The 144,179-nt window shown below is 33.2% G+C and overlaps 1 protein-coding gene across 1 annotated transcript; it reads left to right on the top strand.

Annotated features, from left to right (window-relative positions):
* Positions 1–51,712: 51,712 nt before the first annotated feature.
* Positions 51,713–99,624, top strand: LOC126888680 (uncharacterized). Its single transcript, XM_050657045.1, has 2 exons — positions 51,713–51,924; positions 99,177–99,624. The coding sequence occupies exons 1-2, from the start codon at positions 51,713–51,715 to the stop codon at positions 99,622–99,624; spliced, it is 660 nt and encodes a 219-aa protein (XP_050513002.1).
* The last annotated feature ends 44,555 nt before the right edge of the window (positions 99,625–144,179 follow it).

Raw genomic sequence — 144,179 nt, 5'->3', positions numbered from 1 at the left:
TTATTAGTAAATAATTACTTATCTAAAACTTTATTTGAAAGTTAAAGATTTTGTTGGGAAAACCCGCATTTTCCCAGGAAAATTTTCGTCGGAGCAGATCGGGAAAACACGTCTCTATGCAGAATTTAATCACGGTGAATTTTTATTTGGGTGTTTTTGTTGTAAAGTTAAAATCTTCGGAGTTATAGAGCAATAATTGAAAAAAACACGATTTTCGGGCGCCATTTTGTTTATAAAAAAAGGAGCACACTATCTGAGGACTTTGCATACCTATATTATTAATAAATAGGATCTTATAATTCGATTCCAGCAATAAAATTGCTGGTAAATAACTTTTCCCAAAATGGCCTATTCTCCGATAATCAGCCCAGACTAAGATATTGATGTAACATCAGCTGAAAAAACATACTACAATGACATTGAAATTCTGACCGTCGAAATAGGAGCCTGCACGGTGACATCTGTGTATAAACCACCCGGGAGAGACTTTGTTTTCTCCCCTTCAAAAATTTCGCTTCTCAAAAAATCAGATTCATCCTCGGGAATTTTAATAGTCATAATGTTCATTGGGGCTACGCTTCAACTGATAAAAATGGAGATCTTGTGGAATCGTGGGCTGAACAAAACAACCTGGCATTGCTGCATGACCCAAAACTGCCCTATTCGTTCCAGAGAAAAGTGTGGAAGAAAGGTTACAACCCTGATCTCACCTTTATCAGCATGTCTTTAGAGGACCGTTGCGTTAGAAAGGTATATAAGCCTATACAAAAGACACAACATAGGCCCGTGGGAATAACCGTATATAGCGCTATAAAAGCTCCCAAAACGACTTTCAAACGAAGGTTTAATTTCAAAAAAGCGAACTGGGAATAAACTGATGAATTGGAAACACAAGTGAAAAACATAGTCCCGATTCCCAAAAACTATGATGCGTTCATCAAACTTGTAAAACGAACCTCATCCAAACATATACCAAGAGGATGTCAACAACATTACATATCTGGTCTGAATGACGAAGCAAAAGACATTATGACAAAGTACACCGAAGAATATAGTAAAGACCCATTGGCAGAGATAGGGGAGAGACTGCAGCAAATACTAAGCGCCTCCAGACAAGATCGGTGGAGCGAGACATTAAGTAAAATGGATATGACGCACAGTAGTAAGCAGGCTTGGAATATGATCAAAAAACTTAATGGTGATCCCACAGAGATGAAAGAGCCATGTGCAATAACGCCAAATCAGATAGCCCACCAACTGCTTCTGAATGGCAAAGCAAACCATCGTTGCAAAACGCCAAAGATCATAAGAACTCAAGACCAGGAAACAACTCTCTTGCGAAACCCATTTACCATCGAAGAGCTCAAAAATGGTATTGACTGTATGAAAAATGGAAAATCACCTGGGGTGGACGAAATCCTAACAGAAAGGATAAAACACTTCGGGGAAAAAGCGAGACAATGGGTGCTCGATCTATTTAACATCTGTCGCTCTACCTACCAGACTCCAAAACTGTTAAATCAAAAGTAGTAGCCCTTCTGAAACCTGGGAAAGACCCTCAACTACCGGGTAGCTACCGTCAAATATATCTGCTATGCCATTTGTATAAATTGTATGAACGCCTCATTTTGAACCGCATCCAGGAAAAATTAGATGCAAAACTAATCCCACAACAAGCAGGCTTCAGACCAGGTAAATCATGCACAGGCCAAGTGCTGAACCTAACAAAGTACATGGAGGAGGGGTTTGAATAGAAAGAGATAGTGGGAGTAGCCTTGATAAACCTCACAGCGGCCTATGATACGATAAATCACAGAACCTTGCTAACTAAGATCTATAACACTGTGCTTGACTATGACCTGGTAAATATCATTAGATCACTATTGTGTAATAGACGCTTCTACGTTGTGCTAAATGGAAAGAAGAGCAGATGGAGAACCCAAAAAAATGGCCTACTTCAAGGAAGCGTTCTGGCGCCGTCCTTATTTAACATCTACACCAACGACCAACCAATGCACCCTCAGACTGAGAGTTTTGTTTACGCTGACGACCTTGGTATCGCCGTAAAGGGGAAAACACTCACACAAGTGGAGTCGACAATGGAAGAGGCTTTGAACATGATGTCAACTTACTACAAACAAAACTCATTTAAAGCAAACCCTATAAAAACCCAAGTATGTGCATTCCATCTTAACAACCATCTGGCGCATGTAAAACTGAATGTTTCTTGGGAGGGACAACGCTTGGAACATACTGATAGACCCAAATATATTGGAGTGATACTAGACCGGTCACTAACGTATAAATTCCACTGTCAGAGCACAGGACAAAAGGTTTCTACGAGAAACAACCTTCTCCGGAAACTTGTAGGGAGCAAGTGGTGTGCAAACCCCCAGGTCTTAAAGTCAACAGCTGAGGCCTTATGTTTCTCAACAGGGGAATATGCTTGTCCTGTTTGGGGTAGATCTAGACACGCCCAACAAGTCACCATGGCGTTAAATGAAACCTCTACCCCTACTGTACCGGGCAGCTGCATTCGCATCACGAGATGACCGTAGATGCGCCTCACAATATGTGGAGAAGTTTAGGCAAACTTTCGCTGAAAGGCACCAATTATACAGGTTTGACGAACCGCCAGGAACCAGACGACTTAAATCCAGGAAAAGGTTTATGAGAAATGTCAGCGTCGAACCACCCGAACTGTTACCCCTACATCCAGGTCCAGAAAGACCTAATGGAATTAACCTGGACTGGAGAACCTGGCGGACACTCAACCGCATACGCACAGGTGTTGCCCCTGTAAAACAGAACCTCATTAAATGGGCATCAAGACAGATAACGACGCACCTTGTGAATGTGGGGAAATACAGAACGTTTAGCACCTGAGAGTATGCAGACTTTGCCCATCACAGTGCACCCTCGATGATTTATGGCTCGCAAATACAAATGGTGTAGACGTGGCCCGATATTGGGCTGAAAAACTGTAGTCGGATCCAGACACGAAAAAGTAAAAAAAGTAAAGTGTCGAAAGACACCGCAGTACCGTGAGTGGCCAGCTTTATATGTATATGTAGGATGTGATGATGAATTAGATATCAGTATGAGTAGGATTATGAAATAGAGATTCATGTTTGTTTACTAGTCTCATAATTTTTATATCCAAAAAATTTATTGATTGATTCTGGTTCTATGTATGAGTATGGACAAAAGTTTACACCAAAACCCGCATAAAAAAGTCGTAAAATTAGTTTTTCCGCCACCAGAGGAAAAACACCTCTCCCTCTCTCTTATTCCACTACTTTCGTCTCGCTGAATTGCTCAGTGTCGGCCTAGCAGCCTTTGAAGATGGAAGTCCCGGTAGCTTTTTCAGCCAATGTGAAATTCTTGCTGTGATACGTTTTTTAAAAGCAAAATGGATTTCATCTATTGACATTCATCGTCAGTTATTCGAAGTTTATGGGTAAAAGTGCATATCTGTTCAACATGTTCGCAAATGGTGTAGAGTGTAGAGAATTCAGTGAAGACCGAACGGAAATTGACGATGAATCTGAAGGCCTTCCGCTCCGATCTTTTGCGATCTTTTCGTGGAAGCGAAAGTCGTGGAATAAGACGATATTAGAGAGGGAGAGCTGATATGTAAGGCAGTGTTGCCAGATTTCTCCCAGCATATCGCAGTCTTTCTCATCGGCATATAGGAACCCTTTTTCACGAATAACCCTTGTATAATAGAGGAGAGTGGCCAGAGTGAATTAATCCGCCAATAAAATTTGCTAATTATGGAGAAGAAGGAAAAGCAACAAGTAATATCAAAATTACAATATTGTAGCTAATAATTTCTTCCCAATGCATTCTGAATCCATTTTAAAACAAATAATTGATTTTTAATACATTTTGTACGCCCATTAAAAACTTTTGAATAACTTTAGCGTGTGTTTACGTTCAATGTAGGATAGAGTCATTAGACGAAAATATCGATTCCGGGACAATTTAACTTGTTGATAGACAAATGCAGCTGAGGATGCAATTTTCATTTAACGCCCACTTTCGTATTTGCATGTTTCCTTCTCCATCTCATTTCGATTCGCTTCCCGAAAACCCATATACACTGAAACATTTGCCTGTTGAAGATATTCAGGTTCGTTTAGTTTGAGAATAAGTATAAATAATTGAGAATATGTAGTAGAATATAATATAAAGTTATTCCTCGACCTCACTTATTTAATATATAGCTCATAAACTTCTATATCTGTTGGGCATCAGATCAAATTAGACCGTGTTAGGACTTGTTCCGTTGGTGGTTTACGGAAACAATTATGAAATTAAAGTAAGTGTAAAACAACGAACAATAATATATTTATTTATTTTTGGTAAACAAGCGTGCTTCGTTTATATCTCGTAAGGGTTTGTTATTTTAGCGAGGGTGTGACTGAACTGCGTGCCCACTTTGACGATACTGACCGAGACCACAACACTATTATGTCATCATGTATGCGGTTCTACCATGTGACCAGAAAAGGCGATAAATTACTAAATATGGCGTTTTAAAAGCTGAGAACCTTTCTGTAGTTTTTAAGAACTTGACATAAAGAGCGTGGCCAATCTGGCAATTTGTGTTTCCCTGAAAAAGCCATTAACTTTATACAATCTGGTTTTGTATTTTAGGAATGAAAAACACATGTGAATTTAACATGAGACGTATCCTTTCGTTTTGAGAAAAGTTAATATTTAAAATTAGCAAAAAAAAAATAATACATGAAGCGTGTCGCTATAGACTTTATGGGGAGAATTCAGGGAGCAAACAAATGCATGTATCATCATCATCATCATCATCATCACGTAGCCCTACAACCCTGGGTGGGTCTTGTCTGACTGTACAACTGTTTTCCAGTTTGTTCGGTCTTCCGAATGTATGTATAGCCTTCACAATACTACTAAATTTAAGAGCCTAACACAAACATCAATGATCAGAATATATAAAACAGTGATAAGTAGACTTAGGCAAATATGCAAATAAAAAAGTATGAAATATGCGCATAAATATGCAGTATTTTATACAAAAATATGCAGTATTTTATGCAAAATATGCATAGTTATCTAGAAAATATGCATGCAATAAAAAAGATTTACAATATTTTTTTATTTACAAAAATACTTACAATATTATAAATAAGAACCTGGTAACCACTATTTTTTCCATGGTTACTTTAAATTTTTGAAAAATTTCCTTTCCAATAGTACCTTTAACGTTTTGACACAATGACTCAAATTCTTTTATTAAAACTGTACTCTCTAACAATGATAATTTGGAAGATTCTAATTGAGTTATAATTTTCTGAACAAAACTATAATTTGATTTTATGAATGACGGATGCTGTTGGAGGATGTTATTTTGGAAGGCTTGCTTAGCTTCCAATAAAGATTGGCAACTATCATCCGTTAAAAGTTTAATTATTTTTTTTAATCAACAAAATGATCAGCATAGAAATTAGCTGCTTCCAACCATGTTCCCCAACGTGTTAAAATGGGTTGCGGTGGCAGTGGAACAGCAGGAATCATATCCCTGTAACATTGTCTTCTTACAGGTGATTTCAGGAATACCTTTTTGATGCTCTCTATTAAGCTGTTAACTAGTGGAAATTTTTTTCTTACTTCCTACGCAACTCTGTTTATTCCATGCGCAAAACAAGTGACATGTATTAAGTTTGGATAAAATATTTTTAAATTTTGTCCTGCTTTCACCATATATGGTGCGGCATCAGATAAAATAAGCAATAATTTATCATTAGGCACAGCAGCAGGAAGAAAAAAGTTTGCTAATGCTTAGAGCGTTGGTTTTTTCCAAGAAACCAAATTTCCAAATGTTGTTACGAAATATTCAAGAATAAATAAAATAAAAGTTTAACTTTAACACCCTGTATTTCGGATATTATCAACTTTCGTACTAAGGTAAGTTAGCTTAAGTTGACCTATTTTAACCTCAGGAATCTAAGGTTAAGCTATGGCGCATTCTTTACCAAACACCCTGTATATTGATTACCGTTCATTAATAAGGAAATTTCCACCGATACCGTAAGTATTCGATCAATCACAGTTTAAAGTTTTCTTAGTGTAATTTAAAGCCGAGATGCTCGAGAGGTGAAATACATGAGACATTTTCGCCTTTAATAAAATTGGGACTTTAATGAGAAACGTGCAAATTTGCACTTCGGCATGAATGACTTCCTTTCCTTGCCGCCTCTTTCCCGCACAACCGCGCATACATACACGCCGGCCGCGCAAACGAAACATTTTCATTGCGAAGGAAAATATGTCTGGGGATTTGGTTGATTAAAGGGTTTTGCGCTATTTATTTGTTTTATGTATATGTGGAAATTAGTATAAGCGATATATATTCTCCTTTGAGTAGAGAAAATAATGGAGCTCTTTGGTTAAAATAAATACTGATATATAAAATAACGAATAGCTCTGCTTTTCATCGAGGAAAAATGTTCTGTATTCTGCGTTTATAACAAGAAACGTAGCTATGCTATATATTTGCGTCAGGTAAACATGAATTTAATTTCAAGCTTAAAATATTTCTTATTATCTGCAATGTGGGTTTTAAAACGAAAATAGGTTTAAACGATTCTTTTATTAAAATTCACAATCAGGGAGTTACTGAACAACATATGTATTATTTTTTGAAAATTACATTTAAAAACAATAAAATAATATTTCAATGATTATAGATAATATCAAATTAAACTAAATTAATATTATGACCATCTTGATATTTAAAGCAAACAATTTATTGGAGGCATAATTCTGTATTAAATAGCCACACAAACACTACTGGGAATATTTGCTGGGTCTAACTTAGCCATGGTGACACCAGAACTAATATTCTCAGAAGATTAATACAATTCTACCACCTAGAGAACAAAATTATTATTCACTGATGGATCTATACTATTACTCTGGGCTAATTAGCAAAATACAAGGAAAAGTTATTTACCAGCAATTTTATTGCTGGAATCGAATCTTATTATTGTATGTATTAATAATATAGGTATGCAAAGTCCGCAGATAGTGTGCTACTTTTTTTATAAACAAAATGGCGCCCGAAAATCGTGTTTTTTTCAATTTTTGCTCTATAACTCCAAAGATTTTAACTTTACACCAAAAACGCTCAAATAAAAATTCTCCGCAATTAAATTCTGCGTAGAGACGTGTTTTCCCCGGTTCACTTCGACGAAAACTTTCCCCGGAAAAAGCGGGTTTTTCCAACAAAATCTTTAATTTTCAACTAAAACTTTAGATAAGTAATTGTCAATCAATAATTAAATAACTTGGTAATGTAAAAGCCCTTTTTGTATGGATTATACTTCCAGAAGCCGATGAAAATTGAATGAACAGTTTAGCAACAATTGAATTGTTAATTAAAAATTTACGGTCGCTATAATAACCACAATAATTATGATGCATAAGAATAACTATGATTTTTTCATTAAAAGACACTATACCTATCTAACATACTTTACAGAATTGAAATTGGACTATTTAAGCGGCCTCAGGAATATTTTAAAATTATAAACAATTTTTTGGCTTATAAACAAATAGAATATCTCGAGAAATATTAAACTAAATTAAATTGTGAAAACGGTATTCGAGAAACAGTAGTAGGATGCTTCTTTTAAAAGAAAAAACGTTTAATTATGACGAGTGGTTCCTGAGATACAACCGGTGAAAGTTGATCGGAATTTACGGCAAAGATATAAACAATAGGATCATAATTTTCAAACCATCACCTTTTTATTTTTGTCCTTTTTCTCCACACCAATTTTCATATCTTTAAAATACTCATAACATATATTATTATAATAAAAACTATCGATAATACGTGTGAAAATTGCCAAAAATAGCAAAATTCCAGTCAAAAATTAGGTTGGAGAAAATGTAACCCTCAGAGTTCAAAATCGGTATACGTTAAAAAAATGCATTTTCTCGGCTTCCCATTGAGCAATTTCCTTCATTCTTTTTTTGTTCCCTAATAACTCGAGTAGAGCCATCGAACTAATGCATTATTAAATGTCAAACTTGCTTTTGTTTTGTTATAATAGGTTAATTTATTTATAAGAACAGAAAACTACATATTTTTTCCAGTTGTAGGCTTTTTTTTTAGATAAACTTACTACAAGTGTACCTTTTAAAGTTAAAAACATAAATATTCTCATTTGAAAGCTGTATAATTATTTAAACAATTTTTATTTAAACAAATTAAAATTTTGTGTTATAATAAATAAATTAAATTATTATAACAAAACAAAAGCAAGTCTGACATTTAATAATGCGTTAGTTCGATGGCTCTACTCGAGTTACTTGGGAACAAAAAAAGAATGAAGGAAATTGCTCCATGGGAAGCCGAGAAAATGCATTTTTTTAACGTATACCGATTTTGAACTTTGAGGGTTACATTTTCTCCAACCTAACTTTTGATTGGAATTTTGCTATTTTTGGCAATTTTCACACGTATTATCGATAGTTTTTATTAAAATAATATATGTTATGAGTATTTTAAGGATATGAAAATTGGTGTGGAGAAAGAGGGCAAAAATAAAAAGGCGACTGTTTGAAAATTATGATCCTATTGTTTATATCTGTGCCGTAAATTCCGGTCAACTTTGACCGGTTGTATCTCAGGAACTACTCATCAAAATTAAACGTTTTTTCCTTTGAAAGAAGCGTCCTGCCGCTGTCTTTCGAATATTGTTTTTACAATTTAATTTAATTTAATGTTTTCCGAGATATTCTATTTGTTTATAAGCCAAAAAATTCTTTATAATTTTAAAATATTCCTGAGGCCGCTTAAATAGTCCAATTTTAATTCTGTAAAGTACATTAGATAGGTATAGTGTCTTTTTATAAAAAAATCATAGTTATTTTTATGCATCATAATTATTGTCGTTATTATAGCGACCGTAAATTTTTAATTAACAATTCAATTGTTGCTAAACTGTTCATTCAATTTCCATCGGCTTCTGGAATTATAATCCATACGAAAAGGGCTTTTACATTACCAAGTTATTTAATTATCGATTAACAATTACTTATCTAAAATTTTAGTTGAAAATTAAAGATTTTGTTGGAAAAGCCAGCTTTTTCCTGGGAAAGTTTTCGTCGAAGTGAATCGGGGAAAACACGTCTCTATGCAGAATTTAATTGCGGTGAATTTTTATTTGGATGTTTTTGGTGTAAACTTAAAATATTTGAAGTTATAGAGCAAAAATTGAAAAAAACACGATTTTCGGGCGCCATTTTGTTTATAAAAAAAGTAGCACACTATCTGCCTATATTATTAATATATACAATCATAAGATTCGATTCCAGCAATAAAACTGCTGGTAAATAACTTTTCCCAAAAATGGCCTATTCTCCGATAATCAGCCCAGACTATATATCAAAATAGAGATGCACTAGAAATAAACAAACCAAGACACGTTGAATGTTACAAGGTGTAGGTACTCCCAAATCATGATTTATAAAGTTTATACATTGTAAATCATGATTTCGGAGTGCTTCTTGTAACATAAAACGTGTCTTGGTTTGTTTATTTCTAGTGCATCTTTATATTTTGATTTTAGTATAAAACTATCCATGGTAGGTACTTAATCAGGGGTCTTTGGGAAACGTAATTTTAGCAAATATTATAGCCTCTTATTTAAGTGCCATCTCCGCGACGGATGTTGGCAATCATCAGACTTTTCTGATTTTAAATGCTGCTGCTCTAAATAGTTCGATTGATGTGCATCCGTACCATTCCCTCAAGTTACGCAACCATGAGATTCTTCTCCTTCCTACACTTCTCTTGCTCTGAATTTTCCCTTGTATAATTAATTGAAGTATGTTGTATCTCTCATTACGCATAACATGCCCCAGATATTGCAGCTTTCGTGTCTTGACGGTTTCCAATATTTCCATTCTTTTGTTGACTCTTCTCATGACTTCGTTGTTTGTTACATGCTCGGTCCTTAATATCTTCAGGATTCTTCTATACAGGGGCGTAACAGAGGCTCCAGCAGAATAAAGCTTACGGGGGTGGCCCCAATATGTCAGGGTCCCCATCTTGTCGTCTAATAAATATATGTAAACATGTGTTATTGTTATATTATTTTGCGCATACATGCGCAACGTTTTTTAAGCAATGCAGTATTGAAAATGAAGTTGCCCATCAGATAGATACAATGTATCGTATCGTATGTATGTATTGTATGTATTAATAAAATTGTAGATATATTCGCTGATAGTAGTGCACGAAGAAAATTGTTCATCTCATAGAATAATACTATGTAATAATGAATTCGTTTATTAATGTTCTTTCTATTTTATTCTATACCAATAAAGATGAAAAATGTAAGTTGTCCTAAACAGTGCATGAATACAGTAATAGCCTAGTAAATTGTTTTGGAGTGTAATTATCAGCGTCACGACGTATTTGCTAGGCAACTTGGATTTAGATTCTACTTATCGTCCACTTCAAAGTTGAAGTTGTGCCGTTGGTTGCTTTCAACTGGGGGGTGAAAGTCACCCCACCCCTTCTCGGGGATGAAAAATATACGTTTAAAATAAGTCTGGAAATGGATAGATTAACTAATTATGAGCAGCTTTTGTTCTATAGAGCTTCTTTATCTAAGTCAATTCTTTTCAAGTGACTTGTGAGTGCAAATTTTTATTTTTCAACAAAACAAACCACGTATTCAGGCGGTTTTTCGCAAATATCTCAGAAAATAAGTATTTTATCGAATTAAATATTTTCGAAAAATTATCGAAATAATATTATTAGCAAAAATGTAGCTTATAAAAAACAAAAAAAAAATGGTGTACATATTCATGAAGTCTATCGACACAGTAAAAGGAAAGTTGTAGCTAATTAAAATATTCGTTCAATTTCAAATCGAATATTTCAACATGAAATAACCAATAAACGAAGCACTTTTCAGGGAAAACCCATTAAAACTTTTTTTATGTTTAAAAATGAGCTTCATTTCTATTCTAGCATCAAAACTAAGCGAGTTACGCTCAAAGTTGGCCCCTTTTTTGCAAAAAAAGAAGTGAAGTTCTTATTTTTGAAAAAAAAATTAGTTTTATTATATTAAACTTCATATATCATAAAAAAATTTCATGCCCCCCATATTTTAGTTTTATTTTGTTTTTCTGTAAAACAAAAATTGTTTAAGATATGGCTGTTCACAATTTGCATACACTCATAATGATTCTTTAGAGCCCTTTCAAATAAAACCCATTCAAAAACAAACACTTTCAACCGGTGAAACTTACAGGTCATTTAAAAAAAAGTTAAGTAATTTTTAAAGCGGCAATGATTAGTTTCATTTGAGGTGCTAAATAGGGGGAGATTTTCACAATTTTTGTTTATCAAAAAAAAAAAGACTTAAACTGTATTTTGAGCGTAACTCGCTTAGTTTTGATGATAGAAACTTTTATAAAAAGTAAAAATACCTAAAACTTATTTTAAACATTTAAAAAGTTTTAATGAGTTTTCCCCGAAAATGCTCCATTTTTTGGTTATTTAATGTTGAAATATTCGATTTGGAATTTGACAAATAAGAACAATTCTTCATGAGCTACAAATTTGCATTTACTTGGTCGATAGACTTCATTTTTGTATAAGCTACATTTTTGCTACTTACTTACGAATACTTACTTTTTGAGTTATATGCGAAAACGCGCCTGAAAACATGGTTTTCTGTTGAACAATGTTAAACATTTTCACTCGTAAATAACTCGAAAAGTAGTATTGACTGGACCACTTCGGTGATGAAATTGAAAATTACATGATATCGCCGTATTTCACGTTCATTTACTGGGCTATAACACATAAAAGTTTTTGTGACACATGTGGCATTTAGTAATTTTTTCAAGGGGGCCCCATTTCCAATTCTGCGGGGGGGCCCCCGACAGATTTTGTTACGCCACTGCTTCTATACACCCACAGTTCAAATGCTTCCAACTTTTTAGCAGTCGACGCGTTAAGTGTCCATGCTTATATCCGGTAAAGCAGAGTCGAGAAAATATAACACTTTGCCAGCTTAACTCGCAAGTCTAATTTCAGTTCTCTTGCACAAAGTACCTTTCTCATTTTATTGAAGTTTGTTTGTGCTTTCTCTATTCGAACGTTGATTTCTTTGGAGTAGTCGTTTGTGTGATTATTTATTGTGCCAAGATAGTTGTAGTTTTCAACTTGTTCTAAAGTTTTACCGTTAATTGTCAGGCTTTCATCATTATTTTGGGTCTTTGATATCCTCATAAATTTAGTTTTCTTGATGTTTATTGATAATCCATATTCTTCTCCATACTCAACTATCTTGTTCATTAGTTTTTGGAGGTCTTGGAAGTTGTCCGCTATTATGATAGTATCGTCCGCATATCTAATGCTGTTAATTGGCGTTCCATTGACCTTTTGGTCCAAGAGCTGTGAGACATTTTTGAGTAGGTATTTTAGGCAACCTGAAAATTTTTCAGCTGACTATTCCATGATAGCCTAATACAAAAATGCCGGTCTGGCTGGAGGGTAGCGGTTATTTTCCCCAAAAATCCCCCCCAAAGTTAAACAAAAGGGTAAAAATTGTTATTACAAAAAATATCATTGACGTGACTTTAAAGTAAATTTATATATTCAAATATAAAGAAAATAAACAGGCCATGCGATTTAAGGGCGATTTTAACTCTGCAAGATACTTGCATGGGCGCCCCAGGATTATTTTCAGGGGATGCATCTGCTTCAGAAGATTTCATCTGAATCTGTACATACTATTAAGAAGTATATAATATACAACTATACATGCATAGCTATGTATGTACATTCCTTCCGGACAGGGAGGTGCAATTGTTATTTGACAGGGTATTTTTTAATAATAAAAATAAATATTCTAAAAAAGACAGGTTTTTTTTTGGTGAAATTTTCCAATTGTCAGGTGATCAAAAAAATTACGCGTGAATATAAATGAAAAGCGCTATAGGACAGCAGCAGTGTGAGAAAGATCGTATACCGATAGCTGTTTGCGTCCTCTGTTGTAGCTGAGCGAGTCCGTTCGCAGGAGAAAAATCACATAACCTGGCCATATCCATGTTGTTGTTTCTCGAAACGTTAGAGTAATTATTATATATTATAGTTTTTTAAGTAACTTTTTCTTAATTAAAGAAAAATAATACGTATTGTAGCGTGATTAGTGTAATTACTTCTAATTACAATAAAACTAGCGGTTCGTAATTTATATACGACTTTATTTTTTATTTATACAAGTTTACTTTACAAACTTTAGCTTAAGACTAAACTCTATTCACAAAAATTATGCCTTATATATCCTAGTCGTTATTCTCGATCATTCCGGGCTAAGCCAGCTCTCCGACTATCGTGTGACCTTCCAACAACCGCGCATCGGTTCCACGTATAGCGTGCTTCGCTCTAGACTTTTCTCGGCTTACGCCTTGCGGCTGGTGACTCATTGTTTTGCTACATTGCTCCCCTCTTAAGATCTGAGCGTCCCGATCAGCAACTCTAGATGAAGGCCCAGGATGGCGGAATCTACACGACTCTCCAGCTTTGCATACACCCTTCAAGAAGAAATAACAGTCTACTGTCTTTGAAGGATCCGACATCTTCGGGTTCATGCAACACACAGTAATTCGTACGCCAGTTTCTCTGAAGACCACTTCAAGCATGCTTCTCACAATCTTCCAATCCAGATTTTCTACTGCATGGCCTATTTTTGGTAAAGCCAAATCTTTGATGTCATAATTACACACGATTTTCTTCAAATTACATAGAGCACGCCATATGTTCTCATAGCTTGGCGTGTCCGTATAAGACTTCCTGGTCACCATATACAGCAAAGATCGAGGACCATCTTCCAATCGCAGTACTCTTCCAATTTTAGGCTGCTGATTTCTTAACTCGTCCAGGCGGCCGAACTTTCTATTGAATACGGACGAGATTCCTTTAGTCATCTCGAGGTCTTGGGCAACACAGTGGGCTAGAGAGACGTTTTCTGGAACACCAAACAGATCTTGCTGAACTTCTGTGGTCACGCCGAATCTAGCACTCTTTCTTTCTGCGTAATTTGACATAAATTCCTTAAAACTTGGCTGTGGTGCATCTTTCATCTCCTGTTGGAGGACTCGGGCTTCCTCTGTTTCATTTGAGCCAGCATATGGTGCGAGACGATTTATGTGAATAACTTTTGGTTTACCGTTTGGCAACTTCTTAATTCTGTATACTACGTCATTTATTTTCTTCTTAACTTCATACGGACCTTCCCATTGTCTTTGCAGTTTAGGACACAGGCCTCGACGACGTTGTGGATTATAAAGCCAGACAAGATCACCTACTTCGAAGCTTTCATTCTTACAGCGAGAATCATATTGATCTTTCATTCTGTCACTGGCTATCTGGATGTGTTGTCGGGCAAGTTCATGAATGTTGTTCATTCGTAACTTCAGGCGGTCTACGTATTCTTCGCCTGCAACATATTCCTCGGAAGGTCTGCAGCCAAACTCTAGGTCGCAGGGCAAACGAATTTCACGACCCAACATCAGGCAGGTTGGTGTTTGACCTGTAGTTTCATTCCCGGCCGAGCGGTAGGCCATCAGGAATAAATGAATGTGTTGGTCCCAATCTCGCTGATGTTCAGATACAACTTTGGACAAGTGTTTACCCATCGTTCGGTTCATCCTCTCGACCATCCCATCTGATTGAGGATGCAGGGGTGTTGTTCTAGTCTTATTGACACCAATCAATTTACAAACGTTTTGGAAAAGAGCTGACTCAAAGTTTCGCCCTTGGTCGGAGTGGATCTCCAAGGGAACACCAAATCGGCTGAAGAATTCTTTAACAAGTACCTCTGCAACGGTAGCAGCTTCTTGATTTGGTAATGCATAGGCCTCGGTCCATTTCGTAAAATAATCCATGGCTACCAGGATGTATTTATTTCCAGCATCAGTTTCTGGAAATGGACCTGCAATGTCGATTGCTACTCTTTCCATAGGACTGCCAACATTGTACTGTCTCATGGGTGCTCTCTTTTTACCAACTGGACCATTACCGGATGCACACAGTTCACATTTCTGGCACCATCTTCTTACATCATCTTTACAGTTCACCCAATAGAACCGTTCTCGAACCTTTTGCAGAGTCTTCGTAATACCAAAGTGTCCACCTGATGTACCGTCATGCAACTGACGCAATACTTCTGACACTTTACTTTTAGGTACAATCAACTGAAGCTTAGATTCTGTACCATCATCGTTCTCAAAGGTTCTGTACAGAAGATCATCTTTTAGTATCAGGCAATTCCATTGGCTCCAGTAGGCCTTGACTTCCGGACTACATGCACTAATGTTTTGCCAACTAGGTCTCTCACCTCGACGCATCCAATCCAATACTCTTTTTATACATGGATCGTCTTCTTGGGCTTCTTGTAACTGTTGTGGCTGCCATTGCTCATTAACGACGGTAGTTCGTCTCACAGGGCAAAGCTGTTCATCTACTTTAAGCCGGTGATTACAACTTTCACTGCATGGCCGTATCGAGGAAGCATCTGTATTTGAACCAACTCTTCCAGCCCTCTTCATGCGTCTCTTCGGCATCGTGTCACGAATCACCCTCCGTACCATTTCCACCAAACGTTCATCTTTTCTCTTATCGCCTTTTTCCACGGTTATTACTCGATTGTTTCGTGAAGCTTGGCTAGCTGCTTCGTGTTCCAAGGCAATAGCAAGTGCTTCATCTAAAACTTTCGGTCTTGCTAGTCGTAAAGCTTTCTGTAGTTCATTATCTTTCAGCCCATTGACGAAGGTATCTACTGCAATTTCTTCTAAAACGCTGTCTGGCACCTCTGGATAAGCCAACCGCACCACACGAGCCACATCTGCTTCAAATTCTTGCAGATTCTCACTTGCTCGTTGACTTCTACTTCGCAGTTGTGCTTTGTATACTTGTTGTAGATGGGCATCTCCATAGCGTTTTTCTAGACGAGTGAACAAGGTCTGGTAACAATTTTCTTGACCCTTGGGAATTGACCTTAATATATCTGCAGCATCACCTCGTAAAGCAGCAGTCAAGGAAACAGCCTTTTCTTGTTCGCTCCAATGATTGGCGGTCGCAATAGCTTCAAACTGTCTAAGATATATGGACCAAGAGGACTTTCCATCAAATGGTGGTAATTTGAATCTCATATTATGCGACGTTTCGTCTCTCGGTAGTTCATCTTTCACTAAAGGATCTAACGTTGCTGCATTAACTGATGGTTGTACTTTTGTATCGGTTATCCTGCTCTCTAGCTGTTTGATCTTTTCTTCTACGGTCTCTACACTTTTCTGCATCTTATCGAATGTTCTAGAAACTTCTTCAAATTTCTCATTGTTCTGTTTACAAACTTCTTTTAGTTTTTCGTTGTTTTGCCTACAGACCTCTTTAATTATTTGAGAAGTCTCATCGAATCTTTTAGCAACATTTTCGAATTTCTCGTCGCTTTTTCTACTAACTTCTTCAAGTTTCTCGTCGCTTCTTCTAATAACTTCTTCAAGTTTCTCGTTGTTCTGTCTAGAAGTTTCATCGATCTTTTGAGAAACACTTTCAAATTTCTCGTTGCTTATCTTAGAAGTTTCATCGATCGTTTCAGAAACAGTTTTTAATTTCGATAAGATTACTTGTTCTGCTGACTGGAAGTGGAACGTCTTTGGGTCTTCTCCGTTCTTCGTGAGGACATCCTCGAGTCGTGCTTGTAGGACTATCTTGAGCCCACTGCTGTCCAGATCCCGTTCCTCGAGCTGTTCACGGAGCTGTTTTACTGTAAGTTCTTGTAGCAACATCTTTGGTCGGCACACACGTACTTTCCAAAATGTCTTTTAACAGTCTTTCCGAATACCGAACAATCAACGCACTTTAACTATTCCCGACGAATAAAGTTCAAAAGTCTTTTAAAGTCTCTCTGTAATTCACTTATTTATATCGCACTAAGTTAACCGAACACCGACACCAACTGTAGCGTGATTAGTGTAATTACTTCTAATTACAATAAAACTAGCGGTTCGTAATTTATATACGACTTTATTTTTTATTTATACAAGTTTACTTTACAAACTTTAGCTTAAGACTAAACTCTATTCACAAAAATTATGCCTTATATATCCTAGTCGTTATTCTCGATCATTCCGGGCTAAGCCAGCTCTCCGACTATCGTGTGACCTTCCAACAACCGCGCATCGGTTCCACGTATAGCGTGCTTCGCTCTAGACTTTTCTCGGCTTACGCCTTGCGGCTGGTGACTCATTGTTTTGCTACAGTATTTTACAATAGACTTTTCAAATATGATAGAAAAAGACAAATTTATTATTATAAATATATAGGTAGAAAAGTATAAAACTATAAACTAAATTATTTCTGTGTCCGAGTCTTGTACTTCTTCTTCAAACTCCTCATCTGAGCCTTAATATTCATTCTCTTCCTCTTCGTCAGACTCCCCTCGAGACTCAGATTCCTCTTCTACATGATCTGTAAATAGTTGTATCATTAATTAGTTTAGTTGCTACGTATTCTCCGTCCTTTTATACGGAGTCGAAGCCTGGACAATCACATGCTCATCTGAAGAAAGACTTACCGTTGTTGAGATGTGGAGTTATCGAATACGTAACAAACACGGAAACATTAAGAAAGATGAAAAAGGCAAAAGAAATACTCAACACTATGAAGGAAAGAAACATGAGCTACTTTGGTCATATACTAAGAAATAAAAAACGTGATGTGATTGGTTATATAAGGAAAAGTATTAAGCATTGGTTATATAAGTAAGAATACGTAGCAACTCAATCAATTAACCACTAATTAATTTTTCATTAATTCTAAATACATATTACAACTATTTACAGATCAGGTAGAAGAATCTAAGTATCGAGGGGAGTCTGATGAAGAAGAAGAGAATGTATATTTATTTTAGCTCATTTTTCTTTCCTTCACAGTGTTGAGTATTTCTTATTTTGCCTTTTTCATCTTTCTTAATGTTTCCCTGTGTGTTAAGTGTTGTGTGCATGATATTTTTTACATTATTCGATAACACCACATCTCAACAATGGCAAGTCTTTCTTCAGATGCGCCCGTGATTGTCCAGGCTTCGACTCTGTATAAAAGGACAGAGAATACGTAGCAACTTAATTAATTAATCACAGATTATTTTTAATTAATTCTAAATACATATTACAAGTATTTACAGATCATGTAGAAGAGGAATCTGAGTCTCGAGGAGAGTCTGACGAAGAAGATGAGAATGAACATTTAAGCTCCGATTAGAAATTTGAAGAAGAAGTACAAGATTCGGACACAGAATTAATTTAGTTTATAGTTTTATACTTTTCTACCTATATATTTATAATAATAAATTTGTCTTTTTCTATCATATTTGCAAAATCTATTGTCTAATAGACATATATAGTACGTATTATTTTTCTTTAATTAAGAAAAAGTTACTTGAAAAACTATAATATATAATAATTACTCTAACGTTTCGAGAAACAACAACATGGATATCGCCAGGTTATGTGATTTTTCTCGAGCGAACGGACTCGCTCAGCTACAACAGAGGACGCAAACAGCTATCGGTATAAGCTCTTTCTCACACTGCTGCTTACCTATAGTGGTTTCATTTATATGCACGCGTAATTTGTTTGATCACATGGCAATTGGATAATGTCACCAAAAAAAACGTGTCTTTTTTAGAATATTTATATTTAAAATTAAAAAATACCCTGCCAAAATAACAATTGCACCTCCCTGTCCGGAAGGAATGTACATAGGTATGCATGTATAATTGTATATTTTATACTCATTAATAGTATGTACAGATTCAGATGAAATCTTCTGAAGTTCAGATGCACCCCCTGAAAATAATCCTGGGGCGCCCATGCAAGTATCTTGCAGAGTTAAAATCGCCCTCAAATCGCCTTGTCTGTTTATTTTCTTTATATTTGAATATTTAAATTTACTTTCAAGTCATATCAATGATATTTTTTTGTAAAAAAATTTTTACTCTTTTTTTAAATTTGGGGGGGATTTTTGGGGAAAATAACCGCTACCCTCCAGCCAGACCGGCATTTTTGTATTAGGCTATCATAGAAGAGTCACCTGAAAAATTTTCAGGTTGCCTAAAATACCTACTCAAAAATGTCTCACAGCTCTTATACTATTTATTCCTTCTGTTTCTCCCTCAAGAGCTCTTTTCATCATTTCTTCAGAGTCTTATAGCCTAGGTGAATATATAACTGAGGTCCAGGCTCGAGTTTTTGCTTTGGTCTATATTGATGAAATCACAGACGCAGACCCCAAACCAAAGAGAACCAACATTAATACATATAACCAAGCGGCTATTCGGGCAGTAAAGAACTCACTCACCAAATCAAAACTGGTAAGGAACTGCAAACAACTCCTCAACCTCCTGGCAAAAGAACCGTCTTTAATACAAGTGCCGGGTCAGGAAGGGGTTCATGGCAATGAACGAGCAGATCTGTTGGTAAAACAAGGTTCGAGAAAAACCTTTGTAGGCCCAGAAACTTGCTGTGGTATCACCAAAGATGCTACGAAACCGACTTTCAGAAGTGGCCGATAAGGAATCATCAAAAGACATGGGAAGCCACTCATGGGCAAAATCCAGACTAACAAAAAAATCAAGGATATCGATTTTTTGATTGAACAAAACTCTCGAACAATTTGATGGACTTCAATTAACGAGATGTCAAAACGGTCATTGTAATGGTGACTGGGCATTGCCCTTTACGAAACCACCTATACGAAAAAGAGACTGCCATACACGTCACGTGTCATTGCAATGTGCTAAGTGATGTTAGGCAGGAGTCCACTGGTCAACTGTAATTTGAACCAGAAGAGATCTTAAAGTGACAATAAGAAAACTGTTGGTCTTCCTGGAGGTCACAGGACATATTAGAGTTTAAGAAAAAAGACATGGTATGGTACAAAGGCATTACGACCAAGTGCCAGAACTAACGAGTCTTGCCTGATTTAGGAAAAAGAAGATACACGGACCGCGCAAACGAAACATTTTCATTGCGAAGGAAAGTTCAAAAATTGCAAACGAAAGCTTGCAAATTTTGATTTTTGTCGATAGGACACTCGGATCAGAAGATATTAAATTTTTACTGTCGAGTAGATACAAATTTTATTTAAATTTATTTCGCGCGCGTATCTGATATTCAAAATCGTCGGTCGCTTCAAGCGTTGTTGTTGAGAGAACGTTTCGTTCTATACAAAAAGTGCTAATAAACAGTTTGTTCAAAATGATCTTAAAATATTTTGTTTGTTCAAAATATTTTTTTCAAAAATGAATAACCATTTTCAATTTCGTTGCAACACGACACTACAGCCGCATCATATTCTAGTACAATCAGAGAGTGCTGCAAGCACTTCTACCGGTTTCTAAACTTATTAGTCTCTCATCAGAAGGCACATATGCTGCTCTCTCTGATCCAACCAGGACAAACCCCGGCGTGCAGTCACGCATTGCAACGAACGAAATGGCATGGATGCCCTAGCGGCAACTGCTAGCAAAAGACTAAGTTTTCAATCTAATAGTACAAAAAATATTTTTTGTTTGAAACATTTTTTTCTACGTCGTACAAATTCTTGGTAAAACGATGTTTTCCGTTTTCCCTCTTCGAGGTGGGACTTTAGGGGGAAGGCTAGGGGTAGGAGTGGCAAACTTTTTTGCATCTTTTTGGGTCTCAAAATTAACATTTTCAGCAAAATTCAGTTTCATTTTTAGAGGTGAAATGTCTGGCGACCGGACTATAAAAGCTTCTTCTATTAAAATACATCATGCGAGAGTTACTCTTCTTCTTCTTCTTCGTCCTTTTTGTATGTAGACTTTAAAGCATGTTTGTTCTTCAATATTAGCCTCCTAAATAGTTTAAATTGTCACACTATCTTTTTCTTATTCTGCCAATACTTCTTCGTCCAGTTGGTGACTTATCTCGTGCTATTCGTACTATCCTATCCTCTGTCATTCTACTAATGTGTTCGTTCAACTCCTGTTTCCGTTTTTTCATCGATCCATTTATATCTTCTACGTTGCATGATCTTATGTTTTCGCTTCTCTCCCTATCAAACAGACTTTTTCCTGATATTCGTCGAAGTATTTTCATCTCTGTTGTTTCTAGCAGTCGTCTCGTTTTAGATGTGTCAGGTCTTGTCTCCGCCGGGTATGTCAATAAGGTATAATTGCTGCTTTATAGATTCTTGATTTTGTGTCTTGTCTTAGGTGTTTGTTCTTCCAGATTGTGTCATTAAGAGATTCCGCCGCTTTACTTGCTTTTAAGCTTTGTTGTCGTACTTCCTGTTCAACATCTCCGTAAATGGTTATATCTATTCCCAGAGATCTAAACCTTGCTTCCTGCTTCATTATTTTTTCAACAATTTCGATTTTACATCGTAATGGGTATTTAGATGTTTGGCTGTTGTATTGAAGATGTGTGTTAATCGTCTTCTGTCTCGGCGATTAATGCGGCGTCTTCTGCATAACATAATATTTGGATTTCTTTGTGCCCAATTCTGTAACTATGACCTTTACGAACTGCTTCTATTATTTCGTCCATTATTATATTAAAAAGCAGTGGGCTTAACGAGTCACCTTGTCTGACTCCGCTTTGTACTGGTATAAACTGTGTTAGTTTTCCATTTATATTTGTCTGTATTCGATTATGGAAGTATGGGCCATTCAACGAATATACGACTCTCTTAGATTATCTCGACAACGAATATTTTACTGTGCAAGATAAGAAGTACGAAAGTATATGGATCTAATAATTATTCCGATAAACAACAATGTAAATTTCAATTTACTTTCGTTCTTCATATTTTGCACAGTAAAATATTCGTTGTCGAGATAATCCGATAAAGCGAGTCGTATATTTGTTGAATGACCCATAGATGTTTTCGATGGTTTGTATAATATTGATTGGTATGTTTCTTCTATACAGTAAGGTTCAAAACAAACGGAACACGCTGCAGCGCTACGCTGTGGATCCACAAAGTAGTTTCCGATGATTGGCCGTGGGTTCTTATGTGGAGTGGACGATCCATCCCAGACGAGCGACTGTGGCTGGCCACTGTCGCTCGTCTGGGATTGCATGGGAATTTACGGCTAATTATCGGAAACTACTTTGTGGATCCACAGCGTAGCGCTGTAGCGTGGTCGGTCTGTTTTGAACCTAAGTGTGAGACGTCTTCGACTTGGATGCGATCGAAATCCTTTAGTCCAGGGCGCATCTGTTTTGAGATGGACGTTGAGAGGTGACTCAAATTTTTTTATAGAAATTGCTTGAAAATAACTCAAATAATAATATTTGGGATATCCTCCCTCTCAAAATGGTCCGGAACATTGTTTAAATAATCAAAATGTCAAAATATGAAGGAAAAATTCGATTTTTTTATTGGTTTTTGGATTATAACTTTAAAACTATGTTGGTCTGTGTCCATTGAACTGGCAAGAACCACAAGTTCTTAACGAGCAGGGAACCATGTCGCCCTTTGAGCACTCCTAACACATTTCATCTTGTAACATCGACTTGGAGTCGCTATAAATACCACTTAATTATTATGTAAACCATAAATATCGATGTAACCTTTTTCAAAAAGTTGCTAGTTTCTTGTACGAAGCAGATGATTGCTGATGATGATCTGATTCAGATTGAAAACGTTTTGCAAATCCTTTTGGAGTACTTTTATGTTTTTTAATAAAACTTTTTATACCAATATACAAAAGAAGTTTTACTTCTGTATGGTTTTTTTTTAACTATGGTATACAGCCAGCTACGGGGACTTTCCCATTGATTTTGTTAAAACTATTCATTTCTGAGAAAAGTTGTACTGACATAAAAGTTGCGTAATTAAATTTCCTACAATATAGAATTGGTTAAAAATTTAAAAAATAGTCACCCTTGTTGCAAAATAGCAATAATTGCGAGAAAAAAAACCATACAAAAACAAGCATTCGCATTTTACGTTTTTCAACCATTTATGCTACACTTAGGACCTTCATATTTTACCCAGAAAAACTTTATGATACAGTAAATTAACACTGTAAATTTCATTAAGATCGGTTTAATAGATTTTGCAAAATAAATTTTGCAATCCAGCTTTCGCAAAAAAAATTCATTTTTTAAAATGTTGCAGAACTGAAAATAAAGCAGATAGCAAGTTGAATTTTTTTTGCTTATAGAAGTGAACTGTACCTTTCATTTGCAATTTGCAAAATTAAAATCGATTAATTACCACGGCGTCAGGAAATTTTTTAAATAAACATTAATTTTTGCTGCTACGCGCAGGCCAGCGGTGTTCGATTCACACAAGTTGATTTCCACCAAAATTTCTTCCTAAAATCTTTATCTAATATATTATTTTCTTACTCTATATTTTGTTGTATTTTAATATTTTAATTCCACAAAAATCAAACTAATTTTATTATTGTTTGTGAAATATTGTTTAAACAATTGCATATGTTTAAAAATAATAAACTTTTATTCTCTAAGTTAAAATATTTGAACAAAGAAAGTTTTTGCTAAAAAAGGTGTTATTTCAAAGGATAGAGTATGTGTTTTTATTTTGCAATAAACAAATTTATTTATTTATATCGAAATGTAATAAAAATTAAAATGTATCAATCATTATCAAAGGTCATTTAGACAAGGCGGAAACGGCGGGTTCGTTGGGAAAAATATTCCCATGAGATTTTTTTGCATAATCACATTCGTGAGACATCCCAGAATAAGGTTCAAGAAGTCGCCCACGTGAAAAGTGGGCCAAACAAATACGGCGTCTACGCAGAATCTTCCGGATCTGAATCCTTGTTGTTCATCTGATAAAATTGTTAGTTTATTGATTTTGTTTTGTTGGTTAGGACTTTTGTGGGTAGTGCGGTGTTCAGTAGATTTATACCTTTATAATTGTTGGGGGCTTCTTTGTCTCATTTCTTGAACATTGGTATCATTATGCTGTTTCTCCATGCGTCTGGTATCTTGCCGTGCAATATTAGCTTTTGTATAAGTTTTATGATCTCTAGGATTATACTTTCTCCTCCGTATTTTAGAAGATCGTTGGTTATTCCGCCTGGTCCTGGTAACTTTTTATTTTTGAATGAATTTATAGCTTTCTCTACTTCCTTCAAACTGATTTCTATTTCGTGTCTTAATACAGGTACGTTATTGTGGTGATTATTATTTTCCTTGCCTTTAAACAGTTCCGTCAAGTATCTTTCCCATTCGTTTGCTGGTATGTTATTGTATTCCTTCAATTCTGCCATTTCTTTCCGTTGGTTTCTTATGAGTCTCCATATTTGTTTTTGTGTACCGTAGAAGTCGCTTTCCATCCTTTTTGTAAACTGTTTCCAGTGTTCATTTACTCCCAGTGTAGAGTTACTTAACAACATATTATTTTTGGTAAATTACACTTAAAAATCAGTAAATTATTTTTCAAGTAAATGTATCAAATTAAACTTAATTTATAATTTGAGTACAAAAATAATACATAAATTTCATCAATATAATCATAAAAAAAGAACTGTTTACCAAAACAGGTTGCATCAGCAGCAACAGTGAACTGTAATTAAAATCCTGTTACAGCAGCATCCCTTCTCAATGTTTGCTGTATTTATATTCGTTTTAATTATCGCAGGAAATACAACATTTATTTACAAAAGGTGTATGTAATTAATGCAATATTTTCATTATATTTGTTTTAATATAGGGTATGCAATAAATTCCAATAGAGCAAAAATTTAGCTTGCTCGCGGCAGCTGTGTTGCTATTTGGTCCAATCAACAGTCATTTTCTCGTGGAATTTTGGTAGTATTTATAACCTTTGTCAAATGGATTGCCCAATTTTGAGTAAATTTTATTTTATAAAAAATTTTTGCCAAGTTGCTACTTTCCAAGTTATTAGCGATTGAAACTATGTATTTTTCATTGAAAAAAACTCACGTTTTATAACAGTTTTTTATGATTAACTATAAAAATTTAATTTATAAAAAAAATCTTTAAGAACGAAATTGTAGCTAATAAAAAAACAAAGAGATTTGCGTTGGAAAGAGCCCTTGCTCTTTAAAGGATGGTTATTTCTAAGAAACTCGAAGTGGAGAACCTTCAATCTCAAATAACTCGAATGTGGTGCAATTTTTTGGGAAAGCTTAAGAGACATCTTTTAAAGTTCATTAAAAAACCTTTAAAAGACCTCGAATTGAATGTTCTTCATTTCGAGGTTCTTCTAAAATAACAATCTTTTAAAGAGCAATAACTCAGTCGTTATTGGGTTTACATAAGTCTTTCAGACGCGAATCTCATTGTTTTTTTATCAGTATCAACTTATGCAAAAAAATTTTATAGAACAAAATTTACTCAGAATTGAAAATTTTCATCCCCTAAATGGGGTTGTTTTCAACCCCAGGGCAAAAGCCCGGTTCGGCATAGTGTAGATTTTGAAGAAGAGGGTCGTCATCATCATCAACCCGTACTCGTCCACTGCTGGACATAGGTCTCCCTCAGCTCTTTTCAGATTTCTCTGTTTTGTGCGGCTTGCATCCAGTTGCTGACAATACGCTTCAGATTATCAGCCCATCTGGTTGGTGGTCGTCCTCTGCTCCTTAGTGCTTCTTCTCGTGGCCTCCACTCGACAATACGTTTTGTCCATCGGTTGTCTGACTATCTGGCGACGTGTCCTGCCCAATTCCACTTGAGTGACGCGATTCTCTCGACGGCGTCCGTTCTTTTTGTTCTACGACGTATTTCTTCGTTTGGGATTCGGTCCCTCAGGGAGACACCCAACATCTGGCGCTCCATAGCCCTCTGAGTTATGCGAATCTTGTTCACTACCTTTTTTGTGAGTGTTAATGTTTCCGCTCCATAAGTGAGTACAGGCAATACACACTGGTCAAAGATTTTCCTCTTCAGGCATATGGGTAAGTCCGATTTAAATACATAGCTCAGTTTACCAAACGCTGCCCAGGCTAATCCTATGCGACGTGGGAGCTCCCACGTCTGGTTATCACTTCCCAACCGACTTTCATGTCGCAAGTACTTATAAGATGCAGTCTACTCAATATCCATTCCATCAACAACAATATTACGATTTAGCACCAGATTAGTCATTATTTGTGTCTTGTTGATGTTAATCTTTAGTCCGACCTCTAAGGAAGCGTGATATAACTTGTTCAACATTATTATTGCATCATCCATACCATCGGCTATAAATAAGGACGATATCATCTGCAAATCTCAATAATGACTGACTCCATTTATATTGATACCATATTCGTTCAGATCTGCCTTCTTAAAAGTGTCAACCGAGCTTAAATCCAAATTTTCATTAAAGTCGGTGTTGATTCTCAAAATTCCACGGATTTACAGTTTTTTTACCGCTGATGACTGGTCTAATTTAGAAACACAACAAAAAATGTAACAAATCACATACCTACATAAAGATGAACAAAGGTTAAAACGTCTTAAATTCTCTGTTGATATCATGATCATCATTATAATTTTATTATTCATCAGTAGTGAATCCACAGTTGAACATAGGCCTCCCATAAATAATTTCATGGCTTCAGGTCTTGAGCACCTTGAATCTAGTTGTGCCAGATGCACTTGATGCCGTCCGACCAGATTGATGAATGTGGTTTTCGATTACGATAAGCATCGTGTCTAGATCTCCATTCTAAAATTTTCTTGGTTCATGGTGTTGCCAGTTCCATTTCAGAGTTGTAAATATTTAAACCAAGCCGGCGAAACGAAAAACTACAATTGACTATCCCAGCTAATTGAAAATAATATTCAAAAATAATATTTCAACCAACCAAGATAGCTATCGTTCACCCCAGCCTAGCTCAGTCTCTCAGGGTATGTGTTCGTCTTGTAGCCTAATAAAATAAAAAAAGTCAAAATGTAAATTCGTACAGGTTAAAACAAATTTTATATCAAATTTTAGGTGGGTACAAAAGATATTTTCACGAAAGTATCCAAATCATACAAGGGGATCATTGTTTAAAAAATTAAAAAGGGGTCATTTTTGCAAAAAATATACTTTTTTAACTGCTGAGGTAATTCACTTATTAGTGAAGCTCTATGGGGTTTTTTTCTGCAAAGTTGAAGGGTAAATCTTTCACATAAGACTTACTAAATTAAATTTGACCCCCTATTTATTTAGTTTAAACAGTTTAAAAACAAAGGGCCTAGCCGGGTAAGATGGTGAAAAGTGCCCCCAACCCAATCTAAATTCCATATAGGCCACTTTTTAGCACATATAGAGGAACTCACTTTCTGAAATTTTTAGCCCCCTAGGTGGTCACGTGACCCCCCTTGAGCCTAATTAGGCTTTTTATGTTTTTATTTTTTATCTCAGCCGCATTAAGAGTTAGCCAAAAACTTTATTTAAAAAAGTTGTAGGTAAGTTTCAAAAAGATCTATATGAAAATTTTTTTTTTAATTTTTTTGGCGAGAAATTCGAATTTTTAGAACAATTTTAAACTTTTAAATAAATCTGAAAAAAAAACTAAGACACTCGTTTTTACGAAAATTAATTATAATGTGTATTTTTGCATAATCTTTCACCCTGAATTTTTTCAGATTTTTAAAATTGGTGAAACGTACCTTTAAAAATAAAAAACCGCATTTTTTCGTTTTTTTTTCTTTTTTTTTTGATACAATTTTATACATATTTTTCAAAAAATTTAACACCGTCACTAGAATAGGTAAAAAACTGAAAAATAATTGGGATTTGCTTCATAAAAATTTTTTGTAACGCCATCCATTTTCAAGATACAGGGCGTTGAAGAAAACAAAATTTTACATATTTTTTACGATTTTTCCGAAACTACTGGCAACATTGTAATAAAACTTGGCGGGTTTTAAGAGGTAGTTATTGTGCATGTTTTGACATACAACTAAGGATTTAATATTCATCATTGGCGCGCATAGGGGTAATGGTCTGAACTTTTCAAAGAAAAAAAGATAGTACGCCACTGACATATTTCAAATTAACAATCATTTTTGAATTCCTCGTTCAATTTGCAATAAAAAATCTATCTTCTCATTTTTTCATACGACGCGCTGTTTTGCTGCAAAAAATAAAATATCCTAACGCTTCCAAAGTATTCAAATTAATTTTGATAATGGATGTATGAATTTATTATGTATGTAGATGTAGAAACTACTAGAAGTTCGAATACTTTGTAAGGGTTAAGATCTTTTATTTTTTGAATAAAAATGGCGCGTCGTATGAAAAAATAAGAAGATACATTTTTTGTCACAAATTGAACGATAAATTAAAAAACGATTGTTAATTTGAAATATGTCAGTGGCGTACTATCTTTATTCTTTAAAAAGTTCAGACCATTACCCCTATGCGAGCCAATGATGAATATCAAATCATTAATTGTATGTCAAAATATGCACAATAACCAGCTCTTAAATCCCGCCAAGTTTTATTACAATGTTGCCAGTAGTTTCAGCAAAATCGTAAAAAATGTGTAAAATTTTGTTTTCTTCAACGCCCTGTATTTTGAAAATGGATGGCTTTACAAAAAATTTTTATTAAGCAAACCCCAATTATTTTTCAGTTTTTTACCTATTCTAGTGACAGTGTTACCTTTTTTGAAAAATATGTATAAAATTGTTTCAAAATACGAAAAAAAAAACTGAAAAAATGCGGTTTTTTATTTTTAAAGGTACGTTTCACCAATTTTAAAAGTCTGAAAAAATTCAGGGTGAAAGATTGTGCAAAAATACACATTATAATTAATTTTCGTAAAAACGAGTGTCTTATTTTTTTTCAGAGTCATTTAAAAGTTTAAAATTGTTCTAAAAATTCGAATTTCCCGCCAAAAAATTAAAAAAAAATTTTTTCTTATAGATCTTTTTGGAACTTACAACTTTTTTTAATAAAGTTTTTCGCTAGCTCTTGATGCGCCTGAGATAAAAAATAAAAACATAAAAAGCCTAATTAGGCTCTAGGGGGGTCACGTGACCACCTAGGGGGCTAAAAATTTCAGAAAGTGAGTTCCTCTATATGTGCTAAAAATTGGCCTATATGGAATTTAAATCGAGCTGGGGGTACTTTTCACCATCTTACCCGGCTAGGCCCTTTGCCAAAAATTATTTTTAGCGTTTTAAATAAGCACTATAAAATATCTTATTTTACAGACTAAGTTGCGCTATGTTAACAGTATTAAGCAAAAAAAATTTGGTCCAAAAATAAATAATATTTTTTGAGATATTGAATTTGTTTATTAAATGTTACTATATTTTAAATTGCAAAAACGCGGTTGTTGCCAAAGAAATATCCACCTGCTTAAGATGTCATTATTTTTATTTTTATGTATATTTTCGATAAATGTATTGATTAATTCAAATTTCAATTAAACTCCCCCCTAAAATGGCATTTGAAAATTATTCAAATTTGTTTATAATTTGTTTTTTTAATAACGTCGCGGGGATTAAGTATTTTGAAATGTCGTTTCGATAATTGGGTTCCTGGGAATTTTTTACTAATTAACAAAATTTTTTTGTCGTTTTTTCTTCTTCTTTTTTTTCCTTGGAGTTACATTACTACGGGCCCTTTTAGGGTTAAATTTTATTAAGAATATCGAATCTCTGAGTTGTAGATTCTAGACCTAAAAATATTAAGATTTTACTAAAATCTCTTAAATAAAATGTGGCTACTTACTGAGTTACAGGGTGTTTTATTTAAAACTTTAAAAATTATTGTTACCAAGTACTTTAAAACTATTTGACGTATCCTTATCATACTTGGCAGAAAGTGTGGCTATCATACACCCTACTAAATTGTGATTAATAAACGTTTCTAGCTAGTGCCAGAGGCGTACGACAGGGGATAGTGAATGATTGACCCTTCCCAAATTCTACGCCACTGAGTGAATTACTATTTTAGCGAAATTTTTCGATTCTCCAATACTTTGTATGTAAATAACTTTATTGGTATTGATAAAGCCATCAGTTTGAGAGATATTGGAAGTTTAAAATGAATGAATGAATGAATCGAAATAACTATGCCGTTTCATTTTTAACGTCCAATATCTCGAAAACTAATGACTTAATCGTTACCAGTAAAGAGTATATTATTTACATAGAAAGTATTGGAGAATCGAAAAATTTCGCTAAAATAGTAATTCCGTCAGTGGCGTAGAATTTGGGAAGGGTCAACCATTAACTATCCCCTGTCGTACGCCTCTGGTAGCAGCTAGAAACTTTTATTTATCACAATTTAGTAGACTGTATAGTACATACACTTTCTGCCAAGTATGATAAGGATACGTCAAATAGTTTAAAAGTAATTGGTAAAAATAATTTTTAAATTTTTAAATAAAACACCCTGTAACTCAGTAAGTAGCCACATTCTTAATATTTTTATGTCTAGAATCTACAACTTAGAGATTCGACATTCTTAATGAAACTTAACCCTAAAAGGGCCCGTAATAATATAACTCCAAGAAAAAAAAATAAGAGGAAAAAAAGACAAAAAAATTTGTTAATTAGTGAAAAATTCCCAGGAACCCAATTATCGAAACGGCATTTCAAAATATTTAATCCCCGCGACGTTATTAAAAAAATGAAATTATAAACAAATTTGAATAATTTTCAAATGCCATTTTAGGGGGAAGTTTAATTGAAATTTGAATTTATCAATACATTTATCAAATATATACATAAAAATAAAAATAATAAGGTTTAATACAGGTGAATATTTCTTTGGCAACAACCGCGTTTTTGCAATAGAAAATAGAGTAACATTTAATAAACAAATTCAATATCTCAGAAAATATTAAATATTTTTGGACCAATTTTTTTTTGCTTAATACTGATAACATAGCGTAACTTAGTCTGTAAAATAAGATATTTTATAGTGCTTATTTAAAACGCTAAAAATAATTTTTTGCATAATTGTTTTTAAAGTTTTATATACAATTATTCAAATAAATAGGGGGTCAAATTTAATTTAGTAAGACTTATGTGAAACAATTACCCTTCAACTTTGCAGAAAAAAATCCCATAGACCTTCATTGATAATTGAATGACCTCAGCAGTTAAGAAAGTAATTTTTTTGCAAAAATGACCCCTTTCTAATTATTTAAACAATGATCCCCTTGTATGATTTGGATACTTTCTTGAAAATATCTTTTGTACCCACCTAAACTTTGATATAAAATTTGTTTCAACCTGTACGAATTTACATTTTGATTTACATGTAGTGTAATTTTATTTTACTAGACTATTGTCCTAATCTTAGATATGAACTCTGAAAATTTAGAATGGAAGCAAACAAAACAGTATTTTTAACTAATCATGTTTATTGTTCAATAAAGATATAATAAAAATGTGACTTATTAAATGCATTAACAAATATATTCAAATTCTTGCCAAAAACTAACAATTCTGGATTATACTTATGGCTTTTGGTATCTGGTTCGCTGGTAACTTCTTGATGTCGAATGGTACTGCTGTAGACTTCTTGTTGACCTGGGCAGATGTTCGGACCTAGGCCCCTGCAGCTGGAGATGGTAGTCGTTGCAGTCTATCTAGATGTCATGTTGTCTTCGCCTTATAAGTAGCATCACCGGTGATGTTGACGGCTTGAGCCTCCCGAAGGGAGAAAGGTTGATTTTTTCCCAAAAACTAGAGCACATTGGTATACGGATCCGAAACATGGAGAATAAAGGAACACCAAAAACGAAAAATAGAAGCTACTGAGATGGACGCCCTAAGAAGAGCAAGTAGAACATCGAGATTGGACCGGGTTAGAAATGAGGAAGTAAAGCGAAAAATGAATTTACAGGAAACGGTCGTAGAATGCATTGAGAAGAAACAATTAACGTGGTACGGACATGTTCAAAGAATGGGGGAGGAGAGACTGCCAAAGAAAATTATGAAATGGATAGGTACCTACAGACAACAGGAAAAGAGGAAGGTCAAGAACGACGTGGATACAAGGAGTAAGACGATCAATGAGTGTACGAGGATTAGAAGATGAAAACTGCAATGATAGAAGATATTGGCAACAAGGCATCGGACAACGTCGGAGGACGTTTTGAACCCGAATTTATATATTATAAATATTTAAACTGCGTCCGTAACACCACTTTATACGCACGTTTCACAGCAGTTCTAAATTAGACTCCTGGTCAACAAAATCCGGACACTTGCATTTTGCACGCTTTTTAAATTCTGTATGTGTTATGTTAAAAACGTAAATGTTATGTCTGTAAAAACAATAAAGCCGTTGGTCCTGACAACATACCGACAGAGATGTTAAAGCTCATAAATGAGGAAAAGGAAAACATTGGTCAGACTTTTCAATGATGTTTATTCGACTGGTAATATCCCTGAAGATTGGTTAAAGTCCGTATTCATAACCCTACAAAAAAAAAACAATATCCGAAAAACTGTAGCGATTATAGAATGATAAGCCTTATGAGCCACACTTTGAAAATATTTCTAGTATCATCCACAGTAGAATTAGAGATAAATGTGAAGAAGACCAGGATGAAACGAAATTTGGCCTTCAGAAATGGACTGGGAACCCGAGACGCACTCTTTGCACTAAATGAATAATTGCAGAAATGCCGAGATCAAAGGAAAGACGTCTTTGCTGTTTTTATTGACTATGAAAAGGCCTTTGATTGAGTGTAGCATCACAAATTAATTAAAATATTGAAGGATAAAGGAGTCGATAGTCAAGATCTACGAATCATAGAAAAATTATACTGGCGTCAAACAGCGAGAGCTTGCATAAATGGAAAATCAAGAGAAATATGTAAAATACACTGTTATTCAATTTATATTCAGATATAATATTTAAAGAAACGCTGCATAATTTGGAATAGGGTGTGAAAGTTAATGGAATTCTGATAAATACAATCGGATATGAAGACGATACAGATATTTTAAGTGATGATATGAATGGATTACAATGCCTTTTAAATGCCATTGAAACAGTGGGAAGAGAGTTTGGCCTAAACATTAACTGTTCAAAAACATAATACATGGTATTTAGTCGTTTGGGCCCATCAAGATTCGCGGTTATATGTTGATGGTACACAGTTTTAAATATCTTGGTTGCGATATTACTGAACAACTAGATCCAGATAAAGAGATAAAATGTAGAATCGAGATAGCCCACACGACATTTTTAAAAATGAGGTCATGCTTCTGTAATGATAACTTGCAACTTCAACTTCGAAAGCGCATGATTAAATGTTACATTTGGTCAGTCCCCTTGTATGGTGTCGAGACATGGACATTAAAAATATCCACCAGTTATCGTTTGGAGGCCTTTGAAATGTGGCTGCACAGACGTTCACTGAAAATAGCATGGACGGCTATGCTGACAAATGTGGAGGTCCTTAAGAAAGCGAATGCTGCCCGCGAGCTGCTTGATAACATCAAATGTAGAAAGATGGCCTATTTTGGACACGTAGTAAGGTGACACGATATAATATTCTTCAACTAATTATGATGGGTAAAATCGAAGGACGCAGAGGAATTGGTAGAAAGCCGGCCTCTTGATTGAATATTAGGGAGCGGACAGGAATAAACAAAGCAGCATAACTATTTAGAATAGCTCGAGACAGAGACAGTTTCCCCATGTTAATCGCCAACGTCAAGGAGACTTGATAGGGCACGTTAAGAAGAAGATGTGTTATGTGGTTTAAATGGGGCAAAAAGAACATTAAAAATAGAAATCATTTATTTAAAACGCTATAAAAGTAATAATGGGAAAAATAAGTAACACAAAAGAAAGTAATAAGTAACGCTAAAATTTACATTCGAAAAATTAAACAAAATAAAAAATAACATTTTAATTGCCCATGGTTGGCTGTTCTTTGGGTTTAGTACCGTGTATTGCCTCCCCTCCATCTGCGAAGGATTTTAATCCGCCTGGGCATACTTGTAGTGCTTGTAGTAAGTTGCTGAATTTGTTCTTGCGGTATATGTCCCCATTCTTAATTCAACGTTATTTTCAGCTCTTAAATTGATTCTGGCAATGGTTATCTCCTTTCTAATCTGTTTCCCTAAAATGTCCCATAAATGTTTTAATGGATTCATGTCAGGACTACAAGCAGACAAATCCAAAACGCGAATTCCGACAGTATTAAGGTAGTCCTTGAGGATTCGTGCAGTATGTGGACGCGAATTATCCTGCATAAATAAGAAATTATACCCAAAGAAAGGGGCGTAGGGGACAACATTGTCCTCTAGACACTGTCGTATGTATCTATCTGCTGTTAGGCGGCGTTCATACTCGGGCGATAAAAGATAAGCGATATATGGTAAACGATAGACAATACGTACAAACAAGTACTTAAAATCGAAGTACAGACGATAAAAAAGGTTCACGCGCGATTGCACAACATATATCGCAAGTGATATATCGTTCGAAGTGCTGCGTGTCGGTCGCCCTCGCGATTCGTTGCATACGATATTGAGATTTCAAGCTGTATTTATTTATTTATTTATTAGGTGAAACAAGGCAGTAATCAAATTGTTAACTCCTAATGTAAATATTTATACAGTATGGTGCAAATGTTTGGATGAAATTAGTTATTTCGTAAACCGACGACTTAAAGGAAAAATCCCGAAACAGGTCAATTTTTATTTTTAAATTATGATATTTTGGCATATTATCATACGAGTGACATCATCCATATTGGCGTGATGATGTAATAGATGTTTTTTTAAATGAGATTAGGGGTCGAGTGATGTCTCATTTGAAAGAGAATTCAATTCTGTATTCAGTAATATAAATATTAACATAATTATTTGTACAGGGTATTCAAAAAAAAATTTGTTAAAATAAATTAATTAACAAAAAACAATGTTTCGGAAAACCGAAAAACGTGTTTATTTGACAACCCAGTATTACATACCCAGTATTTTCTTTTTTTTTTTTTCATTCTACGTCTAAACCAATAAGCCACTACAACTTCTTCCACATTTAAGCTCATAATTTTAACGGAAATGAATTGTGGTTCCATCATCATCGCATGGTCGAGGCGATTTATCGTCCGTTCTCTATGAACCTTCCTAGCAATATATCGTGGCGATAAAATGTCACTTATCGTCTATCGACCGAGTATAAACGCCCCCTAAGAGTTACATGTTCGATGAAAATTAATTCGGTGAATCCGTGGAAAGACATACCCGCCATTACCATAACACCTCCGCCAATAAATGGCGTTCTGGATGAAATACAGTAAGGTGCAAATCGTTCTCCGCGTCTCCTCCATACACGTTCGCGTCCGTCTGGAGATCATAAGCAAAAACAGGACTCATCAGAAAACATTACAACACCCCACTGCTGAACAGTCCAGTCTCTGTGATCATTCGTAACTCATCCTGTTTGCTCGATGAGCTGCTGTTAATTTAGGGCATGTTACTGGCTTATGAGAACGTAAACCACTTTCATGTAGGACTCTTCTTACAGTTCATCCAGAAATATGAGTTCGTCGAGCTTCTAACAAACGACTATCCTATCGATAACATTTGACGTTAAAGAGCGGTTCCGTAATGCGGAAATCTTTAAAAAACGTTCATCACGCAGATCTCTACACCTTTCTCTGCCTGATCCTGGTCTTCAAGTGCAGGGGTCACCAATTGGCGGACCGCGGTCCGCATCCGGACCGTGTTATAGTTTTGTGCGGACCGCCATTAAATTCAGAATATAGGCACCTAGTGTTTGGCAAATTTTGAAAATGTTTGGTCATGAAATTGTGTACTATGTTTGGCTCAACTTATGTGTGCGAATTCGCGTTATCAATAATGAACTTTATTAAAAATTGGTAAAGATCTCAGCTTACAGATGAATATCCCAACTCCCTAATGAGAATCAGTGGCAATAAACTCACTCCAAACTTCAGACAGGTTGTACATAACAAAAATGTCATTTTTCTCTCTGATAATTTAATTTTGTAAAGAGTTTTTCCCCTTTGTTATACTTACTATATTCATTAATTTTGAATTTAAGTAAACTGTAATATAAAATTGTCACGTGCGTTTTTTTTATATTCATTTCCTCTCTACTATAGATATGTTAAGTGGGATAACTTTTCAGCTGTGCATTTATTTGAAATAATTTTCAGATTTAATAAGTTTGCAACAAACATGTTAATAATTACCATTTTGTACTATGATTATTTATTTTAAATTCCTCAGTTTCCTTTCTACAAAACTGAAGATGTCTAAAAACTTCATTAGCATTCAAAATATTAATTCCTAACTTTTAAAATAATATTCTCAGTTACAATTTACAATACTGCTATGTTCAGAATATACCGATAATAACATCAAAACAATACACGATGGATTTATATTTTTGAAGTTATACTTCTTTACGATCGAGAGTGAAATTTTATAATTTCCTGGCGCATGCGCAGACAGACAGTATGTAGTTTGTTGCTAATCTTTCAAATTATGTATGTATCAGCGCAAATAAGTCATTAAAAGAATATATTAGTGTTTTTAGTAAATCTATTATTTATTATAATTTTTGTGTCTTTGGATTTGTCTTCCTCGGGCGTAAGATAAGAAAATATCTATTTGTATCCTTCACTTGATCTATTTGTCACCGTGATGTGTAATTATATCCGAGACGTCAATAACACGGAGCTTGATAGCTTGGTTGGTAGAGCATTGGACCAGAGATCGAGAGATCCCGGGTTCAAATCCGGGACGATTCATATTCTTTTTTTCTTTTTTTTTTATTTCTGGTATTGTTTTGGTTAATTTTTGGTAATTATTGTTAATTTTTGGTATTGTTAAGTATATTTATTTCGTTGATATTATATAATAGAAGTATAACTTCTTACGTGCGTACAAAGTACACACACACACACACACACACACACACACACACACACACACACATACACGGCGCCGCATTTGTTGTGGCATCTGTGCTTCAGACTGCAAAGTGGCATCATCAAGTCTACGTACGTTAGGTTGATTCTAATTAGGTGTGGATCAGTAATATATTTCTAATTTTGTTATACCCTCCTTCTAAACAAAACTACAGGGAAAACTATGATAACATTACTTGTGGCATCAGATGCCACATGTACCTTGAGATGTCATAAATACCACACTTGACACAACATGACTTAGTACTTGAATTATGCCCGACATTTTTGGGATAATAAAAAACTAATAAATTACAGAACAAATTCTTGTTTTTTTAACTTTGTCAGTTATTTGCAAACAATTTGCATAAAATCTATGTTATTAATTTATTGTCATTATTATTTATTAGTCGCTTATTGCGGCTCTAATAGTCTTTCAAATAAAACTTTATATCCGTAAATTTTCTCATTTCTAATACTGGGTATTTTGATTTGCACTATTCACATTTTTGTTTTCCTGGTAGTACTTCCTTCTTCAAATCAAATTTAAAGAAAGCCATTACGGATTTTATTTGTTCGGGCATCCATGGGGTTTTTGAGGTGTTTTAAGAGTTTTTACTGACTGCGTTTCTTTTTTCTTTTTTTTTAACTTGTGTTTCTTTTTTTGCAGATATTTATTTCTACAATTTTGTTTAATCTATTATTATTTTTTTTAATTCATATCACTCACACCTCTTCTATTACCGATGATTTTATCTTTTCTTGATTCTTGTACACCTGCTCTTTAATGTTTGACAATTGAACTAAAAGGTGATGCGAAAAAACTTACTTCTTTACTTACTTAATCAGTAGACTCATTGATACCTTTCGGTGTTGGGCCATTCATTCAATCTTAATCAGTGTCTTAATCTTCTGAGGTGTCGGGAGTTTCGTCTAACTCTCAATGAACTTCCTCCGTTCTTTCCTATTGGTGGCCATTTGTGTTGCTTCTTGCCAAGTTTTTCTCTTACTTTCTAGTATCTGCGAGATGTGACTATTCCATTCTTTAATGCTTCGTCATCTTCTGTTCTTCGCTATTGGTTTTGCTTGCCACACTCTTGATGCCACACTCAAAGAGTACCCATGAACCATCAATCACTTTCCTTGTATTTGCTGTCCTTGTCTATAACCAACGTTTGTTATTTATAGAAAAAGAAAGCAAATACAAAATAATTGCTTGATGTGATCGTTCATGGGTATTCTTTAATTTTTCCGACTGTATGAATTATAAATAAGAAACACATATGTTCGGATTATCCGTGCTTCTCAATTATCCGTGCTTTTCAATTATCCGTGCCACCTCCGGTCCCAAGGAGCACGGATAATCGGAATTCTACTGTAATTACTGCATTTGTCCATTGTCTGGGTATTACTTTTATTTTCCATATTAGGTTCTATATGCATAGTAATTTTTTTATGAAAACAAATTAAACAAATTATAAAAATTAATTTTTTTTACTTCTATATATTTCATCATTTCTGGTGCTACTTCGTCGCTTCCTGGTACTTCTCTAATCTTTATCTTTCTTATTGCTTCTTCCAGTTCTTCTTTTTCTAAAGTTTCTTGATTTTCCGTGTTTCTCATGGACCCTCTATTGATCTGGCTTTCTTTTTCCATTGTATTCCCTTGCTTTCCATTCAGTATCAGCTCGAAGTGTTCCCTCCATCTTTCCATTATTTTCTTATCGTTTATTATTGTTCCTTCCTTGTTCATTATTTGTTTCACCTTTGTTTCTTTGTTGCTTTTTAGGTTCTTCAGTGTTCTATAAAATAACTTTACAGTTTCTGTGCTGTTTTCTTCCATTTTTTTTCCGAATTTTTCCCAACTTTTCTTTTCCTCTTCCTTCACTATCTCTTTCATTTTTGTTCTTTGTCTCTTATAATTTTCATATTTTTTTTTGTTTTGTCTTGTACGTATTGTTTTTATAATTTCTTCTTTTCTTTTATTTATCTTTTCACTTCATCATTCCACCAAGATGTTCGTTTCTCTCTGTTATTGTTTCTTGTAGTCCCACATATTGCATTAGCTGATTTTATCATCGCATTTTTAAATCTTTCCCATTCTTCTTCTATTATTTCTGTTGTTTCGTGTTCATTTTCCATCTCTTTCTCTAGCTCCTCTGTGTATATTATTTTCGTTGATTCGTTGATTCTTCCCTTAGTTTATAATTTTTTATTATTTCTTTTTGTTTTCTGTTTATGCTCTCATTCCTTTTTATTTCTTTTCTTTTGCTTTTGAATGTGGTTTCCAGTATATAGTGGTCACTGCCAATTTCATAACACCTTTTCACCCTTACGTCTCTTATCCAGTTCTTCTGCTTTTTGCACTATAGTATAGTCCATAATTGATTGTTCTTCTCTTGTTGATTTGACTTCTCTTGTGATCTTGTGTATACTTTTATGCCGGAAGTGTGTGTTCATAATCACCAGGTTATTGTCTAGACCTAGACAGAATTTGAGTGGTAATTTCCAGTTTTGTTTATTTTTTCCTCCCCATAAGGTCCAATGACATTGTTCCCTTTTTCTGCTTCTTTTCCCACTCTACTGTTCATGTCTCCTGTGATCATAATTTTCTCTGTAGGTACAAATATTTATCACTTCTGGGAACTTATCCCAGAACTCATTATTTTCGTTTTTTGTTTCGTCTTCATCTGGTCCATAGCATATGATTAGTTTTGTATTGGTTTCCTCTATATCCATATCTACGTCTACTCTTAGTATATGTTCGTTGTAATATATCCAATTTTTTACTTTGTTGGTAATATTCATCTTTATTATGCACGCTACTCTTGCCTGAGCTCTCTTCGTTTCTACCACTGTACTGTATATTAGTAACATTCCTTTTTCTAATATTATTGATCCTCTTCCTTCCTTCTTTGTCTCTGTTAAAGCTACTGTTTCAATGTTCTTATCTCTAGTTTCTTCCCGCAGTTCTATTGCCTTTCCATTTATACCTCTTACTTTCCATGATGCCATTTTCAGAATTGTTTTGTTTTTTTCTGTGCTTAACTTGTACTTTGTTTTTCCTTCCGTTTGTGTTATTATCTTTAGATCTGTTCATGTCCCTGTACTGTGCCTGTTTTGTTTCTCGTTCCGTCTTTGTGTTTTCTTCGGTTCCATGACATCTCGTAACGCGACAGATCGTAACCGGACAAATGGTAACGGACAATTCGTAATAGCGACAGTTCGTATCGGCGACACTTCATAACGGCGACAGTTCGTAACTATACAAATTTGTAACGTCCAAATTGAATTATTCTGCTTATTTTTGTTAACGTTGAAACTAACTGTTAAACAGTTATAAATGAAATTATGTTTATCAAAAGTAATACCACGAGTCATCTAAATTTTATCGATAAATTTTTTTGTTTTCACGAAAACTTCTTTATTTGGTAAAATTACGAAATCAAACCGAATGATAAAATCACGAGTCCGAAGGACGAGTGATTTTATCCATTTCGGTTTGTTTGAGTGATTTTACCCTAAATAAAGAAGTTTAAGTATGAAAACGAAAAAATTTATCAAGCAAAATTTAGAGGACAAGTGGTATTTGAAAAGATTATTTTGTGAACCAATATGTATTATTAGTAAATACGGGCATCTGTGAAATATTTTTAAGACAACTAGGATCAATGTCTTAAGTAGGTTATAGATAAATTATTTTATGATTTAAAAATGAACCAATTTATTTATTATATTGTTAATACATAAAAAACTGTTTAAATCGAAAATGAACCATTATTAAAAACACAATTTTTATAACTAATATGATATTTTCCAATGTCGTTCGTAATTAAGGTATGTACTTATTATGTGAAATTTAGGGTACCTTAAGTTTTACCAGGGAAGAGACTGTTTTATCAAGGAAGAGACTGTTTTATCAGTATTACACTCAATGATTGGCTAGAAAGACGCGTTGTGATTGGCTGAAAAAGCAAAAACGTCAGAATTTGACGGGTGAAAAAAATAATCAATTTAATAAATCAGTATCAGAATAAACATTTTTAAAATTGAAGCGTTTATTTGAAAAACAATACATGTCCATTTTAAGAAAATTCGATTTTATGTATTCTTCTCATAGAATAGTAGCTTCTTTATCCATCCGACACATTTAGTTTTGTAAACATCTATGATGTCCGGAGTAAACTACATAGAACATTTGGATGTTTCTATAGAAAACAACAGATGTCTGGGAAGTTTTTCTTGATTTGCCAACATTTTAATTTTTGGACAAGTGTTGTTTTTCACAGTATCTTAATGGACATGGTACAAAGAACGAGTGAAGAAAGAGGACTTAACCTCAACATAAATAAAACAAAATGGATGCTGGTCAGCCAAATTTAAAAACCTGCCAGACAATTAAAAATAAAAAACCAACTAATTAAACACGTTGACTCGTATATATACCTTGGAACAGTCGTCAACTCCAAATGGGATCAAACAACCGAAATACGATCTAGAATTGAAATGCCAGAGCAACATTTAACAACATTAATAATATATTCACCCGATCCGACATATCTCTCCTACTAAAAATATGGCTGCAAAAGTGCTATTTATTTCCAGTTTTGCTGTATGGCGCAGAGGCATGGACACTGACGGAAACATTAATGAGAAAGCTGGAAGCATTCGAAATGTGGGTGTATCGACGTATCCTCAAAATATCCTGGACGACTCATACCACAAACGTAGAGGTACTGCACCGAATGGGAAAACAAAAAGAAATCTCTTTCACAATTAAGAAACAGAAACTTGAATACCTCGGTCATATTGTGAGACATGATAAATATTATATACTCCAACTAATAATACAGGGTAAAATAGAAAGCAAACGCGGACCCGGAAGAACAAGACACTCATGACTTCAAAACTTACACCAATGGTTTGGACTAACATCGATCGAGTTATTCAGAAACGCCGCAAACAAAATTAAAATTGCTATGATGATAGCCAACGTCCGCAACGGACATGGCAAGTGAAGAAGAAGAAAAGTTGTTTTCCTTTACAAAATGTTTACTTAAATAGTTGGGAATGTCTAAAGACGGTTGCCGGCTTAACGATTTCATTAATTACTTCATTAGTCCTTTGTCTAGGTATATGTAAATTTAAGGAACAATGAGAGGGATAAACTTTTAAAAATATTGTTAAAAGTTTGTATGTATTTAAATATTTGTTTGTTATTAAGGACTTTTAATATATTATTCTGAAACACGAAATATAAAATGTATTAAACATGTTCATCCCGGTACTGATTCATTAAATTGATAAACATTCAATTATAACTGTAATAACAGTTAGTTTTCACGTTAACAAACATAAACAGAATAATTCAATTTGGACGTTTACGAATTGTCCGTTACGAACTTGTATAGTTACGAACTGTCGCCGTTATGAAGTGTCGCTGTTACGAACTGTTGCCGTTACGAGTTGTCCGTTACCACTTGTCCGGTTACGAATTGTCGCGTTACGAGATGTCTGGTCACGGTTTTCTTCAGCTAGTTTTATGAACTACCTGGTTCTGCATTGTTTGTTACTTTTTCTATTCTACTTGTTTTTTGGTTCCATTTCCATTTAATGCCTTCAATAACTATGAAACCATAGCCAATTTTTGTCCTTTTTCCATTAGTCTTTCATTTGTTGCTATCTTCCTAAGGTTTCTTTGTACTTAGGTATTTCTATATTTTTTACTGTTAGGTCACATTCTAAAATTAAATACTCTATGTTGCGTGTAGTTCATTAGTTTACCTTTGGCTTTCAGTATTTTCATTTTATATTTCATTTATTTCACAGTTATCAAAAATGAGATATTAAAAATAATACAATAAAGGTTAGGATATCTCGAAAACTTGACGTGACACAACAATTTTGACCGCAGATTCACATTCAGTGCACCAACCACCAAAAACCTTCGAGAATATAATATATTAGAGCTTCAGTTGCCCCTGGTTGACCTGTGATATTTTTGAAGCTTACGTACATTGTCATGATAACATCACACACACTACATTATCTTTATAACGGCCACAACAACAACAACAAAAAACTAACAAAGTATAAATCGATATAATTCCGCAAATTAGGTACACAGCACTCGCTTCTGATAGCTCGTACCTAATGGCATCATGTTCCAAAGGAGTGTAAATTATTTCATGCACATATTATTTTAATCGTAGGGGGCAGCACTATATACGCAGCGAGAATGATGCCATAACAAATACATGTGTGTGAATGTACAACGATATCATCTTATGGCATCATACACACCAAAATATTACAAAATATTAAAATGACGCTATCTGTGACAATATAATGCCGTAGATGCTAAAAATCGAATTAAAATTTTATGGCATCGCGTGTATGATGCCACAAAGCTCGCAGATGCCATAACGTAGCAAAATGCACACACATGATGCCATAATAAATGTAATACAAACACACACACACACACACACACACACACACACACACACACACACACACACACACACACACACACACATTATTTTTTATATTTACTGTACCAGGAAAGCTTTAAGTCTACAGTGACCAAAAAACAATCAGATAGATATTATTAGTTTTAATTTCCATATTAGTCCATGTGTGAGGCCTCTTTCGTATGAAAAATATTTCTCACTCGATTTCTTTGCGGATTCCTGTTAAAAAATGTCCCATTTAAACAAATCAGAACGGTGCCGGGTAAAACAATTTTTTTAAACATATTCAAAATTACCTTTTTGCTTCGAAAAATAATGTACTTTTAGGTTTCTTGAATGATTTTAAACAAAAAAGGGTCTCTTGTCATATTTTTGAAAAGTTGGTAGTTTTCGTGCTATAAGCGATTTAAAATCTGAAAAATGCGAAAATACGCATTTTCGATGCTTGAAAACTCTCAAGTTTCGGTAAAATGATCTTTTTTATATAAGATGATCCAAAGATGCTAAAAACATATTTTCGGGAACAAAAAAGGTTTGGATGTTTTGAATTTGTTTAAAAAAATTGTTAAACAGTTTCTGCCCAAAAATTTCGCCCGGCACTCTTCTGATTTGTTTATTCGCGGTGTGCAAGTACTTGGAAGGGAAACGAGAAACGACCGTGCGCGAGTCGCGGAGAAATATTGCAACTATCTTAAATAATTCATATTGTCAATTGAAATTGTCAAATTGACGTATATTTCATACCTTCTGTCATTGAAGCAGAAAAATTATATATTGCTCCACAATATTGATATGATATGCAATTATTATATAAAGGTAAATTTAATTAATTGTATTTTGCTTGCAGTACTGCATTTTAATAACTAATTTTATTTACTACTACTCTGGGCTAATTAGCAAAATTCATGGAAAAGTTATTTACCAGCAATTTTATTGCTGGAATCGAATTATTAGATCCTATATATTAATAATATAGGTATGCAAAGTCCGCAGATAGTGTGCTACTTTTTTTATAAACAAAATGGCGCCCGAAAATCGTGTTTTTTTCAATTTTTGCTCTATAACTCCAAAGATTTTAACTTTACACCAAAAACACCCAAATAAAAATTCACCGCAATTAAATTCTGCATAGAGATATGTTTTTCCCGATTTGCTCCGACGAAAATTTTCCTCGGAAAATGCGGGTTTTCCCAACAAAATCTCTAATTTTCAAATAAAGTTTTAGGTAAGTAATTAATAATCAATAATTAAATAACTTAGTGAGATCAAAGCTTTCTTGGTATAGATTGTAATTCCAGAAGCCGGTGAAAATTAAACGAATATTTTAGCAACAATTCAATTGTTAATTAACAATTTACGATCGCAATAATAACCAAAATAATCATGATACATTGATCAACCTTATAAAGATTATAAAGATGAGATGCTTATTTGATATTTTATCGACAAAATATAAATTTTTCGTTTTTTTTGCATAATCTTTAAATTTTGAAAAAAAAAATAGTTATAATACGCTGGTCTAAGTAGTAAAGTACAAAGAAAGGTTATTTACCAGCAATTTTATTGCTGGAATCGAATATTATGATCCTATATAATGATAATATAGCTATGCAAAGTCCGCAGATAGTGTGCTACTTTTTTTATTAACAAAATGGCGCCTCCAAATCGTGTTGTTTTCAATTATTGATCTATAACTCCGAAGATTTTAACTTTACACCAAAAACACTAAAATAAAAATTCACTCCAATTTAATTCTACATAGAGAAATGTTTTTCCCGATTTGCTCCGACGAAAATTTTCCTCGGAAAATGTGGGTTTTCCCAACAAAATCTCGAATTTTCAAACAAATTTTTTGGGCAAGTAATTATTTATCAATAATTAAATAACTTGGTGAAATAAAAGCTTTCTTGGTATAGATTATAACTGCAGAAGCCGGTTAAAATTAAACAAATATGTTAGCAACAATTCAATTGTTAATTAACAATTTACAGTCGCAATAACAACTAAAATAATCATGTAACATTGATTAAACTTAGAAAGATTATAAAGATGTGATGCCTATTTAATATTTTGTCGACAAAATATAAATTTTTCATTTTTTTGCATAATCTTTAAATGTTTAACAAAAATAGTTATAAACAAATTAACATTTCTCAGAAATTGTTTATTATATTATAATTTAAAAAAATGCTTAAAATGCGTATTTCAAAGGTCTTGAAAACGAATGCTTTAATATTTTTTTCCAACCATTTGCAAAAAAGTTATGAAACAGCAAAATAAACATACGATTACTCCGTTTTTTATAATTTGTTTTAATTGTTTTAAAGATTAAAAATGAGTTTATGGTACAAACTAATTACTCTCAAAAAATATCAAACATTAGTTCAATGGTTATATATTAATCAAAGATTAAAAATGTTTTTTTTGTAATTTTTAGCGCGAAAATAGGCTTGATACAGAGCCGAAGCTTAATTTTATTTATTAACTACTGCACGTCGCGGGCGGTTGTCGCTTCGAGTGAAATAGCTATTTGTATAACAAGGGAGGAAAGTGTAACTTTTCCTCCCGAGAATGAAGTTTACTGCCCGACGCGTAGCGGAGGGCAGTAATCATTCAAGGGAGGAAAAGGCACTTTACTCCCATGTTATACATATGGTTTTTCCACCTTCCTCAAATAACAAGTAATTTTGTCATTTTTACTTAATTTATTTATGTAACTAACCAACAAAATTTATTAGAACTAAAACAACAAGTAGGTACAATATAACTGTCAGCTGTCAAATATAAGTCAAATTATTAATGTAAACATTGTTAAATCAAAATAACAATTTACTGTTTTTTACCATTCTGCAAAATATAGGATGTTTTATAAATAAACGTTAAAATGTATAGATACTCCGTAATAGAAAATAGATATTATACAGGGCGTCAGTAAGTTATATTTCATGAATGAAATATTATGACGTCACTTTTACTTTTCCTCCCTAGGGAGGAAAAATATTTTCCTCCCTAGGGAGGAAAAGTACAACTTTGCTCCCTACAATCAGGTCCGGAAAAGTATACTTTCGGTAGAGGTAGGTGGAAAATGTTATTAGCTAAGGTACTGTATTAGTCTGCTTTCGCGCGTGTAAATTACAAAAAAAAAATATTTATAATCTTTAATTAAAATGTAACCATTAAATTAATAATCGATATTTTTTGTAAGTAATTAGCTTGTACTTTAAACTCACTTTTACGCTTTGAAAGAATTAAAAAAAATTATAAACAACATAGTAATCGTATGTTTATTTTGCTATTTCATAACTTTTTTGAAAATGGTTGCAAAAAAGTTTTAAAGCATTCATTTTCAAGATCTTTAAAATACGCGTTTTACCTATTTTTTAAAATTAGAATATAATAAAAACTTTCTGAGAAACGTTAATTTGTTTATAACTATTTTCTTTTTAAACATTTAAAGATTATTTAAAAAAATTAAAAATTTATATTTTGTTGACAAAATATTAAATAGGCATCCTATATTTATAAGATTTCAAAGTTTGATCAGTGTATCATAATTATTTTGGTTATTATTACGACCGTAAATTATTAATTAACAATTGAATTGTTGCTAAAATATTCGTTTAATTTTCACCGGCTTCTGAAACTACAATATAAACCAAGAAAACTTTTATGTCACCGAGTTATTTAACTATTGGTAGATAATTTCTTATCTAAAACTTTATTTGAAATTTAAAGATTTTGTTGGGAAAACCCGCATTTTCCGAGGAAAATTTTCGTCGGAGCAGATCTGGAAAAACATGTCTATATGCAGAATTTAATTTCGGTGAATTTTGATTAGGGTTTTTTTTGGTGTAGAGTTAAAATGTTCGGAGTTATGGAGCAAAAATTGAAAAAACACGATTTGGGGGCGCCATTTTGTTAATAAAAAAAGTAGCACACTATCTGCGGACTTTGCATACCTATATTATTAATATATATAACCATAAGCTTCGATTTCAGCAATAAAATTGCTGGTAAATAACTTTTCTATAGACTATACATACATATAGACAGACTATACATACAATTCTTTACGTTTGCATAACATAACCTGCATCTTATTTTTTCTTCTTATTATTTTTTTGGACTATGGCCGTGACAATTATCTAGCAACCAGAACTAATATAATTGGCCAATATAATTAAAAGTGCGAATAAAAGTACAGAGCGTAGAAATAGAGGTCGCTTTGCCGAACTTGCACGGTCCCAATAGGGGATATTTCTTAACAAGAATCCGCAAAGAAACTGAATCAGAACAACCAGACTCAGGCAGCATTAAATCCGGACCCCGGAAGTGTCATAGGTTTTCGAAACGGACCCTCAGGGAAACTAATTGGTGACCCCTGTTCTAGTGTATTCTCCAGTCGAACGATACTTAGTAAGAGCATCATGGACGGTACTTTTGGCAGTATTCAAATAATTTGCAATATAACGTACACTGCGACCATCTTCATGTAATGCCAAAACTTTTGCATTATTTTCGGGAATCATACTAACACGATATGAAAAAACTAATAAACAGTGATCTGAATATACCCGAATAAATATCAAACTTATCGTAAAAGCAATAAAAAATGCAAAAACTTTGTTGCTAGTAAACAAGACAAAAGTGTCATTTTTGCCAAATGTCAAAATTTTGTTTCACTGGTGGCGCGGTAATTTAAAAACATTACAAAATCGTTTTATTGTTGTGAATGAACCTGTTTTATTATTATTGTTTATTTCCTCCCAATTAAAACTACTATACACTGACAAAATTTAAAACAACATACAAAATGCCGGATTTTTTTTTGACCAGGAGTGTATATTTAATGAGTTTTTTTTACATTTTGAGTCGTTAATTCAAAATTCCGCGCCATTTAACAATAATCTACGAACAGATTTTAATAAAACATTGTTTCTGTTTCACAAAAGGATATTTTCCAATCAACGGGTTTTTTTCCCATTTTACACAAAATTTACACAAAAATCCGTAGTTAACCTAATTTTCGTACATTGCCATAAAGCACCGTATTCCAGAATATATAGTACAGATTCTCAAACAGATTTTCCGGGAAAAATTCTAATCTCTTAGTTCTCCTATATTATGGAGGAACATAAAACGTAGACGGAGGAACGTATAATTCCGCCAATTCAACCCACACCCTAATGAGAGGGTGTATTTTAGCAGACAAGAGCTCTTTCCACTTCCATTGTCACAGAATTCACCCCTCGGATGAGAGGCAGTAAAAGAAACCGTGGAAAGTTTTCCTGCATCGCATCTTGGGTGTCAAACAAGAATTACACACACGACACGCACGTCATCGAAAGTGGAAAAGGGGAAATATCAGAGTAGGGTTGGTTTGAAGCTAATGCTCGATCAAGGAAGTCAATTTGTATTAAACAAGTAAAATAGTTTGTAATCCAAATATTTTTTGCTGTTTCTTTCATAATGACCATTAAATTGGTCAACACACGTTAAATTGGTGCTCCCGTGCTTTTTAATTGATTTTTGCTGGAAATAAGGTATTTACTTATTAAGTTTTATTTGAATTATTGCCATCAAAGACTATTAATCGACAATTTAGTGAAACAATTAAATGCATTTTTTTGCGTTGATCGTGTAATTAAAACATATTCACCAAAAAAGAACTACTGTTTATATACAGAATCAACTTGGATTTTTTCGCTGGTTCCAGTGGCGTGCTAGTGTATTACTCTTTTTTCATTTATTGTTTTATTCTTATTACACCATGCCTTCAAAAATTTGTATGTGTTGTAATAAATCGTTTAAAACCAACTTAATGATTCAATGTTCGGTCTGCAATAGACATTATCGACATGCTTGTGTTAACATAACATCTGAGGAACTCCGAGTCCTGAGTGATCCTGATAAAGGATATAATTGGTCTTGTTCAAGTTGTAGAGTAATTGGCAATCAAATAAGCGATTTGAAAAAATTAATTATATCACTTCAAAATGATATTCAAGAGTTGAAAGCTGAAAATGTGAAAATACAACCTAGTACACAGCAGGTGGATTTAGAAGAAGTCATCGAGGAACTTAACGACAGAAATAGACGCAAGAAAAATTTGGTCATCTTTGGAGTTCCAGATCACAGTCAACAGGGTGAAGTCGCTAATGATAAGCTGGAGGTTAATAAAATTATTAATCTCTTAGATCCGCAATTTGATATTTCAAATCTGAGGCTATTTAGGGTTGGCCGATTTTCTGATGGAAGAACTCGACCGATCAAAGTAGTTTTACGCGATGAAAATCAAGTATTAAAATTAATTCGCAATTCAAAAGTTCTTAGGAATGGAAATTATAAAAATGTTTCTGTTGCGAGTGATCGCACTCCGCGTCAAATTACACATTATAAAAAATTAAAAGAGGAACTTATTGTAAAAAATTCGGACGGCCAACAAAACTTCCGAATAAAGTATATTAATGGTGTGCCAAGAATAGTCCAAAATTTAAACTGAACAATCCCAACAGCTTTTCAACTTGTAAAGAAGATTTATTATGCTACTATCAAAATGTGCGTGGATTGAACAGTAAATTGAAGACTTTTTTGGCTGCTGTTAGTGTTTCTGAATTTGATATAATTGCTATAAGTGAAACTTGGTTAAATGAGGAAGTATCCAGTAATGAATTATTTACTGATGATTACGATGTACATCGAAAAGATCGTAAATTTGATTTAGTGGATAAAACAAAAGGCGGTGGCATTTTGCTTGCAATAAAAATTTTTATAAAGTCCGAGGTAATGGATACTTCACCATTTGATCTTCAGTTTCCATTAATTGATATGTTAGTTATTAAATGCAGCATAAGGTATATCGTTTTTTATGTAATGGTATTATATATTCCTGATAAGTTAAGTTTATTAGATTTTGAATTTTTCTTTGAATCTTTAGAGCAACTTGATTATTTGAATGATAATTTTGTGATTATTTTGGGAGATTTTAATGCGCCTAAATTTATTGAGAATGACATATCGGATAGAAAAACTGCAGCAATTTTAAATTTATTTAATACTAATAACTTGGATCAATATAATAATATAAAAAATATACTTGAACGAATACTTGATTTGATAGCATCCAATATAAAATGTACTGTGTCTCACGATGATTTGCCTCTTGTAGCTGAGGATGATCATCATCCGGCTCTACTAATAAATTTTAACAGCATATTTTCTAAAGAAGTAACTTTTATTCCAAATTCACTTGATAAAGCTTATAATTTTAGGAATGCAGATTTTGTTAACTTATATTCAAGTATCCTACAGAGTGATTGGAGTTTTATCGAATGCTGCGACGAAGTAGATATTGCTGTACAAACTTTTTATAATAAAATTTATGACATTTTTGATAAGCATATTCCGGTTTACAAAAACCATGCTCATAAATATCCACCTTGGTTTGATTCCGAGATTATAAAAAACATAAAACTAAAAGTTAAATTCCGACGCAAATATAAAAAATCTAAGATTCATTCCGATTTTATTGAGTTTAAAAGATTACGACGACTAATAAAATATCAGGTCAAGGTGGCATTTGACAATTACTTGGAGGATATTCAAACAAATATTTCTCAAGACAAAACTAAGTTCTGGTCTTACATTCACTCTAGAAATAAATCATCACGAATTCCTGGAAACATGAGTTTTGAGGGAAGTGATTACAAAGATCCGCAAGCCATAGTGAATGCTTTTGCGGAATTTTTCAGTAGTGTTTATTTAGTTTCTGATGATGGGGGTGGTTGCAATTATCCAATAAACCCATATATGACATCAATTAATTTTCAATCGGTTACAGAGGATGAAATAAATGCTGCTATCAGAAAGTTAAAAGATAAGATGACATCAGGCCCTGACAAGATTCCCTCGTTTCTTATTAAAGATTGCGCTGGTGCATTTGTCATACCTTTAACCAAGATTATAAACTTATCTATACAACATAGTAGTCGTCCAAACTTGATCGAGGACGGTTGTAGATAAAACAATTACTGTTATCAATTTACCATTTAAAGCTAATTATACCTTAATGGACTTGAAATATTAAAAATAAATCTGGTGTAGTGATACAAAACAGATTTTATATATTTAAATCAACCAAATTAATTATTTCAAAACAAATTAAATAATAAAAATAAAGTATATTAATATTAGTGCTGGCGATTGTGTCAAAAAATGTGTTGTGAATTTTATTTTTGGAATCCACCAATCAAGGTAACACCTTATACTAATATTAATATTTAAATCAAAATGTCGAACGGATATAATCAGTATCCATTTCCATACTCTCAATGTCCAACATCTAGCCAAATGAACCTCAGCGACCAAAACTTAACAGTTCAACAACTAGGATATTTTCCACAACAAATGCAAATGGGACCACATCCTGCATCACAAATTCAGCAAAATTTCGCTCCAAGCCAGCCAAACCAGCCAATGCAGTTATATCAACCTCAATACCAGTATTCAGTCCAAAGTACATTACCACAATATCAACCCCCATCCACATCCAAAGCAAATGATGAAGAATGGCAAATAGTTCCAAATAAAAAACGTGGGAGAACCAGTCCGGAACAACATTCCAAACTTAAACAAACCAAAATAGATAACTACTGGCTCAACACACCAACAGCAAATAAATTTAATGTATTAATTAATGAAGAGACACAAGAAGCAGATACTGAAGAGGAAAAAAAACAGGAAGAGAAGCCCCCACCAATATTTATTGCCGGTGTTAAAAACATCCAACCATTAAACGAACTACTAAACACTATAGCCAAAGATAAACATTTAATCAGAGTGTTGAATGAAGAACAAGTCAAGGTACAGGCCCAAACAATTGAAATATACGACAGTATAATAAAAGCACTTGATGAGAAAAAAACCGAATATCATACATATCGTAAGAAGCAAGACAAACCCTTTAGAGTAGTGATTCGCCATCTTCATCCTACAGTGAATATACAAGAAATCAAAAAAGAAATAGAGAGCCAAGGACATATAGTTCTACAAATAACGAATATACTACAAAGAATTACAAAAAAACCCCTACCACTATTTTTTGTGGACTTAAAAATGCAAGATAATAATAAAGAAATTTATAAGATGGAATATTTACTCAACGCAAAAATTGATGTCGAAGCCCCAAGGCTAAAAAGAGAATTAGTACAATGTACCAGATGTCAAAGATATGGTCACACAAAAAATTTCTGCTATCATCAATACAGGTGTGTAAAATGTGCTCTAAATCACAAAACAGCTGATTGCCCTAACAAAATTAGATCTGATCTAGTAAAGTGTGTACTTTGCGGTAATAACCACCCAGCGAATTACAGAGGATGCAGTGTACATAAACAACTGCAAGAAGCAAGATTTCCAACCTTAAGAAAGAAAGAGTCACCGAATCAACTACAAAACCAACAGCTACCAGTGGCTACAACAAATATAAGTACAACACAAAGACCTACATATGCTCAAATGGTAAATACCAACCAACAAGATATTACAATGGTCACTCAGGCAAATGACATGCAGGAGTTAAAGAATATGATGAAAGGGCTTATGGAACAAATGAGCACCATGCTAAACTTATTAACAACACTTGTCTCAAAAATGAACTAATGGCTAATACACTAAAATTTGCCATATGGAATGCTAATGGCTTGACACAACACAAACATGAGTTGTATGCATTTATAGTTAATCACCAATTAGACATAATACTGATTTCAGAAACACACTTCACGAAAAAAAGTTTCATAAAATTTCACAACTATAAAATATATCACACAACACATCCAGATGGAACTGCACATGGTGGGACAGCAATCATTATAAGAAACAACATCAAACATTACCAGACAACTCACTATCAAAAAGCACATATTCAGGCCACAAATGTGGTTGTAGAAGACTGGACAGGACCTATAACTTTTTCAGCTATATATTGTCCACCAAAACATTCAATTAAACAACCAGAATTTAAAACCTTTTTTGATACACTTGGACCTAGGTTTATTTGTGGCGGAGACTACAATTCAAAACATCTAATGTGGGGATCTAGACTTATTAATACCAAAGGCCGTGAACTACAAAAAGAAATACTAATAGATAATCTGAACATAGTAACCACAAGGGGGCCAACATACTGGCCTACAGACCCTGCGAAAATTCCAGATCTCCTCGATTTTGCTATAGTGAGAGGAATAAATGAAAAATACTTTAAACCAAAGTCTTGTTACGATTTATCCTCTGACCATTCACCTGTTATCATAACTGTAAGCAAAAACATAACAAAAATAGAAAGGAGCTGTATATTACACAACAACAAAACAAATTGGAGTTATTTTAGATATCAAGTAAATAATCAGATCAATTTAGACATCCCACTAAAGACCGATAAACAAATCGAACAAGCAGTAGAACATTTTAACACAGTTTTACAGGAAGCAGCATGGAACTCAACACCATTACCTACAAATCGACATATGAACAAACACTGTTCCAATACAATACATGAAAAAATAATTGAGAAAAGAAGACTTAGAAAACAATGGCAATTATCAAGATCACCTCAAAGTAAAACAAACCTCAATAAAGCACAAAAAGACCTAAAAAAATTGATAATAGCAGAAAAAAATGCAAGCTTTCAGGAATACCTACAAAAACTAGATGCAACTCAAGCTACTGACTACTCGTTATGGAAGGCTACAAGGACTCTACGAAGGCAGAACTATACAGTCCCACCACTAAGAACACAAACAGGACAATGGGCGAGAAGTCCTCTAGAAAAGGCCGAAACATTTGCGACACACCTTAAAAAAGTCTTTACACCAAATGAGGGAAATTACTCACTACAAACTGAACAAGAAATTATTTCGATACTCACAAAACCTTATCAACTAGAACTTCCTGAAAAAAGATTCACAAAAAATGAGGTAAAAAATATTATACAACACAACATCGATCCAAAAAAGGCTCCAGGATACGACCTGATTACAGGAAAAACTCTTCAGCAACTCCCAGAGAAAGGCTTCCAATTTCTGACACAGTTATTTAACTCTATAATGAGACTAGGTCATTTCCCATCACAGTGGAAACTAGCACAAATAACAATGATACTAAAGCCAGGAAAAGAACCAGAAAATGTACAGTCCTACCGTCCTATTAGTCTTCTTCCCGTGGTATCCAAAGTTTTTGAAAAGCTGACACTTACTAAGCTAATGCCTATACTAGAAAACAAAAAACTAATACCACCACACCAATTTGGGTTTATAAAACAACATTCAACAATACAACAGGTACATAGAATTGTAGAGAGAATCAACGAGGACTTTGAAAATAATAGGTACTGCTCGGCGGTATTTCTGGACGTAAGTCAGGCATTTGATAAAGTCTGGCATAAAGGCCTATTATGTAAACTAAAACAGAATTTACCTACAAATTACTATATACTGTTAAAGTCATATATCACCAACAGAAACTTCCAGGTAAAGTATGAGAATGAATACACAAACATACATCAAATTCTCGCTGGGGTGCCCCAAGGAAGTGTACTAGGACCTATATTATACCTTATATTCACTGCTGACTTACCGACAGATACACATATCACTACAGCCACATTTGCGGATGATACGGCAATACTATCATCGAACAAAAATCCCAAAATAGCCTCAGAAATCTTACAAAATAATCTAAATAAAATTCAACAATGGATGACAAAATGGAGAGTCAAAATTAATGAAAACAAATCGCTACACCTAACATTTACCACGCGTAGGGAAACATGTCCGGCTGTATACTTAAACGGTAAAGGAATCCCACAAGGGGATGAAGTCAAATATCTAGGTATGTACTTGGACAGAAGATTAAACTGGAGGAAGCATATATTTACTAAGCGAAAACAACTGGGTCATAAGTTAAGAACCATATATTGGCTGTTGGGCAAAAAATCAAAACTATCAACTGAAAATAAAATATTAATCTACAAATCCATCCTAAAACCAGTGTGGACTTATGGGATAGAATTATGGGGAACCGCCGCACATTCCAACATTGAAATCATACAAAGATTTCAGTCCAAAATATTGAGATCAATACTAGGAGTTCCATGGTTCATAACCAATGAAGCCATCCATCGGGACGCCGGACTACCATACGTCAAAGATGACATCAAAAAGTGCGCGAAAAAACATACAGAAAAACTTAAAGTGCATCCAAACGTGTTAGCAAAAAATTTAGTGAATAAACCGCGTACTGTTCGTAGGTTAAAACGAAAAGTTCCGTTAGAGTTAAGTGAACAATAGGTACTAAATTAATGTGTATAAGTTTATGTCAGAAATAGTCAGTGTTGTAGGCTAAGTTTTAAAAAAGGGGTGCATCACTGGATGCCTCCCTACATGTCATTCCTAATTATTGTCAGTCCTATTACTTATTGTCTATTATCTACTTAAACATTTAGGTTTAGATTGTATAGATAGATTGTAATAAATGTGGGGTTAAAAAAAAAAAAAAAAAAAAAAAAATCTATACAACAAATGAAGTATCCAGAACTATGGAAGGAAGCAAGGGTGTGTCCGATATTTAAGGCTGGGGTGAAGTCAGAAATAGAAAACTATAGAGCTGTCTCTATTTTATCTAATTTTTCAAAGGTTTTCGAAATCGTATTATATAATAGGATCTTATCTTCTGTTCAACTTTATATTTCATCTCATCAGCATGGTTTTGTTAATAAAAGATCAACTGTAACCAACTTGGTTTATTTTACCCAATATATTTCTGAAGTTATTGACGATAATGGCCAAGTTGATGTTATATATACCGATTTTTCGAGGGCTTTTGACACAATTGATCATGAAGTATTACTTAGCAAGCTTTCAACATTTGGTTTTACTGACAGTGCTCTTTTATTGTTAAAATCGTATCTTCAAAGAAGGATGCAGTTTGTAGCATATAATGGTTATGTCTCAGAAAAATATCTTGCTGCGTCTGGTGTGCCTCAAGGTTCCAATCTCGGTCCATTGCTCTTTCTACTATTTATTAATGACCTTCTTGAAAATATTTCATGCGAAAGATTGGGCTTTGCTGACGATTTGAAAATATTTTCTACTATTAGGGAGCTGGATGATTGTAACCAACTTCAGCAGAATATAGAAATATTGGAAAATTGGTGCAACAGCAACAAATTACAACTTAACACGAAAAAATGTAAAGTAGTCACTTTTTCTAGGAAATCAAATTTATTTGTATTTAACTATAGTTGTCACGATAAAATATTAGAAAGGCAGAACACGGTTAAGGATTTGGGTGTAATTTTTGACACAAAACTCACTTTTGTGGAACATATGTGTGTTAAAGTTTCTGAAGCGTTGAAGGCTTATGGGTTTTTAATTCGCAATTGTAAGTCATTTAATAATATAAAGTCATTAACATTGCTATATTATACTTATGTCCGCTCTAAACTTGAATATGCCAGTATTGTATGGAGTCCTTTCTATGATTGTCATAACATTGCAATTGAAAGCGTTCAGAGAAAATTTCTAAAATTTTTAATGTTTAAAGTAAATGGTCTTTATCCGGCTAGAGGTATAGATAATAATTACTTGTGTGATCGTTTTAGTATGTGTAGTTTAGAATTAAGAAGAAAAGTTGCATCTTTAATTTTTTTGTACAAACTTGTTAATAATGCAATTGATTGTATTTCAATATTACAAAACATTAATTTTAATATTCCAAGGTCAAATTTAAGAACAAATGTATTATTTAGGTGTATGAGAGCTCGTACAAATATTCTATGTAAGGCTCCTATTAATGTAATGTGTAGAAATTTTAATGTTATTGGTAAGCATTGTGACATTTTTTCATGTTCTCAAAGGAACTTTATAAAAGTAGCTATTGAGTGTCTGAAATAAGCACTAATTTTTTATTTTATTTTATTTTATTTTTTTTATTAATTTATTTTCTTTTTCGGTTTGAATTTATATTAATTTTAGTCTAACTTGTATTATTAATGTTATTTTTTTTTGGTACTACTGCTTAAATCTTACCTATAGGTGTTATAAATTATGTAATATTTTTATCATTGTCCTGTAAATGGGAAACTGTTGGGCAATAAAGCTATTATTATTATTATTATTAAAATGTAAAAAAATAATGTGTGTGTACTTTGTACGTACGTAAGAAGTTATACTTCTATTATATGATTTCAACAGAATCAATATACTTTAAACAGTTTATTTATATTTTATTTAAATATTAAACTAATTTTAATACTTACTACTTTCCAAAAATTTTTATTAAAACAACACCAAAAATTAAAAAAATAAAAGAATAAAACACACGCAAACACATTGAAAAATGAAACAAAGAAATGATCTAAACAATAACTATTGATAAAAATTTTAACTAAATATGTATGTTCTGAAAAAAAATATAATAAATATATTTACAATCATCTTCTTCTTCTTAGCCTTCTATCGTCCACGTTTGGACATAGGCCTCTCCCAACTCCTTCCATCGGTCTCTATCCTGAGCAACATATTTCCAATTCGTTCCGGCTACTCTTTTAATATCATCAACCCATCTCATCTGTGGTCTTCCTCTCGGTCGTTTACTTTGGTAAGGTCTCCAATGTTGTATCGTGGCATTCCAACGTTGGTCTTTTTGTCTAACAGTGTGGCCTGCAAAGCTCCATTTAAGTTTGGCAACTTTTGTTGTTATGTCCTCGACTTTTGTTTTTGATCTTACCCAGTCGCTCCTCTTTTTATCTGACAGTCGTATACCTAACATTGCTCTTTCCATAGCTCTTTCTGTTGTAGCTAGTTTATTCATATTTGCCTTGGTTAGGGTCCAGGTTTGACACCCATATGTCATGATAGGAAGGATGCACTGGTTGAACACTTTGGTCCTCAAATATTGATGTATTTTGCGGTTCTTAAGTATCCAACCAAGTTTTCCAAATCCTGCCCATGCTAGTCTTGCTCTCCTATTAATTTCCGCACTTTGGTTTTCTTTGTCAAGTTTCAGGATTTGGCCTAGGTAGATATATTCCTGGACTTTTTCTATCTCACTGCCATTTATAGTTATGCGTCTGGGGTCATCTGTGTTTGTCATTATTTTTGTTTTCTTCATGTTCATTTTTAGACCGACGTATTGGGAGCTGCCTGCGAGTTCCTCTATCATAATTTGCAGTTCCTCGAATGAGCTCGCTATAATCACAATGTCGTCAGCGAATCTGAGGTGATTTAGCTTCTTGCCATTAACGTTAATGCCATAGGTTGACCAATTTGTCGTTTTGAAGACGTCTTCTAGTGCTAGGTTGAAAAGCTTTGGCTATATTACGTCTCCTTGTCTCACGCCTCTCTTAATAGGGATGGGATTTGTATTTTCGTCTAGTTGTACTATCATAGTTGCATTTTCATATATATTATGTATTAGTTGTCTATATCTCGAATCTATTCTACAATTATTAATAGCTTGTTCTATGGCCCACATCTCGATACTATCAAACGCCTTTTCATAGTCTACGAAGGCAAGAAATACGGGTAGTTGGTATTCATTTGCCTTCTCTATCAATGTTCTCATTGTCAGCAGATGGTCTGATGTACTATATCCTTTGCGGAAGCCAGCCTGTTCCACTGGTTGGTAATTGTCCATTTTGTAGTCCAATCATAAAATGTATAAAAAAAAATTAAAAAAAATTAAAATTTGCATTGGGGATTGAACCTGCGTCTATCAGGTTGTTAGATTTTGAACTCACCGCAAGCAGAATTTAGCTACTGAGACATATGAATGATGTGGAAAGATATAGCAACTAAAGTTTTAAACTTTTTTGACAGTTGTCTATTCTCTTAGTTTTGTAGCAGATGGATTTCTACTACAATGTTTTATAAAAAAAATATCCGTTAATTTAATATCCTATCCCAAGAAAAATATCTATTTTTCTAATATTTTGGCGAGTTTATATATCTTTAAAATTTCCTAAGCCGCTCCTGTTCGAAATATTTCAAAGTATTTCACAACATTGTAAACGGTAGGAAATTTCCTATTTATTTGTGTAGCATTTACTAACTACGTAGATAGTTATTGTGAAAACATTTATTGTTCTGGAAGGATTCGTTAGGTCCCAGTATATTTCCTTAAGTTTTGAGCGCTAAAAACCCTATGATATTATTGGTCAGAATTTTGAAACATCGTCGAGTTCTCTCCGCCGATTGGTCATATGTCAAACCGAAAGAATGATCGGCTTGAAGCGTAGGAGAATTTTCTGAAGGTTAGGTACGCGGTACGTATGCCACCGAAAATAAGAAAGTTCCAAAAATATGTCTGAAGAGTAAACATCTTTTTGTGTGGAACTCAACTAACAGACTCGTAGAAAGTCGCACTTTGCCGGCAAAATGGTTTTCTTCTTGTGGTAGAAGAACTGATGGATTTATAACATGTCAAGGAATATTATTACAATAGTTTCACAACATTTTACATGGATATATTCTTGTGAAACACTATTGTTATGCAGTTTGGTTTGCCGGCGGTAAAAAAAAAAGTGCGTGGTTTTCTGGTTTCCTGTTTCTGATGATGTTATAGTAACATTCCTGTATTGAAGATGATATTTGATTTGGTATCAATTTTATCCTGTTTCCAGTTTTGTAATGATTTGGATTTGAATGTCTTCCCTCCCCCAATCTCGAATGGAAAATTTTGAAGTTCCAAATGTGACATGTGACAAGGATTTTGTTTTAACGAGGTATGGATAATGTTTATTTTAAATAATTCAAAAGTGGATATTAATTTGGTAGAGGTTTTACATAATTAAATATTTTGTTTTCAACATGGATTCTCGGAAATTTTTATGTAAAGTAAAATGGCAGTGACTTTTGACAGCCATTTCAAATTTTTGTTTTGGTACACGGTACACTGCTAAAAATAAGGTTAATAATTGTAAAACCATATTTTTGTTTTTATTGTTCATTTCATGTTTGAGAATGTGTTTATTCTCAAAATAAAAATAAAAAGGTATAAAGGTTTAAATAAACATTATAAAATGTACACATCTTTATTTCTGTAACCTCTTTATTTAAGAAAATTATTAACAGATATCTAATACAAGTGAATAAGTTTTAGAACAGAAGAAAATATAATGGCATAGAAGCCAACAAAGATAAATGTAGCCCAGTTTAACCCCAACGAGGAATCTACGATGAATGTCCCCCAGTTGCTTTCCAGTAAGTACTCGATATGAGAATTTGAGGATTTTTCAAACGGCGTCCCAATTTGTTTAAATAATAGGAAAGTCCTCAAGTCTGTGTAAGTATCCTTTGCTTATTTGGTTATGTAGTTAATCTTCTTTAACCCTCCTACCCCTCCCAACGAATCTACGACCTGCCACCGCACAAAAAATGAGCTGCCGTCTTGCGCATGAAGGTTTGCGTGTCTGTTCCTTCTACTAGCCCCATTTCTACCCCCCAGTATTTTTATGGTTAGTTCTTTCCTTGATCCCATTAGAGCAGACAGGTAAAACGCTTCAAATGGCGCCCAACGTGGGGCGTGTTATTTCTAGCCCCCCTGACCCCATTAGCATGTGCCCACTACCATGTCCTTTTAGCCTCCTTTCGGTCTCATTTGTACTACAACTGTTAGGCAGTGCCCGTCTTGGGCAGCCGATCTCAGTTTGTGGTGCAGGTGTTTCCGACAACATGGAAGCTCGACTCTTGTCATGTTTTGTATGCCCATTGTTACAAGTCTAGCTTGTAGACATGTTCAACTAGTAGTTAGCCTATCTACTAGTCCCCAATGTCTTTAGCCACCCCCCACTTAGTGTTACACTTGTAATACTTGTAACGTACACCCAGAAGTTTGACCCGAGTAAATATCGGCCCAGTCTTCCCATGTAGTTTAGCCCAGATTCCTCTTGTCTTGCCCCCAGAAACTGTTTCATGTCTTTTAGTGCCCCCGAAACTGTTTCAGTCTGTTAGTCCCTATGAAAGAGCCCATTTTTGTAGTTTTTGTTGCAGAATGTTAATAATTTTTCCAAAGAGGTGTAAGTATGTACACTTTGTATTGTGGTGTTGATTTGGTCGTGCTGCTGATTGTATAGGCATGTACCATTTCATACATCATAGTGTATTTACATTGTAACCCCATTTTATGTAAACTGTAGTATACTGGTATTGTATTTTATGTATCATACAACAGAATAGTATGTTAAATATTGTGACGTACTTACTATATTGTATTGATATTGTACCCATGATGAAAGCATTGGTTAAATTTTTTGGAAAATATTGATTAATTATATAGACAAACAGATGAGTAAAAAGTAAAGTAAAATTTTTTTTAAATTTTTGGTAATAAGTAACGTTAAATTTTTTTGAAAATTTTGGTAAAAGTTACGATTAAAATGTTTTTAATATTGAATCCACTTATAGAGTATAACAATATGTTATATTTTTTTGCATGTATTCTTGTAGATCAACAGTTTTTTACAGAATAAACGTTTTTTGTGATTATTGATTTGGTCGTTTGAGTAGATGTGTGATAATAGTTGGTATGGTCCGTGTATGAGCTAATTCGGTATGGTCTGAGTGTATGTCCCGTGATTTTCCAGCGAAGCCTATCTCTGTTGGGTATGGAATGCCACAGGTTAGTTGGAGAAGTCATCCTTGAAGAAGTAACCCCATGAAGAAGTGAAGAGGGAAACCGTGGCGAGGCCCCTCCACTTGTTCATGAAGAAGTAAAGAGGGAAACTGTGGCGAGGCCCCTCCACTTATTAATGAAGAAGTAGACCCCTTGTTTTTTCAAGCAGCCAGGAGAAAAGCTATCACTTTTTGATTTGAAGATAGCGTACTCTGTCGACACTGTTTTGAAAATAACCCTTGATGTATGGATTTGTTCATGTTAGAAGTGAAGAAAAAGTAACCCCATGAAGAAGTGAAGAGGGAAACCGTGGCGAGGCCCCTCCACTTGTTCATGAAGAAGTGAAGAGGGAAACCGTGGCGAGGCCCCTCCACTTATTAAAAAAATGATGTATGTTTTCTTGTATCTGGCATATCACAAGTGTAATACTCGTGATGAGGAAGTGTTGTTCAGTTGTCTGGGAACACTCCCATTAATAGTCAGAGCAAGAACAGTTTTATTTGTGTAAGCTCATATAAGAACCAAGTTTCAATATTTGTTTGTGTTTGTAAGCCCATGTATATGGAGTATATATAAGAACCAAGTTTCAATATTTGTTTGTGTTTGTAAGCCCATGTATATGGAGTATATATAAGAACCAAGTTTCAAAATTATTTGTGTTTGTAAGCCCATGTATATGAAGAATGTCTAAATGTCTTATGAATCTGTTTGTTCCCTGCTTGTTTGTCTATTCCTGTTTTGTCTGGAAATTTTAGAGTCTGTTATCCCGTATTGTTCTGTTAGCCCCTGTCCATGATAGAGTTTGATTTTTTTGGCGAATAGTTCGTTGACCTCTCTTGTGTTTGTTTATTGAAAGTAGGCTAAGAGCAGAAGCTGTGACAAGGCTGGTGAGCTTAGGATCTGGCCGCGTTGAGTACAGGTGAAGCTTGCTTTCGGTAGATAAATGGAAGTGGTCGTTCGTCGGAACTGTCATTCTTTCCAATGTCCCTTCGGTCTTTCCCCTGTGTGTTGCTTTCATCCCTGTTTTGAAAAGTATTCTAACCCCAGTTTGGAAGAATAAGATCTACTCATGTTTTGGAAAAGTAAGGTCATATCCCCGGTTTTGAAAAATAAAGCATATCCCAGTTAGTGATTTGAAAATGTGAAAGTTGTCTTGTGAACTTTCATGAAATTCTTTTATGTCCTAGGTAGGACTGTTGATTGAAAACGTAATGATGTAGTATTTCCTATGTCATGTGTTACGTTTATTTTTTTTTGGTCTTGATTAAATAGTTTGATATCCCGTTTGAATCCAGTATACTAGTTTTTTTTGGTCTTTTATGTTGTCACACGCATTCCCCCCCCCCCTGTTTGGTCTTGTTTGAATGAGTTGTTGAGATAAGTTATTTGTGACATTTTATCTCAACGAGGTATTTAGACTGGATTGTCTAAATCCTCCTTTTGCCGAACCGTTGCCGATAAAAATTCCGTGAAACTCGCTAGGTGTTTAGAGTTTAAGCAGATGCCTATCTGCTGAGCCAAGAGCTCAGAAAGATTTTTTAGTTTTTGAAAACCAATCCTAGTTAGGCAACGAGGTGATGAGGCTGTGTCTGCCCTGCTATATGGTATATATTATATGGTATATGTATATATATCACTTGTGTTACTGCAGTGGATGTCAGCGAGGTCCACACAGGGCACAAGATTATTTCTTTCCCAAGACACAGAAACTCTTGTCACCTACAGTTCTCAGTAGAGTCTTTAAACATTTAAGTCTACTCGACTTTAAAGAGTCTGGCGATTGATGGCACGCTAGCCCACTCCCTAATGATGTTTTGTTTTTGTTTAATCCCCATTAGCCATTATTTAAATATTTTGGTATTGTTGTCCTGTCACACCCAAAATGTCAATGTTGGATTTTTGTAGTTATCGAAAACTGAATTGGTAATCCAGTTTCCTCTCTTCCGAGGAGGCTATAGTTTAATCAAATAAGTTTCTTGTGGAATTAAAATATTAAAATACAACAAAATATAGACTTAAAAAGCAATATATTAGATGAAGATTAGTAGAAATTTTGTTGGTAATCAAATTATGTAAATCAAAGCATTACCTACTAGCTAGGTAGGTACATTTTCCAAATTTATTTCTTTTATAGGTATGTAATTCTTTTCCAAATTTATAGGTATGTAATTTTTTATTGCAATACTGAAACATCTACAATAATTACGTACCTGTTGCTTTTAAAAACTATTTAAAAAGTCACTACAATAAAATTATAAACTTGCTTTTTGTCTCTGTTCTCACAACAATAAAAACTAATATACACACAATTTGTTTACCCACAACCATTGACGTATTAATAAAATAACCAACATATTGAACAAATGTTGACAGGTCATTGTAATTACCCAATCAGAGGACGTATAACGTTTAAGCTGCGCCCAGGACCAAGACTTTTGATGAATTCGCGCACATACACATTTACTCCCAACGTGCCCAAAGAAGTATAACTTCAAAAATAAGTTACAATTATTTCCTCTTGACTGGCGTTCTTAGACATTTTATAATAAATAACAGGCGCCATGTAGTGCCCTTAAGAGAAAGGGACATCTTCAATATTATTTTATTTGGTTTTGGACATAAATGTTGTTTTAACAACCCGATTAATTCACTATACTTCTTGGCAGATGGTAAATCTGGTGCTGTAAGTGTTGTTAAAGTTGAATAAATCTTCGGCGAGAAATGTACGTAGTTCAGTTACATTTGAAGGTTTTGGAATTTTCAAAATAAGTTATCAATCGAAGTAGCACAGAAAACGACAATAAATATCGTTCCCATACCAGCAGATTGACAGCAGGTGGAATACTTTCTTTGGTTACAACCTCCTGAGATTTTCAAAAATTATAAATCATACAGGATGCCGAGGAAATTAAGATGAGACAATTTGAAATAATTCACAACCCATCTACTCAGCGTGGTAAAAGTTCCAACAAGAAAGATTCCTTAGTACTTAACAAAAGAGTAAATGAATTAAAATGTATAAACATTTTCAATTTCTTTGCAACACGAAAATGCAGCAGCTGCATAATACTCTGGTTAAATCGGAGAGTGCAGAAAGAGTCTATACCGGTTTCGAAGGTTTTTTCCTCCATTATCAGTAGTCCAGTAGAAGAGGATATGGGAGGTTCCTTGAGGTTCATTGCTCTTCGTATGCAGAAGATGTACCTTTGGCACTGCGGTTAAAAAGATTACGAGAACAAAAGTGTTGACGCCCGCAATGGACAAAAACTTGTACAAATTGGTGAAACATCATGGTGGAATGAGCGGTTTGAAATCGTTAAACATGAATTACAAGACTTAAATGAAGTTTATTTAGGTTGTAATGCCAAATCAATGTTTATGAAACGTAGACCTTCCGGATATATTCTGCCTACCGTTAAGTAATATGAAGGACGACACTTTCCAAAAAAATCTTATGAAACAATTAAGGTGTGCTCGGTGTCATCAAAGAGCCAGATGGAGTTGGTGAAAAATGTAATATAACTCTTTGTATTGATAGTGACTGTTTTAAAAAACTTTTCATTTAAATTAATTTTTTCTGCTACATTATTTATTAAGGCGCTGTAGTGCCCAGTGTACTCATTTGGGTACATATCTATATCTAAGTAATTCTATTTTTTTTCAAATATAGAACTTTACATTTGAAGTTTTGTTACAAATAATATTACTAATAAATACCCAATGAAAAATATATTAACAACCTGGAACAACTAGAAGATATAACAATTCAAGAACTAGAACTAACGTTAAGAGAAATGAAAAACAATAAAGCTCCTGGTCCCGGAGGTATTCCAATTGAACTCATTAAGCACAGCACGACACAGGCAAAAGAAATTTTAGTTGAAATATTCAAAGGATGCCTTTCAGGCAATAGTGGCGTGCCCTCTGAGTGGAAAAACTCCATAACTACCCCTATATACAAAAAAGATGGTAGGAAAAATTGTAATAATTACAGAGGCATTAGTGTGACCAGCTCAGTTGGAAGACTGTACGGACGAATAATAAAGAAACGGATAGAAAAGGAGTTGCAAGATTCCCAAGAACAAAGTGGATTTAGGGCAGGTAGATCATGCACAGATAACATTTTCTGCATAAGGCAACTACTAGAAAAACGTTCTGCTAGAAATTTAGAAACTCACATGGTATTTGTAGACTTAAAAAAGCATACGATACCGTTCCCAGAGAAAAAATGTTTGAGGTATTACAACAAACCACTTTAAATAGAAAATACATCCAAACAATAAAAGATCTCTATGCTAATGCAACAACAGCAATTAAAATTGGAATGAAACTTTCAAATACCTTTGAAACTTCGAAAGGCCGTTTGCAGGGATGCTGTCTGTCGCCCACTTTATTTAAAATTTACCTTACACATGTGTTAAAATATTGGACTAGGAAATGCCAAACAATGGGGATACCAGTAGGAGATTCTTATTTGTATACGTTGCTATTTGCTAGTATACGATCAAGTTGTGATTGCTGCTGATAAAGATGACGCCAGTTACATGATTAGAAAATTGAAAGAGGAGTACCGAAAATGGAGTTTGGAAATGAGCATGGAGAAAACTCAATACCTTGTAGTCGGAGGTGATACTGAAGACTTAGAATTAGAAGGGGAATACATAAAAGGATGTGATGAATTTAAATATCTAGGTTCTATTTTTAACAAAAACTCTACATGCGATCAAGATATAGAATATCGAATAAGTCAAGGAAGAAAAGCTATAAAACAGCTGAATGGCATTTGGTGGAGTACAGGACTGCAAAATCAGACAAAGAAAAAATCTACCAAACTATCGTGGATGGAATTGTCCTGTACAACTCGGAAGTGTGGGAAGTAAAAGACCGACAAAATAAAAGACTTCAAGCTTTAAAAATGGACGCGCTTAGAAGAAGCTGCAGAATATCTAAACTGCAGCATATCCCAAACGAAGAAATAAAAGAAAGAATGGAAGTAGAAAAGGATATTATAGACAGAATAGAACAAGAAAGATTAATGTGGTACGGGCATGTCTAGAGAATGGGACCAAAAAGATGGCCCAAGAAAATGATCCAGTATGCACCACCCGAGAGAAGAAAAAGAGGCAGACCCAAGAGAACATGGATACAAGATGTAGAGAAAGCAATGAACAGTAGACAACTCAACGAGGAAGATATTCGTGACCGAAAAGTATGGCGAATAGGATGCGGGAAACGGCGGATGCTGTAGAACACCCGATATATATATATATATATATATATATATATATATATATATATATATATATATATATATATATATATATATATATATATATATATATATATATATGATTGTTAATATGTAATGACTGTTGGAATGTAATAAAAATTTTATTGGGGAATGCAGTCAATAAATATTTGGGCTATTCAGTGAAACACTTTGAACTTATTAGTCGAGCTTTCGAAAATTTTATTTTCTTTATCAAGACTATCTACAAATAAAAATGTTTAAATTTAGATAAAACTCAAAACAAAACTTAACTTACTGCTCGTGGTTACAAATTAATAATTATACAACTTATATAAAAACATGAAAATTTCTTAAAAGTAATATGTAAACGTAAAAATTTTGATAGTATGTCAATTCGACATCACTCAAAAAAATGTCGTTGGACTACTATAATAATTCGATAGGTTGGGAAAGAAATTAATGACATAATTTGTTGTAATTTATGATAGAAGAAATAAAAAAAAATTTTATTTTAGGTAGAATTATTAGTAATATTTCAACAAATTTTAATAAGACAAAATGTTATTATAAATGATACTTAATTTATCAATGTCAGATCTCTTATTAATGCAATTTGATTTTTTTATCCAAACCATTTCTTTAAATTCTCTTTTGCGTAAATTAATTTCCCTTTCTAAAATTGTGGTTTCTTGAAACATGAAAACATGATCATCATTAATCACATGTTCTGCCAAGGCACAAGATGGGACATTTCTCTTAATATCACTTTTGTGTGAAGTTAATCTAAGGGATAAATTCCTTGAGGTTTGACCAACGTAACATTTACCACAAGTGATACAAGGTATAGAGTAAATAAGATTAGAACTCTCCATAATTTGTAGTGGAGTCTTTGTTTTGGTGTAAAGACTGTTTAAAGTTTTAATATTTCTAGTGGCAATCTTAATTTTTGGATTTTGCCTAAATAACTTAACCAACTTGGGTGTTAAAGTTGGTATATATGGTAGAGAACAATAAGAAATGGTAGGTAAACTTTCTAATTCCCTTTCCTGTTGGTCAATATTGTCTTCCTGAAGTGTTCTATTATAATTAGTGCTAAAAATTAATTTGTTTAATAAACCCCTGGGATAACCATTTTCTAATAAAATTTCTCTTAATTTGTTGAGGTCATTATTTACAAAATCCCTATGTGACAGTTTACATATTCTGTTTTTTAGTCCTAAAACTAAGTTAATTTTCATTTTGAAAGGATGTTGAGAAAGATAATGAATATACCTATTACTGCAAAAAGGTTTCTTGTACCATTGAGTTCGTAGGATATTATTAGAATCTCGGTGAATTAACAAATCTAAGAAAGGTAAGCAATGATTTACCTCTTTTTCGTAAGTAAATTGGATACTTTGATTCCAACTATTAAAAATAGATAATGTATATTCAATTTTGTCTGATGGTAAAGCCAAGATTAAATTATCTACAAACCTCTTTATAAAAGGAATTGGAAAATCAATTTTCTTTCTTATATCATCAATCAAGTCATCCAAGACAAAATTACTAACTATAGGGGAAATCTTTGAACCCATTGGTGTCCCATAAACTTGTTTGTATATAAAGTCTTGGAAAATTAAGATATTTGAATTGAATATGAACTCCAAAATACTTTTAAAGGTTTGCAGATCAAGGTTACAATTATTTGATATTAAATTCCAGTGCTTCTCAACACTTACCAGTACCATATGTAAAGGAAGATTAGTAAATAACGACGTTACATCAAAACTAACAATTTCGTATCCATTGGGTAATTTAAAATTATTAATGTAATTGTTAAAGTGAAAAGAATCTTTAATACAAAAATCGTTGGAGGAATTATAAGATTTGGTTAAAATTTCAGTAAAGAATTTAGAAAGTTTACTGTTAGGAGAATCAATTGCAGAAACTATTGGTCTCATTGATAAAGTAGGCTTATGAATTTTTGGTAGAGTATAGAATCTAGGAACTACAGAGTTATATATTGTCAAAGTGGAGGCTATTTCTTTAGTAACAAACCCTTTATTTTTTAGTTGTGAGACAATTTTGTTAGCTTTTTGTTGAAGTGTAGAAACAGGGTTGTTTGTTAGTTTCACATAATACTTTTTATCATTTAATAAAGCTAAACTTTTTTCTTCATAGTCTGTTTTATACATTAGTACTGTTACATTACCTTTATCACTTTTGACCAAATATAACTCAGGGTGAGTTTTTAAAAACTGCTTACTTTCTTCATACAAATTGTTTAAGAAATGTTTATTAGAATTATCTAAGTGAATGTAATTGGTAATTATATTAGTACATTTAGCTCTAAGGTTGTCTTTAATATTATTATCAAAATTTGTCAAAACATTTTCTACATCTGCTAATAATGAAGACATGCTAACGTCTTTACGTTTCGGCAACAAACAAAATTTAGGACCTAATGATAATAATTTTTTAACATTATATGGTATATCTATATCAGTTAAATTTTTTATCCATTTTTCTTGAAAAGTGACAAATTTAAAATTATCTAGTTTTAATGCTTCAAATTTATTTAAATTATATCTTTTAATTTCAAGAAACTTTTTTTTGTAAAAATCATTTTGTCTAAAATTAAAGTTATCTATAATAAATTGTGGAAGGTAATTTCTCAATTTAATTTTTGTCTCACCAAGTTGTTGTTCTAGCATCCTAATATTTGAAAAAGTGACTTTAATTTCTAAATTAATTATATTCTTTCCCAATCTCGAATTAAAATTCTGAATAAGATTTCCAGTTCTTCCTCTAGTGTGGTTTATCAAATGATTTACGTTTACCATTCCATTGTTTATATGTTTGGGTAGAAGATGGTGTTTTCTACATTTTAATAAAAAAATTTTTCTGTTTCTTAAAGTTGCAAGTTTGTTGTTTATGTTTGCCCATTGTTTCAGGAAACTTACAGCAGCAGGACCATATTCATAGTAGATGTTACCATAAAACCCCATTATAACCAATATGATTGTTAATATGTAATGACTGTTGGAATGTAATAAAAATTTTATTGGGGAATGCAGTCAATAAATATTTGGGCTATTCAGTGAAACATTTTGAACTTATTAGTCGAGCTTTCGAAAATTTTATTTTCTTTATCAAGACTATCTACAAATAAAAATGTTTAAATTTAGATAAAACTCAAAACAAAACTTAACTTACTGCTCGTGGTTACAAATTAATAATTATACAACTTATATAAAAACATGAAAATTTCTTAAAAGTAATATGTAAACGTAAAAATTTTGATAGTATGTCAATTCGACATCACTCAAAAAAATGTCGTTGGACTACTATAATAATTCGATAGGTTGGGAAAGAAATTAATGACATAATTTGTTGTAATTTATGATAGAAGAAATAAAAAAAAATTTTATTTTAGGTAGAATTATTAGTAATATTTCAACAAATTTTAATAAGACAAAATGTTATTATAAATGATACTTAATTTATCAATGTCAGATCTCTTATTAATGCAATTTGATTTTTTTATCCAAACCATTTCTTTAAATTCTCTTTTGCGTAAATTAATTTCCCTTTCTAAAATTGTGGTTTCTTGAAACATGAAAACATGATCATCATTAATCACATGTTCTGCCAAGGCACAAGATGGGACATTTCTCTTAATATCACTTTTGTGTGAAGTTAATCTAAGGGATAAATTCCTTGAGGTTTGACCAACGTAACATTTACCACAAGTGATACAAGGTATAGAGTAAATAAGATTAGAACTCTCCATAATTTGTAGTGGAGTCTTTGTTTTGGTGTAAAGACTGTTTAAAGTTTTAATATTTCTAGTGGCAATCTTAATTTTTGGATTTTGCCTAAATAACTTAACCAACTTGGGTGTTAAAGTTGGTATATATGGTAGAGAACAATAAGAAATGGTAGGTAAACTTTCTAATTCCCTTTCCTGTTGGTCAATATTGTCTTCCTGAAGTGTTCTATTATAATTAGTGCTAAAAATTAATTTGTTTAATAAACCCCTGGGATAACCATTTTCTAATAAAATTTCTCTTAATTTGTTGAGGTCATTATTTACAAAATCCCTATGTGACAGTTTACATATTCTGTTTTTTAGTCCTAAAACTAAGTTAATTTTCATTTTGAAAGGATGTTGAGAAAGATAATGAATATACCTATTACTGCAAAAAGGTTTCTTGTACCATTGAGTTCGTAGGATATTATTAGAATCTCGGTGAATTAACAAATCTAAGAAAGGTAAGCAATGATTTACCTCTTTTTCGTAAGTAAATTGGATACTTTGATTCCAACTATTAAAAATAGATAATGTATATTCAATTTTGTCTGATGGTAAAGCCAAGATTAAATCATCTACAAACCTCTTTATAAAAGGAATTGGAAAATCAATTTTCTTTCTTATATCATCAATCAAGTCATCCAAGACAAAATTACTAACTATAGGGGAAATCTTTGAACCCATTGGTGTCCCATAAACTTGTTTGTATATAAAGTCTTGGAAAATTAAGATATTTGAATTGAATATGAACTCCAAAATACTTTTAAAGGTTTGCAGATCAAGGTTACAATTATTTGATATTAAATTCCAGTGCTTCTCAACACTTACCAGTACCATATGTAAAGGAAGATTAGTAAATAACGACGTTACATCAAAACTAACAATTTCGTATCCATTGGGTAATTTAAAATTATTAATGTAATTGTTAAAGTGAAAAGAATCTTTAATACAAAAATCGTTGGAGGAATTATAAGATTTGGTTAAAATTTCAGTAAAGAATTTAGAAAGTTTACTGTTAGGAGAATCAATTGCAGAAACTATTGGTCTCATTGATAAAGTAGGCTTATGAATTTTTGGTAGAGTATAGAATCTAGGAACTACAGAGTTATATATTGTCAAAGTGGAGGCTATTTCTTTAGTAACAAACCCTTTATTTTTTAGTTGTGAGACAATTTTGTTAGCTTTTTGTTGAAGTGTAGAAACAGGGTTGTTTGTTAGTTTCACATAATACTTTTTATCATTTAATAAAGCTAAACTTTTTTCTTCATAGTCTGTTTTATACATTAGTACTGTTACATTACCTTTATCACTTTTGACCAAATATAACTCAAGGTGAGTTTTTAAAAACTGCTTACTTTCTTCATACAAATTGTTTAAGAAATGTTTATTAGAATTATCTAAGTGAATGTAATTGGTAATTATATTAGTACATTTAGCTCTAAGGTTGTCTTTAATATTATTATCAAAATTTGTCAAAACATTTTCTACATCTGCTAATAATGAAGACATGCTAACGTCTTTACGTTTCGGTAACAAACAAAATTTAGGACCTAATGATAATAATTTTTTAACATTATATGGTATATCTATATCAGTTAAATTTTTTATCCATTTTTCTTGAAAAGTGACAAATTTAAAATTATCTAGTTTTAATGCTTCAAATTTATTTAAATTATATCTTTTAATTTCAAGAAACTTTTTTTTGTAAAAATCATTTTGTCTAAAATTAAAGTTATCTATAATAAATTGTGGAAGGTAATTTCTCAATTTAATTTTTGTCTCACCAAGTTGTTGTTCTAGCATCCTAATATTTGAAAAAGTGACTTTAATTTCTAAATTAATTATATTCTTTCCCAATCTCGAATTAAAATTCTGAATAAGATTTCCAGTTCTTCCTCTAGTGTGGTTTATCAAATGATTTACGTTTACCATTCCATTGTTTATATGTTTGGGTAGAAGATGGTGTTTTCTACATTTTAATAAAAAAATTTTTCTGTTTCTTAAAGTTGCAAGTTTGTTGTTTATGTTTGCCCATTGTTTCAGGAAACTTACAGCAGCAGGACCATATTCATAGTAGATGTTACCATAAAACCCCATTATAACCAATATGATTGTTAATATGTAATGACTGTTGGAATGTAATAAAAATTTTATTGGGGAATGCAGTCAATAAATATTTGGGCTATTCAGTGAAACACTTTGAACTTATTAGTCGAGCTTTCGAAAATTTTATTTTCTTTATCAAGACTATCTACAAATAAAAATGTTTAAATTTAGATAAAACTCAAAACAAAACTTAACTTACTGCTCGTGGTTACAAATTAATAATTATACAACTTATATAAAAACATGAAAATTTCTTAAAAGTAATATGTAATATATGTGATATTAATATTTATATATATATATACATATATATATATATAAAAAAAATTTTTATTTAAAAAATTTTTATTATATATATATATATATGTATATATATATACATATATATATATATATATATATATATATATATATATATATATATATATATATATATATATATATATATATATGTTCGGAAAGGTTTCCGCGGTTAATACAATGAAACTTAAAGCTAAAATCAATATCAACAAAAGAATTAATATTAAAATTAAACTCACCAGGCTTCCGGGTTGAACCGCGTCGTTGGTTTCTAGGCCGAGCTTTCGACGTCCTCTCTGACGTCATCTTCAGGGCTTCCGGGGTCTCAGTCTCCTGAGGCTCCAGACACTACACTCACTACTCACTACTTCACTACTCACTGCAATACTGCAGAAGAAAAAGTGACTTTAATTTCTAAATTAATTATATTCTTTCCCAATCTCGAATTAAAATTCTGAATAAGATTTCCAGTTCTTCCTCTAGTGTGGTTTATCAAATGATTTACGTTTACCATTCCATTGTTTATATGTTTGGGTAGAAGATGGTGTTTTCTACATTTTAATAAAAAAATTTTTCTGTTTCTTAAAGTTGCAAGTTTGTTGTTTATGTTTGCCCATTGTTTCAGGAAACTTACAGCAGCAGGACCATATTCATAGTAGATGTTACCATAAAACCCCATTATAACCAATATGATTGTTAATATGTAATGACTGTTGGAATGTAATAAAAATTTTATTGGGGAATGCAGTCAATAAATATTTGGGCTATTCAGTGAAACATTTTGAACTTATTAGTCGAGCTTTCGAAAATTTTATTTTCTTTATCAAGACTATCTACAAATAAAAATGTTTAAATTTAGATAAAACTCAAAACAAAACTTAACTTACTGCTCGTGGTTACAAATTAATAATTATACAACTTATATAAAAACATGAAAATTTCTTAAAAGTAATATGTAAACGTAAAAATTTTGATAGTATGTCAATTCGACATCACTCAAAAAAATGTCGTTGGACTACTATAATAATTCGATAGGTTGGGAAAGAAATTAATGACATAATTTGTTGTAATTTATGATAGAAGAAATAAAAAAAAAATTTATTTTAGGTAGAATTATTAGTAATATTTCAACAAATTTTAATAAGACAAAATGTTATTATAAATGATACTTAATTTATCAATGTCAGATCTCTTATTAATGCAATTTGATTTTTTTATCCAAACCATTTCTTTAAATTCTCTTTTGCGTAAATTAATTTCCCTTTCTAAAATTGTGGTTTCTTGAAACATGAAAACATGATCATCATTAATCACATGTTCTGCCAAGGCACAAGATGGGACATTTCTCTTAATATCACTTTTGTGTGAAGTTAATCTAAGGGATAAATTCCTTGAGGTTTGACCAACGTAACATTTACCACAAGTGATACAAGGTATAGAGTAAATAAGATTAGAACTCTCCATAATTTGTAGTGGAGTCTTTGTTTTGGTGTAAAGACTGTTTAAAGTTTTAATATTTCTAGTGGCAATCTTAATTTTTGGATTTTGCCTAAATAACTTAACCAACTTGGGTGTTAAAGTTGGTATATATGGTAGAGAACAATAAGAAATGGTAGGTAAACTTTCTAATTCCCTTTCCTGTTGGTCAATATTGTCTTCCTGAAGTGTTCTATTATAATTAGTGCTAAAAATTAATTTGTTTAATAAACCCCTGGGATAACCATTTTCTAATAAAATTTCTCTTAATTTGTTGAGGTCATTATTTACAAAATCCCTATGTGACAGTTTACATATTCTGTTTTTTAGTCCTAAAACTAAGTTAATTTTCATTTTGAAAGGATGTTGAGAAAGATAATGAATATACCTATTACTGCAAAAAGGTTTCTTGTACCATTGAGTTCGTAGGATATTATTAGAATCTCGGTGAATTAACAAATCTAAGAAAGGTAAGCAATGATTTACCTCTTTTTCGTAAGTAAATTGGATACTTTGATTCCAACTATTAAAAATAGATAATGTATATTCAATTTTGTCTGATGGTAAAGCCAAGATTAAATCATCTACAAACCTCTTTATAAAAGGAATTGGAAAATCAATTTTCTTTCTTATATCATCAATCAAGTCATCCAAGACAAAATTACTAACTATAGGGGAAATCTTTGAACCCATTGGTGTCCCATAAACTTGTTTGTATATAAAGTCTTGGAAAATTAAGATATTTGAATTGAATATGAACTCCAAAATACTTTTAAAGGTTTGCAGATCAAGGTTACAATTATTTGATATTAAATTCCAGTGCTTCTCAACACTTACCAGTACCATATGTAAAGGAAGATTAGTAAATAACGACGTTACATCAAAACTAACAATTTCGTATCCATTGGGTAATTTAAAATTATTAATGTAATTGTTAAAGTGAAAAGAATCTTTAATACAAAAATCGTTGGAGGAATTATAAGATTTGGTTAAAATTTCAGTAAAGAATTTAGAAAGTTTACTGTTAGGAGAATCAATTGCAGAAACTATTGGTCTCATTGATAAAGTAGGCTTATGAATTTTTGGTAGAGTATAGAATCTAGGAACTACAGAGTTATATATTGTCAAAGTGGAGGCTATTTCTTTAGTAACAAACCCTTTATTTTTTAGTTGTGAGACAATTTTGTTAGCTTTTTGTTGAAGTGTAGAAACAGGGTTGTTTGTTAGTTTCACATAATACTTTTTATCATTTAATAAAGCTAAACTTTTTTCTTCATAGTCTGTTTTATACATTAGTACTGTTACATTACCTTTATCACTTTTGACCAAATATAACTCAAGGTGAGTTTTTAAAAACTGCTTACTTTCTTCATACAAATTGTTTAAGAAATGTTTATTAGAATTATCTAAGTGAATGTAATTGGTAATTATATTAGTACATTTAGCTCTAAGGTTGTCTTTAATATTATTATCAAAATTTGTCAAAACATTTTCTACATCTGCTAATAATGAAGACATGCTAACGTCTTTACGTTTCGGTAACAAACAAAATTTAGGACCTAATGATAATAATTTTTTAACATTATATGGTATATCTATATCAGTTAAATTTTTTATCCATTTTTCTTGAAAAGTGACAAATTTAAAATTATCTAGTTTTAATGCTTCAAATTTATTTAAATTATATCTTTTAATTTCAAGAAACTTTTTTTTGTAAAAATCATTTTGTCTAAAATTAAAGTTATCTATAATAAATTGTGGAAGGTAATTTCTCAATTTAATTTTTGTCTCACCAAGTTGTTGTTCTAGCATCCTAATATTTGAAAAAGTGACTTTAATTTCTAAATTAATTATATTCTTTCCCAATCTCGAATTAAAATTCTGAATAAGATTTCCAGTTCTTCCTCTAGTGTGGTTTATCAAATGATTTACGTTTACCATTCCATTGTTTATATGTTTGGGTAGAAGATGGTGTTTTCTACATTTTAATAAAAAAATTTTTCTGTTTCTTAAAGTTGCAAGTTTGTTGTTTATGTTTGCCCATTGTTTCAGGAAACTTACAGCAGCAGGACCATATTCATAGTAGATGTTACCATAAAACCCCATTATAACCAATATGATTGTTAATATGTAATGACTGTTGGAATGTAATAAAAATTTTATTGGGGAATGCAGTCAATAAATATTTGGGCTATTCAGTGAAACACTTTGAACTTATTAGTCGAGCTTTCGAAAATTTTATTTTCTTTATCAAGACTATCTACAAATAAAAATGTTTAAATTTAGATAAAACTCAAAACAAAACTTAACTTACTGCTCGTGGTTACAAATTAATAATTATACAACTTATATAAAAACATGAAAATTTCTTAAAAGTAATATGTAATATATGTGATATTAATATTTATATATATATATACATATATATATATATAAAAAAAATTTTTATTTAAAAAATTTTTATTATATATATATATATATGTATATATATATATACATATATATATATATATATATATATATATATATATATATATATATGTTCGGAAAGGTTTCCGCGGTTAATACAATGAAACTTAAAGCTAAAATCAATATCAACAAAAGAATTAATATTAAAATTAAACTCACCAGGCTTCCGGGTTGAACCGCGTCGTTGGTTTCTAGGCCGAGCTTTCGACGTCCTCTCTGACGTCATCTTCAGGGCTTCCGGGGTCTCAGTCTCCTGAGGCTCCAGACACTACACTCACTACTCACTACTTCACTACTCACTGCAATACTGTTGTTGCTGACGCTGGGGCGGTCATTTATACCGTGGACTGGTGTGACTGACGTGGCTGTCGATGACGTGGCGGAGTGGGAATTAGCGCGAAGACGATTTGGAGAGGCGCGAAGATTTTTGATGGCGGGAATTGTATTTGTAGATGGAGCGGACGATGTTTTCTTTAGGAGGGGTCTCCAAGTCGAAGGTAAACGGATGCCGTCATCTCTTTTATTGAGACAATTTGGCCGTTTTTCGATTTCTATGCCTTCTCGGATAATTCTTTGTTTATAGAAGCGGATGGGGGCTATGGTTCTGGAGTGTTCAAAGTCAATTTTGTGACCTGTATGAAGATGGTGTTGGCCTAGGGCTGAAACTGAATCGGAATTGCGAACAGATATGGAATGTTCATAAATCCTATTTTGGATTCTACGATTGGTTTGTCCTATGTAAGATCGGGGGCAGTCTGCACAAGGAATTTCATAAACTCCGTGTTGTTCATTTGGAATGTTGTCTTTGACGGATCGGACAAGAGATGAAAGTTTTTGTTGGGGGGTAAATACTGTTTTTATTCCTCGTGGTTTAAGAATTCTGTCGATTTTGTCAGTAACACCTTTGATATAGGGAAGTTCTCAAACAATATCCTATCTCACCCTCAGACATTCTAGTAAGTTTCGACATCGTTTCACTTTTTACTAACATTCCTATAGATGACACCCTAAATATTCTGGAAACGAAACACAGTATCCAGCAAGACCACTTATCTCTCATTAAACATTGCATGTCCAACACTTATTTCATCTTCCAAAATCAATTCTACAGACAAATAAATGGTGCCCCAATGGGCTCACCACTCTCTCCAGTAATTGCTAATATCTTTATGGAAGATTTTGAGACCCGAGCACTATCCACATCTACGCTCAAACCCACATGTTGGCTACGATATGTTGACGATACATTCGTCATTTGGCCCCACGGCAGGGATGCTTTAGCGTCTTTTCAGACCCATCTGAATGGTATACATCCCAGTATCCAGTTCACGATGGAGATGGAGACTGACTCATCCTTACCGTTTCTCGACGTTCTTATTAAGAAGAACCAATCACAAGGTTTTCATCACTCTGTTTATCGAAAACCCACCCATACCAACCGCTACTTGCATGGCAACTCTCATCACCCACCTTCTCAAATTAATTCAGTCATTAATACTCTTGTCTCTAGATCAATCCGTCTTTCCGATGATGCAAGTAGATCTACTGAACTCTCTTCTTTAAAACAAGCCCTCATCCAAAACGGTTACCGCGAAAATCACATCGATAGGAGCATCCATAAACTTCAATCTCCCGCTCAATCACAACCCAAAGAGTCAGATCCTGATCATACGAAAGCTTTTCTTCCCTATATCAAAGGTGTTACTGACAAAATCGACAGAATTCTTAAACCACGAGGAATAAAAACAGTATTTACCCCCCAACAAAAACTTTCATCTCTTGTCCGATCCGTCAAAGACAACATTCCAAATGAACAACACGGAGTTTATGAAATTCCTTGTGCAGACTGCCCCCGATCTTACATAGGACAAACCAATCGTAGAATCCAAAATAGGATTTATGAACATTCCATATCTGTTCGCAATTCCGATTCAGTTTCAGCCCTAGGCCAACACCATCTTCATACAGGTCACAAAATTGACTTTGAACACTCCAGAACCATAGCCCCCATCCGCTTCTATAAACAAAGAATTATCCGAGAAGCCATAGAAATCGAAAAACGGCCAAATTGTCTCAATAAAAGAGATGACGGCATCCGTTTACCTTCGACTTGGAGACCCCTCCTAAAGAAAACATCGTCCGCTCCATCTACAAATACAATTCCCGCCGTCAAAAATCTTCGCGCCTCTCCAAATCGTCTTCGCGCTAATTCCCACTCCGCCACGTCATCGACAGCCACGTCAGTCACACCAGTCCACGGTATAAATGACCGCCCCAGCGTCAGCAACAACAGTATTGCAGTGAGTAGTGAAGTAGTGAGTAGTGAGTGTAGTGTCTGGAGCCTCAGGAGACTGAGACCCCGGAAGCCCTGAAGATGACGTCAGAGAGGACGTCGAAAGCTCGGCCTAGAAACCAACGACGCGGTTCAACCCGGAAGCCTGGTGAGTTTAATTTTAATATTAATTCTTTTGTTGATATTGATTTTAGCTTTAAGTTTCATATATATATATATATATATATATATATATATATATATATATATATATGAATTAAACGAAAAGATTTCTCTGGTATACAGAAGAAATCTTTTCCGTAGCGGACGCGAAAATGTAAATTTCAAAGTCTTCATAAAAGACGGTGAACGACAAAAGACACCTCTTTGTGTCACAGATTTGTCTACAAAGCCACGTTATTCGCTACACATTCGTCAATAACGGAGAAAAACCGTGATATGAAAGGAAACGGTGATTGCATTTTATTTCACTTCGACCTCCACCGATATTCTACACGACGTGTTTCGAGCTCATGTCAAGCTCTCGTCAGGAACATCTAGGTGGATGGTCGAGGTGTAACAAAATGCTTTTGGCCTTTCTGGTAATAATAAAATAACCAGACTTCAGTACACTTGGTACGACATCTATATGAATTAAACGAGAAGATTTCTCTGGTATACAGAAGAAATCTTTTCCGTAGCGGACGCGAAAATGTAAATTTCAAAGTCTTCATAAAAGACGAATTGTCGTTCATCGTCTTTTATGAAGACTTTGAAATTTACATTTTCGCGTCCGCTACGGAAAAGGTTTCTTCTGTATACCAGAGAAATCTTTTCGTTTAATTCATATAGATGTCGTACCAAGTGTACTGAAGTCTGGTTATTTTATTATTACCAGAAAGGCCAAAAGCATTTTGTTACACCTCGACCATCCACCTAGATGTTCCTGACGAGAGCTTGACATGAGCTCGAAACACGTCGTGTAGAATATCGGTGGTGGTAGAAGTGAAATAAAATGCAATCACCGTTTCCTTTCATATATATATATATATATATATATATATATATATATATATATATATATATATATATATATATATACATATAAATATATTAATTCTTCAAGATCTCGTGTGCGCTAATGGGTTAAAATTGTTCTAACTACACCGATTACAATATACTCATGAAAAAAAAAGAGAAATTTTTAACTATCCTTGTACAATGGCGCAGTTTTATCGAAATGTATACCTTGTCTATCTTTCGATTTGTTATTTACAACAAGCAAAAATTCCGACAAACACGCAAATAGCCGCCTCCAACCGCCACTCCATTGTCGATTCGATCGCTCGAAAGTTCGCCGGAAATACATCAGTATAAAAGCTAGAACTATTAAGAAAGGTTCTAAAGGATTCCATACAACGGTATCGGCTTCTTATCTGCTACTCTGATCGACCAGAAAATTTTTAATGGGCTGTTTCCCTAGCCCAGGAAACATTTTCTTATCGAAAAGGGATTTCTCGCTTACTTTCTATCTTTCCTAACAAATACTCACGATCGCACACGTCTACTTTGATGCGAAAAAGGAATCGCAGCGATCGTTTAACAAGGCCTTTGAGATAGTGAGAGTCAAACGATCTTCTCCGTTTTCTTTGGGAACGGCGACAATAAAGATCTGAAAATTTGTGATATATTTATTTGATTGTCCTTAATGTTATTTTAGAAATAAACTGCTCGTCAAAAGTTAAGTATATTGATATTATTCAAATAAAACTTTAGCTATCGAAAAAGTTGGTTATTTTTATATCAAATGGAAGTGAACAGTCCCAAAAAATCCTTGTTGTATTCACAAAAAATGATTAGTACATTTTTATCACAATAATTTATAATTATAAGGCATGAATTACCATGTGTTCAGTCTGTCTCTGAACTGTACAGAATTCTAAACAATCCTTAGCATTTCGAAATTTTTTAGTGTAGAGGTATGGAAAGAAGAAAGTTAAGTGTTGCAGAAGAAGAAATTATTACTAAAGAAGTAAAGCTATGGGAGCACTAAACAAAATGATCAAATCTATTGTTACGTGTATTGACTCTTACTGATTATTATTGATATTTTAGACACTATTGTTTATTTTGAATTAACTTTATTTATTCTTACTACTTACTAAACTATGTTTTTCCAACTTACATCTAAATACGGTCAACGGCATAAAGATGCAGAAGGCAACGGGGAACCACTGCATTAAAGACTCGGAGAGTACCCCTAGTACAATTAGCATGACTACGACAAATCATAGAAACGATATTACTGATCATGGAACTCGGATACCAAGATCCGGCAGAGAAGGACAATCACAAGACGGCAAGGCCTTCTCGGTCGCCAGCAGAAGAAATCCTTGCCAATATAGTGTAAAGATAAACCTCACGATCTGCACATGGAACGTTAAAACATTATACGAGGCAGGTAAGACTCATAATGCAATCAAGGAGATGGATAGACTATCAGTAGACATAATGGGAATAAGTGAAATGAGATGGACGAACTCTGGGCAATGTAAAATTAATGATCATCACATATATTATTCAGGTAACCCTAATGGAAGACACGAAAATGGGGTAGGTATAATCTTAAATCAAGAAACTGCCAGACATGTTAAAAATTTTGTACCTATATCGGAAAGAATACTCCTCCTTCAACTTAATACCTACCCAATTACAACTAACATTATCCAGGTATATGCCCCTACAGCTGACAAACCGGACGAGATAATTGAAGCATTTTATAATGAACTATCCAACACCTTAAAATGCCTCCCCAAAAAGGATTTAACTTTGATTATGGGTGATCTAAATGCTAAGATTGGTAGGGGACAATCGGGAGAATTCATAGGGCAATTTGGACTTGGAGAAAGAAATGAGCGAGGAGACCGACTGGGTGAATTTGTGGCAGAAGAAGAGTTTGTGATTACTAACACTTACTTCAAACTCCCTTACAGAAGATTATATACATGGAAATCACCTCAAGACACTCCAGGCCGCATAGTGAGAAATCAAATAGATTACATCATGATTAATAAAAGATTCCGTAACAGCATAACATCAGTCAAGACATACCCAGGAGCTGATATCAAGTCAGACCATAACCCACTGATTGGCAAAATTAAGCTCAGGCTAAAGAAGGTTAGACGTAGTGTCAATCCAAAATTCGACATAAGGCTATTAAAAGACCAAAACACAGAACAGAGTGTAAAACGGTATATACAGAACAACTTGAATACCGTTATTCAATCGGATGTAATGGACCAGGAGATAGAAAAGTTGCATACAGTTTCACAAGACATACGTGAGAAATTCCTCAAACCACCAAAAATAAAGAAGAAATCGTGGATGACAAACGAGATTTTAGATATGATGGAAGAGAGGCGAAAGTCCAAAGATCAGGACATGTCATTATACAAAAGAATAGATAAAGATATCAAAAAAGCAATTAGAATAGCTAAGGATACACGACTAAGAGAACAGCGTGCGGAAATCCAGCAATTGCAACATAAACACGATTCATTCAATATGCACAAAAAAGTTAAAGAAGCTGCAGGCTTATACAAACCTAGAAGAGTTGGGTGTTTGGCAGATAACCAAGGCAAACCACTGTTAAGTGTGGAAGAAAAACTAGACACGTGGAAGAAATATGTGGAAGTAACTTTTGCAGATGAAAGGCAGAATACCATTGAAGACATTGAATGCCAAACAGGACCCCCGATTACCATTGAAGAAGTCACGTCAGCTATTAAAACAACTAAAGATGGTAAAGCTGTAGGGCCTGACCAGTTTTATGTAGAATTCCTAAAACTTATGGATGAACAAGGAATAAAATGGATAACAACCGTATTCAACAAAATATACGTAACTGGAAAAATACCCCAAAGCTGGTTAAAGTCGACCTTCGTAACTTTACCCAAAAAAGTAAATGCCAAAACATGTGAAGACTACAGAACAATTAGCCTAATGAGCCACTTGCTCAAAACGTTTCTGAAGGTGATACATGGCAGAATATATAAAAAATGCGAACAACAGATATCATGGACGCAGTTTGGATTCCGCGATGCCTTAGGCACCCGAGAGGCTCTATTCGCTGTCCAAGTGCTTATGCAAAGATGCAGGGATGTTGACTGTGAAGTGTATATTTGTTTTATCGACTACAAAAAGGCGTTTGATAGAGTAAAACATGATAAACTCATAAACATCTTGAAAGAAGCGGGAGTAGATGATAGAGACTTGAGAATCATATATAATTTGTATTACAACCAAACTGCCAATATTAAAGTGGAAGACCAATTAACAGAGGCAGTCTCCATAGATAGAGGAGTGAGGCAAGGATGCATCCTGTCCCCGGTGCTGTTTAATATATACTCTGAATGTATCTTCGAGCAAGCGCTGGGAGAACTACAGGAAGGCGTATTAGTCAACGGAGTGCGTCTGAACAACATTAGATATGCCGACGACGCTGTAGTTTTTGCAGACAGTCTAGATGGTTTGCAAAGAATAATGTCGCGCATATCAGATATAAGTAGAGAATACGGACTTGATCTCAATACGAAAAAAACAAAGTATATGGTAGTCAGTAAGCGCGAAATATTAAATACACAGCTTTTGGTTAACCAACAACTAATTGACAGGGTCGACAGCTACGCATACCTTGGTACCAACATAAACAGCCAGTGGGACCACTCAAGTGAAATAAAACAACGCATAGGAAAAGCGAGATCAGCGTTCATAATGATGAAGTCTCTTTTCAGAAGCCACGATTTACCTCTTGCTACCAAAATCTCTATCATCAGATGCTATGTATTTTCTACGTTATTATACGGAGTAGAGGCCTGGACACTTTCCGAGGCTTCTTTGAGAAAACTCGAGGCATTTGAGATGTGGTGTTACAGGCGCATTTTGAGAATTTCGTGGGTGGATCGTGTGACTAATATTGAGGTTCTACGTAGAATAGGCAAGGAATGCGAGATTATTAACATAATCAAAGAGCGCAAACTAGAATATCTTGGCCATGTTATGAGGAATGAACAGAGATATGGCTTGTTGCAACTCATTCTTCAAGGCAAGGTATTTGGAAAGAGAGGACCAGGGAGAAGAAGAATATCTTGGCTTCAAAACCTGAGAAAGTGGTTTAATACATCGACAACCGGACTATTCAGAATAGCAGCAAGCAAAGTTAGGATAGCCATGCTGGTCGCCAACATCCGGAACGGATAGGCACCTTAAGAAGAAGAAGAAGAAAACATCTAAATAAATGAAAACACAGAATTTATATTTTTTAATTACAAACTTATTTAAATAATAATAATAAAACACTTAATACTAAAGAAAATAATTAAAAAAACTCAGACGTGATAATAGTTTATCTAATACAATTTATTTGACCGCGTTACAAAAAATCGATACCGTTTACCGTTTATATTAGTAGACTGCCCGAATAATAACAAAACAACTTACCCTGAACCATTTTAGAATCTACTTGGAACTGACCACTTACCTAAAACAAAATAAGTGTATTAAATATATTATGAGTATATATCTGTAATGTATGAATGTAGCAAAAATAAACGTAGCACAAATAAAGAAAATACGTTGCTAATGATAATAAGGATGTATTTGAATATTAACACATAGTTTTTAATGCCAAACAATTTTTCGTAATAGTTATTTTTCTACGGCCGTGCTAAAAGAGCCACTTTCCCGCACGCATTTCGTTTCCGGAAGTGGAACTTTATTGCACAGCGTGCGGGAAAGTAAAATACCTTGTAATATGACATTATAAAATATTATAATACATGCAATAAACTAATATTTAGATATTATTTACTAATTTATTTCAAATTTATCTTATTGTGTTCATGTTTTAATGAAATTAGTGCGATAATTCGATGAAATAAAATTATTTTGACATAATATTTAAAATTCAGATCAGTCAATAATTACAATGGTTTTGAATCGTCGTCATGGAAACCAATATCGTCGTCGTGGTAATCCATTATATTGAAAGTTTGGTTTTGACAACCTTGTCAAAGAATTAATTTGTGTATTTTCACTCCTAAATAAAAATTTATATAACTCTATTTTTTGTGGCTTTTTTCCAAACGTACGGCCCTAGAAAAAATATTGTTCCTAACTCATGCGGAAAGTGTCTTCCCTGCACTCGACTGCTTGCCCGAAATCCGCTGTCGCGTCGTTCGGGTCAACGGCAGTCTCGTGCGTGAACGTATCACTTTCCGCACTAGTTGGGAAAATTTAAATATCAATTTTTATTTAGAAGTGAAAATACACAAATTAATTCTTTGACAAGGTTGTCAAAACCAAACTTTCAATATAATGGGTTACCACGACGACGATATTGGTTTCCATGACGACGATTCAAAACCATTATAATTGTCTACTGATCTGACTTTTAAATATTATGTCAAAATAATTTTATTTCATCAAATTATCAGTAGTAATTGCACAAGAGCTCTAAAATTATTGAATTTTTCCCGAGTGTCACTTTGACAGTTTTAATTTATTTCAAAGTGTCACGAGGGCAAAAATTCAATATTAATTTTAGAGATCGAGTACCATTTGTTGCGATTATTTCATGAATAAAACTGTTCAAAACCAAAATTTTATTGTAATTTATTTATGTAAGTACAAATTAGTACAATTAAACACACAATTGTTATAAATATTTCACGGTTGAAAGTCATCACTTTTATAATTTTTAAAACATTAATTGCCATTAATGTCACTGAATGTATTTTTTCTTAGCAACTAAGGGCATCTGACGTAATATACTTGACGACGGGAAATTATCAAAAATTATCGATTTAATTTAGATTTCTGTAGCTTTCTATTGGTCAGAATCTCCTATGAATGAAATAATCGCGCTAATTTCATTAAAACATGAACACAATAAGATAAATTTGAAATAAATTAGTAAATAATATCTAAATATTAGTGTATTGCATGGATTATAATATATTATAATGCCATATTACAAGGTATTTTACTTTCACGCACGCCGTGCGGGAAAGTGCAACTTTCGGAAACGAAATGCGTGCGTGAAAGTGGCTCTTTTAGCACGGCCGTAGAAAAATAACTATTTCCTAACAAGTGCGGAAAGTCATACTTTTCCGCACGCGATTGCAGTTTTCCGAACGACGCGAAGCGGAGTTCGGCAAGCAGTCGAGTGCGGAAAACAGACTTTCCGCAAGAGTTAGGAACAATATTTTTTCTACGAGCGTTTAAAAAATGACCAAATCTTAATCAATTAATTGAATTAATATAATATGAAAATACATACACAAATTAATTCTTTGACAAGGTTGTCAAAACCAAACTTTCAATATAATTGGTTAAAATGACGACGATCTTGGTTTCCATGACGACGATTCAAAACCACTGTTATTGTCTACCGATTTGACTTTCGAATATTATGTCAAAATAATTTTATTTCATGGAATTGTCGCGTTAATTTCATTAAAACATGAACACAATAAGATACATTTGAAATAAATTAGTAAATAATATCTAAATATTAGTTTATTGCATGTGTTATAATTATTTTAAGTAAAATAAAATATTTAAATTCAGCGCGGAAAAGTAATGCGGAAAAGTAATGTGGAACAGTAAAACTTTCCAAACTAAAACGCGTGCGGAAAAGTAGACTTTTTTGCACGCTCATAGAAAATAACAATTTTTGATATTGTGAAATATAAAGGTACTTAACTCTTGAGCGAAATTCATATTTTTTGACATACTTCGTATAAGATTGATAAAATTTGATATCTGATGATTGCATTTTAGGTTTCAGTTTAGACCATTTAGAGCTTTTTATGAAGAATAATTTTTTTTCGTAAAATTAATAATAGGAGAGTTATCATGTTTGTAATAAATAGAAATGATGTTGAGTGTGGGTGATTTGAAAAACAATTTCAAACTGCGACTTTAAAGGTACGTATCCATTAGGTTGGTGCTCCGTGCTCCGTGTAGCTGCTCAAATGGATACGGCATGCGCTCCCCTATATACAGTGTGTTTGGTAAAGAATGGGCCATAGTTTAACCTTAGATTCCTGAGATTAAAATAGGTTAATTTAAGCTAACTTACCTTAATACGAAAGTTGATAATAACCGAAATAACAGGGTGTCAAAGTTAAACTTTTATGTTATTTATTCTTGAATATTTGCTAAGTGGGTAAAGGCGTATGTGGCGCCCTCTGGATAATACATCATTTTTGGTGGCGAATTTAGATTTATTGTCCCAAAAAACCCCCTGTTACCAAATTTCGTGTTATTATCCCATGCCTGTTCAAGAAATATTCAAAAATAAATAATACAGGAGGAAATAGGGCATATTATTATTAATACAGTCGAACCCGCTTATTAGAATACCGGTTAAAGGAATATCCCGGTTTAAAGAATACAAATTTGAGGTGACGAAACGTTTATACCAGCAACCAATAATCGGCTATTAGAATATCCCGGTTATAAGAATACTTTTGCTTGGCACGAAGGCTATTCCAATAAGCGGGTTCGACTGTAATACAGGGTGAAATTTTGAAATTATATGAGTGGAAACCACTTATGAAATAAAATTGTTTGTGTCCTTATTTTAGAATTATAAAAAAGCTCTGGATCACGTCAACTGTTAAATTTTAATGTGCGTTTTGTAAAAATAAATTTTAAACATAAAGTCTTCTTCTTCTTCACGTGCCACTCCAGCGGAGATTGGAGATCATCATGACCACTGCGACTTTGTTAGCAGCGCGCCTAAAAAGTTCAATCGAACTACACCCGAACCATTCACGGAGATTGCGAAGCCACGATATTTTTCGTCTTCCCACCCACACTTCTTCTGTCCTTATGGTAGAGGAGCCCAAGCGGGGATTTTTGCAGCTACTCGGGCGCGTCAGATTATCATATGGGGAGAAACCTGGTACCCTGCAGATGTACATCTATCATATATTGGCTCTTAACACAGGGGAGTTCGTTAAGAGGGGCCCGAAAATAAAAATCTATCGTTAAAAAAACTCGAAATTGTCAGATTAAGATAAGGTAAGTTAAGTACGTGCAAAAGAGTATATATTTCAAAAATCTGACGATTTGAGCCGAGCGTAAGGAAATGGGTGAGTCCCAAAATTTCACAACAAAAAAGCGAATATTTCGCGAAATAAATGACAGATCAAAAAACTAAAAAATATATGCTCAATATTTTTTAAAAATATTTCGAATGATACCAAAAACGATTTCCCACTGAGAGGGGTGGGGGTAAATTTAATATTTTAAATACGAATTCCGCGATATTTCGCGAAATGAACATCAGATCGAAAAACTGTAAAATACACTTATTAAATATTTTTAAAAAATCTATCGAATGGCACCAAATAAGACCCCCCATGGAGGTGGGGTGGGGAGTTACTTTAAAATCTTAAATAGGAGCTCCCATTTTTTATTTGAGATTTGGATTTCTTACGTAAAAATAAAAAACTTTTATTCGAAACATTTTTTCGAATTATGGATAGATGGCGATATAATCGGAAAAAACGATTGTTGGAAATGGAAAATTAAAAAATTAAAAAATGGCAAGCGCCCACTGAAATGGAAAACTTTACTTAACTTTTTTTGGTTTTAAGACCTACTCTTCACAACCCAATAGGTCCCCATAACGCTTGAGTGACTGCACATTTAGCATACTTTGCTCCCCTACCATTAATTTTGCCCTTAATTTTGCATGATATTCTAGTGTTGATAATATCCTAGTGTTGATAACTCAATTTGTGAAAAATTTGCACTTCTGTCACTGTTTAATTGTTAAACAATATTAATTGTTTTTTTTTTCTAAGTTACTCGATAGTTTTTTATTTCTCAACCTTAGGTAATACAATGTGAGTCATGAGGAACTGTACATACTCCTACCTCGTATAGAGGCCCCTATGGGGAATAACAAATGACCATTAAAAAGTGTCTGCTCCCATTGTTTAATAATATACAGAGCGAGTTTCGCATTTTGACAGAAATTTGAATTCGTCATAATTTTTTAACGGTCAGATCGATGTGTCTCTTATTTTGGTAAATCGTTACACTATTACCACCTACTCAACTGATTTATTCAAACTAGAAAAAAATCAAACCCGGCTTTAAAAAATTAGTTCGTTTACAAATTAGTTACAAATTAGAGAAATAGACAATTAAAACGGCATATTTATTTTTTCCCCACACGATTACTTAATTTTTTATAAAAAAATCAATTTGACTATAAATTAAAAGTTTGGTAAAGTAAACCATAGATTTAAAAAAATTAACTTTTATTACAAAAAGTATTTTTTTTAAACAAATATTTGATTTATGTTATCATCCAACCACCTGATTTATTCAAACTAGAAAAACATCAGGTCCGGCTTTAAAAAATTAGTTCGTTTGGGTCTTAGAAAAAATTTCACCCTGTATTCGCTTTTTGAAAACTCTAATATGAATTTTACAAATTAGACAAATAGGCAATTAAAATTGCATATTTATTTTTTCCCACACGATTACTTAATTTTTTATTAAAAAATCAAATTTGTCAAAATCGCAATTTTACCATAAAAATAAAAAAAAAATAAACAACGTTTTTCTTAAAATTTAAATTTTCACCAGTTTTTTTCTATAACACGTCTAGATCTAAAACTCCCCATAACACTTCTCTTTGGACTATATAGTTTAACATAGTTTTTTCACTTAATTTTTGCGATTTAACTTTGCAATTCACGTATCTGCACCTTTTATTTTTAAAAATTCATAACTTTTACGAGAGGAAGACTGAAAGTCTACAACAATTTTCATAGTCTTCATAATGGTAAGAGATGTGTGCTGTAAAAATTTCAGGAAAAAAATTATTAAAATGAAACAGAGTTGTAGCGAGTAAACCGTGATTTGATTTTTTTTTTCATTTTTAGGTTAAAATTCCGATTTTGACAAATCTGATTTTTTAATAAAAAATTAAGTAAATGTGTGGGGAAAAAATAAATAAGCCATTTTAATTGCCTATTTGTCTAATTGCTAAAAAGCGTACACAGGGTGAAATTTTGTTTAAGACCAAAACGAATTCATTTTTTAAACCCCGGCCTGATTTTTTTCTAGTTTGAATAAATCAGTTGATTGGGTGGTAACATAAATTAAATATTTGTTCAAAAAAAATAATTTTTGTAATAAAAGTTAATTTTTTTAAAATGTATGGTTCACTTTACCAAACTTTTAATTATCATTCATAGTCAAATTTGATTTTTTTTATAAAAAATTAAGTAATCAAGTGGGGAAAAAATAAATATTCCATTTTAATTGGCTATTTGTCTAATTTGTAAAATTCATATTAGAGTTTTCAAAAAGCGTATACAGGGTGAAATTTTTTCAAGACCCAAACGGACTAATTTTTTAAAGCCGGACCTGATTTTTTTTTAGTTTGAATAAATCAGTTGATTAGGTGGTAATAGTGTAACGATTGACCAAAATAAGAGACACATCGATCTGAGCGATCAAAAATTATATCGAATACAAATTTCTGCCAAAATGCGAAACTCGCCCTGTATATTATTAAACAATGGGAGCAGACACTTTTAAATGGTCATTTGTTATTCCCCATAGGAGCCTCTATACGAGGTAGGAGTATGTACAGTTCCTCATGACTCACCCTGTATTAAATTAATACAATGTTAACAATATTAACAGCAACTTCCTAATAGGGAACTTGCACGTTTTTTTTTATTACATAATACTGTTCAGTCTTGTATAAAAATGAGATTTACAAAATTTCACGCTTCAAAAACTCATCATAACTTAGAAGTACAAATTTAAAGTCTTCCTTATCTTAAAATAGTTCAAACAACCCGTGACGTCACAGAGTTTGACTATGTGGTTCTGTTTATGGTTATATTTACGTATATTCTTCTTCTTTAGTTTATTGGCCTCCACCTACTTGGGTATTTGGTCAGCTCGTCGTCGGGGAATAAAGGAAAAATATTTCTATTCTAATGACATTTATCGTATGTCGTCGTAATAATATATATACCCGTTTGTTGAGATTGGAGTTTGATACAGTTTTTGAAGGAAAGGAAAGAAGGTTTACTATTGAAAATACAACCATTTTGTAAAAGTACAAATTTTCTATGAATAGTTCAAACGATCAAAAACACTTTTAACGTCACATAACTGTATTTTTTACTGACGTTTATAATGTCTAATTTAAAATTATATATACAATTGGTGTAGAATGTAAACATACAACCCTGTGACGTCACGACGAGTTTTGGGGTGGCTGGTATAAGTTGAATTTTTAGTCGTCTTTAGGGGCCAAACGAAAGACAAACAAAACTTTTTTATCTTTGATACAGGTTCTAAATTATGTTCTGTTGTGGTTTATACCATTTTTTTCGAATTTAAAATTTTATGCAAGTTCCCTATTATTACAATTGAGACAGTATGCATCAATGATCGATGTACGTTTCACCTAATGTTTTGATTTAATTTGTTTGAAAATGAATCATGCCACATGGGCAAAGATAAAATAGAACAACTAACGAGCGATCCACAATTATTGGGATCAAAGCTAGCCGTGCAAAAAATTACGTATGTCTTGTTTTAATTTGAATTTATATCATTGGTTATCAATTAATTTTCATTAACATTATAAAACATAAAAAATCAGTCAAAACCAGAACTTTAATCAAAAATAAAAAGAATTAACAAAATTATAAGTAACAATAATAAATAAAATCCAACAAGATCTCTACATAACCTTACTTTTCTTGTTAAGTTGACGTACACTGCAAAGTTGACGTAAACTGGAAAGTATATCTGAATTAAGAATAGACATGCACTGTATAGCTATCTCTGTCGTTCAGAGCCACCTATGGTGACAATAATTTTGGATCACACGTTATATTACATAAGTTGGATAAAGTATTCAACTGTATTAAAACCATGTAGAACTTCTGCTGTTTTACGTCACAAGTTTTCTTCGACATTAAAATATGGTAAAACTCATGACAGCCAAGATTTTCCTTCATCAGCACTTTTACATAATTAAGCACATTGGCGAGTCTACGCTTTTCAAACTCCTTTGTTATGTATTCTGCAAATTCCGCCCCGAAAAAAAAAGTTGGGATCGCATTTCCAGTGTCAAACAGAACTTGTACACATCAAAACGTTTGAAAAAAGAAAAAGGAGTGACTTTCCAGCGGGTATAATGAATCAGCCGTGATTACGTATTGGAGTTTTAGTTCTCTGAGGTTTTTCACAGTTCTTTTATAGTATTTTGCGCCTTACAAAGTCACAGCATTAGATCAAAAGGTTTAGACACGGTTTCTTCAAAAAGACATTTCCTCTCTGATATAGGAGACGACAGCTCGAGGATTGTTTTACATAAGTTCTGAAAAAGTTGCTGAGAGATGGCAGAAAGAACAAGGGCAATATTTACGTGGTGTGCGTAGGTTCATTATGTATGTAGGTAGTAGTAATTTAAAAATGAAAAAGCGGACCTCCATAGGTTGTGGTAGAATATATTGATTATAATTATTTGATTGAATATGCTTATTAGGGGATGATTTTCCCGAGTATTTTTGACAAAAAAATTGATCAACTTTATTTTGAGCGTAACTTGGTTACTTTTGATGCTAGGTTACTAAAAAATAAATATTTGTTTAAGAACTTAAAAGTTGTACTGAGTTTTCCCCAAAAAGTGCGTCATTTTTTTGGATATTTCACGTTGAAATATTCGCTTTGAAATTTAACGGATATCAACCTATTTTTCATTAGCTATAACTTTGCTTCTACTGAGTCTAGAGAGTTCATGCATTCATCATTTTTTCACTTTATTAGAAACTATATTTTTGCTAGAAATGTTTTTTTTTGACAAAATACTTACTTTTTAAGTTATCTGCAAAAAACCGCCTAAAAACGTGTTTTGTTGAAAAATGAGCATAATATATAATTACTCGCAAATATATTTACCTCTGTACTACGACTAAATTATTTCCCTAGCATCTGGAAAGTTGTCAAGTTCGTTCTGATACCCAAGCACGGTTAGAAAACAGAAGAGTCTTCCTACAGACCGATAAGTCTACTGCCAATTCTATCCAAGGTTTTGAGAAGCTAGAAGCTAAAAGGCTAAAAACTATAATAGACGAATATAAGATAATTCCAGATCATGAATTCGGATTCTGCAACAAACACGGAACAACAGAGCAAGTTCATAGAGTGGTAAATCAAATCAATAAGGACCTGAATAGTAAAAGATATTGTTCAGCAGCTTTCCTCGATATATCTCAGGCTTTCGACAAGGTGTGGTATGAAGGATTGCAAGTTAAACTAAAGAGGCTAGTGCCCCATCCCCACTTTCAACTTCTAAAGTACACTGACAGATACACTTCCAAATAAAACATGGAAGTGAATATACAAAGTAGCGTCCAATAAATTCAGAAATTCCACAAGGTAGCGTGCTTGGACCGATCCTGTACTTATTGTATATTGCAGACGTACCATCAACACGACTTACCACTGCTGCGACATTTGCTGATGATACAGCCATTTTGGCGTCCCACACTGATCCAACATCAGCCTCTAGGACCCTACAAACTAGTCTAAACAAAACTGGTTAAAAAGATGGCGTATCAAAGCAAACGGATTGAAATCAACACACGTGATGTTTACCATCCGCAGAGAAACGTGCCCACCTGTTCAATTTATTAATTGTCAATTTCCACAATCTGATAGCGCCATACCTCGGCATGCACCTTGTATTGAGATTCACAACATCTCTTAGTAACCATCTTATTAAGGGCAAGACTAATTCTTTTAATATTTAAATGTCCTTGGTAAACGAATACGCGTTGTTTATCATAAACATGATTGACCCATATTACTATACAAGTGTATCAGTTATCGATAATGCAAGGTCAGCTGTAGTAGCAAATATTATTCTTTATTTATAATCAACCTGATTCAGCATCTATAATACAAACACTTTACTTTTTATATATACCAAAACATAAATAGGGGATTCCACATTATTAGTTCTAAATTCATTGCGTAAAGATTAATAATTGGTATTTGAGATCCCAGCGGGTAAACATCACAGCGGATAAATATTTAGCCACCAACTCTTTACCGTAGTTACTTCAACTTATAAATAAATGAATATACTGTGAGTAGTGTTACTTCATCAATCCCTATAGTAGGGAATAACCACCCCTTAACTATCTGAGATGGTTCAGATAAACAGGAACCACCATAACCTGGATCGACGACTGACTTAAACTAAACACATATTCACTAAACGCAAAAAACTTGGCCTAAAATTAAGAAACATGTATTGGCTCATCGGTCGCAGCTCAATATTCTCAATAAATAATAAAATATTATTATACAAAACAATCTTAAAACCTGTGTGGACTGCATCCAGCTGTGGGGAACTGGTAGCCACTTTAAAATCTTACAGATATTCCAACATAAAGTACTGCGAACTACTGTTGAAGCTCCCTACTACGTCAGTAACGAAATCATTCAGCATGATGCATGGTATCCCTTTAGAATCCATCAAAGATGCCGTACATCGTTTTGGTGTCAACTATAGTGAAAAAATGTCAATGCACCCAAATCGGTTAATCGCCCAACTAAACGTGCGCGATGCCAATGAAATCCGTAAGCTAAAGCGTCTACTGCCATCCGACCTATCTACATCACACAGACTTTAGTTTAGTTTTTTAAGGCAAATGTTTATAAATTCATACAAACAATGTTTAACTTAGGTTTAGATATATTCAAAAAAAATTATTCATTAGAATGATTGGAATGACTCTACATGTCATCAGCTTCATTGTCATAAAAAACGCTTATTGCCTAATAGGCAGATTACAGATCTCTCTAGTAGTTAATAAAAATGTTCGCTTTTGCCAATAACATATTCATAAAATTTGTTTGTTAATTTAAGATAAAAGGACACAAAAGAACGAAGGAAACAGTCTTACAAGTCGTATGGAACATTCAACATTTTTATCGTCATTCCGTGCAGGTAAAATAGAACATTTATGTAGGAGTGAATAAGTTCGTCGCTTCTTTCGCATTCAAATGAACCTATTTTCGACATAGAAATTTGCTGTGAATACCGAAAATCAGGTCTTGTAAACATGTTACATAACCAGGTAACAGTATACAAGGTGGATATATATTTTTTGTTATGTATCTATATCTACTACTACATACTACTTTGCTGTTTTTAGATTTAAAGCCATCTGTGGTTTCTTTATATAAGATATCGTTGGCCTTTTAGGTGATTATTTCCATTTCCTCTTAATCTTTTCTGAACATTTCTTATCATTTCCTAACATCATTTAGTGTTATAATATGTAACACTAAATTTATTTATTGGTATTATTTTGAGAAAAACCATTGTTTTGACGACGTTTCAGTGAGATCTACCAAGGGGAGCGATTTTATAATATTATATGCAATGGGAGTTTAAACCAGCAAAAATGTGTGTGGCATAAATCTTGTTACCATAGTAATACAAGTGAGATTAAAATTAAACAACCAGAAATTTCAAGAGCAGAGGAAGAAGAAAACCTAATTGATTCTAGTTTTAATGATGAAAGTAAACCGAAGGAAAGCATCATGTCCTGATAATATGCAGTAATTCTTACAAAACAAAGAAAATTCAGTAATGTCAGTAACTATAGTACAAAAATGGATAGGGATAAAATGAAGAAAAATTTGTATATAAAAATTTTTTGTTCTGATTTTTAGGTGGGGATTTTTAGCCCGGTGCGGTGTTCGGGGAGTCTTTTTTGAAACTAGATAATATGTCCTTTACGAACACATTAAAAGTATCACTAACACTGTTGTCATTTATATTTACACATTTCGTAACTTTGACAAATTATTGTCAAAAGTGGAGTTAAAACTTTTCTTATTAAATTAAAAATATGTTTATTAATAGTTTTATAAATGTTCAAAAGGATTTACTACTTTTCGCCGATGACCAAGTTATTTTTGCAGGGAGGATATGAAATACATGATCAGGAAATTAACGGAAGAGTGTGAGCTACGGGGACTCAATATAAATATATTAGTCGAGGAAATGAAGCTGAAAGAATGGCAAAACCTCGCAATTTTTTCGTCCAGCATCGATTTGTACAAAAATTTGGGCTTAGGCTCATTACACCCTCTAGTTCATTTTCTATATGGAGCTGTTGTACGCTTTTGGTTTTTTAAGGGTGAAAACTACCCCTAATTGTAAAAAAATATAAAATAACATTTTAAACTTTAATACTGTCAACATTTGGTTCTTATTAGTTACGTAATGATTGTTTTATGCTTTAACATATACTATCATAATATTCAAACCCTTAAAACCACCCTTGTTGGAGCTATATATAAAAAATTTACTTATCCTAAAAGAATAATTTCGGCTTGCATCGATTTACATAAAAATTTGGGATTAGGATCTTCTCACTCTGTACTTTATATTCTATATCATGCTTAAGGGCGTTGATTATTTTTAGGGGTGTAAACTACCCCTTATTGTCAAAAATTATATAAAACATTGTAAACTTTAATCTGGGTAAAATTGGGTTTTGATTGGTTAAATAATGATTGTTTTATACTTTAGGATATAAGATCATAATATTTCAAACCTTAAAAACCACCCTTAATAACATTACAGTTTTTATAAGTAGATATTTTAATAGATCTATACAGAAAAAAAGTAGAATTAAAGAATTGCAAAAACATTTATTTGCACAAAAATACGAATTTACAAATATGTACAAATACAAATAGTTTTTTAGTCATACGAACCAGTATACGAACCGGTTGTGTGGTATTATACGTACATTGAAAATTATCCATAGGCGGACTATCCGAATTTTTCGAAAAAAAAATTCGTTTTATAAACACAGCTCCTTCATTTTTGGCGACAAAAAGTTTTTTCAAACATGACTTTGTAGGATTTTTGAAGAGTTATAAGACTGTGTAGACTAAATTCCGTAAGATCCCTTAGTTTTTAATTAGGGTGGGTTTAAAGGGCTCGAATAAGGGGGTGTTTCTCGTAAATAGAGGTTTTAAACAGCTATATCTCGCTAATTCTTCACTGTAATGAAAATCTATGCACAGGGGAATATTAGTTATTAAAAAAGCTACAATTTAGTAGTCCCTCATTTTCTTCGTATCTCCAGTATTTTCGGAGATATTTTGAAGTAAAAGGTGAAAAATGGGAAATTCCAAAAAATTAATTTTTCTTTAAACTCCAATTTTTCTAAAATTAGGCCTTTTAAATAGATCAAACTTCTTAGGAGCATTGATAATACAAATATAAAAGGAATTAAAGAAAAGTAAAGACCAATTTTTAATAAGAAGGGTAGTTAGGGGGTTGTTTTCACTGATTTTTTCATAGAGAAAAGCAGGTACCGACCTTTTTTTTTATCATAAGTCGCTTAATTTTCAGGATAGAAACTTTTTATTATTATTTTTTGAAAGGGCTAACTGTATAATTTAAAAAAGATTATTTAAGTTTTCCTCGAAAAATGCAAAGTTTTTCCGCTATTTTACTTTGAATATTTCAAATTATGCATTTGACAAAAAAAGCTAACTTTTAACATGCCGTATCTCGGTTTGTGTTGGTCTTAAAGATATTACATAAAAAGAATTTGGTTTGTGTTACTAAAAGATACAATTTTGATATGTGCAGTTTTTTTGATTAAATGCATATTTTTCGAGGTTTTCTCAAAAAACCGTCTAAAAAAGTCGATTTTTTCATCGAAAAACTGCTAGTTTCAAGCGCGAATAACTCGAAAAATATTAGTTTTACAAAGAAAATGTAAAAAACATTTTTTTCTTAGAATTACTCTTTATATCGATTTGCGTGGTTAAAATGTAATAAAAAATTCCCGCCCCCGAGATGGGGTGGCAACCACCCCCAAGGTTTTAGAGTACAGCGGCATGATATAGAAAATGATCCTTGGACTATTCCCTACCTTCTGTGAAAATTTCAAGTAAATCCATGCTGGACGAAAAAATTGCGAGCCAAAATGCTTCATTTCCTCGACTATGTATGTGAAGACCGAATACTTGTGTATTGTTTCCGAGGTTGCAGATTTAAACTTAAGTTTAGAAGAGGCTATTAAGAGTTGCAAGACTTTTAATTATTCAGGGTCAAGAATAAGCCGATATGGTACTTGAATGAAAGACAGAAATGAAAATAGCACGGAGAAATCAATCCACAGAAGCACTCCATAGAGTGATATGGAACAGCACTCTAACTAACGAAAATAAAAAAGGATCTTTGCTGTCCTACGAAGGCGGGTACATCTGGTTCATTCTATTGCAACGCTGTTATTCCTACTATTAGTACAACATTTTCTGAGACAACTAGTAGTACCCCTTCTACCATTTTTACCCCTACTACTACTATCAAAACCACACCCTCTACCACTTCTAGTAATGTCGTCAGCACCGAAACGAGTGTACCAACTCCATCAACTACTTCTATATCTACTGCTTCTACCGCAATACCCTCCTCTATTACTTCTACTACTCAAAGTACAAGTACCAATGAGACTAGCAAATCAGATCCCCATCCAAAACCACCTGCAAGGAAACGACGGGATGTTTCACAACCAGCCACCACCACATCTCCCTATAATACTGGATGTGACACGGCATTTGGAAAATGGGCTAAAGCTCATGCTGTAGACATCCGAGCAGTGTGTTTCACATTAGCAGTGTTACAACTCATCGGAATCGGATTCTCCTGCCATTTGTCCAAACAATTGAAGAATTCATATTATAGTACATAATAGTTATTTTCCTAACAAGTGCAGAAAGTCATACTTTTCCGCACGCGACTGCAGTTTGCCGAACGACGCGAAGCGGGAGTTCGGCAAGCAGTCGAGTGCGGAAAAGAGACTTTCTGCAAGGGTTAGGAACAATATTTTTTCTACCAGTCTTTAAAAAATGACCAAATCTTAATCAATTAATTTAATTATTATGAAAATACATACACAAATTAATTCTTTGACAAGGTTGTCAAAACCAAACTTTCAATATAATTGGTTAGCATGACGACGATCTTGGTTTCCATGACGATGATTCAAAACGACTGTTATTGTCTACCGATTTGACTTTCGAATATTATGTCAAAATAATTTTATTTCATCGAATTGTCGCGTTAATTTCATTAAAACAGGAACACAATAAGATACATTTGAAATAAAATAGTAAATAATATCTAAATATTAGTTTATTGCATGTATTATAATTATTTTAAGGATATATTAAAATATCTACACGCGTGCGGAAAAGTAAAACGCGTGCGGAAAAGTGAAACTTTCTAAACTAAAACACGTGCGCGAAAGTAGACATATTTGCACGCTCGTAGAAAAAGTATTTATCAGATAACTAATTATGTTATTTATCACTAATTATGCTGAATATTATCCCGTATGGAACGGAAGTATGGCCAATAACAACAACAATACGAAAATAAACAAGAACAGTTGGTTTGGACTCCCTGAGAAGATGTCTACAAATCACTAGAGACGATATAATAAGAACAGAGGAAATATGGAACAGAATTAAAGTAGAATGCTTATTTACAAAAAAGTTGGAAAACAGAGCCCTGCAGTGGTACGAGCATGTACAAAGAATGTACAAAGAATGTACGAGCATGTACAAAGAATATTGGACTGGGACCCGCCGGGAAGAAGACGGAGAGGAAGACCTGGCTACGAGATATAAAACGGTATAGGAAATGCTATGATACATAGAGACTAGAGACTTCAGGGAAGGTGACTGGAGAATAGAATGTTGTGAACGACGAAAACGGCGAACTCGTAATGGGAAAAAGCCGAAGAAGGAAAAGAAGAATGGACACTCAATTTTCAATATGTGACGTTCATTCCTTTCATATCACATCTAATTGGGTTAGAGTCCTGTGTTGCCCTGGGTAATATCCAGGAATATTTGCAACATCCATCTATTTTAATAATAATATGTAGTATCATTTAAGATCTTGCGACTTTTAAAGGGTTTTTACCCATAACTTTTTGGTGGCTCACATATGCATGCTATTTTAAGTATGGCCTTTGTCAATTCTTAACCTTAGTCAACTTTTACAACATTGTCTTTTATTAATTAGGTTATACTTACCATTTTAGGGCTTAACACTGATGATGGATTACCTGTTAATCCGAAAACGGGGTCTTTTAAATATACCTTATTCCAAAGATCCTGTATTTTTTAATTTTTTTGAAGTTATACTTCTTTAGGCGCGATTGAGATTGAGGGTGAATTTATATTGATCTGCGCGCATGCGCACATCGACAGTATGGTATTAGTCGTTATACGGGCTCTGATTGAGTGTTGAAATGATCTGACAATAATAAATAATTGTTCAATATGAAGGTAAACAAATGTATAATATATTAGTTTTATTGTTGTGGGGACAGAAACAAAAAAGTTTATAATTGTAGTGACATTTAAAAAGTTTTTAAAAGCAACAGGTACGTAATAATTGTAAATGTATCATAGGTACCTACCTATTTGAACCTACCAAAATACATAGTATGTAATACTTTTATTTACATAATTTGATTACCACCAAAATTTCTATCAATGTTCACCTAATATATTGTTTTCTTACTCTATGTTTTGTCGTATTTTTTCAATTCTAAATCATTTCAATTCAAATTCAAAATAATTTAATTTAATTCAAAAATGTCAAAAGCTTAATCCGTTTAGTTAGTCGATCTTCGCACATAATGACACATTACCTCCGTGGCGAAGCGTTTAAGGCGAATGAACCCCAATATACCAACCACGCTGATAGCTGGTTCGAATCCCAATAAAAACTTTTATTTTATTATTTTTTTATACATTTTATGATTGTAAGTATATTTATTATATAATTTTATTTTCAGAAAATACGTATTTAGTTAAAAAATTTTCCGACAATTAATGTTCAGAAATCATTTGTGGCATTTTTAATGTGTTTGTGTGTGTTTTATTATTTTATTATTTTAATTTTTGGCACTGTTTTAATAAAAATGTTTGAGAAGTAGTAAGTATAAATTAGTTTAATATTTAAATAAAATATAAATAAAAAGTATATTAATTTCGTTTAAATCATATAATAGAAGTATCACTTCTTACGTGCGTACAAAGTACACACACATTCTTTTTTTGAGAATGGACTTATTCGAACAACGATCTTTTGGCTTTGTCTTATGGTTGATTATGGCTTAAAGTATAAATCAACATAATTTTCGTCCTGCTGTCGCTTAAAATTTTTTGATTGTTCGTTACGTAAGTAACGTGATATAAAAATAATGAATCTAAACGACACACCCTCTAAAGTACGTATAAATATAAGCGACTTATTCAATATTCCATGTTAGCACTTCGAGCAACTTCTTAATTTTCTCGAATCCAGCAGAGCATGATTTACAAAGAGAAAACAAACAAAATGTCGAATGAAAAGGAAACGCTTGCTTTTACTTTGAACTCGACTCACAAATTATTTCCCTTTCTGTTCTACAAATACTCGGTTTGTCTTGGATGTAATTAGGAAATATTTGTTTTCATTTCCCCCTCTTCTTCTTCTTTTTTTTTTCTTTATGACGGCGTTGAATTATTCGTGACCTGTAATAAAGGGAACCGAATTAAAATTCATACACCTACTGCGGACATTTTCAGTGTATTTATACTAGACCTTTTAGGGAGAGATCCACGAAACCAGAACGAGGAGGCGACTGAGTTGAGCACCTTCTTTAACGGTTGTTGAATTATTTGGAATTTGGGTAAAAGAGTTGTGCATCTTTAAAAGTGTGTTGGTAAAACTAAAGATTCACTTATTCCAAATTTATAAACTAAATATAAACTAAAAATATTTATAAACTAAAAGTTATATATAAGAGGTCTTTAATAACATGCATTATGTTTTATATAATTATACAGAGTGAGTTATAGGTATGGAATGTCTCAATCATCTCGGAAACGGCTTCAAAAAAACGAGAGTTCAAAAACAAAGAGGTGAGCTCGTTCTATCAAGAAGTTAAAAACATGGGAAAATGTTACCAAAGCTACTATAGTTATATGAAAGACAAAGATAGAAATAGATATGCCAACGGATTGGTATGAGGCCCGCGTTTGCAAGCTACATAAAAAAGGGACAAACTAACCGGAGGGTCATATTACCCATATGCGCGCCGATGGTGAATATTAAATTCTTAATTGTCTGATATTAGAGACCTGGAATTTAGAAGTGGCAAATTTCTGGATTTTAGTTATATTTTTTCGTTATCAAAGAATGTAAGCTTTGCTTTGGCCAGTGTCCAACACTATCAAAACCTTGAACGAATCAAAATGAATTAAACTCAATCTATGCTTTATTTCGATTCAGAGGCAAGGCACAATCTGCAGACAGCCGCTGTTTCTGGTATAAACTTCATCAGTACATATTAGAGTTGTACAAGTTTGACTTGAATGTTTGAACTTGACTTGAGTTTGACTTAATTTCAAGTCAAACTCAAGTCAATTCTTCTGACAAATATTTCAAGTCAAGTCAAACTGGTCAATCGTACAGGTTTGAAAATTCAAACTGTTTGTCAAACTAGTTTGAAAGAGTTTGAAAAATAATTTATTTAGTAGATATACTTGTTTGTCGAGATAGACATGTTAGTTGCCAATTAAGATAAGAAAATTAATAATACAATGAGTGCCACATAAAAGTCAAAATTTTCAATGTGTTTTAATTTAAAACTTTTAAATGTAGATATTTATTTTTTTCGAATCCTGAGAAAACTTATAAATATTTTTGAAAAATTTAAACGCAGAATGAGAGATTCCGTTATTACCGAGGGCCGAATGGAAAGTCTCTTAGAATAAATAAAAAGTTTCTTTTGAATGAAATAGTTGCAATTAATAATAACACTTTCCTTTTTATGTTCACCCCTGTAACTTATTAAAATAAACATTATAGAAGTTTTCAGGGATGTTCGTCCCTCAGAAATAATGTAATCTTTCATGCTACGTTAAAAATTTTTTAAATTCTTATTAGTTTTCTCAGGATTTGAAAAAAATTAATACATTTAAAACACACTGAACATTTTGATAAGCGACATGTTACGCCTATGCCTAATCAACTTTTTTTTGGTACGCGTGATCCAGGTCTATATGGTTTTATATCTACAATTTAAATTTTTTTCGGATAAAGGCTACAAATGTTGGGTTTAAATTAAAAAAAAAAAATGTATAAATATGCATTAAGCTTTCTTAATAATTACCCTAACTATCCCGTTTATTGGGTTTTATTTGTCTGTCTGCGGTTTAAATATCGTATCAGCCAATACATTTCTGTTTATTGAAATTTGTCAAAAAAAATTTTTTGGACCTTGTTGAGAAGAGGGGAATTTCCCCTACCCCTCCTAAAATTAAAAATAAACACGTTGCGTAATATTCAAACTTTTCAAACTGTTTGAAGATGTTTGAATTCAAGTCAAACCTAAAGATATCGAAATCAAGTCAAGTCAAACTTTTTTATACAAAAAGTTTGATTTTCACGTCAAGTCAAGTTTGTTGAGTAAAATCAAACTAGTTTGACTTGATGCATCTCTAGTACATATGCTCCCCGCCTCTGAATCAACACAAAACCAAACTGCCTATTTAAGGGAAATTCCAAAAATAAATTGAAGTCCCCACTGAGGACGCAAACAGCGACATCTATTAAAGAAAATAGAAAGTAGGAAGGCCTCAGATACAGAATACATGATTAAAAATAATATACACTAATTTAAATTTAAAACCTTCCTTATCGGACCATTCTTTGTTTTTGGATTCGACTGATTGAAATTTGGGATCTTCGACCTATAAAAAAGTTGACAGCTGCTTTATCCTTTGAAATTGTTTGCTAAGCCGCGCGCCAAATTAAATTTTTCTGTCGATATCTTTTATGGTTTTTAACATACTAAGTACAAAAGTAAACTTTTCAGTTTAATCTTTCGTCTTAATATTTCTTTCTCGCGTAGCTACCTCTAGTCAATTAACTCATTTTTGATGGCCTGTGCAAATACCAAATTTAATACAGTACGACTGTTCCACGCATTCCTTTTAATCCAAATCGAGAGTTATTAAATATCTCGGCAGTTAATCCACCCTTTAGAAAAGCCTCACTGCGAGCAATTCATCAGTCTTATCATATTAATTTTTCATTTGGGACTTCTTCAGAACCATCTTTTATAAAGTGCAAACGGAGATGGGGTTTTTATATTTAGGGCGAGGGCTGGTATCTTTCGGTGTTAGCAATTATTTTTTTATTTATTAAGCTCAACAGACCTTGTAGGCCTTGGGCTAAAACGTTTACAATTTTTCTTTTAGTCTTATAAATTTTATTTAATTTTACTTCAGTCTTTTTATACCTCCCGTCATCTCCTTCTGTCCAATGCTAGTTCTTTCCATCTTTCAATGTTACTTTTCTTCAGGTCTTCGTACACACTGTCCTTCCATTTTTTTCTCGGTCTGCCTTTCCTTCTCTTTTGTATTGGTCTCCGTGAGGTACCATTTTTTGCATTCTCTCACTTCCCATTCTTTCGATGTGCCCCAAATATCGTATTCTCTGTGCTTTAATTGTCGTCAATATTGTTGGTTCTTTATACAGTTCTTCCAATTCTGCATTGGTTCTTCTTCTCCACTGACCTTCTATTTTCACAGCTCCATATATATTGCTCTTTACATTTTTCTCTCCTATCTTTTTAAAAGGTCTGTTTCTGACTGTTTCAGCTCCATGTTTCGCATGCGGATGTTACTGTAACAGTCTTATAAATCTTGATTTTTATTTTTCCTGATGCGTATTTGGATTTCATTAATGTGTGTAATGCTCCATACTTTTTATTTCCGTTAGCTATTCTTGCCTTTATCTCCCCGTCTAAAAACAGACGGTTTCGTTTTAATTAGTCTGTATTTCTTTTAAGGCAAATATTTGGTCCGTCGTTGATCTGTTGTTTCTAAAACCTGCCTGGTATCCTCCCAATATTTTTTTCGAATACTGATTTAGCCTTTTTCTTATACTTTGCGCCAAGATTTGACACACTCTGACATTTTTCTGACATTTTTTTCTACTTCCCATATTCATAGGTCATAAATCTCTTTTTGTAGTGTTTTTTTCCTCCTCACTGCGAGCAATTCATCATCAATTCATCAGTCTTATATTAATTTTTCATTTGGGACTTCTTCAGACCCATTTTATAAAGTGCAAACGGAGATGGGGTTTTTATATATGGGGTGAGCGCTAATCTTTTTCAATGTCGACAACTAGATGCTTTAAATTAGACTTGTATATTTTACAATTTATAGACAAATTCACTTATGTTGAAAATTTGTAGTTAAGGTAAGAATTATGGCGTAATTATCTTTTTTTGAGTACCAAAGTAAAGTAACATATAAATTTCAATTAAGTAGAAGTCTGTCATTGATAATACGTCTAAGAGTATTGAAGTGCTAATAAATCGGAGAAGGGGCTTAATATAATGAGAGCATTATGTGGAACCTGGTGGGGATCGGATCCTAAGACCCTAATAACCATTTATAAAAATTTAGTGAGAGCATATCTAGACTATGCTGGTAGTATCTTAACACCTGGAAACAAAACGGTTTTAAAAAAATTGGATTCCATACAATTTCAAGCTTTAGGAATCGTTACTGGTTGTATGCGTTCCACTCCTACAAATGCATTATTATCTGAATGTGGTGAAATGTCTCTAGAATATAGAAGAAAAATTCTTTCTATGAAAATGTTTCTTAAAATTAAAGAACTAAAGGGTAATCCATTAGAGGAAATAATTAATAATATTATAAATTATTGTAAATCAAATATTGGCTATTGGAAATATAGACAATATCCATATTTAATAGAAGCAAACATTAATTCCCAAAATAAATTATAAATATTAAACAATCAGAAATAAATCCTATTTATGAAATAGAATTAAAATATCTTGTAGAACCAGTCAATATTATATCATCTAAAGTTACCAAAACAGAAATTTATAGTCAACAAAAGTTTTATAATGAATTTTGTGAAAAATATCATATACAAGGTGGTGAATCGGAAAACGGGCCATAGGAAACTCAATGTAAAATTTTAAACTGTTGAATTCATCCTTCCCTAATTATGTTACATCAAAAGTCATGAGAAGTTATTTGTAGAGGATTGAAATCTGTATTAAAAACAGAAGTTACAATTGTTCTACGATTTAAAGACATTCCAAAATTTTGAAAAATATAATGTATTTACCGCAGTAGGTGTGTGGGCATGTTAGGTCACACGTTACTATTTAACTGACAGTGAGGACACTATTGATTGAAGAAAATATCTTTATTATTAATACTTTCTCCTTAACTGAGGGTATCTGATCAACTTTATTGTGTTTTAAACAATAAATGATAAAGTAAATAAAGAAATTGGCAGTTCAAATTGTTAATATAATAAATTCATTGTCACCGAATGCAGTCTTATACACATCATTGCACTGTGTGTGGCGTAACTTTGGCGTATTTCTCTGAAAATTGTATTATATTTTTACAAAATTTTGAATAATTATTGTTCGTAGAACAATATTAACAGTTGTTTTAAATACAGATTTCAATTCTCTACAAATAGTTTCTTATGACTTTTGATGTAAAATAATTAGGGAAGCAGGAATTCAACAGTTTAGAATTTTACATTGAGTTTCCTATGGCCCGTGTTCCAATTCACCACCCGGTATATACATGGATTTACACTGATGGTTCAGTGGATCCCATATTAAACACTTCAGGTATGGGTGTACATATCCCATCCTTAGAGTATAATTTTTCAGCCAAGTTATTCAGCCATACTCAAATTTGTAATGCTGAAATAATCGCAATAAATAAAGCAGTATCAATTTGCATAGAAAAAAATATTAACAAAGCTATCATTTTTACAGATTCCCAAAGTGCTATCCAGAAAATTAATAATAAAACTTTAAAGGTAGTAAATGGTTGTTCAGGAATGACAAAAATACTTATATTAGAAGCAAAAAATATTAATTTAGATATTATCATTGCATGGATCCCAGGGCATTCCGGAGTATTAGGAAATATTAAAGCTGATTCACTTGCTAATGTAGGTCGTTGTCTCAATTGTCCAGTAAACATAAAGGTGGAGAAAGATGACTATTTTCCCTTTTTTTAAAAAATGTACTGGGATAAATTTAAAAAAGAGTGGAAGGAATCTTTTAAATATTTTTGTATCTTTTAAGTACTTTTAAGTATTTTGTATCAATAGCTACAACCAGTTTTCAAAAATAGTCCTTGGTATCTCATTGTTCCTTACATAGATAGAAGACATATAGCAACTATTATCAGAATGCGTACAGGTCACTGTTTGGTTCCAAATCACCTATTTAAAATGGGGATAGTAGAACATCCTTATTGTGAATGTGGTTAATTAGCAGATTTACAACATGTGATTCTTGAATGCCCTATTAATACTGTGCAAAATTTTGATTTATATAATGAATTAGCTAAAAATGGGTGCCCAACACCCATATCCCTTACAACATTTCTTTATAAACCGCAGTTGGTTCTTATTAAACTTTTAATACATTTTTTGAATATACACAAAATTAAGTTATGAGGAAAGTAAAATATTGAAAATAAATAGATAACATAAATGAATATATAATAATAAATAATTTGAAAAATATGTCAAAAGTACACGTGAAAATATAATTCATATAACCGAATAATATAATCTTTTGTTTCTATATAAACGTTCTGTAATCACCTGGATCTTTCACTATACCTATCTGAGACACAACATGGGATTGTGTAATGGTCAGGTGTTGCCCTGTATAAGAGAAGTTTGTGCCTTTGTTGTATTTATTCCATGCCAACTCAAAATTGCCTGTAAAAAAGACATAGAAGAATAAGATTGTGTAATGGTCGGCAGTTACCCCTGAGAGAAAAAAGTTTGTGTCTTGTTATATTTGTCCCATGCCAACTCAAAATTGCCAGTAAACTCAAAAAAAAAAATAAGTAGAAGAACAAGATTGTGTCATGGTCGGCAGTTGCCTCTGAGAGCAAAAGTTTGTGTCTTTGTCCTTTGTTGAATTTGTCACGTGACAACTTAAAATTGCCTGTAAACTAAAAAAGAAGTAGAAGAATAAGATTGTGTAGTAGTCGGCAGCTGCCCCCGAGAGAAAAAAGTTTAATGTCGTTGAAAAAAAAGTTAAGTTGTTGTATTTGTCCCATGCCAACTCAAAATTTCTACTAAATCAAAGAAGAAAAAGAAGATTGTGTATTGATAGACGGTTGCCCCCTTAGACAAGGAAAGAGAGGTTGCCCCTAGCGTGAAATTTTTTTTATCTTGTCATGTTTGTCCCACACCAATCAAAATTGCTAGTTAACTAAAGAAGAAAAAGAAGATGAAGAAGAAGAAACAAATTGTACAATGTATTAACTCCAAATTGTAAGTGAATAAGGGATTTTTCCCTTGTTCCGAGACGATGAGCTAGCCAAATACCCAAGTAGGTGGAGGCCAATAAACTGAAGAAGAAGAAGAAGTGTTGAAGTACTACGCCTGGTCCGCTTTGTTTTAAATAAGTTAAACCTGGACATCAAAAATAAAAACACTTAGAAGCGTTTTAGTTGTGGTGTTACCATCGCATGCTCAGAATCCCGTGGATAGCACACATATCTAACGAACGTGTGCTAGAGACCTTGCACAAATAGCGAGAATTGATCAACATTATCAAAATGAGTAAAGTCTCCTTTGCACGGTCAATATTATTAATCTCAGTATTCACTGATTCAACCTTCTGTTCCAAATATATATATATTGGTTTAAAAATTATGTAGTACCTCGAAGATATATAACAACATTAATCAGAATGAAGTTTGGACATGCATGTTTCCCTCTACATCTAGCAAGAATTAAAGTTTTTGATTCAAATCTTTGTACTGAATGTCAGAAGGTGGGTGATTTGAATCACACTTTCTTTGACTGCACAAAAGACATTCCATAAACCTATAATTTAATCGAAGATTTAATAAAATGTAATGTTTTTCCACCTTTCAATATATCCTATCTATTGTATCTGAACAGCAAAAATATATATGATTGTTTAATGAAATTTATCTGTGAAACTAAAATTAACCTCTAAATTTATTAATCCTGATAATTTGATATATTATGTACATATGGAAAAAGAAGAAGAAGAAGATGTATAATGGAAAAATGTGGTGAGCAACTTGGATAGTCCGTAGCGGCCAGCTGCAGCTTTTGAACTGAGTAGAGAGCTGTGGAAGAGTTTGCTATGAAACTCTAAGGACCTCATTGCCTTCTTTATGTATGAATAGAAAACAAAAAAGTTGTGACTGGCTAACTGACGCCCAAGTTTATGCCATAAAAAAAATTTATTCATGCAATATGATTGATACAATATTTTTTCAATGATATTATTATTTCAATGTATTCCTTACACGTTCAATATATTGATCAATATCGATATTGGTTCAATAATATTGACCGTGTAAAGGTGACTTCAGGACCAATACTTCGGTCATATAATGACAGGACCTAAATATCGCTTACCGGTTGATTACTGAGGGAAAAAAAGAAGAAAAACGCTGGGTCGGAGGAAAACAACTGTCCTGGCTGCGTAACATTTGGCAATAGACAGGTTGAACGGTCGAGGAATTGTTTCATCTAGCTACCGAACGAGAAATTTCATCAGCTTGTTAACATGGCGATAGCCAACGATTGAACACAAGCACGGGACACAAAGCAGAATAAGACATGAAGCCTCCGATCCTAAATCAATACAAAACGAATATTTTAGATCAACCTATTACAAATGCATAATTACAGGCCTGTTATTGCTTTCTGCGAAACTGATGAACTGATATACAATCAATACAAAAATATTAAATGAAATGAATGTAAACATACCAATTGCACCAAATATTCACATGGACTAGTTTTTGTACACATTAACACATACAACGAAATTGCCAAATTTTTGTTTGTTTAACGCAAATAATGAATTTCAATGTATACATAAACCAAACGATTCAGTAATATATTATTTATGTCCTCATTAATTTAACTAAAGTTTCCTCAACCAGCCAATGTTTCAACCCTAAAATGCGAACTGTGATCCGAATTTGTATTATTTTGTGGCAAATAGACTTATGTCGAACGCCATTATAGATAACACGATACACACTTAGGGCCGATGTTTCAATTGGAGATTATCTTCAGATTAAAAATAGTCTTCAATTAAACTTAATATTGCGTTGTTCAATGCAAGTTTAACACTTAACCATCTGTTAAAGAGAGATTATCTTAATCGCTCAAAAACGAAGGATTAACAGTGATAAATAAATATTTGTAACCTTACTTTCTGGTTTTAAATTAAATATTTTCAAGAAAATTCCAGATTAAAACAACATAGGAAGTATATATTATTGAATTGTTCTTTCTACAAATTTTCAGTCGTAGATAATATTTGCAATAATAAATTAAAATTTCGTGTCTCTAATAATAATAATGGCTATTTCTAATAATGGTGTCTTTGATTTTGATGATAGAGATATCACAGAGGACGAAGATTTCTTAGCTGTTGTTAATATAATTTTTTTTTACTTCCAAAAAATGTACTTCTTGAACAATTTATATTATTATAACCCAGTGATATGCACATTAGCAGTACAAAAATAAATTAGACTTCTCAGTGTATAGGTATTTATGCTTTCTACAAATTTATGCATGATAATTATTTTTTCTACGAGCGTGCAAAAATGTCTAGTTTCGCGCACGCATTTTAGTTTAGAAAGTTTCACTTTTCCGCACGCGTGTTACTTTTCCGCACGCGGTTTTTACTTTTCCGCACGCTTGTTAATTTAGATATGTTAATATGGCCTTAAAGTAATTATAATACATGCAATAAACTAATATTTAGATATTATTTACTAATTTATTTCAAATATATCTTATTGTGTTCCTCTTTTAATGAAATTAACGCGACAATTTGATGAAATAAAATTATTTTGACATAATATTCGAAAGTCAAATCGGTAGACAATAACAGTCGTTTTGAATCATTGTCATGGAAACCAAGATCGTCGTCATGCTAACTAATTATATTGAAAGTTTGGTTTTGACAACCTTGTCAAAGAATTAATTAGTGTATGAACTTTCATATTAATTAAATTAATTGATTAAGATTTAGTAATTTTTTAAAGACTTAGAAAAAATATTATTCCTAACTTTTTAGTCCTGTCGCCAGGGGGGGTACAACGGCCTCGTTAATTCAGATGGACTTACTCAAGTTTTTTTTATGTATTTTGACCCGTAGAACGCGAATTTTTTGGGTAACAGTTGATCCGGATGTCGATAAGATTGTTATAGACCAAGAACTTGAGGAATCAAATAACAGCGATTTTTGGCAAAACAAAACAATATTTTGTATTTTTTGGGCTATTTTAAGTAAAAAATATTTCTACAAGTTTTTTCGTAGGATGCACAGTTTTCGAGATAAACGCGGTTGAACTTTAAAAAAATCGAAAAATTGCAATTTCTGAACCCGAATAACTTTTGATTAAAAAATAAAATAGCAAGTCTGCTTACCGCATTTGAAAGTTTAAGTCAAATTATATCGGTTTTGATTATTTGCATTGGTAAAAATTTATTTTTTTATTGTTTAACAAAGCTATAAACACGTAGGGTTTCCCGTGCTTTTACATGCGTTTTACCGCATGTAACGTAGAAATAGTCTTGATTGCACTAGTACCTATTCTACCTACTCGTTCGATTTTAAATGAGAAATCATAGAAACATCACTCACGCACTAGTTGTTTGTAGCTTTGTTTAACAATAACACAATAAATTTTTAGCAATGCAAATAATCAAAACCGACATAATTTGACTTGAACTTTCAAAGGCGCTAAGCAGAATTGCTATTTTATTTTTTAATCAAAAGTTATTCGGGTTTAAAAATTGCAGTTTTTCGATTTTTTGAAAGTTCAACCGCGTTTATCTCGAAAACTGTGCATCCTACTAAAAAACTTGTAGAAATATTTTTTGCTTAAAATGACCCAAAAAATACAAAATATTGTTTTGTTTTGCCAAAAATCGCTGTTATTTGATTCCTCAAGTTCTTGGTCTATAACAATCTTATCGACATCCGGATCAACTGTTACCCAAAAAATTCGTGTTCTACGGGTCAAAATACATAAAAAAAACTTGGGTAAGTCCATCTGAATTAACGAGGCCGTTGTACCCCCCCTGGCGACAGGACTATTTGCAGAAAGTCTCTTTTCCGCACTCGACTGCTTGTCGAACTCCCGCTTCGCGTCGTTCGGCAAACTGCAGTGGCGTACGGAAAAGAATGACTTTCTGCACTTGTTAGGAAAATAACTAAATAAATACCTATTTCCATAAGTTTCACTTGGTTTTCATTATGTGTAAAAATCAGATAAAAACAAGTTGGAAAAACTTTTTATGATTTTTTTGGGAACGAATAGGAATTTGGGAAGGAATGATGTAGAATATAGAATTTTTATTGTTATAAGCTAAAAAATCAACATTACCTACTATTTAATCATTATGTTTTTTGACATAAAGTTAGAAGTTGCAGTTCCAGTTCTTGTTATTTTATCACTTTCTTCCATTTTAAAATTTTTTAATTAATTAATGAATCTTAGAAGAAAATGTAAACACTACACGTCAAAAATCATTAACTTTATACCACAGAACACATTTCTATGTATAATTTTTATGATCAAACTTGCTCCAAGCCGTTAATTAATAACTGGCAACGTTGTCACCGCTTCAGTACTCAGGTTTAATAAATCCGAAAGTTAACCATAGACGAAGCAACGAAGCATTAAACCTAGGAATTTTGTGCAGTAAGATGAATCGTCATGCAACTTTTTGCATTCAATTAGAGAGAGTGTCAGGCAACTTTGTGAACTAAATTCATCTAGGGCAAAAAAATTTGTGCATAAGAAAATGCATTTTAAAAGTGCATCTCGAAGAGGTGAAAATGAAAAATTTAGAACTTGGGCAATATTGATGGAAATGAGTTGAATTTTTATAATTGGGGTTTTGGGGATCGCTGAGCACGAATTTCATATCGGCGATGGTCTCCAAAGTACCTGGTGCCCACGGTGAAACTCGTCACCTAGAGTTTTACGTTATAATCATTAAAAATCAGTCAATATCCATTACTCGGGGGGTTTTTGGGGTCGCCGGCCGCGAATTTAGTGTTGGCGATGGTCTCCAAGATACCTGGTGCCCAGGGTGGAACTCGTCGCCTGGAGTTTTGTTATAATCATTCAAAATCAGTCAATATCCATTACTCTGAGGGTTTTGGGGGTCGCTGAACAAGAGTTTCATGTGGTCGATGGTCTCCAAGATACCTGGTGCCCAGGGTGGAGCTCGTCGTCTGGAGTATTATGATATAATTATTCCAAATCATTTAAATCCATTACGCGGGGGGTTTTGGGGGTCGCTGAGCACGAATTTCATGACGGCAATGGTATCCTGTGTACCTGGTGCCCAGGGTGGAACTCGTCGCCTGGAGTTTTATTTTATAATCATTCAAAATCAGTCAATAACCATTACTCTGCGGATTTTGGGGGTAGCTGAACAATAATTTCATGTGTTCGATGGGCTCCAAGGTACCTGGTTCCCAAAGTGGAACTCGTCGTCTGGAGTTTTATGTTATAATTATTACAAATCATTTAAAACCATTACTCGGGGAGTTTTGGGGGTCGCTGAACATGAATTTCATGACAGTGATGGTCTCCAAGGTACCTGGTGTCCAGGGTGGAACTCGTCGCACGGAGTTTTATGGTATAATCATACAAAATCAGTCAACAACCATTACTATGAAGATTTTAGGGGTCGCTGGGCACCAATTTCATGTTGGCGATGGTATTCTAGGTAGGTATACAATATTCTAAAAAATACGTGTTAAATTAAATGTTAGTGCACGTATTCATAATCAATTTATTTGTATATTACCGGGTGTCCACTTATATTTTCCCCCATTTTAACTACCTATAACTTCTAAACGGCTCAAGATAGAAATATGCGGTTTTCGCTGAAATATATTATTTTAGTAAAAGTTTTGTCTGAATGGATTGAATTTTTTATATCGCTTTTAAGTACGAAAACAAAAATGGCGGATTTTTGAAAAAAACGTTGTTGACTTTTTTTAATGGAACACCCAGTATATCTTTTTGTAAATTGAAAGAAAGGTCATTTACCTATCCAGCGATATAAAGTTTTTTAAAATCGGTTGTCAAATCACTGAGTAATTAAGTTTTAAAATGAGAGGTGCAACATGGATATCACATACCTAAATAACATAACTAAGCAAATTGATATTATGTTATGTGATTTCCACATTGCATATCTCATTTTAAAAATTAATTGCTCAGTCATTTGACAACCGATTTTAAAAATTTTTATATCGCTGGATAGGTAAATGACCGTTTTTTCAAGTTTTCAGGTAAATGACCATTTTTTATATCGCTTTTAAATAAAAAATGGCGGATTTTTGAAAAAAAATGTTGACTTTTTTTATTAAAACACCCAGTATATTTTTTTGTAACTTGAAAAAATGGTCATTTACCTATCCAGAGATATACAATTTTTTAAAATCGGTTGTCAAATGAGTGAGCAATTATTTTTTAAAATGAGAGATGCAATGTGGAAATCACATAACTTAATATCAATTTGCTTAATTATGTTATTTAGGTAATTAAAAATTTTTAAAAGAACAGAACTACATAAAAGTGTAGCTTGGAGGTATTCACATATATACTATGCTTTGTTTTTAAACCAGGAGCAGTAAAATAAAAAGACAGTTTCACACCCAAGAAAGTCAATAGAAAAATCACCATATACATCTTCTTTTTTGGTTGATTATATCTGCCTTTGACGGTAATCCATCAACATTATATTATACTAATACGTCGCTAAAGAGTTCTAAAAACCACTGTTTTTTTATATAAAAGCAGACTAGAAATCTAAAAATTAAAATAATACCGCAGAAAACACACAAAATCGCTGATATAACGTAATTACCTTTGAAATGCCAATTATATCAAAATTTCATAAATGTCATTAGTGTCAAAATTTAACGACAACTGCTTTAAAAGCGACAAAATTTTAAAATAATTTTTAAATAGGTAATTTTTTAGGATATAATATAAAAGTGTTTTAAGAAAAATTATTAATGAAAAATATATTTAGCGACCCCCAAAACACGGAAGTAATTGATATTGACTGATTTTGAATGAATATAACATAAAACTATAGGCGACGAGTTCCACCCTATGCACCAGGTACTTTGGAGACCATCGCCGACATGAAATTCGTACTCCGAGACCCCAAAAACCCCCCGAGTAATGGTTATTGACTGGTTTTGAATGGTTACAACATAAAACTCCAGGCGACGAGTTTCACCCTGGGCACCAGGTAACTTAGAGACCATCGCCGACAAGAAATTCGTACTAAGCGACCCCAAAAACCCACAGATTAATGGTTTTTTACTGATTTTGAATAATTATTACATAAAACTTCAGGCGACGAGTTGCACCCTGGGAACCAGGTACCTTGGAGACCACCGCCAACATTAAATTGTGTTTAGCGACTCCAAAAACCCCCCGAGTAATGGTTATTGACTGATTTTGAATGGTTATAACATAAAACGCTAGGCAACGAGTTCCAAACCTTGGCACCAGGTACCTTGGGCACCATCGCCGACATGAAATTCGTACTCAGGGACCCTCAAAACCACCGGGGTATCAGTTTTTGACTAATTTTGAATAATTTTAACTATAAACTCCTGGCGACGAGTTCCACTTTAGGCACCAGGTATCTTGGAGACCATCGCCGACATTAAATTCGTGGTCAGCGACCCCAAAAACCGCCGTATAATGGATATTGACTGATTTTTAATTAATATAACATAAAACTCCAGGCGACGAGTTCCACACTGGGCACCAGGTACCTTGGAGACCATCGCCGACATAAAATTCTTACTCAGCGACCCCCAAAACCCCCAGTGTAATAGTTTTTGGCTGATTTTGGATAATTATATTTAAAAACTCTAGGCGACGAGTTCCACCCTGGGCACCAGGTATCTTGGATGTCATCGCCAACAATAAATTCGTGGCCGGCGATCCCAAAAACCCCCCGACTAATGGATATTGACTGATTTTTAATGATTATAATGTAAAACTCTAGGCGACGAGTTCCACCGTGGGCACCAGGTACCTTGGAGACCATCGCCCATATGAAATCCCAAAACCCCCAATTATAAAAATTAAACTCATTTCCATCAATCTTGCCCAAGTTCTAAATTTTTCATTTTCACCTCTTCGAGATGCACTTTTAAAATGCATTTTCTTATGCACAAAATTTTTTGCCCTAGATGAATTTAGTTCACAAAGTTGCCTGACACTCTCTCTAATCGAATGCAAAACGTTGCATGACGATTCATCTTACTGCACAAAATTCCTAGGTTTTGGGCTTTTTAGTGCTTCGTTGCTTCGTCTACCAGCATTGAACAACTTCTTAAGAAATAATATTTGAATTAAATTTAATCATGGTTTACTTAATTCATGAGTTAACTACTGATTGAACAACTGGCCTTCAGTATTCTTCAACGAAACTCTGCATTTTTAAATATTTATTGTAATTTATAACAGTTCTTGGTTTACCTGTTGGAATGCTATCTTTAACTTGCCAAGTTTCCTCAAAGGACTTTATAATTTTTTATACCGTCGCCTGATGGATAAGAGAATATTTTGGGAAGTATCGTTGAGAATTCGACTACGATATTTTTCTGTCGTCGTAGTCCCTTATCATTTAAACCGTTATTCGCTGTTTTTTATTAAACACCAGCTTTATTGTAGAGATTTTAAAAACAATAATTGTTGTAAACTGACAATTATTGTCAGATTTAGTTATTATTACAGTGTATTTTAAGAGTTGTATTTTAAGATCCAAAGTGACCAATAATATCAGAAAAATGATCAATCTGGCAACATTGCAAGCATCAAATTTGAAATATATAAATATATTGCAGGATAGGCGTCTCCTGCAATATGTAGATTTTCGGTTTTTGTACGATTCGGACCATATATTTAAGAAATAATTAGGCGTTTCAAGACTTTTGCTCCATTCTGTGTCATAAATGATAGCCCCTCTCTCCCTCTGTGGCTCAGTGCTAAGAGAGACTACCTTTGAATCGAAGGGTTGAGTTCGAATCCCGGATGGGTAGGAAATTTGCCTTTATTAAAATTTTTTTTGTGAATTTGATGGCCTTGGCCGAGCCAATTAGCCAGACATTTTGTTATTTTAAAAACTGTTTTTTCAATCAGAGAAAAGAAAAAGCAAAAAAAAAGGAAAAAAAGCAAAAAAAAAGAAAAAATCTAAGAAGAAAAATCAACCTTCGAGATGTTGAATCGGGTTTATGTCTTAGTGTAGTAAAAACAACAATTAATAAAAAATAATAATAAAAAATAATAAAAAACAAATTAAAGATATAAAAAATACAAAAAAATAAATATGTACAAAAAAATATTTACAGCCAAAAAAGTGTACTATTTAGATAATAATTGTAATATTATTAACAATTATAAAAATAATTTCTATTCTTGTGGGATCGCTACTCAGCTGAGGGGCCGCAGACGTTCGGATACAATTAGCGTCTCTTTGTAAAGACAATGAAGTCGACTCTACTAAATAACAAGACATTTACTCACCATATACACTACACTGACTACACAACACATATAGGACAGTCAATGAGGGTATTTGGCTCCGAATTCTATTCTACTACATCGATTTACTTGATATTTTCACAGTAAGCAGGGAATAGCTCAAGAAACAAAGTCTACCCTCTATATACTATGGAGCTTTTATCTTGGGGCGGCTCCCAGTCCTTCAAGGGGCCGGAAAATGTTTTGGTCAAAATAACTGCAGAGGTGGCTAGAGAACCTAATTCTAAGCAACAACTAATTTATATATTTTTTTAAGCTCAATACTTTTTCAGTTATTCGTGGTTAAAAATTGGACTTTTTCATTCAAAAATGACACCTTTTCGGACAGTTTTTGCAAATATTTTAAAAACTAAGCATCTAACTAAAAAACTATAAAAAATATTTTTGTAGCTTATAAATAAACAAAGAGATTCGTTCATTTATAAATCTTCGAGGTATGATACAAAAAGAGATATGGTAGGTAAAAAGAGTTTGTTTTCTTTTTGTGCATGCCCAAATTGGTGTATTCAACTTAAAATAACAGAGAAACGGTCGATTTTAGGTGTATAATGCTGCCAATACCTTTTATAGTGCTTGAAAATACCTACTACTAAAATGAACAATATTAAATATCAATTAGGTACATTCAAACTAAGCGAGATGCTTCAAAAAAAATTGATGACTAATGTATTTTAAGAAAAAATGAAAAGTACATTTTTACCCCCTCATCTACCAGAATTTAAATGCACTGTGTTCCTTCTACAATACCTTTTATTATATTGTTATTTCTATGTTCAAAAAGTTGGCCGGGTTTAAAATAAATGGTTTTTGAAAAAAATAAGATCAAGTTATGGAGGGCATCTTTAAACTTTCTTAAAAATCTTTCTTTTTCTCCATGTAACTCGAAAATGATAAGAGATACGAAAAAAGATATACAAAAATGTAGGGTCTTTTTAGATGAAAATTTTGTTTTTTGTTTTTTATTACTGCATATCTTATCATTTTCAAGTTACATGGAGAAAAGAAAGATTTTTAAGAAAATTTAAAAATGAGCTGTATAATTTGGTCTTATTTTTTTTTCAAAAACCATTCATTTTAAACCCGTCCAACTGTTTAAACGTAGAAATAACAGTATAATAAACCGTATTGTAGAAGGAAAACGAGGCATTTAAATTTTGGTGGACGAGGATTTAAATATACTTCTCATTTTTTCTTAAAATACATTCAGTCATCAATTTTTTTGCAGCATATCTCGCTTAGTTTGAATGTAATTGACATTTAATATTGCTCATTCATTTTAAAGGTCTTTTCAAGGACTACAAAACGTATTGGTAGCATTATACATCTAAAATAAGCTACAAAAATGTTTTATAAAGTTTTTTTTTTTGGTTAGATGCATGGTTTTTGCCAGAGTACCAAATTCAGGGCTCCTATCTCCTGTTTTCCGTTTACTATCCTTTCTTTAATATATTCTTATTTATTCTTAAGTAATAAAATATTTTATTACTTTTAAAATACTAATATATAAAATACGCGGCCTGGATCAGACTGGAACCTATAAGCAAAATAGAAAGAGAAGGCCTTTTTATATTAATAAACCAACGGTTGACTTGCCAAGATTTAGGGAAATTGATTCAACAAAAGGGCCTTGATTTCTCTCGACTGTACTTAGGCCAGATTGTTCGTTTTCGGATTTAAATTCGGAGAAGAAACTGACAGAAGTAAAATAAGACACTCTGAGTCTGGGTACACTCGAACAAAGTTAGGCACGAGGATGATAACAATGGAATATTTATGTTTTGAAGTCTGAGTAAATTTGGGATAATATTTTATAGGAGGACTATTTACAGGATGTTAGTAAATAAGTATGACAAACTTTAAGGGGTAATTCTACATGAATAAATAATAACAGTTTGTTCTATAAACGTAAATGCTTCGTTTCCAAGATAAGGGGTGTTGAAATTTTTATTTCAAACTGCCAATTTATTTATTGCTCTAAGACTGGTTGATCTATGAAAATGAAATTTGATGAATGTAATAAAATAGAAGATTTTTGCAAAAAGTGCGCGCCACGCCGGCAAAAAAATCGGGTAGACACGAATAATTAACAATTAAATAGCTCAACGGTGTAAATTGATGCTAGACCCGATCAGTCCGCATAATCTTGAAAATGAATGTTTAAACTACAATGCAAGTACTTGGCAACCTCAAAAATACTAATTTAAATATGAGTTTTTAAGCCTTGAAAATGCGTATTTTCGCATTTTTCAGATTTTAAATCGCCCATAACTCGAAAACTATCAACTTTTGAGAATAATCCCAAGACACCTTTATTGTTTAGAATGACCCAAAAAAGCTAAAAAAATATTCTTCGGGTCAAAAAAGGTGATCTTTTGTATTTGTTTAAAAATATTGTTTAAACAATTTCTGCCCAAAAATTCCGCCCGGCAACCTTCAGATTTGTTTAAAGGGGACATTTTTGAATAGGAATCCACAAAGAAACCGAATCAGAAATTTTTTCCGACGGGAGCGGTCTCACCACATGGACTATAAACTTTCATTAAATCCAATTATTGAAACTGAGGAATTTAAAATAAATAATCATAGTATAAAATGGTAATTAACATGTTATCATAATAACAAGAACAAAGGAACACCTCCAAAAAATCTTCCAAAAGTTCGAAGCGGAAGCAAAAAGGTATGAATTAAGAATCAACCAAGGAAAATCACAGTACATGGTAATGAAAGGAGATATAAAGAAAGAGGATAACTACATAAAAAATGAAAGGAGAAGGAGATGAATATAAATTTAAGGAAGTATCAGAATTCAGATACCTGGGAGTGACTGTAACTAATACTGGAAGGGATGAAAAAGAAATAGATAAAAGATTATTGAATGGAAGTCGAGTTGTGGGTTCCTTAAACACGATATTAAAAGCAAAAAATGTATCAAGAAACGCGAAAATCAGAATGTATGAAACGATAATACGTCCCACAGTGTTGTATGCGAGCGAAACGTGGGTAATGAATCAACAAGAGGAGAAAAAGATACAGATATGGGAAAGGAAGGTCCTGAGAAAGATTTTTGGAGGTATACAGATAGCTGAGAAAACCTGGAGGAGACGAACAAATGAAGAAGTAATGAGGATGTATGGGAGACCAAAAATAACGACAAAAATACGAGCCCAAAGAGCTAGATGGCTGGGACATATTACTCGAATGCTAGAAAGTAGAAACGTCAAACGAATATTGAATTACAGAGCATTGGGAAAAAGGAGACGAGGGCGCCCAAGGAAGAGATGGTTAGAGGCTGCAGAGAGGGATTTAGAAGAAATCGGGGTGAAGGACTGGTGAAAGAGTGCAGAGGACCGAAAAGAATGGAGAAATATTATCCAGAATTTAAAAGCCGTAGGCCTATAAGGCCTGTTAGCGCTGTTTTATATTTATAATCATAGTATAAAATGGTAATTAACATGTTATCTTTCTACTTTAATTTCAATACAAGCTGTTTGTTGCAAACTTATTAAATCTGAAAATTATTTTAATTAAATGCACAGCTGAAAAGTACTCCCACTTAACATACATATATAGAAGAGAGGAAATGAATATACAGAAAACGCACATGATAATTTTATACCGGGTGTCCACTTATATTTTCCCACATTTTAACTGCCTATAACTTCTAAACGGCTCAAGATAGAAATATGCGGTTTTCGCTGAAATGTTTTATTTTAGTAAAAGTTTTGTCTGAAGGGATTGAATTTTTTATATAGCTTTCAAATACGAAAAGAAAAATGGCGGATTTTTAAAAAAACCTTGTTGACTTTTTTTAATGGTACACCCAGTATATTTTATATTTATATTTTATATTTTATATTTTATATTTTGTATTTTATATTTTATATTTTATATTTTATATTTTATATTTTATATTTTATATTTTATATTTTATATTTTATATTTTATATTTTATATTTTATATTTTATATTTTATATTTTATATTTTATATTTTATATTTTATATTTTATATTTTATATTTTATATTTTATATTTTATATTTTATATTTTATATTTTATATTTCATATTTTATATAATTATCCAGCGATATAAAGTTTTTCAAAATCGGTTGGCAAATCACTGAGTAATTAATTTTTAAAATGAGAGGTGCAACGTGGATATCACATACCTAAATAATATAACTAAGCAAATTGATATTATGTATGTGATTTCCACATTGCATCTCTCATTTTAAAAATTAATTGCTCCGTCATTTGACAACCGATTTTAAAAAATTTTATATCGTTGGATAGGTAAATGACCGTTTTTTCAAGTTTTTGGGTAAATGGCCATTTTTTATATCACTTTTAAATAAAAAATGGTGGATTTTTCAATAAAAAAACGTTGACTTTCTTATTGAAACACCCAGTATATTTTTTTGTAGCTTGAAAAAACGGTCATTTACCTCTCCAGCGAAATAAAATTTTTAAAAATCGGTTGTCAAATGACAGCAAATAATTTTTAAAATGAGAGAAGCAATGTGGAAATCACATAAAATAATATCATTTTGCTTAGTTATATTATTTAGGTATGTGATATCCACGTTGCACCGCTCATCTTAAAAATTAATTACTCAGTGATTTGCCAACCGATTATGAAAAACTTTATATCGCTGGATAGGTGAATGACCTTTCTTGCAATTTACAGAAAAATATACTGGGTGTTTCATTAAAAAAAAGTCAACGTTTTTTTCAAAAATCCGCCACTTTTCTTTTCGTATTTGAAAGCGATATAAAAAAATCAATCCATTCAGACAAAACTTTTACTCAAATTAAACATTTCAGCGAAAACCGCATATTTCTATCTTTAACCGTTCAGAAGTTATAGGCAGTTAAAATGGGGGGAAATATAAGTGGACACCCGGTATTACGAAAAACGAGATTTTTGTTATGTACAACCTGTCTGAAGTTTGGAATGAGTTTAGTGCAACTGATTCTCATTAGGGAGTTGAGATATTCATCTGTTAGCTAAAATCTGGACCGATTTTTAATAAAATTCATTCTTGATAAAGCGGCTTCGCACATATAAGTTGAACCAAACATAGTACACAATTTCATGACCTAACATTTTCAAAACTGCCAAGCACTAGGTATATTCTGAATTTAATGGCGGTCCGCACAAAACTAACCCAAGGTCCGGATGCGGACCGCGGTCCGCCCAAACATAGTACACAATTTCATGGCCAAACATTTTCAAAATTGCCAAGCACTAGGTATATTCTGAATTTAATGGCGGTCCGCAAAAAACTAGCCCAAGGTCCGGATGCGGACCGCAGTCCGCCAATTGGTGACCCCTGCTATTTATAATTTATAGCTTTCTGTGTGTCTTTGCTGCTATCGTAACCCTTTTGTTTTGGCACTGAACTTTCCAGTCTTTAACATTAATTATTTCTATATCTTCTTCTACACCATCCAGCCATCTTCTTCTAGGCTTTCCTTTACACGTGGGCCATAGTGGTGTCCAGTTAGTTATCCTTCTTAACATATCTGAGTTTAGGCGTCTCTGTATATGCCTATCCATTCTAAGCGAAGAAATTTTATATACCGGACTATATTTTTTCACCTTTAAAGGCCCATTTATACATATCAGGGCCGTGTCCGTTCCGTGTTAAGACAGGGCCCGGTCCAAAAAAAAAACAATATGTACTCTTATGAGTATATTTATACATTAGCGTTTCCCGGACGGGGCCCGTCCGGGCCCGGTCTGAAATTAATCCCATCCGATATTTTTGCTGTCGGCACTGGCGATGCACGAAAATGACACGGATCGCATTGACTTGTATAAACACGATTTTATTGTTTTGTGAACGCGACTGCTGGAAAACAGACAAGCAATAGATATTGTGAGGTGAGATCTTCTAGCCAAGGCAAAATATTTTCAACTATCTTTTACACAGAGATATGTAATAACGTTTTCCTCTCTTATTCGGCCCGGTACGCACACTGCCACATCCCGGTTGTATGTAAATATTGCATTAAAAATACCCGGACTCGGCACTGACCCGGAACGGACACGGCCCGGGTATGTATAAATGGACCTTTATTCTTCTTCAATTTCGCATTTGTTTTCATTCTTCTTTCTTTCAATTTTCTTTTAAATTTCAGAAGGCTATTTTCCTCTTTCTTGTTAATAGTCGTTTATTTCCATCCCATACGTAACAACAGGTCTTGTGTATGTTCATCTTTGCTATTTTACTTAAGAGTCTTGCTTTGCAACAGATTTCTATTCATTCCATATGTTTTTTTGCCTTTCAGAATCCTTTCCTCTGTCCTCTCTTTTCAGTTTTCCCCATTGTTACTCCCAAGTAGCTAAAGGTGGATACAGCTTCAAATTTGTGGTTCTGTGTTATTAGATATTTCTGAGTTGTGTTGTACTTCCCTATCGTCATGTATTTTGTTTTGTGCTAGTCTATCTCTAGCCCTATTCTCTTTGCTTCCTTATCTAATTTTTTGATTGCTTTTATGTGTCATCTTCGTCTTTTCTATGATGACTAGCAGCCGCATATGCTATTACTTGAAGTTGATCTGTAATGTTTTCGTTGGCGAAGTTTGTCCTCCTTATTACTGCTTCCCATATCAGGTTAAACAGTGTCGGGGAGATAGAGTCACCTTGTTTCACGCCTTTGTTTACTTTGATCTCCTTAGATTCCTGGATATTCGAAGATATAAATTTATCCCATTTGTAAATAAAATTTGAGCATGAGAATGGATCAATAGAGTTACAATCGATTCTATTTAAATGACTAGATTATATTAAGACTCGAGTAATAGTAACTAAAAAACATGGTTGTATATTAACGGAAACCATAAATAATTAGCTATGTGACATTTTCATTAAATTTTTATGCAACAAATCCGGTTGACCCATTTTTCCGCTATGATTCTTTTCCATTCAACGGAAAACTCAACGCTTGCTTTCCTTTTTGTAGTCGATGTTTAACTTCATTATTGGTTGCTCGGGTGTAGCACCACAAAAGTTGATTAGAAAATTCGCATTAACAATAACCGCTTATTTTATTCAAAATTAACGGCGACAACTTGAATTTTCGTATACAAATAACTAAAATTCCGTTATAATATCGAAGGAGAGCCGATTGAAAACCTATATTACCGAGTTTAATTAAATTTTGTGTACGGATCTACGAAACGATCGCAAAGTTACAATAGAAGACTGTCGCCAATTATGTTTATGAAATTCGAGATGGACAAGAGCACGACGACGCATGTGGAGAGATCACGTAGATCGGATGGACCCTGAACGTATGGCGCATTAGGCGAAAACACACCAGAAGCCCAGAAGCATAACACCAAGAGACCCATAGGAAGACCCAAAAACGATGGTACGAGAGCTGGAGTTCCGGATCTCAGAAGAGACCGTAACAGAAGAAACAGGACATTACAATAAAAAGAAGAAGAAGAAATTCGCTCCTGGAGAGTTTGCCTCGGGGAAATGCCTATCTATACATGAAATCTCTATAACCTTTGAAAGCGCAGATTGTAGGAAATGATGAAACTTCAAGCACGCAATCAACGAATGCACTTTGTAAACTGTACAGTTTGAAAACAAATAAAAAAGTTTATTGGAAAGAATTAAACAGTCTTTAATACAACTTTTAACACGAATACAAGCATTTAACGGTTAAGTTAGTTTTATCTGGTGATTATTTTTAATAATTATTGCAAAAACTGTTATTAGTGGAGTCCCTGAAGGTGGATATGAGCTATTACCTCCGATTTCGTTGAACCTCCATCGATTTGCTGGAAAATGGGTGAGTGGTTAGAGGATATCTCAAGGAACAAAGGTGGCATAATGCCAACATGCGCTTTTACCCTGGGGGTGGGTGCCACCCTTCTCGAGGGTGAAAATTATTTTATTAAAAATAATCTCATAATTCGATAGAGGGACAAATTCTAAGCAAAATTTGTTATATAAAGTTATTAAAATAAATCAAAACTTTTTGAGTTATTAAATATCAAAGATTTTAATTTTTCGTGAGAAAAATGCATGTTTTTACCCGATTTTTCATAAATAACTCAAAAACTATAAGTTTCTGTAAAAAAGTTATTATTACCAAAATTGAAGCTAATAAAAAACGAAATAAACCTCTTACTAAAAAAAAACCTTTTAATGTTAACTGAAAGTGAGTTTAGGTAATTGAATGTATATTTTTTATTATATTTAAGTATTCAAACTTAAATAACGGGAAAATGGTGCATTTTATAACATAAACTTATTACACATTTGGCAAAGTACAGTCGAACCTCGATTATCCGTCTCTCCATTAACCGTCACCTCTATTAACCGTCAAGGTCCGATATAATACGGTCCGTAATATTATTATTTTTATTGTGTCTAGTATTTAGTATTCTTTGCCCAATTTTCGCAATACTTCCATGTTAGTTTTCTTCTGTGTCCATGCCATTCTAAGCATTCTCCTGTAACACCACATTTCAAAGGACTGTAGCTTATTTGATGTGTTCTTGCTTCAATGTCCAGCTTTCAAGTCCATATTTCAGTATCGAAAACACTTAGCATCTCAGTGCTCTTAGGCAAGCCGCACACCAAAGAAACATGAAACGAAAAACATGAAACATGAAACGTGAAACATGTTTCATGAAAATAAAACACTGCTAAACAAATCTCAAAGTCCGCCTACCAATGAAACGAGTATGATTCATGCTCATGACACATTTTTATTTTCGGAGAGTTTCATAAATGGCCGGACGTCTATTTGTTTATCAGTGTTTTATTTCCATGAAACGTAATTTACGTTTCATGTTTCTTCGATGTGCGGCCTGCCTAACTCTCACTTCTAATCTAAGGTCTTTGGTGCAGAGAATTTTCATTTTTACAACCGCATTTCTTGCTATTTGTATCCCGGCCCTTATTTCTGTTGTTTGGTCATTATTGTATTGAATAGATTAGCAAAAATTGAGTCATCAATTCATTTTGATTGAACATTTGACGGTGGCGATGTCGTTGATGTCATTGCAAGTGACAAAGATTTGCGTAAAAAAGCTAGAGATGCTGCATCGCACATGCAATAATTCATCGACTGGTATTCTCGACCAGAAGAAGCCAAGAAAGTTGATTGCATGATCTTCCGCTGATTAAGAAATTCAGCCGTTGCAAAATGTAAAGCAACAGTAAAACAAACAAAGATTTCAGAATATTTTAAACCAAATTGATTGATTGTCCCTCTTAAATTGTCAAACAAAACATACAAATTAAATTTGAGAGTTGTACTATGATTTTTTTTAATGTTCTGTTAACAGTCTTTTCGATTATCCGTCATACCCTTGGTCCGGTGCCCTGACGGATAATCGAGGTTCCACTGTACTTAGAAATATCTATCAAATGAGTCCTCGAACAAGTTGATAGCATTAAAATTTATGCTCCAAAAATGTTTCAAAATTTATCTTTTAAAATTTTTTCCAAAAAATGTTATTATTCTTTTTTAAATAACTCCGTTAATTTTTAGAATATCAGATTCACCTAAAAACTATTTGAAAGTTAGTTCTAAGGGCAATTAAACGACGTTGAATTTAAACTTTTAAACCCCTTACTTTAAAAAAAAAGTTTAATGGCCTTGTGGTTCTCGCAGCAAAATTTAAGCTTTAAACGTTTCTATCTCGGTTGTTTTTTAACCTACAGAAATAATAAAAAACGTAAATATTTGACACAGAAAAAACTAAAATTTGATTATATCTCATTTTTACGTATATTAAGTATTTTTGGAGTTATTATCAAAAGAAAATGAAAATTACGATCATTTTAAAAATTCTGATTTTTTTAAAGTATACCTTTCTTCAAAAATTTTCATTCTAAACCGGTCAAAATTGTTGAAATCATTACTTATGCTAATATAAAGAAATTATTGTAAGGATTACTATGAACTTTAATTTTTGTGGAAATGGCGTATGTTTTATTTTTCACTTTTTCCTAAAAAATTCGAAAGGTTTCTCTTATTTTCATCATAACTTGCTTAATTTTAATGCTATTGACTTCTTCTGAAGCTCAATTGATAGGTAATCTGAAGTTCTTTGACAAGTGTTTAACAGGTATATTTTATAAAATGCATCGTTTTCCCGTTATTTAAGCTTGAATACTTAGATTTGAGTACTCGTCGAAAAAAATTTACATTCAATTACCCATAACTCACTTTGACTTAACATTAGTTTAGTTCTTTAAGTGAGAAGTGTATTCAATTTCTTATTATCTTCAATTTTGGTAATTAAAACTTTTTTGTCAAAGCTTATATTTTTTGAGTTATACGTGAAAAAGAGCTTTAAAGCATGCATTTTTTTACGAAAAAATAATATCTTTGATCCTCAATAACTCAAAAAGCATTGATTTATGTTAATAACTTTATATAACAAATTTTGCTTAGAATTTGTCTTTATACCGATTTATGTTCTTATTTTTGATAAAATAATTTTCACCCTCGAGAAGGGGTGGCTTCCACCCCCAAGGTAAAAGCGCAAGGTAAAAGCGCAACTACTCACCAATTTTCATAAAAATCGATGGAGGTTCAACGAAATCAGAGGTGAAAACCTTCAGTGACTCCACTATATAGCTAGGATGAAATTCCAAGCAAATTACTACATTATCGTTTGTAGGTCTTGAGGATTACAAATTCAGGGCAATGTTGGCATTAGTGGTAAATATTAAAGCTACTTTTATTTAGAAGGTGTATCTTGCCCATGACTAGATCTCCAACATCATTTCTTTTTTATCTTCATGCAAGCGGTAATCAAAAAACGCCTGTATCTTTCGTAAAAATCCTGTTTCCATTCATTATCTAATCTAAATCATTAATATTTTCGCCAACCCAATTCCTAGATACATGTTATTAAGGTTAAAAAAATTTGTAATATCTTGAGGATTAATTGTTTCAAGATCTCGCTGTGCAACTTTGTGATAACTACTATATGACTTTGGTAAAATTTATTTAATTCAAATTTTGATAAAATCCATTCCAAAAATAGGTAAAAAAGATCATTCCAATTTATCATGTTATTTTACTTACTGTAATTATCATACAACTGAAAACACAGGAGGTTATTTGAAACAGTCTCAAATTCGATCGGAAACATAAGGGTTTCAATCGAAAGGTAGGAGGATATTAATTTATGATTTTGATATCTTTTAATTAATAGTATCTTTGTTAGTATCTCCCGCTAATTTTGAAATGCCAACTATAAAATTTTTCCGTATCTGTATATACCGGAAACCATAAATAATTAACTATTTCATTTTCACAACAAATCCGGCTGACCCATTTCTCTGCTGTGATTACTTTTTCATTCAACGGAAAGCCCCACGCTTACTTTTCTTTTTGTAGTCGATATTTAACTTCATTATTGGTTGCTCGGGTGTAGCACCACAAAACTTGATTAGAAAATTCGCATTAACAATAACCGCTTATTTTATTCAAAATTAAAGGCGACAACTTGAATTTTCGTATACAAATAACTAAAATTCCGTCATAATATCGAAGGAGAGTCGATTGAAAACCTATATTACCGAGTTTAATTAAATTTTGTGTACGGATCTACGAAACGATCGCAAAGTTACAATAGAAGACTGTCGCCATTTATGTTTATGAAATTCGCTTCTGGAGAGTTTGCCTCTGGGAAATGCCTATCTATATATGAAATCTCTACAACCTTTGAAAGCGCAGATTGTAGGGAATGATGAAACTTTTCAAGAACGTAATCAACGAATGCACTTTGTAAACGAATAAAAAAGTTTATTGGAAAGAATTAAACAGTCTTTAATACAACTTTTAACACGAATACAAGCATTTAACGGTTAAGTTAGTTCAATCTGGTGATTCTTTTTAATACATAATTGCAAAAACTGTTATAGATAAGATGGAATTCCAAACACATTACTTATCAAATGATGAAAGGGTTGCCAATGCGAGTCCATTATACAATTGGATATGGTAATTGAGTCAATACTCGCAATCTTTAGTTTGTATTTTTTATTAGTTGTTATGTAATCATGGGGCAACCGGTTTCGAGTCTTACAATATATGACTCATCATCAGGCCCAGTACAAAAAGTCTTCTCTATACAAACTACAAGCTAAAAAACACAAAACGTTTTGTGTTTTTTAGCTTGTAGTTTGTATAGAGAAGACTTTTTGTACTGGGCCTGATGATGAGTCATATATTGTAAGACTCGAAACCGGTTGCCCCATGATTACATAACAACTAATAAAAAATACAAACTAAAGATTGCGAGTATTGACTCAATTACCATATCCAATTGTAAATTACTTATCGTTTGGAGTCTTGAGGATTACAAATTCGGGGCAATGTTGGCATTAGTGGTAAATATTAATAGACCAGGGCCCATCTGTAAAAATATTAGTACATTTGGACGTTGAGAGGTGACTCAAATTTTTTTGCAGAAATTGCTTGAAAATAAATCAAACAATAATATTTGAGCTATCCTCCCTCTCAAAAAGGTCCGGAACATTGTTTAAATATTCAAAATGTCAAAAAATTAAGAAAAGATTCGATTTTTTTCTTCGTTTTTTGATTATAACTTTAAAACTATTTATTTCCGAGAAAAGTTGTACTAACATAAAAGATGCGTAATTAAATTTCCTATAATATAGAATTGGTTGTAAATTTAAAAAATAGTCACCCTTGTTGCAAAATAGCAATAATTGCGAAAAAAAACCATACAAAAGCAAGTATTCGCATTTTACGTTTTTCGACCATTTATGCTAAACTTAGGACCTTCATATTTCACGCAGAAAAACTTTATGATACAGTAAAACAACACTGATAATTTCATTAAGATCGGTTCAATAAATTTTGCAAAATAAATTTTGTAATCCAGCTTTCGCAAAAAAAATCCATTTTTTAAAATGTTACAGGACTGAAAATAAAGCAGATAGCAAGTTGACATTTTTTTTGCATATAGAAGTGTACTGTACCTTTCATTTGCAATTTTGAAAAATTAAAATCGATTAACAGCACGGCGTCAGAAATTCTTTTAAATAAACATTAATTATTGGTGCTACGCGCAGGACAGCGGATAGTTTGCCCTGATTGGGCATTCCAATGATCTTTGATAATAATTGATACATTTTAATTTTTATTATATTTCGATATAAATAAATAAATTTGTTTATTGCAAAATAAAATCACATACTCTATCCTTTGAAATAACACATTTTTTAGCAAAAACTTTCTTTGTTCATATATTTTAACTTAGAGAATAAAAGTTTATTATTTTTAAACATATGCAATTGTTTAAACAATATTTCACAAACAATAATAAAATTAGTTTGATTTTTGTGGAATTAAAATATTAAAATATAACAAAATATAGAGTAAGAAAATAATATATTAGATAAAGATTGGAAGAAATTTTGGTGGAAATCAACTTGTGTGAATCGAACACCGCTGTCCTGCGCGTAGCACCAAAAATTAATGTTTATTTAAAAAATTTCCTGACGCCGTGGTAATTAATCGATGTTAATTTTTCAAATTGCAAATGAAAGGTACAGTAATAAGCAAAAAAAATTCAACCTGCTACCTGCTTTATTTTCAGTCCTGTAACATTTTAAAAAATGAATTTTTTTTGCGAAAGCTGGATTGCAAAATTTATTTTGCGTAATCTATTGCACCGATCTTAATGAAATTTACAGTATTGTTGTACTGTATCATAAAGTTTTTCTGAGTGAAATATGAAGGTCCTAAGCGTAGCATAAATGGTTGAAAAACGTAAAATGCCAATACTTGTTTTTGTATGTTTTTTTTTCGCAATTAATGCTATTTTGCAACTAGGGTGACTATTTTTAAAAATTTTTAACCAATTCTATGTTGTAGGAAATTTAATTACGCAACTTTTATGTCAGTACAACTTTTCTCGAAAATGAACACTTTTAAAGTTATAATTAAAAAACGAAGAAAAAATCGAATTTTTCCTTCATTTTTTGACATTTTGATTATTTAAACAATGTTCCGGACCTTTTTGAGAGGAAGGATAACTCAAATATTATTATTTGATCCACTTTCAAGCAATTTCTGCAAAAAAATTTGAATCACCTCTCAACGTCCATCTCAAAACAGATGCGCCCTGGACTATAAAGCTACTTTTATTTAGAAGGTTTATCTTGCCCATGACTGGAAGACCAAAATAATGTATTTTTGAAGTTATACTTCTTTAGGCACGATGGTGAATTTTTACATTCCCTGGCGGATGCGCACACCGACAGTATGGTATTAGTCGCTACATCTTTTAAGTTATGTAGCGCAAATAAGGTGTGCGTGAAAAGAATATATTATTAGTGTTTTTAGCAAATATATTTTTTATAATTTTTATGTCTGTGGATTTGTCTTCCTCCTAATAAGTATTATTGAAAATGTTTATTTTCAATTAATGTATCTGTCACCGTGATTGTAATTATGTTCGAGAAATGACGGACTTAATACAAAAACGGTGGTAGCTGATCGGTAGAGCATTCGCCTAGGGATCGTGAGGTCCTTTGTTCAAATCCGGAAAAAGTCATATCCTTTTTTTTTTATTTAAAATTTTGATGTTCTTTTTGTTCTTTCTAAAATTAGTTTAATATTTAAATACAATACAAAAAAACTGTTTAAAGTAGATATATTGATTTCGTTGAAATCATAATATGAAGTTAGATTATATTATAATAGAAGTATAACTTCTTACGTGCGTACAAAGTACACACACATTATTTTTTATCTCCATGCAAACTGTAATCAAAAAACGCCTGCATATTTCGTAAAAATCCTGTTTCAATTTATTATCTATATCAATATTTCGCGCCAACCCAATTCCTAGGTACATGATACTAAGGTTAATAAATTTTGTAATATCTTGAGGATTGATTGCTTTAAGATCTCGCTGTGCAACTTTGAGTTGTGATAACTACTATATTGTTTTGGTAATAGTATATTGTGCAACAAGTGCAGAAAGGTAGTAATTTCTCACGAGTTTGAAAAGTTGCGGTACGAGCGCAAGCGAGTGCCGCAATTCAAACGAGTGAGAAATTACCTTTCTGCACGTGTTTCACACTATACTTTTTCTACAAGCACAGTTTTTCCTAAAAATAAAAATCACAATTTCCAAACGACGATTAACTATAATAGGTAAATAGATAAATTTTAAACTGTATTTAATTAATACCTACTAATCAATTTAAATTCCTTATACCTAAATAAATTGCACAGAAATCAGTTAAAAAATTAATGCACTGCCTTAATTTGTTTAAATTTAAACAATTATTACACATTATTGACATTATATTTATGCAGTCACGGATTTACACAAAACCTACTTCATTCGACGTCTCTTGCACAGGTTGCTAAATCCTTATTGGTTATTTGATAATTACAAAATGTTTAATAAGAATAAAATTGTAAAATAAAACAGTTGTAAGATCCATAATTTAGTTTCTATGCTATAGTTAAATATAATAATTGTCTTATAGGTTATATATTTGTCTGAAGTTTAACCACGGATGTAAACAGAATATAACTTTACTCAGAAACCAGCGGTAGTCCACGGATGTAAACAGAATATAATGTTACTCAGAATGAGGTAGTCAACTGTGCAGAAAAGAACTTTGCGGCACAGAAACGTCACTTTGCGGCACAGAAACGTCACTTTTCTGCACACTAATGTCAAATATCTTATACTGTGAGAAAATATCAAGTTTGCTAACATAAAACCGTGCAGAAAAGTGCACTTTGAATAGTGGTTGTAGAAAAAATGTATTTAATTCAAATTTTGACAAAATCTATTTTAAAATAGGTAAAAAAGATCCAATTCCAATCTATCCACTAATTTTAATTTTAATTTACTTACTCTAATTATCATACAACTGGCAACACAGGACGTTATTTGAAACAGTGTAAAATTCGATCGGAAACATAATATGGGTTTCAATCGGGAGGTAGGAGGATATTTATAATTTTGATCTTTTTCTAATAACAGTATCTTTGTTAGTATCTCTCGCTAATTTTGAAATACCCACCATAAAATTGTATAAAATCCGTATATGTATATACCGGAAACTATAAAAAATGAACTATTTCACATTTTCATTAAATTTTTATGCAACAAATCCGGTTGACCCATTTTTCGACTATAATTATTTTCCATTCAACGGAAAGCCCAACGCTTGCTTTTCTTTTTGAAGTCGATATTTAACTTCATTATTGGTTGCTCGGGTGTAGCACCACATAAGTTGATTAGAAAATTCGCATTAACAATAACCGCTTATTTTATTCAAAATTAAAGGCGACAACTGGAATTTTCATATACAAATAACTAAAATTCCGTCATAATATCGAAAGAGAGCCGATTGAAAACCTATATTACCGAGTTTAATTAAATTTTGTGTAGGATCTACAAAACGATCGCAAAGTTACAATAGAAAACTGTCGCCATTTATGTTTATGAAATTCGCTTCTGGAGAGTTTGCTTCTGGGAAATGCCTATCTATATCTGAAATCTCCACAACCTTTAGAAGAGCAGACTGTAGGGAATGATGATACTCTTCAGAACGAAATCAACGAATGCACTTTGTAAACGTACACTTTGAAAACGAATGAAAAAGTTTATTGGAACGAACTAAACAGTATTTAATGCAACTTTTAAACCGAATACAAGCATTTAATAGTTGTTCGTCTTATCTGGTGATTATTGAATAATTAGTCTAGTAAAATAAAATTACACTACATGTAAATCAAAATGTAAATTCGTACAGGTTGAAACAAATTTTATATCAAAGTTTAGGTGGGTACAAAAGATATTTTCAAAAAAGTATCCAAATCATACAAGGGGATCATTGTTTAAATAATTAAAAAGGGGTCATTTTTGCAAAAAAAATACTTTTTTAACTGCTGAAGTCATTAAATTACTAATGAAGGTCAATAGGACTGTTTTCTGCAAAGTTGAAGGGTAAATCTTTCACATTAGACTTACTAAATTAAATTTGACCCCCTATTTATTTAAATAATTATACATAAAACTTTAAAAACCCATTTGCAAAAAATTATTTTTAGCGTTTTAAATAAGCACTATAAAATATCTTATTTTACAGGAGAAGTTGCGCTATGTTATCAGTATTAATAAAAAAAAATTGGTCCAAAAATATTTAATATTTTTTGAGATATTGAATTTGTTTATTAAATGTTACTCTATTTTCCATTGCAAAAAAGCGGTTGTTGCCAAAGAAATATTCACCTGTATTAAATCTTATTATTTTTATTTTTATGTATGTTTTCGATAAATATATTGATAAATTCAAATTTCAATTAAACTTCACCCTAAAATATCATTTGAAAATTATATTTGAAAGTTTGAAAGTTTATAATTTGTTTTTTTAATAAAGTACCAAGTTTTTTTACCGAGTACTTTCAAACTATTTGACGTATCCTTATCATACTTGGCAGAAAGTGTGGGTACTATACAGTCTACTAAATTGTGATAAATAAAAGTTTCTAGCTACTACCAGAATCGTACGACAGGGGATAGTTAATGGTTCAAATTCTACGCCACTGAGGGAATTACTACTTTAGCGAAATTTTTCGAGTCTCCAATACTTTCTATGTAAATAATATGCTCCTTACTGGTAACGATTGAGTCATTAGTTTTCGAGATATTGGACGTTAAACATGAAATGGCATAGTTATTTTGATTCATTCACTAATTCATTTTAAACTTCCAATATCTCGCAAACTGATGACTTTATCGATACCAATAAAGTTATTTACATACTGTGAAGATTACTTAGGGTAATGATCTCAGGTTGTAGGGTTGATTATAAGAAAATCACGATAATCGAACAAAAGGTGTATTTTCGTCTATACGTTACAAGATCTCAATGCTAACTAACTAAAATAAAAACAGCAAACTGAGAAAGGTCTTTTGTATCTTTCTCAGGTAAATACATCCGTTTCCATCGATGCATTGTGCTACCTAAAAACCGTTGGTTCCCGGAAAGTCTTATCCTATGGTACGCGTCTTACCGACGCGTTCCCTACATAGACGGCGTAGAAGGGATCGTTTTGTTACAGTCTCCCCCCCTGGCATCGATATCGTTAGAGGAGAGGCCAGCAGAAGATGTAGTTTTCTTCCTGGGACGTCCTCGTCTTCGTTTTGGCACTACAGGGGTTGGAACTTCAGAGTCATTGAGCTTCGCAGGTGTAAGCGCCGATACGTGGAACACACCGAGGGCAGTAGGGGTGTCCACTCCACAAAGCTCATAACTTACAGGCGATACCACTCGCTTGATCCTATAGGGTCCATCTCTCTTCGGGTAGAATTTAGCCGTCTGTCCTTTCGACCTATTACTAGGAGCAGTTGTATTGGCCCACACTAAATCTCCCTCTTTGAATGGACTGGGTTCCTTCAGGCGTCGATCAGCATATTTCTTTTGCCTATCTTGGGCGTTGTCATGCTTAATCTTCGATTCATGCCATGTTTCAGTCATGCGTTTTAAGTATGGAGATATTTGAGGTATAAAATTCTCAGTTTCTACAACTTGGCGAATATCTCGATTAACTTGGTCTAGAGTTCGCAGCTCACGTCCAAAAGTTAAGTAAGCAGCGGTTTGTCCTGTAGACTCGCTCCATACTGAGTTCATGGCAAATCTAACCATTGGCAACTTTTCAGGCCAAATGTTATGCTCCGTTCCTACAAGCATAGCAAGTCTCGGCTTCAAATCTCTATTCTTGCGCTCTACCATATTAGCAGAAGGGTGATAGAGTGGAGTAAAGGTCTCTTTGATTTGCAACACATAGCAAACTTGTTGCATCACGTCAGACACGAATTGCACACCATTATCACTGATAATCCTTCTCGGTAGGCCAAATCGTAAGAATACCTCGTCAATAAGCTTCATAGCGCATTCTTGTGCAGTTGCTTGAGTTAAGGCAAATAACTCCACCCACTTAGTACAGGAGTCTTCAACTATGAGAATCCAACGTTCACCTTTCGATCCTTCAGGTAACGGTCCAAATAAGTCGATGGCAAGTGTCTCGAAGCGTTGCGCATACACAGGGGTTTGTAATAGTCCACCTGGTTTCTGATTAGAGGCCTTATATCTTTGACAATCTTGGCATTTATCAATGTATTCAGCAATAAAACGACGCATGCCTGGAAAAAAGAATTTTTGAGCAATTCTTCTCAACGTACGTTCGATACCATAATGACCAGCCGTCGGTGCATCATGATATTCTCTCATAATGGCTTCACGCTCGTGTGTGGGTACTACTAACTGAGCCTCTTCTTCGTCTTCTTCCGATGAATAACGGTAGAGTACTCCTTGTGTAAGCAAGTATCCACGATCTGTCCATTTTACATATTCATTCGAATTTGGGTCTTCGAATGATTGAATTATTTTGGCGACATCTGGGTCTTTCAATTGTTCCACCCTGGTCTCATATGCCGATCGATGAGGCAAGTCAATTTGCACTTCACATATCTCGCAAGACAGTACATCATTGTGTTCACATGGCGGTCTGGAAAGTGTATCGGCTACCATGTTACGTTTACCTGGCAGATAATCGATGGTTAAGTTATAACCTTGGACCAATAGTGACCATCTTGCCAACCTTCCTGTGGGAGCTTTCAGGCTTAGCAGCCACCTTAAGGGTTGGTGATCAGTCTGCAGCGTTATCTTCGTACCTTCAATATAACCTCTGAACTTTTCTAAGGCCCATACAACAGCTAAAGCTTCTCTTTCCGAAGTAGAATAGTTGCGCTCGGCAGCGGTAAGAAGTCTGCTAGCGTATTCCACGGGATGCTCGTCATCGATATCTCCTTGTAGCAACACTGCTCCTAACGCGTAACCACTGGCATCAGTACGAATGATATACGGTTGGTTTTCATCTGCTTGCCGTAAAATTGGAGCGGTAATCAGTAACTTCTTAAGTGTTTCGAATGAGTTCTGTTCCAGTTCCGTCCACTTCCATGGCTTATTTTTCCTGGTTAAGTCACTCAAGGGTCTGGATATGTCCGCAAAATTATTTATAAACAGGCGGAACCAACTAGCCGTCTGAAGGAAAGATTGCACTTCCTTAACGTTTCTCGGCGGTAACCGTTCCGATATAGCAGCGGTTTTATCCGGATCGACCGAAATTCCTTGCTGAGTGATCAAATGTCCCAAGTATTTTACTTTTTCGCGAGCAAACACGCACTTTTTCCGATTTGCCCGAAGGTTAAATTGGTCTAGTCTATCGAACACTAACTTTAGATCGTTTAAATGTTCATCAAAAGAGCTGGATAGTACGATGATATCGTCTAAATAACCTAAAACCACTACGTTACTAAGACCACGACGAAAACGGTCCATGAGTCTTTGAAAAGTCATTGGGGCTCCCTTGAGACCAAAAGGCATCCGTAAGTATCGGAAAGTCCCGAACGGTGACACAAACGCAGTCTTATCACGGTCCGCTTCCGCGACGTTGACTTGATGATACCCCGATCGTAAGTCTATCGTAGACATGTAAAATGTTCGTTTCGCGGCGTGTAGTAAATCGTCCATACGCGGTAACGGATACGAGTCACTAGTAGTTACGGCGTTTAAACGTTGATAGTCAACGCAAAGTCTCGTACCGCCATCCTTTTTCGGTACTAATACTACCGGCGCGGCCCACGCACTTTCGCATTCTTCGATGATGCCCTCCTCCAGGAGTTTATCTAGCTCGGTTTTCAATACCTCTCTCTTTGCAGGTGACATCCGATATGGTGGCAGTGCGATGGGTGCATTATTTCCTGTGTTAATGCGATGCTCAGCGTAGGCTGTAGGCTCTCCCCCCATTCTGAAAGTATCCTTCCTACCTTCTAAAAATTCATCCAGTCGATTGCGTTCATAATCCGCTAGCATCGTTCCTTCATCTGGTCTCAAGTTTTCACAAAAATGAATTTCAATACATTCTGTACCTGTATCTTCAAAAAGCAACTGCTGTCGTGTGCTGTCATTTGCAAAATACCATTCTTTATTGTGAAAATCTAGAGCGATTTGTGCATTTATCAAAAAATCGATACCTAGCAGAGTTTTATTAGGTGCATCAGGAAAAATTATAAACTTTGTAGGCACCGTTTTACCTCTTATGTGTACATCGACTAAAGTTGTCAACACTAGTTCTGTTCTCCCAACACCATCAGCGAATTTTACAGAAATTTGCTCGGGCTTAAAACTTTGTCCTTTGTTTTCTAAGAGGTTGTACAACGTTGTACCAGCTATACTTTGTTTAGCACCTGTATCTATTAACCCTTGGCCCTCATGACCTAATATATTAATACGTAGAACAGGTCTGGGTTGAGGTGAAATAAACGTGTCTAAGGAAGAGAAATCTAGCGAAGATGTTACTGTATGACTACAAACTGGGCAGTTGGCTCTGATAAAACCCGGTTTCCCGCATCCGTAACATGATAACGGGTTGTTTACACTATTTCGCGACGAGTTCGAAGTGGATGCTCCGACGGTAGCACTAATCGTACGCGAAGAACTCGCGGTTTCTTTCGGAATTGTCGGTGTGTCTTTAGATTGTTTATCACGTAACTTTCGACACTCGTCCTTAGAATGACCCGGAACGCGACAAAATCCACATCGCGGACGTTTTTCGTAAGTTTGTCGATTGTTTGGAGTTTTGTTATCGTCAGAACAAGGTTTCTCAAACACATCTTCGACCTTTCGTGCCGCCGTAAGCAGCGCGGTAAAAGTGGAAACGGAATCCCTCGAAATCTTCTCTCGAATCCCCTTGTTTAATAGTCCGTACACCATATCCAACTGGATCTCTTCTGTAAGGCTGCCTGGGTCTAGTTGTGCCAGAACCGCCCTACAACGACAAACAAAGACATCTACTGTTGTTTTTTCGTTTTGCTCCTCGGCAAATAACTCGCGGTACACGCGATAAGCAGGTTTTTTAGGACCGAACGTAACTCTAAGCAGACTAAGAAGTTCCTCCCATGTCTTAATAGTGTCTTTGACGCCTTGATACCATTTTGCCGCGAAATTATCGAAAAGCATACCGATTCCCCGAAAAGCATTCTCGTCCGACACTAATGCGCAATCTTTATAGATTTCGACAGCGCTGATGAAAGCATTAACGTCGGTGTCTTTGTGTCCATCAAAACGCGAATGGCATTTCGATAGGTTGCCACTTTGAACCGACGCCGGCGAAACGGGAGCACTCTGTACCGCTAATTTCGATAACAGCTCTTTAAATTGTTCGTTTGTCAATACTACGTTTTGAGCCATGTCGTTAATGTTTGTTGCCACCGATCTATTTGAAATAGAGTCCGACTTAGAAATAATTTTTATGGTACTCGAATGTTCAATGTTTTGCGTGGAACGCAAATTGTAAAAATGATTGGTCATGCAAAATTGGAATGTACTTGCCAGTAAATAGCTCTCCTGTGTCCACGCTTGGATAAGGGATACCTCCAACAGCTTTCTGCATACCACCTGTACAATTCTTGGAACAGCTCTAGCACTAATTCACTTCCGAGTTTCACAAAACACAAGGTTTTTACACGTAACCGAAAGCAATCAATCGTTTAATACATAATAAAAATACACAGAAGTGTCTGAATAACTAAAACGAATCACTTTGTTATTTATTAACAAACAAAAGTCCACTTGATTATTTATTTAACCAGCGAAGCACTTAATATTATTTTAACTGGAGTTAGCGAGGTTATAACAGTGAAAATAGTCCGATTAAGTTATCGAAACTCACTTTTCACGCGAAAGAGTGTCCAAATATGCTGAAGCACGCTTTTTCATTCAAACTACCGAAATATACGATTTATCGCGAAATCCCCAAGCCACGAGTTGGGCGACAATGTGAAGATTACTTAGGGTAATGATCTCAGGTTGTAGGGTTGATTATAAGAAAATCACGATAATCGAACAAAAGGTGTATTTTCGTCTATACGTTACAAGATCTCAATGCTAACTAACTAAAATAAAAACAGCAAACTGAGAAAGGTCTTTTGTATCTTTCTCAGGTAAATACATCCGTTTCCATCGATGCATTGTGCTACCTAAAAACCGTTGGTTCCCGGAAAGTCTTATCCTATGGTACGCGTCTTACCGACGCGTTCCCTACATAGACGGCGTAGAAGGGATCGTTTTGTTACAATACAAAGTATTGGAGAATCGAAAAATTTCGCTAAAATAGTAATTCACTCAGTGGCGTAGAATTTGGGAAGGGTCAATCATTCACTATCCCCTGTCGTACGCTTCTGGCACTAGCTAGAAACGTTTGTTAATCACAATTTAGTAGAGTGTATAATAGTCACACTTTCTGCCAAGTATGATAAGGATACGTCAAATAGTTTTAAAGTACTGGGTAACAATAATTTTTAAATTTTTAAATAAAACACCCAGTAACTCAGTAAGTAGCCACATTTTATGTAAGAGATTTTAGTTAAATCGTAATATTTTTAGGTCTAGAATATACATCTCAGAGGTTCGACATTCTTAATAAAATTTAACCCTAAAAGGGCCCGTAATAATATAACTCCAAGAAAAAAAAAGAAGAAGAAAAAACGACAAAAAAATTTTGTTAATTAGTAAAAAATTCCCAGGAACCCAATTATCGAAACGGCATTTCAAAATGTTTAATCGCCGCGACGTTATTAAAAAAACAAATTATAAACAAATTTGAATAATTTTCAAATGCCATTTTAGGGGGGAGTTTAACTGAAATTTGAATTAATCAATACATTTATCGAAAATATACATAAAAATAAAAATAATGATATCTTATGCAGGTGAATATTTCTTTGGCAACAACCGCGTTTTTCAAATATTCAATATCTCAAAAAATATTAAATATTTTTCGACCAATTTTTTTTTGCTAATACTTGTAACATGGTGCAACTTTGTCTGTAAAATAAGACATTTTATAGTGCTTATTCAAAACGCTAAAAATATTTTTTTGAAAATTTGTTTTTAAAGTTTTATATACAATTATTTAAATAAATAGGGGGTCAAATTTAATTTGGTAAGTCTTATGTGAAAAATTTACCCTTCAACTCTGCAGAAAAAAATCCCGTAGACCTTTATTAATAAGTGAATTACCTCGGCAGTTAAAAAAGTATTTTTTGGCAAAAATGACCCCTTTTTAATTATTTAAACAATGATCCCCTTGTATGATTTGGATACTTTCTCGAAAAACTAAACTTTGATATAAAATTTGTTTCAACCTGTACGAATTTACATTTTGACTTTTTTTTATTTTATTAGGCTAAATCGACAATTTTTTAAACACTGCGTGTCAGAGAAAACGTGCCACCAACAAAATGGGTCATTTTTGATGTCTCTAATTTCCTAAACCTGTTGTCCGATTAAAGTGATGTTTTTAATAATATGTTATAGCCTTATTCTTTAACAATATCGCTGTAATAATATTATTGTTAAACAGGTAAATTGCTATTGTATACCGGGTGTAACAATCAAACTATATATTTTTTTTTAAGTTCACCACACCCTGTGCAATATTCTAGCGTTTATAAAATACTGAAATTAAAACAAAACTATAGCCTGAGGTTTTCTTAACATTCTGTTTTTTGATTCATTCGCTTCATGATCATCAGTACAGCTCTTTATGAGCCAAAGCCTTCTTCCGAACAATCCTCCATTCGCCCCTGTCTTTGGCCACTCTTCTCTATGCTCTATGATTAATTTCTAATTCACTCGCTTATGTTGGATAATAAAAAAGTTGGGTACTTTAACAACTAGTCATGTTCTTCATCAATACAGGGTGTTGCTAAATAAGTGCGACAAACGTTAAGGGGCAACTATGCATGAAAAATAATGATCATTTGCTTTATAAAAATGTGTCTGCAAATGCTTCGTTTCCGAGATACGGGATGTTGAATTTTTTCTTACAAACTGACGATTTATTTATTGCTCTAAAACGGGTTGAGATATGCAAATGAAATTTAGTAGTTTCAAAAGGTAGTTATTACGCACTTTTGTCATACAATTTAGAATTATATATTCATCATTGGCGTACATACGCGTCATATTACCCGTAATATAAACCGCATGCTTCATATGATTACCATAAAATAGACGTAGTGCGCGATACCTATTTCGAACAGAGCCATGACTTTAAAAATAAATTTGAAAGCATTGTTCATGCATCAGTATATTCATGTTGAACCAAACCAAACTAAACATGAATCACTTGACAGTAGGGCTTCCAATCCCGCAGCCTGAGCTCAATCTCGGTATTTGCGGGACTACAAATTTTCAATCCCGCGGGATCTCGGTATTTGCGGGATCCCGCATATTGAAAATAGTTATATTTGTATAAGGCAAATAAAATAATAAATTAATCAACTAACTCCAGATTTATTTAAGTATTACTATTAGCATGAGATCAAAACTGTTTTTTCTTCACAAAAAAAGTAACAAATACTGAAAAACAAAAAATCCAACTTCTTCAAAAAGACACCAACAAAATTTTAAAAATC

This window comes from Diabrotica virgifera, chromosome 7 (genome assembly GCF_917563875.1).
Source record: "Diabrotica virgifera virgifera chromosome 7, PGI_DIABVI_V3a".
Taxonomy (NCBI): domain Eukaryota; kingdom Metazoa; phylum Arthropoda; class Insecta; order Coleoptera; family Chrysomelidae; genus Diabrotica; species Diabrotica virgifera.
Note: the sequence above shows the minus strand (reverse complement) of the source record. Positions and strands in the feature narration are given on the sequence as shown.

What these genes read in the sequence shown, in the direction of transcription:
- LOC126888680 (XM_050657045.1), top strand. Translation starts at nt 51,713, where the DNA reads ATGTCGAACGGATATAATCAGTATCCATTTCCATACTCTCAATGTCCA. An exon ending in TTATATCAACCTCAATACCA is followed by an intron (nt 51,925 to 99,176) that starts GTATTCAGTCCA and finishes TCCTACTATTAG; the next exon opens with TACAACATTTTCTGAGACAA.